The sequence below is a fragment of the Mastigoproctus giganteus genome, chromosome 7 (assembly GCF_048544385.1).
Source record: "Mastigoproctus giganteus isolate SK-2022 chromosome 7, ASM4854438v1, whole genome shotgun sequence".
NCBI lineage: Eukaryota > Metazoa > Arthropoda > Arachnida > Uropygi > Thelyphonidae > Mastigoproctus > Mastigoproctus giganteus.
Window position 1 is genome coordinate 6,121,406 of NC_143581.1, and position 144,179 is coordinate 6,265,584.

Consider the following 144,179-nt stretch of genomic DNA (forward strand, 5'->3'; position numbering starts at 1 on the left):
GACTGATAATTGCCCGGGAAAAAGGAGAAAGGGGCCCTGAAAGACCTCATTGAACAACAGAAGATAGCGATAATCTGAAGGATTACTTCCAGAAACATACAGCAGCAGCATCTACCAGGCCATAAGGAAGATAGACAAGCGATATACTCCATTCAACCTAAGCGAGGAGCCCCCTCTCCAACCAGGAGGTACAAACGAAGCTAGAAAGATGGGCAGAGAAGACACTCCATGGCAAACACTACAATGATCTCCATCAGGGTCACATAGATAAAATTGCTTCCAATGCATGGCTCACGAGCGGGACGCTCTTCCCCGAGAGTAAAGGATCCATGCTCGCCATCCAATACCAGGTAATCAACACCAAGAAGAACTATTGAAAATACATAGCCAAGGAGCCCACAGTGTTGGGTGACACATATTGACGATGCCACATGGCCTCAGAAACGATCCAACACATCACTGCGGGATGCAAGGTGATCACCCAGACACAGTCCACTCATAGACATGACCAGGTAGCCAGGATAATACATCATAGCAAGGAAATACCAGTTGGTCGAAAAAAGTGTACCGTACTACAAGTATATACCCCGGGTTGTACTAAAGAACCCGACCCACAATCTGTACTGGGACCACACCATAATAACGGATAGGACAATCCCGCACAACAGACCGGACATAACCCTTGTGGACAAGAAGGTAAAGGCTACCTATCTGATTGACATAGCGGTACCCAACACTAGCAACTTGAAGAAAACCCATTGGGGAAAAAAGCAGGAAGTATTAGTATTAGTATTAGTATTAGTATTAGTAACGGCCGCATGGTGCAAGAAAGCCTATGGCTTATGCTGCACCAGCCAAAAAAAAAAAAAAAAAAAAAAAATCCGAACAAAACAATGATAAAAACAAAAAAAAATAATAAATAAATAAATAACTAAATAATAATAATTAATAAATAAAAAAAATAAAATAAAAAGGAAATTAAACCTATCAACCTATGTGCTTCCCTTACCCGAAAGTACTATCCAGATGACCTTTGAATTTCCCCAAACTGTCGGCCTCTACCACCCATGAAGGCAACTTATTCCAGTAATTTATAACTCGCTGGCTAAAATAGAACTTCCTGCAATCCAATCTAAACATTTCCCCCCGTAACTTGAATTTATGTCCCCTAGTTCTAGCATCATTTATAATCTTGAAAATTTTGTCCTCATTCATTTTACTGATGCCTCTCAGAGCCTTAAACACCTCAATCAAATCTCCTCTAAGGTGTCTAGTTTCCAAACTCTGCAACCCACATATTCGAAGTCTTTCTTCATAAGGACGCCCTTTTGCCGATCTCACCAGGCGAGTTACCCTTCTTTGCACCCTTTCAAGAAGCTCGATGTCTTTCTTCAGGTGCGGTCTCCATACTTGAACACAGTATTCCAAGTGTGGTCTAACATAAGCCTTATATAATGGGATTATCACGTCCATATCTCTACTTGCAAAAGTTCGATAGATCATCGATAGGACACCATGGGCCTTCCTTGCAACCTGTTTACAATGCTCAGAGAATTTCATGTCTGACCGTATCGTAACACCCAAGTCCCTTTCCTCCAGTACAGGCTTTAGTTGAACTCCACCAAGTGAATAAGTTTTTTTGGGATTACTGTTTCCCAGGTGTAATACCTTACACTTTGTTGGATTAAAGCACAGCTGCCATTTTTCTGACCATTCCTGAAGTCTATCTAGGTCTCTCTGAAGAAGCTCAGCTTGACAGTGATCATTAACTACTCTCCCAATTTTAACATCATCTGCAAATTTAGACATCACGCCCTCTATCCCTTCATCAATGTCGTTTATGAAAATTAAAAACAACAGTGGTCCTAATACTGATCCTTGGGGAACCCCACTTCTTACATCAACCCAATCTGAGGAATAGCCATTTATCACAACCCTCTGCCTCCTGCCCTGAAGCCATCCTTCTATCCATCTAAGGATTTTCCCAGTGATTCCAACCTGTTCCAGCTTATAAAGCAACCGCTCATGTGGGACTGAGTCAAAAGCTTTGCTGAAATCTAAATAAACAATGTCGAAATTATTCCCTAAATCCAGCTCGTGAGTGACCCTTTCGAAATAGCGAACCAGATTTGTTAAACATGATTTTCCCTTTACGAAACCATGCTGAGTATCCTTGAGAATTTCAATTCGATCCAAATGATCCTGAATTCCACCCTTGATCATTGCCTCCATGATTTTCCCTACTACTGAAGTCAGACTGACAGGTCGATAATTTCCAACTTCACTTTTAGAGCCACCCTTATGTATGGGAGATACATTTGCACTTTTCCAATCCAAGGGAATCTCCCCAGAGTCTAATGATGCTCGCATAATTAGCCTCAATGGTTCAATGCACTCGCTTGCCGCCTCTCTTAAGATTATAGGGTATATTCCATCAACTCCAGGAGCCTTACTGGTCTGTAGGCTCGAAAGTTTTTTCATTAAATAATCTTGCGAAATTTCAATATCATTAATTACATATTTTTTAACTTCGCTCCCACAATTTCCCTTTGCCACAAAAGGCTTTTCATTTGTAAATATCGATGCAAAATAACTGTTGAGTTCATCTGCAACGGCAGCTGGTGTATTTATTACTATCCCCTTTCCCTTACATAAAGGTCCGATCTGGTTTGTCCTGCTCTTCTTGGCATTTATATATGTGAAGAATTCTTTATCCCCCCTCTTTGCTCTGTTTGCTAGTGATTTCTCATAAACTGCCTTTGCCTGTCGAACCTTTTCTGTGGCTCTATTACACATCACCTTGTAGCTGTTATAGGCTTCAGTACTTTTTATTGTTCTGTAACCTTTCCATGCCACCCTTTTCTGCTCAAGTAATGCGGCAACTTCACTAGTCATCCAACTTGGAACCCTCCTCGTGGAGTATTTTTTTAATGGTATATACGCATTCAAGGCATCTGTGATTAATGTTTTAAAAGCGTACCACAGTTCAATTGTATTCATTCTCTGCGCGATATCTACCCAGTTTATAGAGGCCATGTAGTACCTTAAGGCATCGTAACTTCCTTTTCTGAAATTAAAACCCATTCCTTTGCCTTTTACTTCTGCTACCTCTCTCGTCATCATCCACCGTAGAACTCCGTGATCACTTCCTGCTACTGGTTCCTCTACTGTCAGCCCTGTTATGTCATCTGATTCATGTGTGATGATGAGGTCTAGGATATTCTTTTCTCTAGTACTTTCCCTGACATGTTGATACAAATAACAGTCATCTAGTTGATTTAAAAATTTTGTTCCCCATGTCGAGTTTCCTTCCCATTTACTCCAATCAATTAGAGGCAGATTGAAATCACCCATAATAAGGCATTGACGCTTACTTGCCCATTCCATTTGCATGTAGAGGCTTTTGTCATAATCTTCACAATCACCTGGTCTGTAGATTACTCCTACTCGCATTATACCTTTGTTTCCAACTATCTCACACCATACAGACTCTATAGTAGCATGTGAGACGTCTGAATCCGGGAAAGCTATCGTCGCACTCAGGCTGCTTCTGATAAGAAGCATTACCCCACCACCCCTTCTATCTAACCTATCCTTCCTAAATACATTATACAAGCCGTACTGAAACTCATCATCCCCAATTTCCGGGTGGCACCACGTCTCTGTAAGCCCTATTATGTCCGCGTTACTTGTTTTAACCAGCAGTTCGAATTCGCTCATTTTATTGACGACACTTCTAACGTTACTGTATAAACAATTAAGATTTACTGTTCTTGTATATTTAACAACCCTAACACAACCCTTGAAGTTTTTTAGGCTCTCTTCCCTGATATTAGCTATCCGCTCACGTGAAACGTCTTTGCCCCCAGAACATCTAGATAATACGTCCAGTTGGGGTAACAGATAAGAACTCTTAAGGTATGTGCAAGAGTTACATTGACCAATATTATCAGATAAACGCGTGTCAGTATTACCCACATCCCCCCTAACTAGCAGTTTCCCTGAACCTTTAAGGTATCCTCAATAATACTGGCAAAAACTTTTGCACCACCTTTGTTTAAGTGTATCCCGTCTCTACAAAACAAATTCCTTCTACCTACAAGTGTGGGCCATGCTGATAGAAATTTACCCCCTAAAGCCTTGCAGATTCCTTCAAGTCTTGAGTTAATCCACAAGGCTCTTAACATATAATCCCTCCTATCGTGTCTGGGCAGAATTGCAGACACATAGACATTATGGCCTAGCTCGCGACATTTCCTCAGCATGGTTCTGTATTTTTCCAACAAATCGTCAGATCGTGTACGTTTAATATCGTACACGAGTAGATGAACCTAAGACAGGAGATCAAAGAGATGTGGTATATGCAACAAATAACGACCATCCCGGTAATGGTGTCAACCACAGGTATGTGTCAAAGACCCTACATAACAGCCTAGCAGCAATAGGTCTCCCAGCGAACACCTACAAGGAACTCCAGAAAGTCTCAATCCTGAACACCTGTAGGATTGTCTGAGAGTTCCTCGACCAACAGTAACACAAGACATAACAACAACTACCCCGTGTACCGTGCTCATGTCATGTGACCATGTTTTCCAGCATGTTGTATCAACTTCTTTATTTTGATCTTTTTTGTAACTCTTATACAACCCCTATAAATGTCCCTTACACATGTCTGAAATTTCTTTCTGTCTACTTATTTCATGGTTATTTTGTGATACAACACCATATCAAGTTTTGCCCTCACTTCATCCAATCTGCACGAGTTACACTACTTTTTCTGTTAATTTTTATCGATTTCTGTACATTCATTGGACAGAAATCGTGGGATACCTACCTAGTAACGTGTAGGCCCACCTTTCACTGGGATAAGGGCAGTCACAAGGCGAGGCATTGAGTCCATTAGTTCACGAAAGCGTTCCACAAGTATTTCCATCAACGTTTGTTACACTGATGTCCATAATTCCATCGCATTCCTGAGTGGAGGATCCACAGCTCGAACGGTCCTTTCCACAGTATCTCAAAGATGCTCTACAGGATTCATGCCTGGTGAATGGGGAGGCCATTCCATGGTGGCAAAATCTGTGGAATGCTCTTCGAATCATGTTCTTGTCACCATGGCTCTGTGGGAAGGTGCATTGTCCTTCTGGAAGCGTCCATTGCTCTGTGGGTGCACGATGACCACGAAGGGATGCAGATGGTCTGCAAGAATGTACACGTAACCTGGACCATTCAGAGATGCGTCTAGACATGCCAGAGGTCCCAACATGTCCCAGTTGAACAGGCCCCAGACCATTACCGACTGTCCACCCACCTGAACAGTTCTTGGTTGACATGAAGGGTGAACAGCTTGATGTGGTTTCCACCAGATAAGTACCCTCCCGTCCACTCGGAACAACTGAACTAATCGGACCTGGAGACCCATCTCCAATCATACAACGTGCAGTGACGATGTTCTTTCGCCCAGTTCAGGCGTAGAGCTCTGTGTCATGGGGTTAGCAATGGGACTCTAGTGTGTCCACGATGAAATGTTTGGGTTACTAGATGTTATTCCGGAAATGGCGTGTATTCGACAGTGTCAAGAGTGTATACTCTTGACACTGTCGAATGGGGATAATGCAATTTCTTTACCACCTCCGCGATAGAGTGGTCTATGCGTCGGGCACCCACTATCATCCCTCTTTCAAAGTCGGTTAACTGACGACGTTTATCCATACTGACAACGAATTACTGTCAACGTGAATGCAGTGTACCCATATACCTGCCAAGCGGTGGGTTCGTTTATTAACTTGAGTTGTGACTGCGTCGCGATGTTCAGGAACCAGGCATCCCACGAATTCTGTCCTCTCAGTGTATTCCATTTTCTAGTGTTCATTAAATTTTTTCCACTATAGAAAAATAATTTGATAGTCATGTTTAGAAGGGAATCTCTTGTATTTTAATTTTTTTTTTTTTTTAACTAGGGTTTAGTTCGACGGTGAAGAAAGTTTTGTTATAGACTAATTAATTAGTAGTTGTTGCATGATGCATCATCACCGGTGGCCATATTGAGCCGTATTTATGTCTGTAAATTCTGTCATTTTCTGTTTGCTGGATAAAATCCAGTTTCCGGGGCAGAGAAAATCATGTAAGCCTCGCCTAAGATCGACAAATTCAGCCATGTTGTGAAAAGACTCATAAAATTTTCTCACATCTTACACGGGATTCGAAATAAGTTTTTTTCCACGGTGATTATACCAACTGTGCTACCCCACGATGGCGTAATTAAGTAGTAAAGAAACAAAGTTTATGCATCAGAGGGACAGGGCAAGAGAAATTTAAACATATATTTCTTGGTTTAAATATTTTACATTAACATTTTGTTTTTTTCTTTTGAAAAAAAATTTGGACCGCGAATGAGTTAAAAAATACAGATAGGTTCTTTTTGAGCCTTCCATTTTCTAAAGTTTTACATTTTGACCCCTGGGCTGTTAGTTGCGTGAAGCTGCTATAAAAGCGCGTGTAAGTGGCATGACACAAACAAAACGCGAGTTTTCAGTTAAATAAAACTCAATGTTATGTACAGATGACAGATTTTGAAAGAGCTCGATTTGGGTTACTAGATGGTCAACAGAGCAAATCGCCATTTCATCGTGCCCTGATGCCTGAACAGTTAGACGCTATTTGGAACAATGGAAGGTGCTCGAACAAGTCTGCAGGGCTTATTCAGCACCAGAACAAAAGGATAGACGGATACTGCTGACTACCTGTAAGAAACATCTGTCACAAGCCACCAGATTTACAACATCGTAATGGTATACCTTTCTGTAACGGTCACGGAGTACCATTAGCATACAACCACAAGAAGTGGGTTCTGTATTCTCGCCAAATGGGTCACGACGAGGTCGAATGGGCCACGCCTTGAGTACTGCGTACAGGTCTGGAGGCCTTATTTTAGGAAGGATGTAGAGTTGCTAGAACGAGTACATAGAAGGGCAACAAGATTAGTGAGGGGAGCGAAGGTGTCCTCTTACCAAGAAACGCTTATGTCCTGCGAGGTGATCTGATTGACCTGTATAAGGTGTTGAATGGTTTGAGCAGGCTCAATGCTGATGGGATTCTTCCTCTTATTGCTCAGATTAAGAACCTGAGGGGGCAAAATTCAAAAAGAGGGACGACAATTGTTGAATATATGTGTGGAAATTTGCCTTTAGCTAGCCTGTAGTTGATTGCTGGAACAAACTTCCATCTGTCGTTGTGGAAATTGGTAGCTTATATAAATTCAAGGAAGAACTAGATAAAGTTTTAAAGCGAATGAATGGGTGAATTGGGAAAGTTTTTTTTTTTTTTTTTTTGGCTGATGCTGTATAAGCTTGCTTTCTTGCATCATTTGCCTCTACTAATGCTAATGCTAAAATTCATTGCCTTCGGTCTTTGACATCTTTCCATCGATATCAGCGTCTGTGATGCAGAAAGAGCTGCTTGAGGACAAGAATAGCATTGCGTCGTATTTAGGAACAAATCACTTTTTGTCTGGGATCCAGTAGGATCCAGTGACGACTATATGAGTGTCTGGAGACACGTTGGTAATAGAGATGTTCTAATCAACAACGATAACAGTACACCGGACAATCGTTGGTTGGACAACAATCGTTTACAATAGCCGTCCTCCTGTGGTCGTTATTGATGGCGCGATGATGGTAAGATGGTAAGGTTGAAACTATTCTAACAGTTTGTATTCTTTCTACACTCTCTCCTTAGTACTATTTTCCACGTGGACAATGCCCGCCCACAAAGAGCGCGTATGTTATGTGGACATGATTTCGTGGCCTGAACATTCCCCAGTTGTTACATTATATTTAAGACATCTCATTTTAAGATATTTAAGATAAAAAGCAAGCCGAGAACACAGGAAATATGGACAGCTGAGTTAGTTGGGGTATTCATAAGCTCTCACCTCTCAGGTTCCGATGAATGTTGCAAAAAGTGTGGTTAAGTTTTCACCCAGATGACCTTTGCCACCTTTTCGATTCCCAACCGATATTTGGTTACCTTGTATAAAATGCAGTAGATATGAACTGTAGGTTCCATCAAGTTGAAACCAGCATCATAACTCAAGGGCAATAAAAGGGGAACTCAAACAGTATGTGTTGATCTTCATTTCAACCTGCTCATGGTTGGAGACCAAAAACACTTTATTATATTCTTTGTGGTTTTTAAAATCAGGTGTCTGAAATCTAGAGGCGGGCCACTGATAAGGACTGCTCGAGTCATTTGTGGCACGAGTACCACAGGTCAGCCGCCACAGAATTAAATAGCACAAAAGAAATTGCTTATTGAGTCCCTTTGGAGTCAATGAGTATCTCTGTGCAAAGTTCGTTACCACATCGCATGGAGCGTTACTGAAGTAGAGCTACATTTCATGAAAAGGATACGTGTACCTAATAAAGTGGTCACTTGTATGTGGTGGGCATTTCTCAAATACACTGACTAATTTTTAGGGATATTTCTGCATACGAAAATATGTTAAAATGGTAAAAAATAATCAAATAATTTTAAAAAGAATCTCTGATTATTCCAATTCGAGTTTTGAGTTAAAATATGTTCAAGATTTGAAATGCGTATTCCCACCTTTGGGTGGAACACTTGCCAAACTTTATTAGCAAAGGTGTGTTCCCGCCCACCAGAAGTCTGCACCATTGCCACGCTACATACAATAACAGAATTTCAATCAAGTTTTAAAATATTTACAATATATGGTGTTGGATTCCTTTATCTAATACTCTCTAAATTTTAGATCAACTCAATCGCTAATTGGATCAAGTCTTTGCCACACAGAAGGAGATTTTACCAGGTTTTATTTTAATTATTGACCAGAAAGAAAGTCGTGATACTACACGCCTATCAAGCAACGTGCAGTGGATACTGTAGTACGAAATGACCTTGTAGTCTAAAATGACACAGACGTCCCTGATATAACTTGTAGAAAAAGAAATAACTGGCATTACATAATTAATAAAGAAACTACAACTGTATCTTTCGTAGTTTATTTAGCATCAGACTTTTCTCTTTCGTCTTTTCAATAATTTTCCAATATATTTTTTAAGAAAATTCTCAATGCCTCATTGTTCGAGAAGACCCGTTTTAAATATTCTCAGGAGACTTCGAATAAGACAACCTGAATCCTAAACCTAAGTAGTCATCCATCTGCATCACAAGTGACTGAACATTCTATTCGAAATTTTGAAGGTTGGAGAACACAATGCCCGATGTGGATTGCTTCTTAGGTGGATACGTGGAGATTTTATCGTCAATAAAGATTGGTGGAAAATTTATTTTTTAGTTAAATTTTCTAAATTAATCACTTTGCGTCCCCTCCAATGGCCAAATGAATGTCACTTCCTAGGACTTACCATTGGGCCAGAAGAAAACTTACCATTGGGCCAGAAGAAAACTTACCATTGGGACTGTTTTCTTCTGCCCAAATGGTAAGTCCTAGAAAGTACCATGCATTTCAAAGTCTGTAGTACTCCCGTTTAAAAGCGTCTACCCCACTTAAATCATTGTTTTAAGATTCCTAGAAGAAATATATCCTGATATAATCGTTCCTCCTGACTTTTGTTTCTGGGAAAGGGATGACCTTTTTGTGTGGAAACACCAAACACGAAATGTGTTAGAACCTACAGTACTTAGCACAGTGCATGTGTTGAAGGTTGAGAATACAGAAGATTGACAATAGACTTAAAAATTTCTGTAGATTATAATTTTCGAAAAATACAATGATATATAATTTTCATGTGAAGGAAGGTTGTTCACCCAGGGAAGGATCTATAAAAAGGCGTTCAGCAGAGATAGAACAGGTATGAGACAGGGAGTGGATGGACTTTTATCACAAGACGGGTCTTTAATTAACCTGACTGCTCTCTTTTGAATGGAGTGTAGAAGTCCAAGAGAGATTTTGGGTGCACCATCTTAAATGTGGCAACAAATATTCCATGGTAGAGTGGTTTGTACAGAGGACTTTTTGGGATGATGGAGATTAAAACTTGGTTTACTTCATAGATATCATTTCTAGTGCAAGTGATGTTTATTTATTTCATATAGGACGAGGTCTGTTCAATAAAGGATGATCATAATTTTTTTTTACAACATACCTTTATTAATCATCCATATTTTGGTGGTTTTTAAAAGTAGTCCCCATTTGATGAAATGTATTTACACCAACAGTTTTGCCATACTTCAAAAATATAGTGGAAGCCATTTTTTTTTACATGTGTTTGAGAATCGCCTCCGATGTCTTTAAAACTTCTTCTATCGACTGAAAAAGTTTTAAATATTATCCCTCGTATTAAGATTGGCGGCACCACCAATCATTTAATCACAGAGTTAAATATCTTGGAATTATTATTGACAGCAACCTCAATTTTAAGCATCACACCAGTTTCTTGGATCAAAAAGTTTAGAAAATACTCGGCCTTGATGAAAAGGATCATGCGCAAGAACTGGGGGCTCCGTGGTCGTTCCCTTACCGTGCTCTGCAAGGCAGTTTTCTAGCCCATCATTTGTTATGTGACTGGTGCCTGGGCTAACAGGGCAACGCTTGTCAGGAATTTAAAGAAGTGACAATCAATACAACGTACCATGCAGCTAACCATCTATAGGGCACGCTGTAATTATTAGTACTCCTGTCCAGCAGGTCTTGGTGGGCTTCCTTCCTCTTGATCATCCGAAGCGGGCTATCCTACTGTCTTAAGAAAAGTGTTTCGACCACTGTCCTAAATTATAGTGTGAACCGGGCTCCCCAACCCAGAGACATCCAAACTCTTTTCCCCTCCATACCTCACTCATCTGGAGGATGCCTTCTTTCTTCGTTCTCCCTTCTCGCCTTTTTTTAGGCACCTCTAGAAAGTTCAGGCCACTCTGGGGGTTGCCCAGTCAGAATTCTTTCCCTTTATTTTACTACCTGGCCTCCTCCCTCCTTGAGGTTGGTGACCGGTAACGTGGGGTTCCACAAAGGGGCCCTACATCTAAACGGCCAGAAGAACACCTTACAACCATACACTTACAGGAAACTATATCCATCACAGAATACTGCGAGGGATTGGGGGAAGACTCCCGATTCTTCCAAACAATAAACACTAAGTCACTAAGTGTGCAAAACCTTACCATCTTTAGTAACCATCCTTTGGAGCTCCTGACAAACGTCCAAGACTACTTATACCTGTTGCTCAGGTGTAAGTAGTCTTGGAACCCAGCGTCCAGAACTTTTAAGCCTCTTTTAATATTTCATACGCTTCAGCTCTCCTTTTCTTGAGTCGGAAACAAAATCTGAGAGCAGCATACGTTCCTCACGTGTCAAATACATTTTTATTTAGGCGAAACTGAAAACGGGGAGCTAAATTTGGTGAATATGGCGGATGAGGAACCATAATGATGGATTGATTCAGAAGAAATTTTTGAATGGAGAGGACCATGTGTTGTGTGTGCGTGTTTAGGAACATTATCATGATGCAAGCACTAATTTCCTAGACCCCACTTTTCCGGTCGTTTCTCCAAACAGCATGGCGAACTCGTCACAGAACCATTTTGTAGTATTCCTACTTCATTCTTTGGAACAAATTCATAATGAGCAATGCCCTGTGTGTCAAAAATATATGATAAACATAATCTTCACATTTCATCGAAAATTGTCTCGCTTTTTCTTTTGGACAGTGGACAAGAGGGGTCTTCCATTGAGAGGATGGGGCTTTGGTTATCAGGTCATAGTTATACACCAAATTCTGATCACCAATAATAACGGAGATTACTAAGTGTGGATTAGCAGCAATGATATCTATGAAGATCCTAACAAGCCACTCTTTGATCATCGGTTAGGAGACGAGGCACAAACTTGTATTTAATACATATTTTCTAAAAAATACTGTTCATGGTTCAGGCCTAAATGGATTTCAGATGACCCAATGAGGCTCGTTGCATAGAAGAAAAATGCATGTGATACATATAAATTATCAGGCGACACAGAAGACTATGGTAGATATCAGTTGGTCTGTAATCAAGTCACAAAAGAGGTTAGGCAAGCAAGGCAGATTACGACAAACCTTTGGCAAAGGATGCAAAGACTTCTTTACTTATGTATACTCTGGAAGGAAGTGGATGAATCAGGTTAGTCGAATTTATATCGATGGTTCGAATGTTGATGATCCTGCTCAGATAGCTGACAAACTGAATGAGTATTTTACGGTGAGTTAAATCATTTTGTAATAACTGAGAGCAAAGTGGTGGAGAAATTGTTGAAGTTGAACATAAGAAATGCACCTGGGGTGGTGGGATTTATTCAGTTATATTAAAGAAGGCGGCAGAAGAAGTAAGCAAACCCTTAACCATAATTATGATAGCATCCATGGACTCAGGGGAGGTTCCCAAGAACTGGAGAAGTGCAAATGTGCCCCCAGTTCACAAAGTGGGATCAAAGAGTGACATGAGTAATTACAGACCTGTTAGTTTAATTTCTGTTCCAGGGAAATTGATGGATTCGCAGAATAAAGAAGAATTGCAGGATCATCTAGACAAAACTGCAGTAATAAACTGGGTTTGTTAGGGCAAAGACTTGTCTGACGAATCTGATTGGATACTACGATGTGGTCTCAAAGGAATTGGATGCAAAAAATAATTTTGATATCATATACTTGGAAAGCTTTTGATACTTTTGCACCTGGAAGATTACTGTACAAATTGGAGCAGTGTGGCATTAAGGGCAAATTGCTGCAATGGATAAAAGGGTGGTTGAATGGGAGAAGACAGAGAGTGATAATCAATGGACGCTACTCTTCGTGGACTAATGTTATTAGTTGAGTCTCCCCACTAATAACATTAGTGGGGGAGTACACTTCATCAGTGATATTGATAAAGGTATATCAGACTTAATGTTTAAGTTTGCAGAAGATACACAGGTCCGCAGGGTTGTTAATGGCAGTAATGACAGTATGGCACTGCAACAGGATCTAGAAAAAATGGGCAGATGGACTAAGAATTGGCAACTAAAATTTAACATTGACAAACGCAAAGTACTGCGTATGAGTAACGATAACCGAAGAGAAACATATCAACTGTGTGGTACTACACTTAGGGTGGTAGAAAATGAAAAAGACCTGGAGGTAATTTTGCAGGCAGGCAGATATGAAGTTCTTTGAGCAGTGCAGCTCATGGAGTTTTGTCAATGATATATAGGAATTTTGGTAGCAAAGGCAAGGAGGTGATTATCCCTCTGTATAAGGCAATGGTCAGGCCACACCTTGAATACTGTGTACAGGACTGGAGGCCTCATTTTAGGAAGGATGTAGAGCTGCTGAAACGAGTACAGGGAAGGGCAACAAGATTGGAGAATGGTGCGCTTACGAAGAAAGGTTTAATTTCTACAAATTGTAGCATCTGGAGACTAGGCACGTGCGAGGTGATCTGATTGAGGTGTATAAGGACTTGAATCGGCTGAGCAAGCTCAATGCTGATGGGATTCTTCCACTTGTTCAGCTTAAGCACCTGAGAGGAGAATAAGTTCAAATAGTTTGAAATATTTGTGCCCAAGTTTGCCTTAAGCCAGAGGGTAGTCGATTGCTTAAAAAAGAAACTTCCATCTATCATTGTGGCAGTTGCTAGCTTAAATAAATTCAAGAAAGAAGTGGACAAGCTTTTAGAGAGGATGGATGGGTGAAATAAGATTTATGTTATTATTTATTTATTTTTTTGGCTTGCTATATAAGCTTGCTTTCTTACATAATGTGCCCCTACTGACTTAGTTACATTTTACGTCGATAGATGGCAGTACATTGCAGTTTAACTTTGAAGACTACACTGCCAGCCATGTAAGTTGTGCAATAACTTCATTTCCATACACGTTTCTATCTCATTATACCTCGAATCAGTAAGGCTTCCCCAGTAGAGAAGACTATTGATAGTTATCCTCAGTGGGCGTCATCAACCAGACCCCGTTTCTGGGCTACTTTTATTGAATTTTATCAGAAAATCCAATAAAATCCTTGAAGGCTATGCTGACATGTCATTACCAATCCAATCCTTCTTGTAATACCTCTTCTACTTACGTTCAAGGAAATGAGGCTCTTATTTTTGCTTCAGTAAAATATTACAATATTATTATTTATTTATTATCATATATTTTTTAAACTTTTCCTCCTTTATGGGAATTTTTCGCCCCCCTGAGGATACTGGTACCAAGTGCTTGGGGTGGTTGGTTGTGTCCGGTAACTGCAATTCTTCTTGTTATTACTGTTGGTCAAAGAACTCTCTTAATTTCCTACACGTGTTTTGGATCGCGGCTTTCTGGAGTTTCATGAAAGTGTTCTCTGGGAGGGCTATTGCTGCTGGATTCTCATGGAAGCTCTTTGACACCAAGCCGGTAGTTGATACGATGATCAGGATGGTCTTCACTTGTTCCATATGACATATTTCTTTGACTTCCTGTCTTGCGTCTCAGTATTTCTTAATCTTTTCTTCGTATTTTTTTTGGAGGTTGCTGGTGTTGGGCGCCACTATGTCTCGATCAGGTAGGTAGCCATTTCCTTCTTGTCGATGCGGATTATGTCTGGTTTACTTAGTACTGGGACTGATTAGTGGGATTATGGCTATGGCCATTATCCCACTAATCAGCTTTGATTTTAGCACATTTCTCACTTTCTGATGGTATTTCTCAGTCAAGCTAGCCTTGATCTCCTTGTGTTCTAAGTGGTGGGTCTGCATCATCCCCAGATATTTGTACGTCTCTCCCTCTGTCATGGCTTCAATCTCTACCGGTGTTCAGGTGGTAGTTTCGTTAGACTGGATATCCTTGACGCAATCTATGGGTCTTGCATTTGTCTAGGCTAAATTGCATCCTGGTGTCAGTGCTGAACTCTTCAGTGATCCGGAGTAATTGTTGCAGTTGATTCTCAATTGAGGCATAGATATCATCCATATACATTAAGTGAAATGAGGTGTACAATTTCTTCAAACCTTGGTTTAGGGTATATCAGTACTTGTTGTTAGTGAGTATGATGGACAGTGGGTTCAGTAAACAAAACCAATTTGGGCTCAGGGCATCTCCCTGGAAGATTCCTCTTCTGAATGGCATAGATCTGCTGCTGATGATGAGATCGATCTTGATGGTAATCATCCATTTTTCTATGGTTGCTTCTAGGAAGTGTGTTAATGTCAGGTTGATTTTGTAACGCTTCAATATCTCTATCAGCCAGCTATAGGGGAACGGAGTCGATGGCCTTGATGTAGTCGATGTGGAAGCACCGAGACCTGTACCGTGTATAGGATTCGGTGCTTCTGGTAGGCTTCGCCATAAATGCAGCTTCAATGGTTAATTGCTCCTTGCCTCTCTTCAGTTGCTCTGCCATGATGTCTTGACTCTCGAAGTTGTGTGATATCTTTTTGGTTATGCAGCTGGTCAGGATCTTGTACATTGTTGGGAGACAGGTGATTGGTCTGTACTTTGCCGGGTTTGTGGTGCCTCTGTCCTTAGCCTTTAGTGCTTTCTGGAATTAGAGATTTGAGATTGCGTCAGGGTGCATTATTTTCTAGGCGAACTGCTCTGATTGTGCGTGTGCGTGTGTGTGTGTGTGTGTGCAACTGAACTTCTTGTATAAGTATTTATGGATGTTATCTATTCTTGGGATTCGCCATTGTGGGACTTTCTGATTGACTGTTATACATCTTCCTCTAGAATCTCTTGTACGGTCATGGTTATCTTCTAGATCGTTCTAGATTTATCCGGAGACCGCACTGCCATTATGGCTAACTTCACTGCTCTACAAGTTCCCCCAGAACTCTTCGAGTACCTTCTGGTTGTGTGACGTTTGCCTTCCTTTTCCTCTTGACCGATTTTTTTGTAGAATGCTCTCTGGTTTTCATCAATACCCTGTTGTCTGTTTTCCTCTGAGCGCTGTCCCTGCAGCGGGATTTTAGTTTGAGGGTGTCAAGGTATTCTTTGATCGTCTGATTATAGGTCTTGTGTTTGCTGTGGATGTTGTCTTCATTGAGGATGGTTTTCAGTTTTCTGATCAGCTTCTTACTTCTGTTACCCCGTTGTTACTGTGTCAGTTGGCCTATCTGCACTCTTATCTCTTCTACCTTCTGCTACAACCTTCTTTCCCGAGCTGGTGGTTCCTTGTCTTTGCGTTTTGTGCTGTGCTGTGCGAGTTTTTGGTTTCTCTTCCATTCATCCTGGTAGCTGCTACAGACACAGAGTAAATGGCTGTGCGGATGGTGTCTAGTGTTATTTCGTTGTTGTTGAGATAATCTGATGTTATTCGCTTATTGAGGTCTGTGATTTGTCACAGGATTCTGTTGAGTCTCTGTTTTGGTATTGTGTGGTTCTTTGTGGGACCCATTCCCTCGATTTCTGCTAGGGCTTTCTTCACTCTTCTTTTATTCAGGATGTTGCGATCTCGTCTGTTTCCACTTCAGATGCTGTGGGTTGTAGTTTTTGTGCATACTGTTCCTCCACTAGTCCTGGTTCCGGTGTATCCGTATTCGTTGTTGTTTGTAGTTGGTCACTCGCATCCTGCTTGATTTTTTCTAAGATTGAAGGAGCTATCAGGTACTTCTTGATGATGGTCCCTCTCGGGTCTGCTATTTGCTGTTCGACGATCTGAAGAGTCGGGAATCCTTCCAAGCACTTAGTGTGTTGTTTCGTCCTGTACATTGTATTGTCTATCTCTGGCTTCGTTACTTTGTAGTATTCTCGCATGATGAACATATTCATTTCGATGCTCTCCATTTCATGCGTTGGCTTCTCCATCCCTCCTAGGTGGTCACTAGAGAGTTTCGAAGGAAACTCTTCCAGATGGTTGGGCTGAATGGTCTTGCTCTTTAGTTGTGGTCGATCTGCGCGTGTAGCACAGTGGTAGCGTCACCGTTCTCCACACACCGGTTGGAAAAGGCTCGGGTTCGAATCCCATAGATGACGCGAGGAACTTTTATGGGCTTTTTTCACTCCGTGGCTGAGTTAGTCGATCTCAGGCGTTGATAGCAAGGTTTTTTTGTCCACCAATGCAGATAAATCGACCAGAGAACAAATACAATTTACAGACACAATAAACATGGGTAGTTGAAATTGACTTTCCAAATTACCCTAATATAATAGTTATTTTAGTTGTGGTAACCATACAGGAACCAATGCCACTCGCTCCACTGTCGTCCTCATGAGACTCTCTCCAACCTTTGGAACCGGCCCCTCTGCCTAAGGTCTGAACGCGATTGACTTTATGCTACACCGCATTCGATGTACTATGTTCAGTATTTCCACTTCTCATCTTCATCCAGCTAAGGAGGTGGCCCTGTTTAGCTTTGACGTCCGATTGTGGGAATTAGGAAGTGTCTTTAGCGATTTCTTTATTATTTTATTTATTATTTATTTTTTTTCGCGATGGGATTCGAATCTGGGTCCATGATATTTGTGATGCGGCGATTATTTAATTAACAAAAGAATATGTCCCAACGAGTAGTTCCAGTTAAAGTAACAAGCTTGTATATTATTAATAAACCAAAAAAAAAAAAAAAAAAAAAAAAGAAAGAAAAAAAGAGAAGAGTTTAAGAGGGGAAGCTGGAAACAGAAAGGTTAAAGAGCGGCAATTATGTTAATAAGTAACGGAGCATATTTAAGGCGCCTGGAAGGTATCTTGTGTTAAAAGGATAATATGTGACTCTTTGAGACCGAAACGCATTCATTCTATTAAGAAGAAATGTCGGTCAAGGATAGCGGAAAGAGAAAATCGTGCAGACGCGAGGTTACCAAGACCTTGTTTTTTGTAAGCTTTTTTTTCCCCCATTCTTTAAATTCTATAAATGTTTTTGTTCACCAGGAGGCGAAAGTTATTGTGGTTTAGGAGCATCAGCAACTAAGGCCATAATTCTCCTTATATACTGTCTGTAAATTGCGTGTGTTCTGTGGTCGATTTTCTGTTTGCTAGAAGAAAACCCGCAGTGCCAGGGAGAAAAATATCATTCCTCCCTCGCCTGAGATCGACTAACTCAGTCATTGTGAAAAAGGCACAAAAACATTCCTCACATCATCGACGAGATTGGAACCTTTACTACCTAGTGTGGGTAGGATAGCTATTCTATCAACTGTGCTATCCACGAGGACAAGACTAAAGGCATTGAATTATTCAGTGAAAAGGTGTTGTTTGGTCCCTGTCCAGCATGTTTTAACTCAATTCCAAGGTGAATCCTTTGTTTTAGTTTCTAAATTAATAATACTCAATGGAACGTCGTGCAAAGACCATATAATATTATGCGAAAATCTGTAATTCAATGACTCCACGATGTGTTTTTATGAAATTCTCCTTGTGAATTGCTCAGGTGGTAGGATCACCTTCCTCCCCACACTGTGTGGAAAAGACCTGAGTTCGAACCCGTCAATAATGCGAGGAATTTTTACGTGCCCTTTTCACAACGTTGCTGAGTTAGTCGGTCTCAAATGAAATTAGTGTGGTTTTTACTCCCAGAAACTCGGGTTTGTTGTCAGCAAACAGAAATTGACCACTGATGCCCCTAAAACCCTACAAAAACCAACCTAGATCTTTACAGAGTGCACAAAATACTCATCCAACTACAACTTAATGTTTTGCACAAGGCTGTACAGGACCTTAAGTTGTGATGTCAGCGATCCAGACATGAGAGTAAAATACGTATATCGTGTAATTCAAGCTGTAATAAGCTAGGAGCAGAATCTAGGGGCTCATCAGCACCAAGAACTCATGAAGCATCTAGTCCGATACATATCAGTCCACCATACACATATATGTCCACTACGTCATTCGTCTCTACCTCATAAATGGTGAACTCCCTCATTCTTCTTCGGAAAAAGTTCTCGTCAAAACATCACAAGTGGCTAAATCCGGTACATATAGGGAACAGGGCCTGGGCCTTTGTTTACGGGCCATGTCCTAACCTCATTATTCATCACAGTAGTGCCGGAAGGAAGAAAGTGTGTCAGCAGTAGCGCGTTGATGAAGAACATTGGTGGGTGATCCGTGAGGTTGTAAAGCACAAACGTGCATTGCATTCAATAGACTTTATGTTAAAATTGATTGATATGTCCCATAAGAAATATCAGTTTCACTGCCAACTTCCAGGACAGTAAAATCAATCACTACTTGATCAGATCACGAACACGAGGGGCGGTTGAATCATTCATTTTTGAAGTTGAAGGGCGGCCAGAGCATGATTATCCTCGACAGACAAGCGATAATCTTTAAACTTGTCGAACAACCACTGAAAATTTTTCGAATGACGTAGTGGACATGATGAACATCTTCGAATGCTGGTTTTAAGATTTCATGTTACAAGAAGTCGGCATTCGCTATTTTATATCTGGCCACGTGATTTCTACTCACAAATGTACATGTCAGCGTCTCCACTGCTTTCTGAACAACCCTTATATGTTGTTCAGAATCAATTGATTGAACAGCTTTCCTGCAGAAGGTTACACTTCCTTCATATTTGTAGTGACTCAAGAGCATATGAATGTGGATTACTTTACTACTACACATACTGTACACTTGCATTCTCCTACCTCTAAAATAGGAGATAACGCTTTCCATTGTGCGCCCGTTTCCTGCTACGCCCCTTTGCACCTTGCGTTTCGAACATCCTTCATAATCCCCGGAAGGGCAATGTGGAGTCATCAGGGCGAGAAGAGAAAAACCCTGCAGGGCATGTCCACATACACCTATCAGTTTTTCCTAACTTGTAAAGATGTTTGAACGACTGCTTGTCTTTGGGAGTTTTCTCAGCTATTTTTAAAATCTTCTTCTATTTCTTTAAGGCCATGGGGGTGATTCAAGAACCCTGAAAAGAAGGACGATCACCCTAACCACAGGTTGTGGCCTCCTTGGCATAACTCCAAGTGTACGCCAATAATACGAAAATGGACAAAGCCAAAGAACGAGGCGGAAATGGAGGCGCTGTGGGCTGAATCAGTTGACAACGAAAGTAATTAACGCTTTTACCTTGAAAATGAAAACAAGAAAACAAACAGAGCGAAAGAAATGCATTTTGAACCTAAGACTTTATGGATTACAAAGAGATTTTTTGTCTCCTGGTTCCAGGTACCATGGTGAGTATAAATAAAAATAAATTTCCTATTTATACTCAAATCCTAGGAGCATCCGGATACTTTTGGAAATACAGTGTACATACGCTTGAATTATAAGAATGGATTATAAAACCTGGACAGTAGATGGTTGAAAAAAGTTGCAAGGTTGATGAATCCCAGTTCGCATGAGACCAACCTTAAAGGGATGACCAGAACATGGAGAAAACAGTGTGTGCCCCTTGGTTATAGATAACTTGAGGATGCCACAGGTTATCTATAAATCTGTAAATTGTTTCCAATCAGTTGAACCTTGTGGGAGGAGTGGAGGGTCCATCTGTGAATGCATTCTTCCAACGGAGCAAAGCGCAATGTCAATGAAGTTGTTCCAGGACCATGAGAGTGAATTTAGCTTACTATAGTGGCCTCTCCCAGACACCAACTCAATTTGAGCACCTGTAAGCATTCAATTTGGAACTGTGGGTAGCAGTTGAGTCAACATCGACTACATCCCTATAGCAAGCTTTCGATGCCTGGTTGTATCAACGCCAAGACGAATTCAGGCTGTTCTGAGGACTAAAGTGAGACTCACTTTTTATTAGGTAGTTGCATTTAATACAATGGCCACTCAGTGTATATCTACGGTCACATTTCAAGGATTCCTCATGGCTGCTGCACTCTATAGAAAAATAATAGCTGTGGGAGCTCTTAACTCTCTTATATACAAAATAATTGACAACTGGAAATTCATATATGAAACCAGGTGTGATGTGGTGTTCTTGTATAAACAGGTGTTCACAGTGCGCCGCTGCATGAACCCTAGGCAGGTGTTCCATGAAACCTAGAACCATGGCTGTGACTTCGCTTTAGTTTAATTCCAATACAAACAAGTAGGGAGGGATATTACTCTCGCTCTTAAAAGCAGCTACCTCATACGCTGCAATAACCCTTCATTGTGGACCATCGATCCTCACAGTGCAAAACCAGGGATGATCAATTTATGCTGATAGTCAATTAAACGTAGCATGAAATTAGATCAGCTGTGAAGGAATGGAAATCATTATGATTCCTCTGTGGAACGGAGGAATCATAATGATTTCCATTCCTGAATCATAATGGTTCCTCTTGACAAAATTAAAACTGTTCAAATATTTCTCATTACCATTCAACAATAAGCAGATATAATTTTTTTTCTAGTGATTTTTAACACCTACTCGGTGGCTTCGATAGCACAGCTGTGCCTTAAGTAACCTCCCCTCCCCTCAACGTCTTCTTGAAACTCCTACTGTTTCCCCTCCCCCTTGATTTGCATCCGTAGGTTGAAGACGTTGTGACTGGTGACGTTATACGCTTGGAATCCTCAGTTGCTCGTAGGCTTCTGACGAAGGCATAAGTTTAGAACTTAAAGGTGTCAGGAGTGTATTCTGCTGTGGGTGTAGTTAAACAAAATATTTCACGGCTAGTGTTAATTGTTAAGCGGCACCACCCCCTCCATCCAACTCCTCGTTGTCTACGTAGTGTGGTGTGGAGTGTATTGGTCTACTGTTCCTCAGTATTTAGCCGCGGAGTCCCTAGTTGGACTCTACGTTGCCGCTCCATCGCCACCAGGAGGTATGGTAGGGAGCAGGTATAGCAGCGCAGTAAGATGACAGTTCAAGTGTTTGGAAAAGAAAGGGGACGAAGATAAAAAGGGGTGGATAATAGAAAGACTGTCCACCTGGAAATTAGAAGTTAAAGGCATTGAGGTAGCTGTCAAGAGCAGCAAAAGGTTAGTGGTGGTTGAGTCCCTCAAGCGAAGAAGTTGGGATAGGAGGTGGGGAGGGGAAGTAGGGATGGTAGAGGAGAGGAAGGCCATAGGACCACAGTGCCCTTTGTGGGAGAAGAATGCACTGTGCTTTTCTGTTTGTGATCCCTGACCGGCGTGATCAGCTGCATCCTTTGTGAGCAAATTGCACTTCAAGAGGAGCATGACGATTCAAAGGAGGGGGGCTTCTTATTGGAGTGCCCCACTGCAGTCAAGATCGAGGAGAGCGCAGCCAGGACATCACACACCCTTCATGCACTCAAACCAACTGCACAACTGTCATGCTTCCACTTACACAACTGGACACTTTTTTTTTTTACATATTTAGGGACAGACTGAAAGAACTTACATCTTACAACTCCATCTTAGATTCATCAACATTCAGAGTCAGGACACAAGGGCCACTTAAATATAACAGTCATCTAATAAATATTCAAATCATTCGCTAATACACTCACCAGGCCACGACATGTCGTGGCATGGATTCCATTAGGTATCTGAGAAAGTCTGGCTCCAGATTTGACCACTCTTCCATCAGGAGGTTTGTGTAGAACCATAAAGACCATACCATGTGACAGCTGTCATTTGCATAGCGTACGTGTAATTATCTGTTGACGCCAATTGCAAAAGTTTCCTAAATTTTTGGTTAGTGAGTGCAGAAAAAGATGAAAGAAGGACTCAACAAAATAATGAGGCAATGAAAGCGCATGCGTGAAATACAAGCCAATAAACCCAAAAAGGCTAGAAAGAGTAATATCCTTCCCTTTCACCTAGATATCTGTGGGTTGGATCTTCCTACTTATCACCAAATTTGCGTGCGAGACACGCAACCTCTGTCGAAAAAGCAGCAGATGAAAATGCATCGTTTGGTCCCACATTGTTCTCTCTTTCCACGCTCCGTGCTTATTACTTCCGGAACTGCTGCGACTACGTGATATGAAAAGATTCCATGAACGCAATTAGTGTTGGAGATCGTTAACATCCAGCGGCAACACAGCATCGTGAAGGTCCGTGCGCTGATGACGGACCTCCTTTGCGGGATTTTTGATAATAAATCATTGAAGGGTATATCAATGAGGTCACCGACCATTGTTCGTCCGCATTAGCAGAAGAAAAAAACAGAATCCGTTGTTGAGAAGACGATAGAAACTATCAGAAACCTGAAAAACCTGAAACCTATTTTGAAGGGACTGAATTCACATCCAATTTACAGAGCAAAATGTTATTCGACACACAGGTCCTAAATATAGACTGTCACAAGACCTGTAGTTACTATCAAGGACGTCAGAAAAACTCAGCGTCCATGACTTTGTCCAAAACAATCAATGGTCCTGGGCCAATCCATGAAAGCAAGTCCCAGACCATTAAATTTCATTGTAGAGACGATAGAGTAGCTTTCTCTGGGCAATCGCCACAATTCGACCTGACCATCATACTGGTGGACCATGTATCGTGACTTATCACTCCAAAGCATATCTTTCTATTGGTTTACGGTCCAGGATATGGCGTGCTTACACTAATAGCGGTGCTTTCTGGCTTGCAGACTGGTGCTCGACCTGGTATCATGCGCGTTCTGCGCACCATACTGATATATGATAGACGTATTGATTCTAGAATGGTGAGCTTGGAGCGTTTGCAACGAGAACTGGAATATAAGCAAGAGCGATTAGGGAGTCACTACTGGGTATTCAGTGGATTCTACAGAAAGGTGAAGTTAATGGACTTGCTTCTAGGATCTGGACCACACCTGTCGCTAGCGAGACTCTTTTGGACCGAGCAAATCTTGTAGATAATAGTTCATCACAGAATTAGTAGGATATAAACACTTTAAGAGTGTTGCAAAGTAGGGAGGATAATCATCCTGTACGTTGTTGTTGTAGGATTTTAGGGGGCATCAGCGACTAAGACCATTTTGCTCCGTGTATACTGTCTGTAAATTATATGTCTTATGGTTGATTTTTTGTTTGTGGACGAAAAACCTGAGTTTCAGGTAGAAAAACCATGCTACACTCGCCTGAGACCGACTAACTCAGCCACGTTGTGAAAAATGGCTAATAAAATTCCTCACATCATCGACGGGATTGGAACTGAAGTCTTTTCCAACCGGTGTGGGGAGAACGGCGATTCTACCAACTATGCTACTCACGAGAGCAGGGTCTTCTTGAAGCTTGGACTTAGTTGAGCAAGGTGGTGTGGATAGATACTTTGTTTTCTTTTTTTCATTTTCCTTCTCTTAAGATATATACATTGGTTTCAGTGCTGGATGGTAAATCTGTGGCCTGGCTCCACTTGCCAGGGATGGTAACTAGCTGCTGCGGCAGGCTAGACTAAGAGGCCAGTCACTACACTGATTGGCCTTTTTCTGTTCATTAAGTACGTACATTAAACGTAGAGTTGCGATAGTTTGGCTGGGGCAGCGCACAAATCAATAAATAAATAATTATACTGTACTGTTTCTGACATGTGTCCCAATGGTCTTATTGATTTCTGCTGCGACAACGTCGACCTGCCTTCTGAGTGAACGATTCTTTGAAGCGCTCTCCTATCAAGTCTAGTCAACTTTAAAGAGCTTTTGGGTCATTTCATAATGGTTTCAGCACGATTCCGCTTTCATTAAACAGATCACATCACCAATCGTTGGCCCAGGGATCTTTACTACCATTGAAATGTCATGTACAGATCGATAATTGGCATCCTATTGTCATTCCTCGCTGGAAGTACTACTGACAACCGTACTACCGTCTCCTCACTTGCAAGAATTTTTATAATTGTGTCTAACACGTGGTTCTTGAGTAGGACGTGACTATCAAAGGAGGGTTGCCCATATATTACTGGTAGGACAGTATACATCTGTCCACACTTGTCTCTCTGAAGACACGAATGATTTCCTAAACACAGTATATGAAGTTATAATTTTGTTCAATTCAAAACCTGTAGGCGATTATATGTGCAGAAATATCAACAGCCTCTGCTGGTAGAATGGCCACTGGAACACAACAAGAAAATCTTCGCAGAAATACAAGAGTTGACACAGGAAATGGTGTAGTTACTCACCTTGCCTTGTAATTCCATAATGTAATTAGATATTTTTGAGCCCCAAGACCAAGAACAGTCCTCTCACTTGCATTGGGGATCATCTCCGCAGTCACAAATAAAAATAATGTTTGAGACTGGATACTGAATCCTCATGTGGCTCAATAGCCCACCCCCTGTACCATCTTTAACACAGTCTTCAGAAACGATCTCTAAATTTCGCAGTGGCAACAACTTAGTCTGGTAAGGAGCACTATTGCCATTCTTTTGATTGTCCACTGTGACAGTACTGGATTCCACATTTTCCCCTTATTTGCAGAGATTCTTGACAACAATAAGGGTTCTAGACCATGTGAGTGCAAGAAGAAACTAATTAAAATCTTCAAGAACTTAAAGCCAGCGTCGAGAACCTGGATACCTCTCCATATTATAGAAGTTAGACAGGCCCTTGTGATACATACGACATGGAAGAAGACTTGCCAGAATACTCTAGGACCTAGGTTCCCCCTTCACAAGTATTGGAATTTTTCTGTATCTTGGGGGTTTAGTTTGTGAGTACCCTAAAAATTTTGTTTACCTAAATTAAAACATGCTTTTAGAAAAGAATTCAACTCGTTTCTCAATACCAACGAACTTTGCTAATAAGAACAATTTAAAAAGTTAAAGCCAATCTTATGATTCACTCATCACTGGGATCGCAGTACATTGATTTTATGTCGAAAAAATCAATGTACTGAAATTGAGTCGAGTCCACTCTTAGCATGGACTCCACTAGCTCTGAGGGAGTTTTCAAATTTAACCATTCTTCCATCAGGATATTTTGCAACTGCTGTATTGTAATTGGTTGAGAACTGTGAATCTGAACTACCCTTTCGAATATATCAGAGTCATTCTCAATTGGATTCAGATCTGGAGAATTAGGCGGACAGGGTTCTTGTTGGAAATCTTGAGAATGTGATGGATTGCAATCTGAATTATGATGGATGGATTCTTTCAAGAATTCATTGCAATTCAGGTAAGAATGAAGCACTGCAGAATAAAGTTAGTCAGATACGACAGAAAGATATTCATTGGAGGTAAGACCTTCTAACGTCTGTGTGAGTGGAACCAGTTCATAAAAATAGAGCACCTTCCATACCAAGATAACACCTCCAGTAGGCTGGATGTACGACTTCATGAAGTTCCACCATGCTTTCACAGTCTTGGCGTTGATGTCACCACTCAAGTCGAAGTGATTTTCCTTATAGGCACACAACTGCCAAATCCCAAATTCTTAAAACTCTGTTCCAACGTCTGGTTGGAAATGAGTCTTTCTTTGCCTAAATTGGATTTTTCGGTCATTTGATGCATCTTTTCTGACGCTTTAAATTCCTGCAGTCTCATTCTCGGATTGAGAATGAGACACACACATATGATTTACTCTTTTTTCCTCAATTGCTGCTTCTGCTAATCTTTATTTTCCATCAGTTTTGACCTTTGCTCCAACAATAACACTTTTCTTAAAATCAGAAAGATCACATGTGTTCCATAACAGGATGGAGTAAGAAGCCCCAGGAAAGCTTACAATATTTATCGGATACCAAGACTCTTGTAAGTATACCACGTGACAACTTACAAATTGCCATTTGCAAAAGGTTTTTAATATTTTGGCCAGCGAGTGTATTTTTTACCTTATAAGTGAATAAAGTCTTTTATTTCCATGGCACATAATGAGAGCTATCTTATATGTATCGCAATTAAAAATTGGACAAAGATTTATTGATTGATGATGAAAAAATCGAAAGAAATCCGATGCAGGAGTCCAAAATACATCAGTTTTGAACTTCGCCTGTGCGAGTTGGGGTTGGCGTCAAGTGTCCTTCATTACGTCATGTTCTCGTGACCATTTCGTAAGGAGTTGGTGAAATTTATTTAGGAGAAAGTCGTGAAAGTTCGTGGTACTACGCACAATTCAAAACCATTCTCCTACAATTCCGTGTAAGGGTGTACAACCAACAAGTGATCGTACACACGCGTCTCCTTCAGCGCATCGATGACGTCGTAATTCACGGAGCCGTAACAGGTCGTTTTACGATTGGACCGCCAGGGAAGGCCACAGTTGAGGGACTGAACCGGTTTCGAGTACAAGGTGTTGCCTTGGCGTGTGTAAGCGACGCGGAAGGTTCAGTAGGGGTGTTGGTACAAACGAATACCTGCGGTACGGAATAAGCGGCAGAATTGCGAAGCCCAGTTGGATTTGTTGCCGAAAGGAGGGAAGTTCTGTGGTTTTAAAAAAAGGTGCAATTTTCAGCGGCAGTCATGATGGGAGAAAGCAACGTACAGAACGCGCAGAAACAGGACACGCAAACCCCGCACTCGGGGAATGTGTCGGTGAGCATGAAGGTGGAACCTACGGCAGTCGGACAAGGATTGAGTCTAAACCCATGGCACTTCCGGACGATCCCTGGGATAATTAAACTCGTACAACTGGTAAGGAAACGGTTAATGTTATTTGATTAATGTCCCACCACCACATTCGAAACAATGTAGTGGTGGAAGTTGGGGTGATGTAATCTCTTAATTTGCAATCGTTGCAGATGACCACGATGGTTATTTGTTTTTTAATTGCTGTTTAAAGACACGATATCAACTCCTTAGCTTCTTAGAACTTTTGATGGAAGAAGTTTCTTTTTTTTTTTGCTTAAGTCATTTATTGTTTTTAATTCGCTTGTTAGATGAAAGTAGGGCGTACCCACTAATGATCTGTGGACCTAACATAAGACCATTTCAGTTGTTAATGTTTGTATTCTAAGATCTAATTACAACATTAATTCTTTTGACCTGTTTCCGATTGTATGTAGTAGCAAAAGGTCACAGAAGCGAATGTATATACGCACATTGGGATCCCGGTACAGTTGGACCCAACCTAAAAAAACAAAACGCCTTATACAGAAAAATTTTAGGGCAGCAGTAGCTGTTCTTCAAACTTTATAAGAATCTCCAACTATCTATCTCCTAGTCATATCGGATATTCTAAACAACTTCAACCCAATTTTTATGGGTCTTTTCCACAACGTGGATGAGTTAGTCTGTCTCAGATGAGGGTAGTAAGGCTTATTTCTCCCACAAACTCGGGTTTTTCATCCAACAAATAAATCTATCAAAAAAAAAAACACATGCAGATTACAGACAAGGACCTATAAGAACCAACCAACCAACTAACTAAATATCTTCTCAAAGACCAAGAAATGAAAAAAAGAAGATCAAGTCTTAATTACGTATCCGGTTTTCAAAAAAAGTTTTGAATTTAAACAACGCTAAATTTATACGTGGCCAACGCCTAATAAAAACCAAAATGTGAATGCACCTCACATTTAACCACATTCACTCAGCTGGATGTATTCACCTATAATTTTCCAGAATGAAATGAGCTTTTATTTTTATTATTTGTTGCCCGGAGAATAAAACAAACCTGTTTTGGGGGAGGGGAGAAGGGATTCAACTTTTCTACTTGCTTATTCGCAGATGTCTTACTTTCATCTGTGAAGATAGAAGCGAAGCCGAAAAATTATAGGTTTTAACGCGTTCTTGTACAACGGATACCACATTGTAGGGATGGACTTAATAGGAACCCACCCACTTCCAGCCCACGGGCGGTTTGTAAAAGAAGGCACGGATCACTGACCTCTGTGTGCATGGAAGTTCATTGCAAGGTAATTAGTGAAAGCCGCGAAGAGGACATTAATTTCGACCCTCGGTTGAGGCTTGTTAATTATGTTTTCTATGCTATCAGCCATGCATAAAAATGGGCCATCTTCGCCTAAGAGTTGGCCCTTTCTAGAAACGAAAGTTGAAGTTCTCATTGAGGCCACAAAACAAATATTAAACAAAGACGAATCGACATCAACCGAGTGGAACCATCGAATATAAGGGGGTTGCATAATGAGGGAAATCTCATGTCATAAATTAGTTTTGAACTGAACGGTGTTGAGTCAAGTCGTTAAAGGTACAAAAGATTATAAATGGCAAAAAGAGATCTCGTAAAGCGGTTCTTAATTAAAACTAGATAGTTTTGGAGACTCATATAAACAATCAACATGACGAATCACATAAACAGCAACTGTCCACTGATTTAAAAGCCATGAGGGTTCACGAACTCTTGTGGTACAATCCCACTAACAAATAGGATGGTAAGGGACGAACTCGGTTTTATTTTATTTCCTCAACTGCCAAGTTTTGTTGTACGTCTTACTGGGGGCCTGTACAGGCTACATTATTGCTGAAGTGCTCCCTACGCCATATTTCCGGAAGTAGCACGATACCTCTGTATTCTTCGGAGTAGGAAGTTGCTCTAGGAAGAGAACCTGGTGCAAAGTAAACAGATAATGAGTTTCCTGAAATGCAGTGCAGTTCTCGTTATGGGTGGATTATCTAAAAGTTGGAACTTTTTTTGCCATTATTTTTGACTTTTGTATTGCTCATATCTTTAATTTCATAATAAGATTTTTTTGAGAATAAGTGCGATGGTAAATGCTAGGAGTTAGTACTATAACTTCAGTAGTATTTTGAAAAAATCCTAACTTTATTTTTACCCCGCGGTAAGTTGGGTTAGGTCAACTTTTTGATTACATTATCAACCAACTAACCAAAGCTTTGAGGTCACTGAAAATAACTTCAGGGCTTATTTGGCCTACTGACTAAAATATTTGGAATACTGAGCTAGTAACCTTCAATAAGCAAAGCTTTACTACTACTTGTCTTGACATCAAAGTCCATAAGTTGTATACCACAATTAGATGGTGTGTTAAGGAATCTCAGTCAGAAAATCAAAATATGCAAATGTCAGTCATACGTGGACTGCTTTGAAAAATCAACTTTTGTAAATATTAATATTAATATAATTAATATTATATCAACGTATTTTCAATCCATGGCTCCTATCTCTGGAATCACTTACAACAGTGAATATTTCGCATCCATTCATTTTACTATCCCCTCTCAGAGTCTTATAGACCTCATTCAGGTTTCCTGTAAGGTGGCTTTAATAGTCCTTCCTTATACGGGTGCTCAATTGCAGATCTGAAGGTTGCGTGTCTTTGTACCCCCTTTAAGAGGCTCGATGTCTTTTTTGAGGTTCGGTCTCTAGACTGGAACGATTCTGCAAGCAAATGTTTGATAAATAATCGATAGGACACCATGGGCATTTCTTGCCGTCTATCTACGCCGCTCGAAGAGATTCATATCCACCCGTATCACTTTCCTCTTCTGCTGTTTTCAATTTTACCCCACTAGGTGTATAAGTTATTTTAAGGTTGCTGTTCCCCAAGTGGAAGTCCTTGCATTTTGCTGCATCATGTTGACCTCGTGGTAGCACAGTTGGTAGAAAAGACCTGAGTTCAAATCCCGTTGAAGATGTGAAGAATTTTTATGGGCCTTTTTCAAAACTGAGTTCATCGGTCCCAGGTGAGACCCTGGGATAACGTTAAATTTCTAACTGTGATTTGATTTCTACTATTTTTCGGACTGTTTTTGGCTAATTTTTCTTAATTTTTATATACCTAACGTCCCCCCAAAAAAGGCGTTAACTGGCTAATTCTAATTCAAAGGTGAATATCAAGTCCATGTTGTGGCTTCAGTTTTCAACAGACTAAAATGGAGCTACCTGTTTACATTTTTTGGAAACAAACTTCTTATAAACTGAATTATTTTATTTCTAGTTATCGCTCCATTGCCAGCGAAGAAGTTTCTCAAGTGGAACGTATTGCGAAAAGGACCTTGCGAATGACATCCGTCCTTTTATACTTCAACGATTTCATGTACGACATGACACACAACACACACGCTCTTTCTCTCTTTAACTGATTGCTAAAATATGAGTTTACAGTACCTTAAATAAAAAATTAAAATAGAACATAATTCTTGTATGTCTAATCATGATTTTCTCTCTAATATAAATCCAGTTATCCTTGCTTTAAAAACATCTTCATAGTTCTTTTTTTAGCACATCGTGAACAAAAATTTTAAACTTGCTGAGACAACAATTTGAAACAACAATAAGCATTGCCGAGAATAGAGTACTCAAAAATCGTTTTATTTAGCCCTACAGTTTTAAATATGATGTGTAAAACTCGAATACACCAAACCCTACACGCCATTTAGAGTCTTTTGTAGAATGAATTGTTCCTTTGGCAAAAAAATGGAGAAATCCAAAATCGCTAACATTTAAACAATCAGAACCTCATCCATCTGATCAAAGATCGCAAATATGGATTCCATCAGTGTCGATCAATTAGTGGTGAAACTGCAGCAGTTGCTCTTGACATTTCCAAGTCTTTCATTTGTGGTTACCATAAAGGCCTTCTAAAACAAGCTCTCATCTTATGGCCTGTGGACTTTGTTTTGTGATTGGGTATCCAGCTTTCTCTCTGAATGTTCGCTGCGAGTGACGTTAGACCACGCTTTGTCTTATGACTTCTCCACTAATGATTTCTCCAAGGTTCTGTTTTTCAACCAACCTTTTCCTCTTGTATATTAGTAATTTTTTCCCATTCACTAGAAATCCTATCCATAGTTTTTCTAATAGAATTTCCAGTTTTTGTCAATCTGATGAATATCTTAAACCAATCTGATGAATATCTTAAATACCAATCTCCAACTAGTTCTCCAGTGAAGAAAGGAAAGCTTAGTTAACTTCAATTCTTCGATAATTTAGTCCCTACTTATTTATCGCAAAAAAAAAAAAAAGAGTCTACTGTTGCTACGCTCATCTTCGAGGACACTCACAGTTTTAAGAGGTTACATATCAAAACCAATATAAAATAAAATAAAAAACGGATTATCTTTTTTCGCACTCAGCATTACTTCGCTTCACTTTGTACAAATCTTACTTTCGCCCTGGCAAGGAACATTATTCTCACATAAGGGGTGGAGCCCCCAAAACTTCTCACAAGTTTCTAGACTATCCAGGAGGGCAGTCAGGTTATTTAATGACCCGCATCATACAAAGTCATCCGCTCTCTGTGTTTCCAGGAGATACTTCTGTGAACACTGTTCTTACGAAGTGGCATCTGTAATTCACTCAGTCTCTTCCAAAGCAGTTCGAACACGTGATGCACGCTTTTATTGGATGTGTTTTTCGACTAATTTTCATTTGCCAGTATAACTTTAATTCTTGTTCAATCAGCAAGATAGAACTGATGGAATTGAATTGAATGAGCTGAGTGAGAATAAAGAAGCCCTTTAGGCTTCTTCATTCTGGATCACATCATATATACTTAAGGTCTTTGGAAAAATCGCTCCATATAGTTGAATAAGCGTTGAATTATATTCTATTTGTGCACAACAGCTGTTCCTTTTGATTATGATTGTAAGAGAAAGCAATTACTGCTTTTATTTTGCACACACAATACAGCTAAGACTGTAAAGAATCAACTATGATCGGTTTGATGAAAGTTCGAGGTTTTTCTGTAAAGAATGAAGAATGATTACCATTCTCTTTAATGAAAAACACGAAAACCCGTTCGAGACCGACTAACTTGGCCACACGGTGTTGGAGAGGAGCAATATTCTGTAATATTTTGATTTTTAAATTTTCTATAAATACTCTCTCTCTCTCCACTTATAAAGAAATGATCATGGATGGTGCAACGCCTTCTCGGATTAAAGTAGAACGTTGCATCCTTCCTCACCTTCCTGAGAAATTTAAGAAAAAGAATTCTCACTGAAGCATGTAAACTATTTTCAGGTAATGTCGCTTAACCGAGTCTTACTGACAAAGACATGACTTGTTTTACGTTGTTTAATGTTGCAAATGACTTAGGAGAAAAGCAAGCGACTTCTGCATTCCTCATTAATATTTGTTCCCACGATGGTTGCGATGTGGGTGAGCGGCTGAACTAAGTGGCCATCTGACTGAAAATTCCCTGCTGCGACATGCAAGAAAAATGTAGCGCCTGGCAGGGTAGAAATGACTTCTGATCTTACTGTAGCGATAAATTAACATGCTACTTGGGGGGGGGGGGTGAGAGTGTGTGGCCTGAGGGAAGTCGGGAAAGTTCGAGAAACGCAGTTTGAACACTCCTAGTTCGAGGGAATAAGCTGATGATGTACATGGGAAGACAAAAATATGGTAACACACCGTCCATCATCACTGTTTCAATAGCAGTGATGATGGACAGTGGATGATGGATATTAAGAGGTTAAAATTCACATTTTATATTATTCTGTCTGTGCACTTAGAAGAGAAAAACTATGTTATTTCATCTTGAATGGCATTATTTATTGAATTTTTTTTCAATAATAAAAATAATTTAAAATAACAATGTACTCATACTAATAAATAATAATATTATTCTTATCAGCAAAGATGGAAAGCCATCATTGTTTCTAATATATCTTAATGCAAATCATGCAATAAGCTACTTTTGTGTGGAGGGGACTTGAATTTTGCCCTAAAAGCAGTCATTTCATGAGAAATTTGCTTAATTTTATATCGATTAAATTTCTGATATTGATTAACCAGCTGCATTGATGATCTACCAGTTTAACCACTATTAATGCTCTTCTATTGGACACTTTGGACTCTTTTTGCATCCTCACCTAAATTTAAAGCCGACTTTAACTTTTATATCCTTGGTATGCCACCTGCTGCCATACCCAATGCACTTCACTCAATGGCTACTGTAGCCTTTCCAAATATTAGAATTCTGAACAATCTTGAGGCCAAGAAAGTTTCGGATTCTGACGGCAGCCACTTCTTCAAACCTGTGCTCCTAAGCTGGCTCCTGTCTTACCTCTTTATATTTTTTAATTCCACTATTGTTTTTTTCTGATTGGAAATTTGCTCATATCCAGCCAGTTCCTGAAAAGGGTGACAAATTGTTCCCATCCACTTACTGTCCAATTGTACGTTCCAAAAGTAAGGTTGAAATCCATCAACTGATCAATTCTTAAACTCTTTCAAAAAATCTGTTTGATCAATTATCTCCTTCCAATAGTGTCCATCCACTAGTGATATAAATGCTTATGTTACTCATATTTCAACAAATTCGATGGAAATTTCATGAAACTCAAGAGTTTATCTTGACACTTCAAAGGCTTTTGATCGCGTTCGGTATAAATGTCTTCTAAAAAAACTTCCATCTTATCGATTGCCGAAGAGATTTTGTAATTGAGTTTTCTTCGAATTTTCTTTCTGACCGATTATCATGAGCGATAGTAGATGGTTCTCTGTCTAACTTCTCCACTAATGCTGGTGTTCCCCAAGCTTTAGTTCTTACTCTGGCACTTTTCCTTTTTACATATTAGCCTTCATCTACTGACTGGAAACGGTTGTTAAGTTTTATTTCTTCTATTGTAAAATTATTTGGAGATTGGTATTTAAGATGATGTGAATATTCAAGAAGTTAAAGCTGTTTTTTTCAGGGCAAGGTATGTCAAACGATGTGGCATCATCAGTAAAATTATGAATAGAATTTCCAAATATCGCATATTCGTGCGCCAAAAAATTCGGGTATCTATCAGTGCGTATCTGTGTGCAAAGATGGTGAGGCGCAAACCGAGGCAACATGTGACGATAAGTTTGACAATAGCCAACGGGATTAAGTGCTCCTGTTCTCTGGTGTCACTAGTCTACTGTAACTATCTTAATAGCGGTCCAACAACCAACCAAAGGTCACGTGTGGTCGACGACCGTGGTAAATGCTGTGTCTCGTCTCGTAACACAGCAGCGACGCAACACAGTGGCCCAGCTAACCACCCAGGCAACATAGTAATTGCTAGACCAATATCCACATAGAACATGCACCTGACCGTTAGCTCGTATAGGCTATGACAGTCAACGACCGTCACGGGTACTCATGATCACTGCGAGACACATGAAATTGCACCTTGCATGGGCATGTCAGCACCAACACTGACCCATCGACATGTGAAAATTTGTTGCTTGGTCTGTTGAATCCTGTTTCCAACTCTAACATGCTGATGGGCGTATCCCCATTTGGAGAAAGCATCATGAGGCCATGGTACCTGCATGCATTGTTGGTGTTTGCCAGGTTGGAATGGTGGTTTAAGTTTTGGGAATATTTTCTTGGCATGTCCTGATTAATCAATGGCTCGTTGGGCGCCTGCCTTTCCATCTTCGCTGATAATGTTCATCCCTTCATGATGACATTGTATCCAAGCAACTCCAGCGTCTATGAACAAGACAACGTCACACTAAAAGACCTGGCAGGAATTGTCCATCTACCCATGGCCCCCAAAGTCGACCAAACTGAAACCCAATTCAGCATATTTGGAACCTACTGGAAAAGAGCATTCAATGCTACGACCATTCACCTGACAATGAGTGGACATTACTTGCAATGCACGAGTTGCACTACCACAAGTACCCAACACCTTGTGGAGCCCATGCCAAGATGTGTATGGGCTGTATTATAGGCAAAACTAGTCCTAGGATTTATTGGGTAGGTGTTGCTAATGCAAAGCCGAGTTAGTATATAAAACCACCAAAGCTGTTAGAAACTCTCATGACAATATATAATTTCAACTAAATGACATCTTTTAAATATTAAGTTGATAAATATTTATAGTTAAGTACAAATAAAGACATAATTCATCCTCTCTTATATGCTACAGATTCCATTGACAGAGATGTATACTAAAGATATTTAGGCTAAATGCGTGTTATAGGCTGAAGCAACTAAGACTTTGAGAAGTCAGTATGTCGAGTCTGTAATTACTTATATTCTCGTGTCATACCGACTAACTCTGCCACGTTGTGAAAAAAGCCCATAAAAATTCCTCGCGTCATTGAAGGGATTCGAACTCAGTTCTTTTGGTTCCAAATATCCTCAATTGGGTTTGAGATTGGTTGAGTTTGTGGGGGGGGGCATGGGAGGAGGGAGAATTCCTGCCAGGCCTTGTGGCATGGCGCCTTGTCTTGTTAATGGACACCGCAGTTGCCTGAATACACTGTTAACATGAAGGAATGAACGTGGTAGCCGACGATAGAAAAGTAGGCGTTCCCAACGAGCCATTGATTAATGGTGATCAGAACGGTATCAATTGACAATTTTCGGTGACCCCTCAATACTTTCATTAATTTCAGGAAACTTTTTTGACAAGTTGACTGATTAGTTTCAACCAAGTTCATTGTGCGCAATGGACAATTCCAGTTTCTTCCCACCATGGACCAACTATCCCCGCCACAATGTAAATTAAGAACAGAGCACTCAAATTAACAGATGACCTCACGCCACTTCCTATTACGCAGATATTCAGTTTCTGCTAAAATCTTTTCAAAAGACTGTTTTGAATTTTCGGCTTTAGCTCTACCATTCTTACAAACCACTTTGAACATGTGCTTCAAGTCAATATTAATTCAGAGTTTAACTTCAAAATTTCAGAATAAACTTTCTCCACTTGCGTATATCCTTTACTGCTGTTTTTTGCCACAATGGTCTTTCGTATGCATTTTTTAAATATTGCAACGTACAGAAATTCAAATCCAATAGCAATAAATTCTCATAGTTCCCAATACCCCATTAAGTTCTTCAAAATGTCCTCAACACCTGCTGGACTTATTTAAGAAAAAAGTGCAATGTTTCCCTATTTTTCATACAATACACAAACCAGCGAAAAATCACAATTTGTAGATACTTCAAAAGTCCATATTTTTTCCTCCAAAAATTTGAATTTTTCATCCCTTAAAATGATACAAGATTACGATATACGAAAGCCTGATGCATTTATTCCTCAGCTCACAATTGTAAACAACTTTGAAACCATGAGACAAGTTAAAACTACAAAGCTGCCACCAGAAATATAGCGATTCACCTCATCATGAACTCGCAGATGATATCATTTCCCAGGAACATTAAACAATACAAAAAGTGATGTACATGCGATGAGTTCCACCATTCAAGCATAGAGTTCGTAGCTATCTGAAGTTTCCAGTGGACTGGAACTCCTGATACCTCTCGTTCTCACTAACGTGCAGTATCTTAACCAATAATGGACCCAGAGTTTTAGATTTTCGTCATGTTGAAATCCCACCATTTGCATGCTGTATTTGAAACTAAGATTTATTTGACAAGGCAACACTTCTAGATTAGATGAACTCAACCACTTTGTCACGTGGTGGACGTTCATCACAAGGTTTTCCCCCCCTGAAACTCGAGAGAAACATGGTACCATGGCTAATTTGTATTGACTCCCCTTAACTCAAACTAATAATAAGATATATAATTATAATTTTTACAAATTTTAATCCACGGTATTTATCCACAAGTTAGTATATATATTTTTTAATTTAAAATTAATTTCCGGGCAGAGAATGACTTCCCAGTTGTGAATGGCTTCACTGCAGCAGCTGCACATAATACATATACAATTATACTTAACCCATTGGATATTAACCCACTTTGCCTACTCAATATGAGGTCATTCTGAAAACAACTGAACTCGTAATTCACTCAGGTCTTGTGGATGCTGTTGTTTGTTTTCACTTTTTGTTGAAAATAGTCAATAAGTTCTGTACGGCATTTAAATCTAGTGATATTATAGAACAATTCACGTGGCGTAGCCTTACCTCTGGTTCCAGATCATCCAGAAATATTCTGGATGATCAAGTTGATCATCCAGAATATTTCTGTAGCCATTCAACTTGGTTGGTATTTCAAGTACAGAACCCACATCAAGATAGTTAAAACATTACTAAACATCGTTGACTCACCACAAGCTTGCACACAGCGTGGATGAAATCGGTACTTGGCATCATTAGAGCATAGGCAAATTTTGATTCTTCAAATCACATCAGGCCCTCGTGGATAGCACAGTTAGAATAGCCGTCCTCCATACACACCTGATGGAAAAACACCTGCGTTTGAATCCTGTCGAAGTTGTGAGGAATTTTTTATGGACCTTTTCACAACGTGGCTGAGTTGGTTCGTCTCGGACTAGGCTAGCGAGGTTTTTTCTCCCGGAAACTCAGATTTTTCGTCCAGCAAACAGCAAATCGACCACAGAACGCAACCAATTACAAACATATTATATACGACACAATATGGCCTAAGTCGTTGATGTATCTAAAACAACATTTGGTTGTCCAATAGATCATATCACAGCTAGTGGCGTAAGTAGAGTTGATGGCGCCACTTGAAAACTGTTCTTTTGAAATTTGTGCATTTTTTAACCATAAAAAGGCGTCTGCAGTGAGGAATCCAGATTCCATGTTATGCATTCTCTTCTTAGTATACTCTCAGAAATCAGCTGTTGAGGTGCTTGGCTAACCATTTGCAACTGTTGTTTAGCTTGAAATTGTTTTCCGTTTATGAGATAATCATTACAGATCATCTTAGTACAGACTTTTATGACCACAATTATGCTGAATTCTAGTACATTTTGACTCACACCATTCTACAAAAACTCATATTACTGTTCTTTATAAAACATCAACCAAGTACCAGCAAATTATGATACTTCTTTAACAGGATGCCCTTTAGATATACCAAGTATGATCACTCCTTTTTACCATTCACTAACATCATCTTTATCAGTGACCTTTATCAGACAATAAATTAGACAGATTCCTAAAATGTGCATCCATTTAAATTATAGTAATTGGGTAACAATAACATTAACGCTATTAACCACTAATTAACAGTGGTTACTGCTACCTAGCTAATAGCATTTTATACAACTAGTTTACTTTTACATAATTAATAATAATTTAAAATTTTCACATTTAAAACAAAATGGAACACAGATTTCAAATCCAACAAAACCACAATTACCTTAAACGAATGAAAATTTTTCGAATGCAACCAAGTGTTGCATTCGAAAACAACCAAGTGTTGCATTCGAAAACAACCAAGTGTTGCAAGTGTTGTCTTGGTGTGAGATAACTTTTTATGGCAGCCCAGTTATAAACAACACATTTTATGTTATATACTGGTGTGCAAAATTTAAGGACCAGTCAGGTTTTTACCTGTAGCTTCTCATAGGAGTGGCCTTGGTATGGGAAAAGCATACCAACGGAACCTCGTGAGGTACAAAAATGATGAAGGAAACAACACCGGAAACAAAACGTACAGGGGGATTTTATTCAAAAATGGCAACATTGCACTGGCAGCCATGATATAGATGCATCACTGCCAAAGATGGAACAAAGAGAAGAGGTAGTCCTCAGTAGAAGATATGGCCACGCCTAATGTCGATGTACCGCCTGTCCATGCTTAGAACAATGTTGTTGATAAGTTCTTGCGGTAACATCGTCCATTCCTCTGTCAGTGCCATCTTCAGTTGGTGAACATTTTCTGGTGGGTGTGTACGTGTCGCTAGGCGTCTCCCCAGAGCGTCCCATATGTGTTCGATGGGATTTAGATCGGTGGAACGGGCAGGCCAATCCACATCAACAGCTGCAGTGCGATGGAGTGTGGTTTTATCATCCATAAACAGGAACTCGGGGCCAATGGTACCTCGGAACAGACGCACATGGGGAAGGATTACGTCAGTACCGTAGCGTGCACTGGTTACAGTACCGCCTTCCGGTATCTGGAGTTGTGTACGTCCATCCAAGATAACGCCTCCCGAGAGGAGAACACCATATCGAACCCTTTGAGTGATGTTTGCGGGGTGATACCGTGTGCCAGCCTCCGGCCGAAATCCCTGCTGAGACTGAATCTACTGTCATCAGTAAAGAGTACCTTAAGTAAAGATTTTGTGGTTGTAACCTTTAGAAATGGTGTTGGTCGTTAAGTTTTGCACACCAGTGTAGTATTAGCTGAGTGTAAGAAAGTGTGAAAATTTACAGCTGAGTGTAGGAAAGTGTACTGTGAAGTAAGAAAAGACATTGTATTTTATTGTCACTAGATAAAATTTGATTAGAAGGATATACAGAGGTATTATCTAACTCTAAAATGGTTTTCATGTTTTCATTTCCATTTTGAATGATTTTAGTTCTTTTACAAAGTGACTGTAAGGTTTGGGTTTTTAGAACTGTGAAGTAAGAAAAGACATTGTATTTTCATTGTCACTAGATAAAATTTGATTAGAAGGATATACAGAGGTATTATCTAACTCTAAAATGGTCTTCATGTTTTCATTTCCATTTTGAATGATTTTAGTTCTTTTACAAAGTGATTGTAAGGTTTGGGTTTTTAGAAGCATCAGCGACTCAGGCCATATTGCTCCGTAATACTGTCTGTAAATTGCGTATTTTCTGTGATTGATTTTCTGCTGGTTGGATGAAAAATCCGAGTTTCCGGGAGGAAAAAACCATGCTGCCGTTTCTTGAGACGGACTAACTCAACTACGTTTTGAAAAAGGCCCATAAATATTACTCACGTTATCAACGGGACTTGAACTCAGGTATTTTCCACCCGGTGTGGGGAGGACAGCAATTCAACTGTCCTACCCACGAGGGCAACTGTAAAGTGAAGCCATTCTGGCAGAGGTTGTGAACTTATCCAATTTTTTCCGATCTGCAGTACTAAAATACATACATAAAATTGTTGCATACATAAGCATTAAGATTAATAAAGGTATATGATGCAAGAAAGCAAGCTTATATAGCCTGAACAAAAAAAAATTCCAATTTCACCCATCCATTCGCTTCAAACATTTGTCCAGTTCTTCCTTAAATTTATTTAAGCTATCAACTTCCACAACGACAGATGGAAGTTTGTTCCAGCAACCAACTACCCACTGACTAAAGGCAAATTTCCGCACATCTATTCTACAACTGTCTTTCCTCAATTTGGTTTTTGTCACCGCGTAATGTGAACAAGAAGTAGAATCCCATCAGCATTAATGGGATCCAAATTCAGACTTAAACACCTCAATCAGATCACCTCACAGGTGCCTAGTCTCCAGACAAGGAAATATAAATACTTAAGCTTTTCTTGCTAAGAGCAACCCTTTGTACTCCTCGCCAATCTTGTTGCCCTTCTCTGTAATCGTTCAAGCAGCTCTACATCCTTCTTAAAATGAGGCTTCCAGACCTGTATGCAATACTCAAGGTGTGGCATGACCACTGCCTTATCCCTGCTAGAAAAATTCCTGTGTATCATTGACAAGACACCATGAGCTGCCCTGGCAGCCTGTCTGCACTTCCCAGAATACTTCATATTTTTTTCATAAAAGACTGAGCAGTCAAAATTTCAAGAAAAAAATCCAATTTTCTCCATTTTACATAAATAAAATTGGTTTCATACATTTCCATAAAATAAGTGTAGCCAAAATTAAAGAAAAGTGCGAGTTAGTAAATAACAATTTAGAATTACTTCAAAATAAATTTTAATCACCAGAAAGTAGCTTTCTATAAAAAGTTTCATTACACACAAAACATGACATACAACTTCCTGAAGTAGATAAAATTATAAATTATTAAACACTTCTTTAATTAAGAGGAAAGTAAATCTACCGAAAATAATATACGCACTAAATAAACATAAAATCAAATTAAAGTCGATCGTTTCCATGGCACATTAAAATAGTGTTCAACTTTACCCTTTACCCCACACTAGACCCAAGTGGCATTCCTGGATACTGCAACTAGTTATTACCACATTGGAAATTAAGAATTTTTAAGTGAGCAACAACATACCGCACATACTATACTCCAAAATTAGGCCTACTTTTAGGAAAATATGAGGTACGTGACCAGCGCCACCTGGACCGCCTACAGCGTAATGTGTTCGTGGGTGAAAACATCGGTTATTCTCATTGGTCAAGAACTTCGTAGTGCTTTTGCTCAGGTCTGTGACCCACGAAAAACAACTTTGCCGCGTGTGCCCTTTCGTGCTCCTCGAAGGTCATGCAAGGCAAAACGAGGGGGACTAAAGAAAATGGAGTTATGGTACACAGTTCAGTAGGTGCTTCAGTTTCTACAGTAGGTGGCACTTCATTCCAAAGACAATAAACCTCTCTGGCAGTTCCTTATATTAATCGATAAAATTATAATAGGCTTTGATAGCATTTCCTTTTTTTTAAATTTTAAATATCATATAAATACTAATTTCTTTAAATAGTAATTAAAAAATAAATTGTAATTTCTAATTCTAAATTCGAATTTCTGCTTAGTAAGGGTTATTCTTTTCTTAAAGGATAATTTGCTTTAAAAAATAATAATAATAATAATTCCCGTTTTGTAAACAAGTTTTGTGAAACCAGTCTAAAATGAAGATTATTATTTGTATCCTTCCGTGTTTGTACAGTGGGAAAACAAAGTTCTTTCCCAAAGGAGGGAGTGATAGGGAGTTCCCAGATGTCCGGTTTTGAACCAGATAGGCCGGTATATGAATTCTCTCTTTAATGAACAAAAATTTAAATGATTTTTTAAATTTCTATGAATATAAGAAAGTTAAATTATTAGTTGTAGGTTATTATTTTAAAATAAGAAAAAAAAAACTGCCATATTAGGCCACCCGAGAATTACCTCTTCTACGATGTATATTATGTTTAGAATTGCATTTGTCCTCTGGGCGGTTTGTCTGTTTTGCTGGATGAAAAACCTGAATCACTGGGACTCTGGTCTCAACGCCTTTACAGAGTTTTCTCTTTTTTTAACTTTCTTTGCGCCAAACTTTTCTCGCGTGTATCCGGTATACTTATTTAAACCATACAGAAAGCCAATTACTTCTTCAAATGCATTAAACCGGAAGTTGCAGCTACACAACTTCGGACGCTGCGGATATGACAAACCGATTCCTGTTCAGTTTTTCTGTGGAGGTCACGTGGCAACTCTAGATAAACATCACGCTTCAAATCTAACCGTTGACGACTATGAGGCTTTAGTAAATGCCTTTTCATTGGACCATAGTTAGTAGGTAGAAGTACCGATTACTGTAATAAAAAATTGATTCTGGGAATTGGATAATCCATTTATTCAAATTACTGTTTATTAGTATAATTAGTAGTAGTAATTTAAAATGATGCAAGAAGTAGGTTATACACAGCATCAGCCAAAAATAAAGTATATATATATATACCCATATCAATTATCCACCCACTGTAATAATTTTTCTAATAATCCCTCCTTAAATTTATCCAAACTACTCCACTTCCAGAGATTAATTGATTATTGGATTCAATTACTCTATGGCTGAAGGAAAACATTCCACACATCTACCCCATAACCATCATGCCTCACTTTGAGTTTATGAGAGAATGAACTATGCTACCCTCACCTGAGATAGACTAACTCGGCCACGTTGTGAAAGAGGCCCAAAAAAATTCCTCCTGTCATCGAGCTCAGGTGTTTTTCACGAGCTGTGTGGATGACAGCGGTTTTACCAACTGTGCTACCCACGAGTACGTGTAGTCTGAGCAAGAGAACGATGACATCAACGTTTTGAATCTAATTCAGCCGTTAAACACATCAGCGATATCTCTTCATAGGTGCCTAGTTTCCAGACCTTGCAATTTACTTGGTAAAAGTATGCATTCCAACAGATTTATATCCTTCCTAAAATGAGGTTTCCAGACCTGTATGCAATACTCACGATGCGACTTAACCATTTCCTTATTTCAATGGAATAATCGCGTCCTTGTCAATTCTGGTAAAATTCTTTTATATGATTGGCAAAACTTCTCTGGTACATGTCTTCAAATCAATATTATGGGTTTATTTTCTACCAATATAAGTGCATACATACTGTTTTCTAGGTCCAAGGTAATTTGCAACAACACGAAGTTTCTTGTTTTTAATTTGTTTGTTTACAGTTCTGATTTCTGAACTTATTGAAAACTGCTGTCGCATGAAAAATAACTACACGGCAACACGCCAGTATAAGGAGAAAAAGGGAACTAACAAGGTCAGATGAGCGTATTCGATGTCATAAAACGAACGCATTCTTTCTTTCTTACAATGCAAGTTTGATTTTCAGAATGCAGGCCCGATGACAGATATCATATCGTAAAAAGGTCAATTTATAGAATATATATGCAATCAGTGATCACTGATGAATCCCCCATCCTTAATGGACTATACAGCTACCCTCACAGTATTAAAAGCCAAAAAACTTCCTACGGTAGTGCATTGGTAATTAGCATCTGCTTGGGCAAGTCGAAGTGATAAATTAACAGTTACGGGACGTAGTAAATATATCAAGGAGTTTCAAAAGGGCATGATTGTGGAAGCTCGTGAGTTGTGTGCATCCATATCTGAAAGGGCACGCCTTGTCGGTTGCTCACGACCTACTATGATTAGGGTGTACGAAGAATGGTTAGAACGAGTCAGACCACCTCCCACCGACAGAACTGCAAAAGATTACGTAAGGTGAATGTTCATTGTGAGAGAAGCGTGGAGCATCAGCCACTATGGCCATCTCTGTGTATATTTCTATAAACTGTGCGTGTTCTAAGGTCAATTTTCTGTTTGCTGGATAAAAGTCCAGTCTCTCTCTCGAAAAAAAGCCATGTTACATTCTGAGACCGATTAACTCGGCCACGTTGTGAAAAAGGCCCATAGATAAAGTTTATCTTTAGGATGATATGAAATATTCATTTATTTATTCAGTTTATTTTATTTTTTTATATCCTCCCCCTGAACAGCCTGCAAGCTAGAAGGGTGCAAAAAGAGTACTTACAAAAATAGTTACAATAATATACACAATGACAGTATTGATCTACAGAAAAATTTTCAATTGTTATTTGATATTTACATAAATATAAGGAATTAGATAAACTGGGCTTTAGATAGGAGACTTCACTGGTTCCTCGGATCAAGTGAAAATACACAAGTGATACTTTCTTACTAGACATCTCCAAAGGGTTTAGGTGTGGCTCACTCAAGGCTGCTATAAAGATTCTCCCGGATTGATTTTGTTTGTCTTATTTTCGTTACTTTGAAAAGGTCAAATTCAAGTTCATTAAAATATTTTAAGGTATTTGCTGGAAACATTTTTCAGGCAGGAAAGGTTGTGGAGTTTCATTCTTAAGGGAAACTAAGAATTCGGTCTTCTTCTATGACGGGTCTGGGACCTGTGACAATTTGATATATGTTGGGAGCGTCAACTCTTCTGGTCAATAACTTCGATAGAGATGATATTTGTAGGACGAGGAACTTCCAAGGTGTCATGTCGAGGTTGGCGTGTAATGCCATCGTGGATATAATGAACTGCAGATCGTATGCGGTTTAGCCATCTTAAAATTCAATATTCAATGCCGAATTTCTTTCTTTTTTTTTTTTTTTTTTTTTTTGGCATGCCGGTGCAGAGGACCAGATCTCGGAAGCATAAAAAGGGATGGGTGTGAAACATTTTGTAATATATTGGAATATTAGAGACACATTGTGTCAACTTGTTAGTTCCTGTCGGATTGCCAAAAATGTCGCATATGTTTTGTTTCTAGTTTGGCGGAAATGATCCTGAAATGTGAGGTTCTCGTCCCAGATAAGGCCCAGGTGCGTGTTGATATTGTTGATCGCTTCCTTTGGGCCACATGAGATGATTAATTTACTCGATTTTATTTTATTTTTATTTTTTATTCTATTTTATTAATAACAAGATACACAACAGGTAGCCATTAACAGTGTCTCTGAGATCAGAACAATAAACATAATAACAATAATATGAAATCCAACAGGAAGATAGACATTGATATAAATTCAAACATTAAAATCATATGTACAAAAGAGGATTGCATTAAGTTAAGTTACCGGTAAAACAAGTAATAATTAATCAGTTAGAGAATAGAAAAATAATAAAACACATAATAATAATAAACTACAATAATTAAATGAGAGCTAGTCATTTGAAGTGAAGACGCAAACTTGTGGATGGAGTTCATCAGTGACTGGGAGTTGTCAAAGAAGTCAATGATAGAGTCATTTGCTGATTTGCTGATTCTGTTCAGTGGACTGAACTTCATAAAGTCCGTGGTGGAAGAGTCAAGGCGAAACGGTGTAAGATTCCTAACTTGTCTACAAGGAGCATTGAAGTTGATTTTGCTAAGGATATCAGATGCTTCATAAGTTCCAGTGATTACTTTGGCTAGAAGGGTGATGTCAGCAGTAACTCTTCTGGTGCATAGAGACCTCAGATGAAAGTAATCACATAGCGATTCATAATACACTGAATGATAGAATATAGGATTGCGGTACGTAAGGTAACGGACAAAATGTTTTTGGACTGCTTCAATTTTGTGGTTAAAGTCTTTGTGTGAGGATTCCAGATGGGTGAACTGAATTCAAGGATTGGCAGAACAATAGTTTTATAATGGATAATCGCATATCTGTAGTTTTTGAACTTGTATGTGTTCCGTTTGATGAATCCCACTGTTTTGAATGCTTTGCTGGTGATTTTAAGGACATGGGCATCGAATTTAGCACTGCTGGAGAAGAGAATCCCCAAGTCGTTAACTTGGTCACACCTTTCGATGATCACAGAGTTAATACTGTACTCCGTATTTATTAGTTGTGGAGATCTGCGGATGAGAAAGAGATTACTTTGCACTTCGAGGGGTTAGCAGACAAGCCATTCAGAGATAGCCACAGAGAGAATTTATTGAGAGCACATTGAAGCTGTTGAGAATCGGTAATCTCCTTCACTGCTGAGTAGATCTTAAGATCATCTGCATAGAGAGCAACTTGAACATTGAAGGTGTAGATGAATGAAGGAAGATCATTTACGAAAACAATGAAAAGAAGGGGACCTAAGGGGGAGCCTTGTGGTACTCCACTTAGTGGTATAAAACAGTCTGAGTTCACTTGATTGATGATAACGCTCAAGGAACGATGCGTAATATAGCTGCGTAGCCATGAGAGCAAAGAGTTATGGGTACCATATAGCTTAAGCTTTTCCAGAAGTTGTTCGTGCGGGACTTTATCAAATGCCTTAGATATGTCTGTATAGACTGCATCAACTTGTAGGTGGTTATTGCCAGAAAGGAAGTAAATTTGTGACTACTGACTTGCCACTGCAGAAACTATGTTGATTCTGATCTATGAAATGCTTCAAGAATTCGAAGATATGTTAGGGTACTGCTGTGTCGAAGAGTTTAGCCAGGCTGTTTTGCAAGGTTATAGGTCTGTAACCAGTTACATCATTTTTATCACCTTTTTTGAAAATAGGAACTATATTGACCTGCTTAAAGTGCTTAGGATACTTCCCCAGCCTGAGAGACAAGTTGAAGATCCGAAGTACGAGGGGTTTTAAGGTAGCGACAGCCATTTTCCAAAATAAGCCTGGAATGTCATCTGGGCCTCTAGTAAAGTCATTTGTCATGCTTTTTAATGCCGAATTTAAATCTTCATCAGTGATAAAGAGGTTAATGAGCATGTCATCTTTAACAGGCGTGAAGTCAGGAAATGAGGCAGGTCTTAATGTATCATTTGTTTGAATTCTGGAAAAATGTTTGGCAAACTCCTGAGCAATAGTGAATTCGTCCGATAAGAGAATTCCATCTGCGTTATGGAGTTGTAACTTTCTACTTGTTCTATTCTTGTGCTTCATGTATTTCCAGAATGGTTTGATATCTCTGCGAGTAAGCAGACTATCCTGAACTGACTCTGTATACATATTGTAAGAGTTTAATACGAGCGTTTTCACTTCTTTGCGAAGTTGGCTAAATATTTCGTAGTATTGACTGTCACCTGATTGCTTATACTTGTTTCTATAGAATTCTTAGGATTTAATTTTATGTATTAGTTCGCTGTTATACCAGTGTGCGGTCAGATGGGATTGAGGAACAATATCAGATATAACTGAGTGGACACAGTTGATTAGGTTGCTGGTGAGCACATCGATGTCATCCATAGCGTCAGAGAGCTGCTTGTCTACGTTGCTGAGAGCTAGGTTGAGCAGAGGCCAGTCAGCCATTCTGAAATTGAATCGAGGAGTACGGGAGCTGCATTTGAAGTTATGAGAAGTCACAGTAATGTCAAACGTAATTGGCGAATGATCCGAGTGAAATATAGGGTTGTCATTGTGAACATCTATATGAGTAGAGGAGAATATTAGGTCAAGGTAGCATTTTCTCTGGTTGGAAAATTGCAAATTTGTTCAAGACCATAGCTGTGAAACATATTGAAGAGAGCCCTAGTCTGCAGTGATGGAGAAGAAGATCCTAAATTGGCCAGTTGACAGTTAAAGTCACCCAAAACCATTGCTATGTCGGCAGATTGAATTAGTGGGAAGATAGATTCCAGCGAGCTTTCTAAGTACTGAAGGTCGATATTAGTTAAAGGAGGTGGAAAATAAAGCAATACGATTAAAACTTTTAACTTGCCAAGATGAAGAAGGCAGTATAGTGATTCAATATTTGTGAAATTTGATGTAATTTCACAGAGTATATTGTTAGAATGTATAATAGCTACTCCGCCTCCACGAGATTCCAGCAAAGAAGCGAGGATCTGGAATGGGGGGGGGGGGGGCAGAGATTTTGAAGTAATTTTGAAGAAAATAAAGTAGGGTGAGAGCGGACGCGTTATCGAAGACAATTTTGATATAAAAAAATTACATCAATCTGCGATTTGTTGTTTATAGTTTTCTCTATTCTGAAGAGAGTTGTCAAGAGATTGGAAGTTGTAGAACTGTGTTGGATAGCTTTATGTAGGTGAAGAAGCCGATTAGAGAAGTAGTGGCTGACTATTGCAGGATGAATGAGTTTTACGAAGACCTTCAGTAAGTTGCATCCAATAGAATTTCGGCGGAAACCTTAGGTGATTTTGGATGATTAGATTCAGGAATGGATTTAACGAAGTAAGTTTGCCAAATCGATGGAGCGTATCCAGTTTCGAGAAATATTTGATAGATGTAGCAGATATCAGCAATATATACAGAATAAATTTTAATTGCAAAGAATGGGAATCCGTCTGATCCCACTATTGTTTTGTTGGGTACACCTTTTATCACATTTATTAGTTGGTGATTTTAGATCACAATGTTGTTCATCAATATCAATTTTCGTGTCCAAACATGCTCGTCGCACCTTCAGTAGAAGCTCAATAAGGAGCAGTAAGACGTCTATTGTATGTATTGAAGATCTGCCGGCTGCCCTTAGGAGGTATTAGTGTATTGAAGAATACTGAACAGTTCTATTCTACGTCTATTCAATTAAAGCAGACTGCAACGACGGACATGATGTACCTCGAACAGAATGCATTGACGGATGACGCATCACTACCCAATTAGCACACACACACACGCCCTTTCCTCACCGCTGATCATCGTCTACGGCGAACGTTGTAGTGTCAACAACGCGCTCGTTGGACACTGGAGGACTGGGAACGAGTGTGCTGGTCGAATGATTCCTCCACACCAAGGCGCCGATGGGCGCCTTGGTGTGTGGCGCAAGCAACACGAGTCTATTGACCCATCGTGCATGGGGCTCACTGTCCAGACAGGTGAGAGTGACTGCTTAATATGGGGCATGTTTTGCTGGCCAGAATTAGGACCCCTGGTGCGTATATATACATAATCTTTATTGTATACAAAAGTGATATATACAATATACCCTCACAGAAACAATGCCAGGGGTTTTACATTGGCTGGTGGACAATAGCTTTGGAGAATGTGAACCATATCGAGATTTGGGTTCATCCCACAGCGCCAACAACGATAAGTTTCAGAAATTATTTGCAATAGGTTCATAAAGATATTATACTTTTGACATTATTTACAATATATTCCCATGTTAATGTGTAGTTTGCCTGGTAGAGGTTAGGCTATTAAGGATCTGTCTCCGGTATTTCGCAACCTTCACAAATTTGTAGAGGTCGCCATCAATTGCTTGGACTGTGGTGAGCATCTGCCTGTGGAGAAAACATTCACTAAGGGCTAGTCTGTTACGTTGGGCTATACGCGCTGACCTCAGTCCGTGTTGAGGGACTCTGCAACGTTTCCAGGTATGAATCAGGGTTTCATTGGTGAGGTCTGCCGGTTGTCCTTAGGAGACCACGTGCGTCCTGCATTTTTTCCCAGGAGAGAAACAGGATCTTCTAAGACTATAATGGCCTGTGTCATCGGACCCTTATCGTGCACGAGTGGTTCGAGAAACACAGTGAAGATATCCATTTTGATTGGATATCTTCACTGTGTTTCTCGAACGGACACGCAACCATCATCTGTTCCGATACTGTGGAAAGCCTTGCAGGCAGAATGACTGCAGATCCTTTCGGACACCTTCAGATATATAGGGACCTTCAGAGTCAATGCCTAGGCGAATAGTGGCTGTTATCCGTGCAAACAGTGGACCTACACATATTAAGGTGGTCCTAATCCAGTGATCACCGGGTGTATAGTATGTAAGCGAGAGTTGTTCAATTAAAACCGTTTAACTCTTAGTTTTCGGGATTCGAACTCTGGTCTTTTCCACCCGGAGTTGGGAGGACATCGATCATATCAACTGTACTACCCACAAGGGCTCAGAATGTCGTTCATAAAGAGATTGCATGAACGTTTGGTAAATTTTAATCACTGATTTTTAAAAATTCAATTTAAGGACGTATTACAGTTTTAAATGTTCTATTAATAATACAAAAATTACACGGTTTGTGAACTTTTATTACGTGGTCTTCGTGCAGATGATTTTACTTCATGAAGAAGTGAAGACTATCTCCTATACTGAATTTTCTATATTTGATTACTGGATTATTTTCTCATAAATATTACTTTCATTTTAATTTATTCAGCCCACGTCTTCTAGAGTGGCATTCAACCAAGGACGTGTGGTTCAGGCCCACATCTTACGTCTCCTCCCTCTAGTGGGAGTTGCTGGTACATCTGTAAGCGGATGAAACCGGACCACCCGGAGGGGAACTGCACCTAATAACAAACGAAATGTATGATACAGCCAAAGAAGCACGGGCAAAAACTATATGCAGAATTGTTTCCATATCATATTTGAGTTTATTGTCCTTTCTGAAATAAAAAGGATTCACAATAGACCACGGGATTTGTTGTATGGAAGCATACATGCATACCTCTGTCCCTGCTTCGTAGAATTTAATTCGACGTTACTGTCTGGTTCAACAAAATCAGACAGTACGTAACTAATCGATCAATGTCGGTACTTTCATAACAAAAAATATTTCTTCTTTCTGTCCCTAGAAATGAAACAATGTTGAACTTTATATCCTGACGTTTCCTATTTAGTCCCAAAAATTGTCCAATATATAAAAAAAGTATAAAATATGGCTTTCAAAGATTTATTTAAAAGAAAATTAATTCCCAGTATTTATTAGTATAGTATTTGCAAATAAGATTTATTAAGCAGAAAATTAAAAGTGATTCCAAAGAGCAAACGTAATCACTTTGGAAACTTCATGATATAATCATCAGAATAGCAAATCGGAAAGACTACATAATTCAATCACCAAAACAGCAAATTCGCAAATTCCAGTGGATAGTGGGTTTTTACAGGCAAGGCCATTGTCTTCCCTATTAATATGATGACTAAAATAGGCATGGTCAAACCTACAGCAACGTAATACGTGGGTTGAAAATCCTTCATATTAGACAAGGTCTTGTAGTCGTATTGCCTACGGTGAATGTTTATTGACCACGCATTCTCCTGATAGCTATTTCTATCTCACTTTACAAGCATTGCTCAAATCGAAGATTTTATTTTCGGACTATCCATTTTTGCAAGTTAACAGCGGTTAACTGACTTACATATAAACTCCCTTCACATTTCAAAAATTCAAATTCATCACCAACACTAGGTACTCCAACAATAGATGAACCCAACATACTGTCCCTGAAAAGTTATCCAAGTTTGCTCATAGAATTTAATATATGATCCCAAAAGCCTTGCAAACCCAAAAGTTTTGCAAAACATCATCCTTTTGAGATTCCATTTTATTTTAAAATCAGAGTAAAAGATCATGGATCTTATTCTGTGAAAAATTCCCTGGCATGCAAGTAGCACGTTTGCTTGAATATCCTTGAAAATGTACATACACAACCTTCAGGGAAGAAGCTTTAGTTAAGGCATCTTCTCTAAAACCCCTTACAGTAAAATTTGTTTACTATATATCTTCACAACAGTTAACTAGATTTGTCAAGCAATATTTCTTTTTCACGAATCCATGCTGTGATCCATCAAGGATAACATTCCTATCTAGATAATTTTGTATTGTAACCATAATCATACTTTTCTTGATCTTTTCCCATTACTGAAGCCAAACTCACTGATCCATAGTAAGTAATTAATAAAATTACCAATCTCCACCAGTTTGGAATGTTTTTGGAAGTCGTATTCAATGTGGAAAATTTTCACTGCTATCGGTAGCTTTGTTATAAAACCATCCTTTGTTATAAAACCTCATAACTTTTGGAATTCACCTTCTATCAGCGATTCTTATACATTTTGGGACACTCGCAGATACCACAATAGTTATTGTTACTGTCCTTCCACACTGGATGAAAAAGGCCTGGATGTGGCTGAGTTAGTTGGTGACAGTTGCATGGTATTTTCTCCCTGAAGCTAGGCTGTTTTGAACACAGAATACACTCAATTTACAGACAATATTTTGACGCCTCATAACTTTAATTGCTTTGTCACTTATCACACAAGTATCAGATTCTAAAAAATCCAGTTTACAGATGACACATTCATCGACGTCCAGTGGCCTAAGTTACCCTTCGTGCTACTTAGAAAGAAAGTGGATCTTCATGTTTATCCAGATATTGTTGCCATTGATGGAACAAAGATATTTTCAAAACTGACCTTGATGGATGGTTTGTTCGTTATGTTTAAAATTTGCACTTGGGAAAGAAAGCACACAGATAGGGAGATCCCGCAAGTCCAGTGTATATTTGAAAAGCATACTAAAAATCTGCAATCTGGAAAGTCCACAAGACCTGATGAATTTTTACTATTCTCGATCGATGACCAGTTTTAAGTGCTCCATACGAAGTCCACTTGAGTGCATCAAACTCGAATCAGGGACTTCATGAATAACGTAATGTTTATGCTGTCTATTTGAAATTTTATTCCAGCGACTAATTGTAATGTTGCGTCTCTCGCATGTATCCTTCTAAGGATTTATCGCACATATTGTGCTCTCTTTTGGCTTGTCTTCCACCCCCTTAATAGGTTCTTGTATGAGGCATTTATTACGCAAAACAGGACTGTGCCGCCCACTGTAATAAAGACGGAAAGTTGTGAGGCAACTAGAAATGTGCCCACATAGAGGAAAAACTGGCCTGCAACCACACCCAGACGTGACTTTCTTCTTATCCCCCCCCCCCAGAGCCACTCAATTCAGTTTTTATATTTGTATGTACTATGGATTGCATTGAATCACCTTGGCTTTGTGTTTACATCCTGTAAAAATGACGTCAGATGTATAAGAAACGTGAATACAATATCGGTTTTAGTGATGGCTTTTTAATGATTTTTTTTCTGAAATGTGTAATAAAATAAAAAAAATTGAAAACATGGTGCATAGGAAAGCTCAATAAACTGTTTTAAATTGCAGTAATGCGTGGTGTTAAGAGTGTTTGAGTGTTAACGCCAAGGCAACTATGGGTATGACGTGTTGAGAGGTCGATTTGTCCGATTGCTGGATGAAAAACTTGAACTCTCGGGAGATAAAACCATGCAACCCTCTTCTAACTCAGCCATTTTGTGAAAAAAACAAACAAATAAACAAAAAAAGGCCATAAAAATTCCTTTTGTCTTTTCGAATTAATACTCCGGCCTTTTCCACCGGATATGAGGAGGACGTGACTGAATCCACTTGCTACCTTCGAATGTTCTAAAATGAAGAAACAGACACTGAGAGGGGCTAATTTCTGAGAACAAGAAGCTTGAAGCGATCATTAATTGTTTTCTTCTTTAAATATTTAGGGGATCAAACATCTCCTAAAGCTTTTGAACCGAATTGGGATGAGTATGGTCTCAATGGGACTGTGGTCATCGAATCATTCAGCTTCAATCTATATCCTGTTTCTTCTACAAGATGTCATTTTCAAAGCCATCGATCTATAATCGGCAATGACTGAAAATTAATTTTGAGTCATTGCTGGAATTTAAAAAAATTAAAACTCACCACATTTAACTACTCAATCCAGTGCATTCGCGCTGCTATCAAACCAGTCTTGAGTACTAAAATTACTGTGCAAGTTTTCTTCCCCTTATCGTCCTTCACTCGTGGGTTTTCTGAAAGAAGTTAAGAAACAAAAACTCCGCAACTCCTACTACTGTATTTCAAACGATGAAATCATCAGTGAAGGCATGGCACAACATTTTGTTCTAAGCAGCAATACATATTTCATAAACAAATCTTTACTGTTTGTGACAAAAGCAACCTTCCTTTGTATCTTCCATATAAAATCAATACAGAGAGCTCCCAGAACATTTGAATTACTACTTTCTTTTCAAGGACGCATGGTCTTAAATTGAGAAGGAGTGCTGGACCGTGATTGTAGAGTTTTGGAGATCTACCAAAATATGCAGTAGTTCTTAAGAAAGAAAGAAAGAAATAGAAATGTTGACCCAATAAGATACTACGAGACAGTTAAATATAGAAACATTTTATATCAGACAGTTTATTATAATTATTTTTCTTCCACTAGAAGATATTGATGTAAAAAACTTGAGTTGAATTTTGTAGGTCCGGTAGTTTAATTCAGAACGATTATAATAACCTTGATTATATTCTCAAAGTAAACTTGCAGCTGCTCTTTAAAAGAATATACAATTAATACTGGATAAATAATAAGAATGTTTAAATAAAAACAGTTCTTAAAAATGGGGAAAGAGAAATCCTAATGTTTGTAGCTAACCAGTTTTGCTTATCATTTGAGCAATTGCCTTAGACTTCCTCTTTAAGAACGTGATAGGAAATTTCACTCGATAAGGAATAAGGTTCAAGGTAAACAAGGTCGGCTGTTGTAATTAGATCTCGCTTGTTCATCAAAAGTTAGAGGCACAAACTACAGCAATCTGATAAAGGGCATTTCTGAAGATCACGGTATACGTACTGTACTCTGGTAAGATATTAGTGATACACAGCTCGACAAAATTAAGAGAACAAATTGTTTTTCATGAATATTTCATATAATAGGCAATCTGGGGTGCAAATTCCGAGTATCCAATATAAATCGATCTTCCACCTTACAGAGCTGCACATTATGCAAATTATTCATTCCTAAAAAAACACGGATTGCGACACGTCACTTCATTTCCGTTTTTGGCTTGCTCAGTGGGATGGCCACATCTCTAGTGCTCGGGATGGCAAATCATCGTCATTTAGGTAATTCTTTGAGATGGCACTCTGGAAGCAGTTTTAGGAGACAGGGACCATTACAAGAAGACCTGGCCAAGGTCGAACCGAGGGATACATCAACCATGACAGATCGCAGTCTGACTCTAACAGCAAAACGGAACATCAACTGTCTCTTGATGTTTCTGCGGCCAAAGTGAAAACATTTCCAACCGGGCTGTGTTAAGGAGGCTCAATTCAAATGGATTCTCGTCGAAACTGGTGCCATCAACATGTGACTTGGAGTCCTGACAAACGGGGTAAAGTTCTTTTCTGTGATGAGTCCTATTTTAGCTTATTAAGTGTCCAGACATTGTTTCATCTAGAGACAACGAGGAATGCAGTACCATTCCTCCAACATCAGAGAAAGTGGGGGGGGGGTGTTCTCGATGATCAACGGCCGCACATCTCTTCGTATTTTTATAGGTGTACCGAGAACAGATCTTCGAACCCTATGTGCGACTTTTTAGGGACGCGGTTGGCCTAGGTGTTCTTTTGTGTACAGCAATGCCACTGCACATAGAGCTGAAGAAGTGGAGGAATATCTTGAAACTGAAGATATCCAACGACTGCACGATCACCACACTTAAATCTGAATGAACATGTGTGGACGTCGCATTGCACGCAAACAGCCAACTCCTGGGTCACTTGGTGAGCTAAAGTGTGCGCTGGTGGAAGATTCGGATTTGTTGCCACAGAATCTTATAGACACCCTAATATTGAGCATGGCAGTATATTATTAGTATACTGTCAGGTCTGTTTAGCCGTTGGAGGGGATCATACGCCGTACTGATATGATGTGAACATATTTCCGAACATCTTGTATCGACTTCTGTAATGTGACCTTTTTGTTAATTCTTATACAACCCCTATAAATGTCCCTCATACTTGCGTAGAGACAGGTATGAGGGACATTTATAGGGGTTTCTACCCAAGTAGAGACAGGTGTCCCATTAACCAACAAGTGATTGCGTAGAATCCACTGAACTGAGCCTTCTTAACAGTCCAATTGGAAATGTATTCACCTATGACCGCAGCAACCTCAAGAGACAGTTGATGACAGCACATCGTAGGGCTCAGTCTTGCTGTTAGAACCAGATAGAATTCTGTCCTGGTTCATGTACATCTTGGTCAGCTCTTCTTGTAATGGTTCATGTACATCTTGGTCAGCTCTTCTTGTAATGGTTCCTGTCTCTTGAAGCTGTTTCCACAGTGTCTCTTGAAGTTGATACTGCGTGAAACATTAAACGTGCCATCTCTGTCTTCGACTGCCGGCTTCAAGTTGTCCAACGGCCCGTCAGCTCAAAAGAATCATCTAAAGAACGATGACTTGCCATCCTGAGTACTGGAGATGTGGCTGTTCCACTGGGTAAGCCAAAAAAAAACGGGAATGAAGTGATGTAGTCGCAACCCATGTTTTTAAAGACATGAATAATTTGCATAATGTGCGGCTTTGTAAGGTGGTAGATCGATTTCTATTGGATACTCGGAATTTGCATGCCAGGATGCCTGTTATATCAAATATTGGCCTTCATAGACACTCTTTTAATCTATTACTTTTGTCGAGCACTGTAGAAAATCTTTGACTAATGAATATGGTATTTATTAGGCATAATAAAGAAAGTCACGCGCCTCATTATTTTGTAGATGAGTAATTTTAGATAAATCTACAAAATCATCCATATTTGGTGCCATCCTATTTCAAAGAAAATTTGGAAACTGTTGTACAAAAAATATCCCAACGTCCTCAAATGCCATAACTGTAATTTATCGTGACTTTCTTTTTTGCCTCCCATGGCCAAGAATCCTTTCTACGCTGACATTTGTTTTTACCTATTCATTAACCGTAAAAAATTAGATCATCCAGTGACGTCATCCATCCGGTGTTTTTTCCAAAGACTTTATATTTAGACTTAAATTGGGGCCACTCGACTTATTGAGTATCTTCTAGATTTATTTTCGGAAAATCAAATCAGTCGATTGGATCGCAAGAAATTAAAAGATAAAAATAACTCTGCTCATGATGTTGAAAGTTGAAACGGATTTAGCTATGGACGCAATATGATTCAATGATGTAAACATGGAACACGTGGGACAGGGAAAATGATTACACAGATATTTTCAGTAATTCTTATTGCTTATATCCATCATAAAGATTCAATAGCTGGACATCAGAATAGCCAAAGGTATTTTGAGAAATCGATGTAATTTTATTGTTTATGGTTTCGCTCCTGTTGAGAAACATTTTAATTCCAGCGCTTTAGCCCAAATTGCGATGAGGGACCCTGTAAACATTAAAGCTCTACTGTTTATCATAAAGAACACAGGAAACATAAAAGCTCTACTGATTATCGTAAAGAACACAGGAAGTTCATGTAGCGGAAGTTGTGTTAATCTCCAGAAGTACGTCATTGTCAAAACTATTTTGCTTGTCAAGTCAGAGGCTGACAGGTGCTGAGAGGAGGGCGTAGTCCTCGAGGAAGCAGGTCGCCCACGACTTCGACATTGAATTTAAACCAGTATTTGTTCCGGATGAGGTGCCATGCAAGGGGATTTGGAGGGGAGATGGGATAGCTTTACTGGCTAAGAGCTGGAAGCATTCGTGAAAAGCTTGAAGCCTATTTTTCAGAATGCTTTCGGGTTGAGGATTTTAATCGAAAATATTTATTCCCCAGTTCGAGCCTGGTTCTGAGAGTGATATTCCATTTCGGAAGCTGCATGTTCTGCACGTTCACATCCAGGATATTTATTTTTTATTGACCTCAAAAAATATTTGTTTGTAGATTGAGAAAAAACGATATGAATTTTACGCATCTGCTCAAGATGGCGCAATCCTGCCTATTAAAATATTATTGCTGAACTAGGTTAGAAGGCTTATTTGTGTGATTTTACTTTTTATGCTCACATGTTGGAATTTTTGTATCCCAATAACCAACAATTGTATCCCATTGACCCCAAACCACCGCACAACTGGTCGAAACTGGTGCCATGAACACGTGACTGGAGCCCTGGGATACAGTTCTGTTATCTGATGAGTCCTGTTTTAGTGTACAAACAGATTGTAGAGGTCATTTCATCTGGAGACAACGAGGAACGAGGTACCATCTCTTGAACATCAGAGAAAGGGACACTTACGGTGGAGGAGGCGTTCTCGTGTGGGGTGGAATAATAATCACCGAGAGCAGATCCTCGAACTCTATGTGCCACATTTTAAAGGTGCGGTTGGCCCAAATTTTCTTTTCATGCACGACACGTAGAGCTTAAGTGGTGGAGGAATATCTCGAAACTGAAGATATCCAATGACTGGCGTGGCCAGAATGATCACCAGACTTAAATCCGATTTGACATCTGTGTGCGTCGACAGCCAACAGCCAACTTCTCAGTCACTTGGTGAACTAGGGTCTGCGCTGGTGGAAGAATTGGGATTTGTTGCTACAGAATCTTATAAACACCCTTATAACGAGCATGGTTGACCGCTGTCAGGCCTGTTTAGCCGTTGGAGGGGATCGTACGCCTATTTCGTGCATCTTGTATCGACTTCTGTAACTTGACCCTTTTGGTAATTCTTATAGAACTCCCCATAAATGTCCCTTATATCTGTCAGAAGTTTCTCTCTGTCTCCTCATTTCATCGTTGTTCTATGGTACCCCACCATTACAAATTTTGTCCTGCTTCCTCGCAAGCTTCACTAGTAACACCACGTTTTTAACTTGTTCTGTTACTTTTTTCAAGCAGTGTATTTTTGCAATATTGCATTCGATTATAAAAATATGCGAAAGTTTCTAAAATTATTTCCTTCTAAATATCAATGAACTTCTCCTATTCACAGAAAATCCTATCCAGAGTAACTCTTGACGATACATCATATTACACTTGCTGATTCTAAAAGCCCCACACATCAGGAACAGCTAGAACTTCTTGAATATCCACTATTTCTTTAATTACCGGTGTCCAAGAACTTCTATTAAATAGATCCGAGTTATTGCTGAATGCATGAATTGCCTTTTCTATAGATATATATCACTGTACACCGTTCTTCTGGAATGGCATCTGTAATTCCCCCACTCTCCTCCAAACCACCAATCCATTCACTCTAAATTTAAACTCACAGAACTTTTTTCATCCTCATTTATCCCTTATGTTCTCTGGAGCAACCTTCCATCAGTCTACAGAAATTCAAACGCAACGTCTTCTCAACCCACACTCGATACCAATGCCCTACAAGTCCCAATGACCTTTCACGTTTGGGATCATCATAAAAAATAAACACTTGAATAGCAAAATCATCAATAACAAGAGCTCATGTTTCAAAATACTTCCTCCTCTCATTACATTGTATTTCCATCAGACTTTCCTCTGTCATAAAACTTTCATAAGAGTTGCATAAACATGTGAAAGCATTTTGTCTTCCTTACAATGAGTAAACCGTGTATTTCATAATGTATGCGTCACCTTTCTTTTGTTCGATGATTCACAAGAAAAGAGTCCAGTACTTCGAATTGCAGTAATCGTCATTTGATTTACTGAAGATCGCAAGAGTACCCAACAAGCGGCCATCTCTGTATTTGAAAAGGAAACTGCGCAGTCCCCAGGAAGTGACGCAACGGTGTAGATTAAGTTATAGATGTTTTGTTGTTTTGGGGTTGGGATCTCATCCACCAATAAACAATGCTTTCGAATCCTCCACGAGGCCGGAATGATGACAAGGCTCCTTTTTGGAGATTGCTACACACTGAACTATGCAGTGTCACGACGGAAGAAGCCATCCGATACAGGAAGAAATTGTCTTTAAGTTTCAACATGTTCTAAATGCAGCGTACTCAAAACCGTGTCCATTGCTTCTCAGTTCTCATGATTTATTTGGTGGTATTTATTCTTTGGTTTGTTTGTCTGAATTTTCATCCCGAAAAACAACCAACCATAGACTCTATAAACTCGCCTAGCCAGCAGACTTTCCACTCCTAGATGATCCGGATATTTTTGTTAGGGTAGTTTATATGGTCTAAACAGTCTATTCCTGTATCTTGATTGGCCAAAGCTTTTTAAAGTTGATCAACGAATACATAACTGAAATGAAAACTATCAGGCTGAGATCAAATTTGATTTTTTCTTCTCAAATTTGCATGTTTGAAATTTCAAATCTGGCCACCCCATTGATTATTGGATATACCGGAAGTACCAGTCACACGGCATCCTAAATCTATTTAGCTGCTTCCGTTCCGCACAAAAATCTTCCCATTTTATTTGCTCACCCACCCCAAGTCACGAGCCCTACGTGCAGGAAGTCGCCTATTCTTAATTTTCACGCAACCCTCGCGCATGCCCAGTTACTTGCATTTCTTTCGTGTACACAACCGAGGTCACAAAATCGTACTGTCGCATGCTGCTACCACCAGAAGCCCTTCCTTCCTTCCGGTTGCCAATAAATTTAATTTATTTATAGAAGTTGGAGTGGCAAACATTATTGTACAATAGCTGATATGGCTGAAGGACGCGGACAATGGGCGGGTTTAGTAATTAGCCAAAAGTGTAGGTCTAGACTAGAGCAGACGGTAACTTGTCCTCAGGAGAGACAACACACACATACACCTGCCCTCTAGGGTTAACCTTGGATATAATCCGATCGCGGTGTCACAACTACTTCCGCGTTCCTGCTTCCTTGCTGAACTTACGGACTTCTCTGATTGAGCGAAGGAAAAAACTATCGCGCAGGTAAATCAATCTGGCGAAATGTCACATGATTTACATTGAGGCATGAAATGCGTTCCATCCAAACCAGAAAAATGCTTTTAATCTTCGTATATTGTTTCTAAACTGGAATTTCTTTCATTTTATGTCAACTTTAAAAAGATAGTGTCCACATCTTCTGACGTGACACAGAAAGACATGCCCTTGGCATTCTATCTCCTACATCTGGGATTGGCCCAATATCGTGTCCCTTAACACAGGTCACAGCATGCGAGACCATCATCATCATCATCATCATCACTAATTCAGTCTTGTGACTGGTCAGTTCCTCTGATGAGCTGTATCCACCTCTGTCTCTCCTGTGCGGTTTCTTTTAGTTCCTCAAAATTTCGAAGTCCTGCTTCATCCAGCAATGTCCCAGTGAACGTCTTTTATGGTCTACCCCTAGGGCGTTTTCCCTCCACAGTCCACGCCACTTCTTTGAGTCTAGTTGATCTTATTCTACCTAGAATTTTCCTTTGTTCTTGGATACGTCTTAATACTGCCACATTTGACACTTTTTCAGTCCATTTAATTTTTTTTTTTTCATCTTGCGCTGCACCACATCTCGAAGGCCTCAAGTCTCTTTTTGTTTCTCTTTGTTAGAATCCATGTCTCTGCTGCATATATCTCCATTGACCAGATATATGCCTTTATTATCTTCTTCTTCTTCCTAATTTCCTGTGACATCTTCTTCTGTGTAATCAATGACAGTTTATTCTTGAAAGATTGTTTTGCCATTGCAATTCTGGCTTGAATCTCAGTTTGACATGAAATTTCCAATGGAAATAACTTCCCCAGATGCCTGTTCTATTCTTATTACATCGATCTCAATTCGGAAAGGAATTAATCTTTTCCCATTCATCATTGCCTTTGTTTTCATCACGTTAATCTTCATTCCATGCTTCAGCTCTTTCTTATTTAGTCTTTCGTTGATGTTTGCAGCGCAGCAGGACAACCTGCTAAGATGGCCTGATCGTCTACAAATTTAACAGTCTATATGTACTTTCGGCATTGAACAATCCAGATGAGAGTAAGCATCCCTGTCTTACTCCCTTTTTAACTTTAGTTTTTTCTGTCAGTTCTCCCCTCACTGTTATCATCACATTTTGTCTTCTATACAAGTCATAGATCAGTCCAACAATCTTCTTCTTGCATCCAATTTTCTCAAGCAATGAGAACAGTTCTCTCCATTTTAATATATCAAACGCCTTCTCGTAATCAACAAAACACACACAGACGTTTCTTCCCATTTACTCACCCAACACACTCAACGTTCCAATAGCATCTCTCGTCGATCTTCCTCTGCAAAAACCACACTGTGAGTTATCCAGAAATTGTTCAATATGACTCTCCATACGAACTTTGATTGTTTTCAGCAGAATCTTGGATGCGTCAGTATTAAGACACAGCATACAATACATTTGTTTTTCTCTTGGAAAAATCCATATTATGCACCGCAGTAATAAATGCTGTACTGCTCCTCAATTTATTTTTTTTAGCTCGTTATTGTAATCAGACTTACTCTAAAATATCAAAGGAGGAATTGTGAAATATAAAGCAGACATCTTGGCGTTTCCAACCTCGTGGAAATTTATCCAAGAATGACGAAAGCCATCGTGATTTGACATTCAATGCGCGGACTAGTCGTACTGTAAATCGCGTTGCACTTGTGTTAGGGTGAAGAAAGTACAGCTACCCTGACCTCTTGCGCAGACTCGTTCACCTCATCTTTCTACCTGTTGGAAACTGATCCTCCAGTCGAGGTCAATGGTATTTCCTCCAATAGCAAGTTAGTGGCATGAAGGTAAACTTCGCAGTGCTCGCGATCTTGGTGGTTAAAGGAAGAAGTTTACGTTCCGATGACGTAATGGAAAATTCTTCTGTCCTCTTAGTAATTACAAAAATGTTTGCAGTTGAACAGCAAAGGCTGGAAGATTGATTCAAATGTGTAGTATTTAGTTCTTCGAAATCAAAATAAAATATAGGAAATAGAGCGAATAAATAAGAGTGTAAAAATCGGTGAATTCAAAAATACTTCGTAGTAATTTAAATTGTGAATTCAAATCCAATTTAAGTTTAAAGCAGATCCTCCCTCATCTGAAGATATTCAGAAATCTTTTTTATAAAGAAGACAAAAATGTTATTCCTCTTCTACATCCAGTTTATTTTGGATAGCCAGAAACAAAACGCTATTTGTTTGACACGATTGGTGGCCTGGATTTCCAGTTCACAAGACATCTTCCATTCCACTTGGTCCCAGTAAACTTCGGTCCAACTTCTTCTCTTCTAAACCTTTGCGGGATCCCCAAGTGAAACATGGTGTAAACCAACACTATCCTCTCAGGATTCTACATTCCATTCGAAAGAGGGCAGTTAAGTTAATTGACCCATCTCTTACAAAGTCTCTCCACTCTCTGTACAAATGGCAAATCGGCCCTACCATGGAATACTGTTCTCTCATCTTCACAATAACATTTCAATATTGTTCCCTCATCTTCATTAGACTTTTCTCAGGCTTCTGGGCTCCATTCAGAAGAGGGAAGTTAGGTTAATTAATGACCCATCCCTAACAGAGTCTCTCCACTCTCTGTCTCATAGACGTTCTGTTTCTGCTGCATGCCTTTTCCATCGATATTTTCACGGGCACTATTCTTCTGAATCGGCTTCTATTATTCCCACTCTCTCTTCCAAACCATTCCAAACGCGTGCTGCAACCAATCAGTATCATTTTAGTGTCCAATTTCAAACTCACAGAGCCAACTTTTCTTCTTCCTCATTTATTCGTTTTTCTGGAACAACCTTCCTTCATATATATTTCCTAAATCTGCAGAAATTCAAGTGTAATGTCAACAAGTATCTTCTTTTAACTTCTCAATCTTCAACCCATGCACAGTACTAAATACTGTAGGTTCTAATACCTCTCGTGCTTGGGGTTTTCATAACAAAACGAGAATTGGTTAAACATCCTTCTTTGAATTGGTTAAACACCCTTCAAAATCACAGGTTTGCTTTGGGTTGGATGTTATTTGACTTTTGGAAATCTCGATTGTTCCAAAAGAAAGGGATTGCAGTTTCCAAGATGCAGTTGCTCATCTGGCAGGGACTATCACGTTACATTCAAAGTGACTTAAATCTTTGGTCTTTCCCATTCTGGCACTCATTTACGAACACCTAATAAAGTGGACACTCAGTGTAAATTTAGTTGTGTAGATGCCATAGATTGTGGTGTTGAAGAGATTTAGCAATCACAAATATAGGGACAGGAACACCACAAATAGATGCCCCACACTTTCATTCGTGACCTGGATGTCCAAAAGATGAAAGATCCAAGTACTGAAATCCAAGTCTGAAATTCTACAGAGATCCAAAACTGAAATCCTTCAGAGATCCAAGGCTCAAATATTCCAAAGATCAAATCAGATGCGTGTATGTATTCCAAGGTCAGTTTAGGTGAAGAGATAATATCGAGCTGGTCCACGTGCAGTCTATTTGTGAAGTGGGTCAAAGGGCGTGTACGTTGAGGCTAAAATTAATCTCTTCTGTCATTCCACGAAGTGACGTCCATTCTCTGGCGTAACCTCACTCAAATGACTCTTCAGAGACGTGGTCACAGTTAAAATATTTCTAGAGCTTTCCCAAGACTTCGTTTCTTTCACAAAGCGTTGCAAGATTCTAACTGGTGATCCGTAAGCCCGGCCACCAGCGAAGGAAGTCGGGGGGGGGGGGGGACTAATAAACGCAGCTACTTACCGTGACTGCAAATGGTAAAATCCCAACTTCTCCTAATGTAACCAAGCGACAACACAAGAAAACACCACCACCCCGCTGTTATCCGCTTCCGGAAGAAATTTATAGCCCCATGTTTATTTCATGCATAACCCCCCACCCCCCACTCACGGTAACGTGTGCCGTACAATAATGAGCTCCCTCTGGGGTGGATACAGTAACATCAAACCATAGCACGTGATGCAAGTCAACTTTTCCAGTAGTTAAATATTTACACCACATTAGCTGTGGAATGACGTCATAAACCACGTGTTTATGACGCAATTTGAAGAGTTTTGGTTTCAAGATTAAAATATTCCCGTGAACAGGGGGTTTTGGAGTGAATATATTTTTTGCTCGAATATTAAAGCTCTTCAACGTTTTTAATACTCACCAATGACAGCGCAGTACATCAAAAGTGCTGAATATTTTCTTGATGACTGTACACTTTTTTGCGGTATTTCCCCTCTGGCGTCTGCTTTGTGCAACATTTAAACTGTCACCGGTCCTTAGGTAAGTAACTGTACGCAATATTTTATAGAGTGCGAGATGAATCAAAGATGGTGAAGTAAGGAGCCATATGGTGTTCATAGTGATGAGCGCGTTCAGTGCAGTGTTATTTGGTCGCAGTTTCTAGTTATTAATAAAAATAATAAATTAAATACTATTACTGATAAAACACGAATTTTAATTTTCATCTGACACACTCTTTTAGGTAGTACTGATACCGACTGAAGCGACATCTAGCAGCTGCAGAAGTACACAAAATATCACTTTAGACGGCAAAAATTACTGGAATATAGAAATGGGAAACTATGGGTACATTCAATAAAAAGACATCTCATGCGACTCATGATTTTATGACCCAAGAGTCTATTGTGCAACACCGGATCCACCCATGTTTCCTGTTTAATTTCTACTGTCGCTCGTATATAGTTCCTGTGTTTATATGACCAGAATATTAATCAGACAATCATTTATGTGGGCAACACCCACAAAGGGCGCATCGCCATGTAAACTATAAACATCGCTCTTCCTGCGTGCAAAATTGAAGCACGTACCTGACCCTCGCTTATGTTAATATACTAGTGCCCTCTGCTGGCGAAATGTAGCGTTAACTTCCTCACAAGTTGTATTTCAAAGCTTTATGTAATTATTTCGTAGTGACTACAATGTAGAAAAGGGAAAAAAAATGTTTCTGTTTGTTTTCAGAATCGCTAAGGCCATGAGGCGTTGCTATATAATATCTTTGAATCTTGAATTTGAAAAAACTTGAAATTAAAAAAAAACTACTTCCTACAATTTCTCACAATGACGGGCGCGTTCAGTATTTGGGCGCAATTTGTAATTATTTTAATTATTAGTTTTCATCTGACATCTTTCAGTGATGATTCCGAAAAATACACAGCAAAATCATGATTCCGAAAGTACACAGAAAAATCAAGATTCCGAAAGTACACAGCAGAAAAATCATGATTTTGAAAAGTACACAGAAAAATCACGATTACTAAAAGCACACAGAAGAATAATGATTACAAAAAGTACACAGAAAAACCATGATTCCGAAAATTACACAGAAAAATTGACTCCGAAAAGTACACAGCAAAACCATGATTCCGAAAAGTGGACAGAAAAACCATGAGTCCAAAAGTATACAGAAAAACCATGATTCTGAAAAGTACACAGAAAAATAGATTCCAAAAGTACACAGAAAAACCATGATTTCGAAAAGTACACAGAAAAACCATGATTTCGAAAAGTGCCAAGAAAAACAATGATTCAAAAAAGTGCCAAGAAAAATAATGATTCTGAAAATACACAGAAAAATCATGATTCCGAAAAGTACACTGGGAAATCATGATTCCGAAAAGTACACAAAAAATCATGATTTCGAAAAGTACACAGGAAAACCATGAGTCCAAAAGTATACAGAAAAACCATGATTCTGAAAAGTACACAGAAAAATAAAGATTCCAAAAGTACACAGAAAAACCATGATTTCGAAAAGTACACAGAAAAACCATGATTTCGAAAAGTGCCAAGGAAAAACAATGATTCCAAAAAGTGCCAAGAAAAATAATGATTCTGAAAATACACAGAAAAATCATGATTCCGAAAAGTACACTGGGAAATCATGATTCCGAAAAGTACACAAAAAATCATGATTTCGAAAAGTACACAGGAAAACCATGATTCCAAAAAGCAGAAAAAAATCATGATTACGAAAAGTACAGGGAAATCATGATTACGAAAAGTACACAGGAAAATCATGATTACGTAAAGTACCCAGAAAAATCATGATTCCGAAAGTCACAGGAAAATTATAATTCCGAAAACCAGACAGAAAAAAATCATGATTACGAAAAGTACACAGAAAAATCATGATTACGAAAAGTACACAGAAAAATCATGATTCCGAAAATTCACAGGAAAATCATGATCCCGAAAAGCAGACAGAAAAAATTATGATCCCGAAAAGCAGACCGAAAAATTATGATTACGAAAGTACACAGGAAAATCAAGATTCCGAAAAGTCACAGGAAAATCATGATTACGAAAAGTACATGAAAAATCATGATTACGAAAAGTACACAGAAAAAATCATGATTACGAAAAGTACGCAGCGAAAGACATGTAGGAAACATCTTTTTGAATAATGTCAAGAAGTAATTTCCAAAATTACCTTTTCCCTTTGTGTTTCTGGTTTTACTTGGTGCAGTTTGTATACGTTGTGGGAATTGTGTGACCTGAAGACGGACTCTACTTTACTCCTAAACGTACACGAAATTAGAAACAGTTTATGTCCATCGTGGATAGTGTTAAAAACATAGTTTGCGTTATGCTGACAAACCCTTTTTTGATTTTTCGATGAACATGGGAAAGGGTAGTAGTGCGAGTACCTGATGGGAATTGCGCACGCGTCAGACTTCCAGCAAATTGATGTCACGGGTGACAGCTCCCATTCATCCCATTCACTTTCCCCTTTCTGTCGCAAGAAGTTAATGATACAGGAAATTCCGGTCTAGTAGCTTGTAAACAGTTGTTTGTGCTGCCATCTAGGAATAATAATAACAATTAACTCCACAATTATACAAAAGGGAAAGCCCCTTACTAGTAGGTTATTTTTGACTTTGCACCAGTACACCAAGGCTGTGAGGCCTTGTTCTGTATATATTATAATATTCATTTAACTAGTTTAATTCAACAATAATTTATTATTTTTTGGAGTTGCAGGGTGATCATTTTAAATGAAAATTCACGAGAATACGAATAACTTCGAGTAAAATAATACCAGATAAATGAAATTCATAATTAATGTTCCATATTCTGTGCACAGTCTCGCCATCTGTTGGCAACCTCTACAAATGTGCATGCACAATGAAAGATAAATGAAAATGTTGTAAGGCACACCATCAAATTCTGCTATATAGAAGTGAAAGTGTTAGGAATATTGGAAATGTGAAGGTTGAGTCATTTTCTCGCGCATTTCGAGCCTGCTTTGGGGATTCATTCATGTTGTGATCGATCATTTTCAACATGTTCTGTGAAAAGTTCTGTGACAATAGCTTCAGAGAATAAAGAATGAAATTAGCAAATTTCGTGTCCTAAGCACTATTTTACTCGAAGTTATTTCCATTTTAAAATTCACATAATAGGGCGTGATCATTTTAAATGATCGCACTGTATTATACAGTTAGAGAATATTAAAATTATGAATTTTAATTTAAACTTCTTCTTTTTTTTAATCTAATATTTCGTTTCTTTCCAGCTTATTGCAATCATCTGCATGGCATGCGCCTCACCGGTCTTTTTCAGTTATACTCACTTCTTCATGTTTGTCAGTGCCACCTACTTTCTCTTCACACTCATCTGGTGTATAGCCTACCTCGTCAACTTCAAGACGCTTGCACCCAACGTCCCCTGGCTTACCATTGTACGTATTTCAAGTAACAAATACTCTCGTTATTTATTTTTAATTTTGCTTTTAGAAATAATGCACGCCAGTTACCATTGCAAGACTGTTGAGATTAATTTTGCGCACATAAGAAGACGCTGATTACTTTAAATAAAATCAATTTATGTAGTTTTGAAGTACATTGATGACGTTTTAGATTAAATCGAGGACGGGGAACAACTTTCCCATTGATTAAAAAAGCAGCTTATTTAGAAAAAAATATCATAAAATATAAAGTTAAAATATAAATGAAGATACGATAATTATGCTAGTAAATACGGTATTTATACATTCGGAAGTATTCTGCTAATAATAAAGAATTTCCTATCGAGGATGGTCAGAAGAGTTTTAAATTTTTCATATTATTTCGTTTCTTGTAGGAGGTCGGCTACACAGCCAGTGCAACAGTCCTGTACGTGATAGCTTCTATTGTACAGTTGTCCATGACAACCAGACTAGATTATGCGTACTCTCTGAAGCATTTTCATTATTATGATGCTTACGTAACTGCTGGGGTAAGTAAAGTTTCTGTATTAAACTGATTATTATATTTATATGCGAAGTCCTGGAGTTGATGGAACATACCCAGTAATTTTTAGGGAGGCGGCCAGTGTAAAGTGAGTTTAGGGTCTAAGGGCACCAGGGAAATCCACCCATCTCCGCAGGGAGGCGGCCAGAGAGTATTGAACCATTGTGGTTAAATATGAGGGCATCTTTGTACTCGGGAGAGACTCGTTTAGATTGGAGAAGCGCCAAAGTATTGTCAATACATGAAGGCGGTTCTAAGAGTGAAGTCAGTAACTATAGCGCAGTTAGTCTGATTTCGGTGGTAGGGAAAATCTTGCAGGCAATGATTCAGAGTGCAATTCGGGGACATTTGGAGAGAAATGGCATTCTGATGGACATACAACATGGTTTTGTTAAGGGTAAAATTATCTTTAATTAACCTGGTAAGCTAGTTTGGTTTATGAGCTGGCTATAGGGAAGAATTTCCCTATAGTTTATGTGGATCTTAGCATGGCATTTGACTGAGTCCCTCATGAGTGGTTACTGTATAAGCTGGAACATGTTCGGATTACTGGAAAGATTCTAAGATGGATCCCAGGATGGCTGCAGGGCAGCAGCAGCGAGTTATGATTTTTGTTTCTGATTTTCACAAACGACATCCATAATGAGATAAAAGGTGTGATTTCAAAATTTGCAGATTACGTAAAGATTGGGAGAGTCGTTAATGCTCAGTGCCAAGCAGCTCTTCTTCAGGATGACTTGCACAGTCTTCAAGAATGGTCAGAAAAGTGGTGGTTATGTTTTAATGCAGTGAAATGCAAGGTCTTACGCTTGGGGAACAGCAACCCCAAAATAATTTACACACTTGGTGGGATTGAATGAAGAACAGTAGCGGAAGAGAGGGATCTGGAATTTACAAGACGTTTTCTGAGCAGTGTAGGCCGGCGACCAACAAAGCCCGTGGTGTCCTATTGATGGTTTATCAACCGTTATCCTGTGGAGATAGAGAGGTCATAATCCCACTGTATAAGGCAATTCTAAGATCACATTTGGAATACTGTGTCCAAGTACAGACACTGCATCTGAAAAAAGACATTGAGCTTCTTGAAAGGGTCCAAAGACGGGCAACTCCAATGGTGAGATTGGCAAAAGGGCGATCGTACGAGGAAAGGCTTCGATTAGTCGCCTTTAGAGCCTGGCAACCAAGCATCTTAGAGGGCCATAAATTCAAATTACAGGGAAGGAGGTTTATGTTGTAGGAAGTTTTCTTTTAGCCAGGGAGTTGTTGATTACTGAACAAGTGGCCTTCGCAGGTAGTTGAGGCTGACAGTTTGAAGGAATTCCAATGTCAAATATAGAGTTACCCATCTCAGAAGGGAAGCGCATAATTTGTATTTTCTTATCTACTTTTTTTTTTCTTGAGACTTTTTGTGAAGGTATCTGAAAATTTCTTGTAACTTCTCCTTCAGTCTTGGACTTCAGAGACTCTGCAAGAATTCTTGAGTGAGATGTCCTTTGGCCTATTAGTTGGAAGAAGGAAACTGTAAAGCGGTAATGGAGTGAACCTGATTACCAACGATTCCAAGCCGTAAGCAGTGATCAATATGTGGCTTAACCATTATCTTATATAACAGAATAACCTCCCATTTATACTCGTTGGCCAAAAAATTAGAAACATTTCGCAATTTGCGTCAGTAGATAATTAATCGTATGGTATTAAAATATAGGTCGTCACAACTGTGAGGACAAGTTCCTTGGTATCTGATAAATACTGTAGGATTTCTTCGGGCTTATTATTAGTATTAGTATTAGTATTGCCATGTAGCGCAGGAAACCACAGGCTCTTGCTGCACCAAAAAAATTTTCTTGTCTACTTTTTTCTTTTCTTGAGACTTTTTTTTTTTTTGTGAAGTCTCAGGAAACCACAGGCTCTTTATTGGGAGAGTCCTTATTGATGAATGCTTAGCATTCATCAATAAGGACTCTCCCAATCTTTATACAGTATAGTCAGAAAATTTTGATATTACGCCTTTTATCTCTTCGTCGACTTGTTTATGAAACTAAGGAATAACAGTGGCCCAAAAGCTGATCTTTGGGGGACTCCACTTCTGACGTTATCTGAAGGATATTCATTGATCACAACCTTTTGCCTTCTGCCCTGCAGCCACACTGTATTCCATCTTAGAATCTTACCAGTAATCCAAATATGTTCCAACTTATACAGTAACCTCTCATGATGGACTGAGTCAAATGCTTGTCTTAAACCGAAATAAACTATGTCGAAATAGTTTCCAACATTTAGCTCATGGATAACTGTCTCAAAATAGCTTACTACGTTAGTTAAACAAGATTTTCTCTTCAGATTGTCATTACTTTCTAAATGTCCATGAATTGCACTCTCAATCATTGTCTCTAAGACTTTCTGTACCATTGTTATACAGTTCCTCTATCATTGAACTTATAGGCTGTAGTTACCAACTTCACCCTTAGAACAACCTTTATGTATTGGCAACACGTTGGCACTTTTCAATTCCAAATGGTTCTCTTCCGAGTCCAGTGAGTCCTTCATAATTAACCTGACTGGTTGAACACACTCTGCGGTTTCCCTCAAAATTACTGAATATATTACCATCAAGTAACAACTTATTCTATCCAGTCATGGGAAAAGCGGGTGACCTTTTTGATATCCAAAGAGGTGTTATTGCTGGAGCTGGTTGTGGCAGGAGCGTCAACTAAGAAAACAAATGAAATCAGTCGTGTGTCGAAAGCAATCATCTCCAAAGTATACAATGAGTGGAAGACGAATGGAAAATGCTGATCTAAAAGGAAGAAATGCGGCGGAAAGAATCCAAGAACGAGACTGGAGGTATTTAAAGCGAATTATGCATCAGAATAGAAGGTCCAGTTGCAGAACCAAGACAACAACGCAACTATCAACCGCTCAAGAACTTTACCTGACTGATTCAAGGAACATTCCCAAGATTTCCAACGTGTACTCTGGCCGCCTAATTCTCCAAATCTGAATCCAATTGAGAATTTATGGGATATGTTGGAAAGGTCGATTCTCTTCGCAGTTCTCTACCGACCACAATACAGCAGCTAACAAATATCGCGAAAAGAACAGCCAAATCTTGAGTTATACTTCCTCAGATACCTGGTGGAATCCATGCATGCGTTTATGGGCTGTAATTCGGCAAAACATGGCCCTACAAGATATTGTAACGATTTCTAACCTTTTGAACTTAATTTAAAAACTTTTAAACCTCTTAAGTCTTAATTTTCAAAGAACCTTTGAACAACCTTAATTTTGATATGGGTTATTACAAAAATTTTAATTTTCATGACAATTTACTTATTCAAATAACTTTTTTTTGTGTCCTTCTGTAGGTATTTGGCATTTTCAATATCGTAGCCTATGGAGTAGGGGCATTCTTCTTGTATATGGAATGGCGCCAAGCAAGACAGCCACCAGCCCACAACTGAATATTCTGCCAACAAAATAATTATTTCTTCGAAGGGTAGCTGCGGAGATCCCTGAAACTGAGAATCTCCTGATACACCAGCCTAGAAAAAAATTCTAGGAAAGTTCAATTATCTGCATTATTATTATTGAAAGCCATCTCATGGCGAACATGACAACCAAGAAGCCATCAAAAATATGATAAATAGTCAATCATATTTTTTCCTTGACAGGAACTTAAAAACGAAATCCGAGGTTCATTAGATTTGGACAAAAATTTATTTCCCTGGATTACAATAATTTCTGGTAATAACCCAAAATTAAAATTCATGAGCAACCTATTTTAAAATTATTAACAAGGTGCTAAATGGGATCAGACGTTGGTTATTTCAGAGATTAATAAACTTCTCATTTCCAATGCTATCCCCTTTTCTTTGAGATAAAACCATAAAAGGTATTGTGTAGGATTTGAATATCTTGAATAAGGGAATTTTAATCTAACGTTATATTCAAATTTCTTGAAAAGTTGAATGCATTTTTAAATATAAATAAGCTAAATTTGATATTTAACTTCTTGGGTGACGCAAGAAATTTTTGGAACCTCTTAAACCGTTGTAAAATACTTAAAATCAGGGCGGAAACGTGTTCTTTTTGTTTTATTTAGGGGACCACCCACCAGTTACGTTATTTAGGGTAAAAATGTTTCGATGTGTTAAGGGCGGGATGGTCCCACGAATGATACGTAAGAGTTTTTCATCAAAATAATGACGCTTGAGGTAATTTGCTACGTACAATGAGGGGAGTTTAAAATATCACATTACATATTGCCCCCTTAATATAATCATAATCGCATTGTGAATTACCCCTTACCCTTGCCAACACTTGTAAAATAAACACACTTTCACGGGGTATTTTGGAGTTAAATTGCCCTACTCAGTTTATGAGTGAAATGGCTGTTATTTATTTCATTTTTTGGAGAAATAGTTTTTGTTATATACTTTTGAGGACAGAAATCTTCATGGTTGTTTGTTGTCCTTGGCAATTCTTAATTTTTGAACTTCGTACCAAAATAACAAATATATTTAAAAGAAGAAAAATCGAGATTGCATTAAGCCTAATTCTGTTAGGCTTAATTCAATATTTCAAAATTTACTGACCAGTTTGGATATTTTCCATAATTTCCGTCCATTGGCAATGCGCTTCTGGGCATGAGCAGAATAATCCTCCGACCATACAGATTTTTAACGGGTTTTTGTTAATTTTTCCAAATCCACCACTAGAAGGAATGTCAGATGTGAAGATTTCTAGCGCGGATTCATCTTTATATATGTGACCATCGTACATGCTGTCATTGTAGAATCCTCTCCACGTGTAGTCGTGTTGTATGACGTGTGTTTGTACATAATATTGGTGTCGTTTCTTTTGATCAATAAAACTTGTTTAATATTTGAGCTGTGAAAGACTGGTGCAGGTTTATGAAATTTGTTACTGTATGCATGCAATGTCAGCCATTACTTTCTAATACGTGCATTTATGTAACGAGGTTTTTTAAATGTATGTTATATTAAGTTGAATAAAGTTTATTATTTAATCAACTGAAATATCAGTTCCTTTTTAGTTCTAAATACAACTTCAGTTTATCCTCTTTTGATTTTGGACAATATGATGGAAGTTGAGACTACCTTCTATTTATTATAAAATTCGTTTTTAATACTCTGATTTTGGTAAAAAAAGATATCAATATTGTTTTCATTTAGAAATGCTGGTTCTAGTAAAATATTCAAATCTACGATGATTTGTTCTAAATCATCTTTAAGATGATTTAGAACGTGGGTTGCATACTCCAGAATTGGTCGAAAAATGAAATATAAGCCAATTTTGGGATATCAGGGCCAATAAAATCAAAACAGACTCTTTTTATTAATGGCAGTTATTTTAAGGATATGAGAGGTATAAGAACAGAACCGTTACTGGTTCTTAATACCCCTGAATCCAAGATTTAATGTATTCTTTTAATGTGTGCAGATTCCAAGATGTAATTATAACAGGTAACTAATTGTTTGTGAGAAGAATCAGTTATGGTAATGGCGTAGCATTTATCAATATTCACAGATTGGCTATGCCTTTTAGTCCAATTACAAATCAGCTGAATGCCCTTTTACAACTCCTCATAGTCCATAGACTGGTTAATCTCGCTGTACAAATTTCATGTCATCAGCATAAGTAAGGATACTGAATTTGGCTTTCTGTAAACATAAGTATATATCATTCAAGAACACACTAAAGAGGAAAGGCACCAAGGAGAAACCCTCTGGTACACACCCTTCTGTATATTAATATATTCCGAATAAGAATCATTAATTGGAATCATTACTGGATCATGGATTAATTCATGAATTAATCATGGATCATAGATTGATCAATCATTATTGGATTATTGAATCGTGGAATCATTATTTCATGAATTCTTTCATGGAATAAGTTGGTAATAATGTATTTTTTCCATATTTGATTGCATTTTAAATTTGGTCCAATGAGTCCAAAACAAATTAAGGTTATTATTCCGAAAAAAAGAAAATCTACTGCAATCTGTTAAATTCCAGTTAGTAATTTTAAAATCAAAATTATCTTTTATATCTTTTAACTTGGTTTCTAATGTCAAATCCAATTGTAGATCAAAATGATCAGAATTAAAATAGTTATTTTCTGCATGATTCGCTTTAATATTAAGGAGAATGGTTGGGAGAATATTTCTTTGGATTAGATTAAGTCTTAGAAACATATTTAACAAATGATTAGGCTGAGAAGACTTTTCCATAACTAATTTACGATTACTAGAGTCCCATTGAAGGGGTGCATTCAAGTTTCTTATCACTATTTTTTTAATATCCATATTAAGAGAATAATGCTAATCCCTAACTTTCTTTGTTATGGCCATTGCCCCTCTGCAGGTTAAATAAGCAAACGTATCAGACAAAATGCAAATTTTTAAGTCCACAAGTTTAAACCAAATGTGCAAAATACATTGGTTAAGATTAATCACGATGGCTTTATGACACTTTGAGGTGATCCTATTGGATTGGCCATCCATTTTTTTTTAGAATCAAGGGCATGAACTGGTTAAATGTCAGGGTATCATTGGCTAGCATTAGAAACTATCGCAGTGTGATATCCAGGCTAGAGTGTAATTCTGATCTGGAAATTGTGAACAGTTTCCTTGCGGCCCAGTTTAGCCATCCTGAACCAATCTTCCATATTTGGTGCAATTTCAGATCGGATGAGAGAGTGGGGTTTCCACAGTCGTTAAAGAAAACTTTTATCATCTCTGGACTTTTCATACTCATTACTGACAGAATAGTTTCAATTAAGCTATCTCATTGATAACCCTGGAAGGATGAGCATCAGCCACCTGGACCGATGATTCTGGGTACTCGTCCACACCACGGGAAGATGGGCCAGTCCCAGTAAAACACGTACCGTCTCGAAAGAGGCTCTGGCCCACCTGGGTAAGGAAGTATGAGCCAACCGTCTTCCTTAAAAAAAAAAGAGAATAGTACGAAGTGGTAGTAAATAAAGTAATTAAAATATCAGATCGAAAGGGACCGCGGAATTTCTCCTTTTTAATCCTCATTAATGGGAACTGATCTAAATCTCTCGAGACGTGTATCGAATGACCGATTTAATGGTAATCAATTAACCTGTGACTGGATTAATATTTCTTACAGGTCAAAGGCCATTTTTATCAAACAGCTTTTGACTTGTAAAATAGATGTTTTCAGAGCGGACCAGTCTAGTCCCTTAGGATCAATTCTGGATCCCCCACCAGTTTCCTGTGCAAAACTCGTATAAGTATACATGAATTTTGCAGCGAGATAAGATGGTCCCATTTCGTATGGCATTACTTAAACCATATTTTCAGTAGTTCATAGCACTTTAGCAGCCTCATTTTAGGAAGAAAACAAAACTACTGGAACGGGTGTAGAAAAGATCAACGAGATTTACGAGGGGATTAAAAGGGTGCTCTTACCAGGGACAACATCAATTTGCAAATTGCAATGTCTGGAAGCTAGGCACTTGCATGGAAATCTGACAGATGTTCAAGGATTTGAATGGATATAGTAAGGTTAATGCTGATCGAATCATTCCTCTTGCTGAGACTACACACATGAGGGAGCAAAAATTCAAATTGAGGAAGGATAGATTCGCAGAAATTCTTTTTTTTATAATATATGTATACATATATATATATATTCTCTCTCTCTCTCTCTCTCTCTCTCTCTCTCTCTCTCTCTCTCTCTCTCTCTCTGATATTAGGGCAGTAAGAACTGCTAAACCAGAAGGTTCCGAGGGCGGCCGCGGTACATGCGTAGTTGTGGCCCACCGTGGTGTAGACGGACACTGGGCAGACTTTCCAAATGATTCCCGGTGAAAAATGGCCAGAAACAAAACAACAACACACACACTGCACGAACATAATATTACGCACATTTCTGGTCTCTTACAGAGCTCTGTAATCACCACAGTGTAAAAAGGCAGAGTTGAACGTTCAGGTGCGTCCTACATAAGTTACCATACATGTCTACATAGCGCAGACCTTACCTCACCAAGTGACCGAGTAGTTGGCTGTCGGCGTGCAATACGACGTCCAAGGGCGTCCGTTTCTTCTTCTGGGTGGAGAATACCGAATGACCCACAGTAACTTCCAACTTTCTCCACTGTCAGGGGAGAATCTTATATAGATGTAACTCTGTTTTCTGGCGCGGTTGGCAATAAATTGGTTGATTGGAAGGTTTGGGAGGCTCTGGTCACCAGTGACCACAGATGTGTCTCATTTAAGTACTGCCTCACAGGTGTCACCTGAACCTGGCAGGAGATAGAGCGGTTTGCCATTAAAAATGTTAAATGGACTGTTTTTAAAAAAATCTGTCAGATAGAGGGTCCAGAGCATATCAGATTGGAATGAATTAGGTGCGGAGAACAAGGTCAGGACTGTTACTGAAATACTACAGGAAGCTAATAATAAATCAATTAAAAAAGGTTATCGAAAAGTTCCATGGTGGCACCAGTTTCGACGAGCTCTGCGGTGGTTTGGGGTTAATGGGATACAAACCACTGGCTTCCTTGCATAGAGTCACTTGAACTGAGCCTTCTTAACACAGTCCGGTTGGAAATGTTTTCATCTGTGGCAGCAACCTCATGAGAAGTTGATGTTAGGACATCGTAGGGTTCTGTCTTACTGTTAGAGCCAGATAGCGGTCTGTTCTGGTTTACGTAGCCCTCGGGCGACCTTGGCCAGCTCTTCTTTTAATGGTTCCAGTCTTCTCAAGCCACTTCCATAGTGTCGAGACTACACTGCGTGATACATTAACCCAACTTGTCCGCTCCGCCTACGACTTCAAATCGTCCATCTCAAAGAATCATCTGAACGACGATGACTTGCCATTCTGAGTACTACTGGAGATATCCCTGTCCCACTGAGCAAACCAAACAACGTGAACGAAATGATCTGATCACAATCCATGAATTAATACGCGTGAATAATTTGCATAATGTGCGACTCTGTAAGGTGACAGATCGATTTCTATTGGATAAGGTAATAGATCGATTTCTACTCGAAATTTGCATGCAAGTCTGCCTTTTACATCAAATATTCATGAAAAACGTTTTGTGCTGTTAATTTTGTGGAGCAGTGTAATAATGAAGAAAAAGGAGAACCAACGTAACCTAACATTTCTTTAACAATCAAAAAGGTGATCATCCACTTCAGTTTTATCATCGTAAACTTTCCCTGTTTTCTTCAGTCAGTTGCGTATATTCACTGAAAGGACAGAATTCGTAGCACAGCTGGTTACTGGGCAACGCGACGCTGTCACCCCTCTCGCTAGTGGACGAACCCAACGGCTGATATGAGATGTCAGTTTGCACTGCATTCACGTAGACGGTAATTCGATGTCAGTAGACAGCGCTGTGGGCGTTGAAAGGTGGTTGATGAACATGGCCACCTGTCTCGCATTGTTTGAGCCAACCGGATAGCGAAAGTGGCACAAATCACCGCCGACCTCAACGATAGAGAAGCGTCTCAACCAAGACCATCAGGCGATCATTAGCTGCAATAGGTTTTGGGACCAACCAGAGTCCCATTGCTAACACCACGACACAGGATGCTACGCCTCAACTGGACGAAAGAACATCGGCGCTGGACCTTGGACGATTGGAACGGCTGATATGAGATGGCAGTTTGCACATGTGATCGTCTTTTTGAGTGCCTTTTGCTTCGATTATGGAATGGTTGTGGGGAAGAAAGAGTGCCACTATCACAATACACGTCATAAACTTCAGCAGTTAAACGGAATTTCGATTTCCATCTTAATTTAAAATATATTTCGGCATTTTGAAATTTAAATTTATTCAAGAGAGAGCTGTTAGTACGAAGATTTCAAGAGAGATTTTATTTTAGCTTAGCCAGGGAGTTTTGTAACTTTTAAAGTTTAGGGACAAGTGGATACGTTTTCTGAGAATCTCGATATACATTTCCAAAGGGGATAGGTTCAGGCATTGAGATTAACCCTAAAGTAACTGTGTCACTAACGCTGGTATGATGTATCTCTAAGAATACCAAAGACCGCAATATGATAATGCGAAGGTACGAACAGAAAATTTTAAATACGGTGGTACGATGTGCAGGTGAAAACGACAACTTTTTGGTCATTGACGGGATTCGAATCCTTCTTCAAATCTCATTTCAATAAACAAACAAGGGTCTGAAGAAATATAATTTATTGGTTTAAACAACGTATTCCACAAGAATACTCTGCTATTTACATAAAAAGCAAGAGTGGCAACAGAGCAAGCCACTCTTCCCAAGAGCCTTGGAGGAAGATTTCATTAACACAAAAGAGCTCGTACTCACAGGAAAAGAACACACGGAAGGGCGCCACTGCAGTTTCCATCGAGGTTGAGGGTTCCCACGAGTGTTCTCAATTAGTAGTGACCCCCGCCATAGCCACCTCCATAACCGCCTGCTCCGTAGCCACCTCCATAGCCGCCTGCTCCGTATCCTCCTGCTCCGTAGCCACCACCATATCCAGCTCCGACTCCGTAACCGACAGCAACTGGCGCAGCGTGAACGAGCTTGACGGAGTAACCTCCTGCGAAGTTTCCATGGTAAGGCGAGTCGACAACAACGGCTGCTGGAAGGCTGTGGGCGGTGCCGGGTTCGTTGGTCTTCACCACTGCACGGAAACCAGCTTTGTCGGCGACGTACTCGACCCGGCGAGCCCGACCGTCGATGTCACCCAGATTGTAAGAGCCCACAACGGGACCGTGGGCACTGCCGCTCTCAGCACGTCCATTGGTGGCTCCGTGACCATCCTTGATCTGATAGGCGAAGGCGTAGTTGCCGAAGTCGTCTTGCTTCCGAGAGGACTGGCTGACCCCACCGAGATGGGCGACTGCGCTAGCCACCAGGGCACACACGATGACAACCTTAGCGATCATGGCTGGATGTGAATCTGTTCGCAGAGGAGAGAGAACTGATACCCCCTTCCGAAGCACGAGCGTATTATATACCCACTCGTCAAGGCTGAAAGGGTTAAGCAACCCTTCATAAAACGCTCAAACAAACGCCCAACAAGGGAAAAAAAACCCCACAATTTCCCGCCTTCTAAATCGGACCAGTTTTCGATGTTTGACGTCAATAAACTGTATCGATTGTCGGCATCCAGGTCACCGTCCAGATGTTGACCTCTTACGTTGGAACGCTAACTCGCTCGGTGACAGACCGTTCCGTTAATCGAAGGTCTCGTGGAGGCTGTTGCTTTTCCGCGTGCTCTGTGGCATACAGTACACATTTAGCCTTCACCCATTTTTTTTTGAAAGGCACTGTACAGGCGATCTGTGCATTTTCTTAAATCTGACCTTCTTTTCGCTCTCCGCGGTCGGTAGTTTGACCTTCCCCACCTCTAATATTTTTCCGGATGACTTGACCTCAGGTATTTGTTCCGAGGTACCTTTCTATACCAAGTACAGCACCCCAACGCAAGGAAACCGACTAATAACACGCTTCCGTAATCGTGAGAAAATCTTTAAGAAAATGTTTTCTTAGAGTTTAGTATTTGTCTGACTTCTACGTTTCCATAGCAATAGTGTTTAATGCGACTAATATAAGAATTATTTTGGAATTCAGCAACCCACGTGCAATGTAATAAGCAATCTTCCACATCATTTAAAGTAGTTTTATATGGATTTCTTGGAAAGATGCTAATAATGGTGTCAAATGTCAAATTCATTTTCTTCATTTCCATCTCACTTTGCCTCCTCAAAATTTGGGAGATAAGTGATGAGCAAAGGTTCTCATCAGGACATATTCAAGATAACAAATCAGTATCAAGATCTCTACGGATGTTAGATGATGGGAGATGATTGCTGTTTTCTTAAGAGAGAAAGCAAAGTGGATTGTAAGAAAAACTCTGAATGGGAAACATTTCTAAGGAAACAGAACATATGTAGAACAAAGATTAAAGTATTTTAAAATGAATAAGACTAGACCTTTTTGTTGGCCACTGTCATCAGGGTTTACTTGAGATATCAGAAGTGCAAAGATTGACCAGGGATTTCTTGTTTGCGATTTCTTCCTTGGTGCATGCATATAAACCTTAATTAATTAACTTTAATTCATCGGAATGCTTTCCGCAAAGGAGGATCATTAGGGAGGATATGGCTACACCTACGTCTAAACTTTAGGTTTGTAATATTAGGCCAACTGACCAATTGAGACTAACAAACTTCACCACGTTTTGCTCTAAAGGCCCATAAAAATTCCTCATAATTGACAGGATTCAAACTCTGGTCTTTTCCACCTTTTGTGCGGAAGACAGTGATTCTACCAACTGTACAACCAGCAAGGGCTCTTAAAAGAGGAAAGAACACTTTTCAAGCCTTAAGGAATTATGGAGATGATTGAAAAGTTGAATACGTCTTCCAACAGCTTCTCAAACATTTTATATCGGTGTAGGGTTGGAAGATTGTTGTGGGCGCGCCATATGCACAATGGGGTTCATCTCCAAATGGTGTTCAACTTAATGAAAAGGAAATTGTCCTATTGTATCTGCATAAAGTCTCATAGAGAGGCTCAGGACGTCATCTCTATACTTCTATAAAGTCACTGTCCCCACCTAAAAGCACACGAGTTGGCACGTCAATCCAAAGTGCTGACTGCTCAAACCAGCACAGTAATCGCCATTATGAGTGCTTTCAATGAGGTTATATGTCACCTGGAAAAGAGTTATATTTGGTGAGTTTATAGATTGGACCCAAGGGTCTTCATTTCCTATTGATTCAACAAGCTCAAGCCTTTAACTTTTTAACTTTTAACTAAGGATGTCTTAACGCGTTTCTTTTTTGAGATCTTTGTATTTCTGATAAAAACATTTCACTGTAAGAGGACACCAAGAGCGCCGTTTGCGTTCAAAATGACATCTTGCCTGTTGGACATTAAGCCGGATGGCAATCAGTATAACGGTCCACCAGGGAGTTGAGTTTTGAACATGTAATTTCTTCCTTACAGATTTAGTAATAACCTTAAATAAGATTCGTTAAATATAAGAAGCCAGTTCTGTACCAGAGAGCCAGGGAAAAGATTTGATTCATTAGCATGGAAATCCTGATTGGCAGACTAATCAAAAAGATTCCAAAGACTGGTTATATGTCTAGGAGATAAAGAAGAGATGTTGACAGATGGTAGATGGCTTAGGGGCTAGAAACCGTGTGACCATCTCAGGGGAGGAATCCGAGTTTTTCCTCCAGTTTTTCAACTGGAAAAGCTACTAGCAGTCCCTAACTCATGGAACCATGCCAAAATTGCGTTGTCAAATACATGCTTGAGGATAGAAAAACCTTGACTGGTCTGATGAATCCTGGTTTCTGGTGTTTCATATTGATCACAGGACCAGAATATAGCGAAAGCAGCCCGAATCTATACCTTCTACAATGTAGGTGATGTGTGTGGGAGTGTTTTAAGCATTGGGTTCTATTATAGGAGGAAGAAAATTTGGATGCCATGGGTTATCTGTCATTTGCTTCCAACCAGGTGCACCTCCCCCAGTCAATCCACCCAAGAATGGGCTCTTCCAAGGCCAGATTTAGTTCCAGTAACATAAGAGCGAATTCAGCCTACTGCGGTGGTCTCCCCATTCACCGAATCTCAATCCAGCTAAGCGCCTGTCAGGCGAAATGAAAACAACTGTTGCGAATAAAGATCCGCAGCCATAAATTTGCAACAACTTGAGTCAATATGGAGTAAGATTGGTTTAGACACTTTAATGAGTCCAGGTCAGAAATAATCCAGAATAATTTGAGGGTTAAAGAGGGATTTACTCGGTGTCAGGTAGGTGTACTTAATAAATTTTCCCCTAAGTGTATTAATGCAGCTCGTAATATGGCTTTTTCTCCTTAAAACGTGTTTATTCTGGAATTTCACCTTTGAGTTTAAATAAATTTCGCAAATGCAAAAGAGACTTTCATAAAAGGCTGAAGCAAAATAACTGCTTTACTGAAAGAGATAAATGTTCAACCGCATTCTGTAACAGTTTTAATCAAATCTTGTATCGTTTTTTAATTGAATTTTATTGCATTTTCAACTGGAGTACATTTTAGTTCGATAACAAAGTAGCAAATCAATCCCCCTAAGGTTAAAGGTAACTTCCTTAAGATATTAGCATTGTATTCTGACAGGGTGCGCCTTAATCTCGGCGTGATTGTGAAATTTGTTGACAAGGGTTCTTGCAACCGAAATTACTCATTTGAATGTAACAGACAGGAGGAATCAAATATGGGTGTTGCGTTTTTTGCGGAACTATCTGGAATGGAACGTGATAACGTCAAGGGGGGTGTGTGTGCGTGTTCGGTGCAAACATCGAAGAAATTAGGCGCGAACTAAGCGTTCTGATGGGCGTTGATGAGAAATTGATAAACAAGGTAAATGTGCGCGAAGGAATTAAAATGGAGCCCATCAAGCACCCAACTGCCTATCTTAATTCCAGAGCCCTAACTGTGCATCAGGCAACACAACTGCAGACACTTCAATGAGCATCTAAACGTGTGGGACCCGTTTCCGTGACGATAGATTCACTGAATCTATCGTCAGGGAAACGAGAAATATTTGTGCAAAAGGGATGGGTGGAATAGAACCAGGATATGTCTGCAGGGGCAAAAGTAGTTGACGTTGTAGAGATATCAAATTTTAAGGGCACGAAAATAAAAACGATGAGAGCCTTGTCCATTCGGCCCTGGAGAGATTGTGCAAGGCTCATGGGTTAGAATATTTCTCAGCCTGGTGTGTGCTTCTTAACAGGAGAGACTGCTTCTACAAGGATGGGATACACTTAAATAGAAAGGGTGCAAGAATATTTGCTGATGCTATCGAGGCAGAGTTAGGGGGGTCGGAAAACTGCTAGCTTCGGGGGTACACGGACTAATAGATTTACAGTAGCTGCAGGCAGAGGTGGAAATGATTCTTGCACTGCTTCCATTGGAATGAGCAGTAGCCTGGAATGCTAGGAATTACAAGACCTAGTGTGGTTACCATGGAACAAGTAAATACATGGGCTGGTTAAAATAAATAAGAGCAACAACGGGTACACGTACACCAACGGTAGGATCAATGTAAGTAAATTTGATGAATTTGAAGTTTTTGTTAAGACATCAAAGGCGGATATTGTTGGGACATCAGAAACGTGGTGTTACACAGCCATAAGCAGTGCAGAACTGGAATTTGGGGAGTACAATGTGCACAGAAAGGATAGACAGGACAGGCAGGAGGAAAGGTTATGCTGTTAGTTAAGAAATAGTAAAATCTAAGGAAGTGCATCCAATTGATGTTGGTGGACAGTGCAATGTTGAGTCTGTTTGGTGTGACACTGGGAAAGCAAACATGAGGGTAGGTGTGTGTTATACGCCTAATGACTCTGATGAGTATAATGAGCAATTGTGCGGAGAAATAGAGTGGGCCAGTAAATCAGAGTGTCTTGTAATGGGGGATTTTAACTTTCCAGATATTGACTGTAACTAACTTGTGGTTGGTCACTCACACACTAGCAAGGCTGTTGTGGATTTATTGGATGATTGTTTTCTACATCAGCATGTTCGGGAGGCAACCAGAGGAGGAATACTTTTGATCTGATTATCAGCAATGATTCTTCATGCATTAAGAATCTGCAGATAAAGAAACCACTAGGTGGCAGTGATCACAGTGTGCTGAAGTGGGATTTACTGAAAGACGTAACTACCATCGAGGCTAAAGGGAAGGGCTTTTGCTTTCGTAAAGGCGACTACAGGGGTCTCAGACAGTTTTTAAATTCTCTGCAGTGGGACCAACGGATGACATTACCAACATCAAATTCTAAGTGGGAAACATTCGAGGAACTAATTGTGTAGCTACTAGGCTTTTCATACCAACTAAGAAATACTTAGTTGGTATGAAAACAAATGGATGTCAGATAAACTAACGAGACTCGTGGCAGAGAAGAAGAAGAATGTATGGGATGCATATAAATTAACAGGCGACGCAGAATTTTATGGTAGATATTAAATAGTCTGTAATCAAGTCAGAATGGAGGTTAGACAAGCGAAGGCAGAAAGGAGAAATCTTTGGCAAAGGATGCAAAGAACAAGCAGAGACTTCTTTATTTATACAGCAGAAGAATGAGATTGAATCACATTTTTTCAATTTTGAAAATGAATCACATCAGTTTCGTTTTATGTGAGTGGTTTGGCTGTTGATGATCCTACTCAGGTTGCTGCAAACGGAATTTTGTATTTACATTAACGCATTAGAAGGTTTTTTAGGAACGTTAGTTGCTGTTGTAGTAGGGTTTAGGAGCATCAGTGACTAAGGCCAAGTAGCTCCGTAAATACTGCCTGTAAATTGCATGAGTTGTCTGATCGATTTTCTGTTGTGGACGAAAAACCCAAATTTCAGGGAGAAAAAACCGTGATATCCTAGCCTGAGACGACTAACCCAGCCACGTTGTGAAAAAGGCCCATAAAAATTCGTCACTCATCGACGGTACTCGAACTCGGGTCCTTTTTACCCAGTATGGGGATGATGGCGATTCTACCAACTGCGCTGCACAGAGAGTTGTTATTAGTGGACACTACTCATCATGGCCTTATATTATTAATAGAGTAACTCAAGTTTCGGTGCTGGATTCATTGTTGTTTTCAATTTTTGTTAATAATATTGATGAAGGTAGATCAGGTTTAATGTCCAAGTTTGCAGATGTTACAGAGGTTGACAGGATGGGTAATCCCAGTAATCAACTTAAGCTAATGCATATAGAAAAAAATATGTCGTTGGGCTGAGAAATGGCAATCGAAGTTTAACACACCATCTATTTGGTGTGTTAAATATGGAGTTCTCTGAGCCTTCAGACAGGCTTCAAAGGAAGCTCATGGAATTTGTAATTAATACGAGAGTTTTCTCATCAGAGATAAGGAGGTGATTTTCCCTTTGTAATGGTCAAGCCACCTCACGGTACACAACAAATATGAGTACTGTATACAGGTCCGAAGGCTTCATTTTAGGAAAGATTTAGAGCTGCTGGAACGAGTACAGAGGAAGGCTTGGTGAAGGGAAAGAAAGAGTGGTCTTACCAAGAAAGACTTCATTTCTCAAAATTGCACTATCTGCAGATTAGACATCGAATGTCACTGAGGTGTATGAAAGCTTTGAATGCATTAACAAGATTAATGCTGATGGAATTCTTCGTCTTACTCAGTCTACACACTTGGTTTTTTGTTTTCCTGCTAATATGCGATTAGTAAAAATAGCCAGAGTTGCTTTCATGAGGGCCATAAATATTATTGCCTTTTTTTTGTGTCTTCAGGTCCTCACTAATTTTAAAGCCGGCATTTATACTGGAACAAAAAATGAGCGAACAGCGAGCCGATGCGAAATTCTCTCACTAACTGAGCAAAATACCACGAGAAGCGTTAGAAGTTTGCAAAAATATTATGGAGGATCTGCTGCACTCTGATCCACTGTATTTAAATAGCAAAAGTGTTTAAAAGATGGAAGAATTAGCACTGAAGTTGTGTCTGTCCCACGACCTCCGTCGTACAACAACCAATGTGATTATTCCTACACATGTTTGCTTAAAAGGTTATCACAAAGTCCAGATTATAATTGACTTCAATGTTAGTCTCAAGAACGCATACCAACGTCAAAAAATGATTGATGTTACTGATAAGTTGAAAAATATCAGAAAATGTTTTTCAACTGCAAAAGATAAGATAGTGGTTAAAGTCCTTTTCTCCCGAAACCCACCAAACACGTTTCAACTCTTCGTCATAACAGCTAGGTTCACCAATCATTTGATCATCCGAAGACACTCCTATTCACGTGAAACAGATATTTGCACCAAGTGATCCAGTCCCTCGGAATTGCCACCACAGTTTTGACTTATCCCTGTCAGCAGTAAAGCGACAACCATTGCAGTTATGGCTCTAATACATACATTGCTAAGAGTGTTCCAAACGGTAAGATGCATCATAATTTTGAACATTAAAATCTTTTTGTAATTTCTTGTTTATACTCCGGCACAACCACCAGGTCAGTGGACTTTACAATAAATCAATCAATACAAAGGTTAATCGTATTTAGCAGTCACGGGCTTGAACCACGGTCCACTCAACGAGCGTGTGCTACTGTACTCGCGTTTTACCACTCGGCTACGTCAGGCCTAATTTGTCTTTTAAACAACGAAATTCTATAGCGGCAAAAAGAAGATTAAATATTTAAAATTTTTTTCTATTCAAAAGGTCGCGTAGATTGGCAAAAGTCCTTTTTTTCCACTGACTGATCGACTGACTAAGTTAATCAGTCAGTAACAATTAGCTCCTCCAAGAATTTGTCTCGTTCTCCCTTGAATTTATTCAACCCATCAACTTCCAGAACAACGGATGGAAACCTGTTCCAACAATCAACAACCCGCTGATTGAAGGTAAACTTCTGCACAATCTATCCTGCAACCATCCTTCCTCAACTTGAATTTATGCTCTCCCATGTTTGTGTACTGAAACAATACCATTGACATTCAGCTTGCCCAATCTATTCAAGGCTTTATACACCTCAATCAGATCTCCCCACAGATGCCTGGTCTCGAGACGGTGCAATCAGAACTGAAGCCTTTCCAGGTAAGAGCACCTTTTGTTCCGTTCATCAATCTGGTTGCCCTTCTCTGCATCCGTTCCAGCAGATCCACATCTTTCCAAAAATTAGGCCTCCAGACTTGTATACAGCACTCAAGATGCGACCTAACCATGGCTTATACAAAAGGATAATCGTGACTTATCCCTGCTAGCAACGTTTCTGCATATCATTGAAAAATCCCTGAGCTCCTGGCAGCATGTCGGCACTGCTCCTAGAATTCCATTTCTGAGTACAAATTTTACCCCTGGTCTTTTTCATTGTCCGCCACCCTGAGTGTAGTACCACACAGTTGATGTTACTCTGGGGTTACTGCTACCCATGTACAGTACCTTCAATTTGTCAATACTAAACTTGAATTGCCATTTCTCAGTCCATCGACCCAATTTTCTTAGATCTTGTAGCAGTAGCTCACCTTAATGAGTGTCTTTAACTCACCTGCCAACCTTTGTGTCATCTGCAAACTTAGACATTAAGCCTTATATACCTTCAACAATATCATTAATAAGCATTGAACTCTGGGGACCTCTACTAATAACATTAGTCCACAAAGAGCAGTGCCTATTGATGACCATTCTCTGTCTTCTTGCATTTAACTTTCCCTTTATACATAGCAATAACTTGCTCAATGCTGCATTGCTCCAGTTTATACAGCAGTCTTTTACGAGCAGTATCAAAAGTATTCCTGAAATTCAAGTTTATGATATAAAAAATATAATTTTTTATATTTATCAATCTTATCAGGTTTAAGATTGCCCTTAAACCTGATAAGATTGATCAGGCTTCTAGATTCCATTCAAAAGAGGGAAGTTAGGTTAATTAATGACTCATCTCTATCAGACTCTCTCTCTTCACTCTCTGTCTCATAGACGTACTGTTTCTGCTGCATGCCTCTTCTGCAGATACTTCCATGGGCACTGTTCTTCTCAATTGGCTTCTATAATTTATCCCTCTTTCTTTCTGGAAAATTTCTCGTGTTACATAAAAAAGAAAAAGTCTAATCTTGAACAGCATCTCTTAGTTCGTATAAAAAGTCTGGTGGTTCTAAGATGTATATAAATTTCCCCAACAGAGCCGTTACCTTCAAACCTTTCGCCCTCATCCCCTGCCCCGGAATTTGCGAAAGCATGGGGGAAGAAATCAGCAATAAGCAGAAGTAATGTGCCTCCCATGCAAGGCAAGGCCAGTCTTAGTAGAGAAACCTTTGTAAGCCGAGCAGATCAGAATTGTGAAGCTGTTATTGGCTCTAACTAACCCTAACCTATTAGGTATTAAAATCCTGCAACGTAGAGGAAGGAGGTCTAAACCATCCAGCATATTTATAAGTCGATTATCCCCAGAAACAACGGTGGAACAAATTGAAACCCTTCTAAAGCAGCTAGACATACCTTGTACCCCCATCAGGGTTCCCACCAGGCATCCAAGCTATGCCTCTTTCCAGATCAAGATCAAAGATCCTAATATAGAAAGGTATCTAAACACAGATATCTGGCCTGCAGGTCTCCTGGTGATGCCATCTTTTGGCGACCATAATGTGCAACCAGGGGTACATGCTATCTCGAGACCAGAGGTGGGCAGGGTGCATCTCTCTGCATAGCTAGGCAGCAAACGAGACTGTACTTTTCAACCTAATGAAAGAAAAGCAGCCACCGTGCTGACTAAATAGTACAATCATCTTGTCAAGTCTGATAATCAGATACAAGTGCACATTACTAGTAGTGCCACACCCTCCTCAAGAGGAATCCACCTCCAATCAGCCACCATCCTCAGGGAAAGGAACCCTAGTAACGTAATCCAGATCAAGCCTGCCAACGATAAACATGTGAAATGCTTCATGCAGAACGTTAGGAGCCTGAAGAACAAGCTTAATGCCCTGATTGACATACTTCTAAGTGCGGATTACAACTTTGTTATCCTTATTGAAACCTGGCTTCGTGATGACATGGACATATCGCCTTTAACCACCAACATCGGTTATCAGTCTGTTCTGGCGAACAGGAAAGATAGGAAAGGAGGCGGAGTCTTAATCTCCCAAATGCAACAGTTCCCTCTGATCAAGGCTTGTGCATACCCTGGTAACGATTTTGAGGCTGCACTGGGCTGCTATCTAGTCGATGGACTACAGTTGCTAGTATGTGCCGTTTACTTACTCCCACCCGTTGCAGACCAATGCATTACTAATTTTTCTGCTTGGCTCCTGACCTCTATCAAATGCAACCAGAAAGTAATAATTCTCGGAGACTTCAATCTGCCCCTGTCTGCTGCATCAAAGCTCCTCGATCAGTTAATTTCTGATCTGTCGAGTCTCAACATCCATTGCATCTGTGTTCTCCCCTCTCGAGGAGAAGCCACATTGCAGAGAATCTTTTCCAGCCATGGGAGTGTTGAAGCTGCAATCAGTTCTAATTCGGCATTTCCCTCCGATCACAGGCCAATTGAAGCTTCTCTCATCCAGTTGAAAGAATGCTATAACCAACCAAACCAATCAACCTCGATTGTAAAGATCAGGAAAACTGTATCTGATCCAAAATACCTAAAAACTGAAAGAGCAATGATCTCTTTAGGCTCTACCCCTGGTGAACTCTCAGTGAAATAGATATAGAGGAAGCTGCGTTTTGGCTTCAGAAATGGTTGTCTTCCATTGCTAGAGTGGCCATGTCAAGAGTTTGCGTCATCTGCCCACACTTATTTTTGGTCTGCTTAAAATTAACCATGAAAAGTCCAAATATGTCATCTTCTCACCTAGAGCACAAGCAGACCTCAATCCAGCAGCCTCTCTGCAGCCCTCCATTGCGGGGCATGTTCTCGTCGCCACTCATTCAGTAAAATTCCTAGGAGTGATAATGGACGAAAACCTAACGTATAAGGAACAAATCCAGCAACTGCGTTCAAGAGCATTACGGGCTTTCTGGGGTATGAAACTTGATCTCTGTAGAGCGCACAACGAGGAAACAGTGAGAAAATTTCTCCTCTACTACTTTAGTTCTATCATCAGTTGTGGTATTGAAGTTTGGTCGGCTGCTCCTATGTCCAGTCTGAAGACGATCTGGGGTCAGGAATTCTGGGTCCTAAAGTGGGCCAACAATTGGGCTCACCTACCCTATACAACATCAAAATCACAGCTCTGCATAAATCTGAGATACACCTCGGTGTATCTCAGATTTATGCAGATTTCTTTTCTTTTCAGGTGAAGACATTTAATTTAGTTTATATTATTGTTATTTGTCTTGCGCTTTCTTTCAAAAAGGTACATCCAGGACTAGATACAGACCATCAAGACGATTCCTTTTCTGACGTTGAGGAAGAATTTCCTCCTTTTAACACAGGACATGTCAATGGCAGTTTATAAAAGATGTGCTAAGGTGGTGATCTCGAGATGTGATCAGAAAACTAAAGAAGAAAAGTCTAGCAGTTTCTACTTCAAAATCTGATTGCAGATGGTGATATAAATAGCAATTTTAATTCTAATGAGTCAGCTTCAGAAGGAAATAGTTCCTTTACTGACAGTCTGGACCTGAGTGGTCCGTTGGATGCTTCTTGGTGTTGGCCACTGTTACCAAAATTAAAAGAGCATTAGGAGAATTTATAGTTGAGGGCACTAGTTAGGTTACTGAAGTAGATTTTAGGACGGATTTAGAACTGCTGGAACGAGTACAGACAAGGGCAACAAGATTGGTGAAGATAAGAAAAGGTGGTCTTACTAAGGAAGGCTTCACTGCCGCCAATTGCAGCGTCTGCAGCTTAGGCACCTGCGAGGTAATCTCTTTGAGGTATTTGAAGGCTTGGAATGTATTAAGCGAGCTCAATGCTGATGGGATTCTTCGTGTTGTTCAGACTACGCACGTGACGAACATATATTCAAATTGAGGTAGGATGCTTACAGGATAGATGTGTGGAAGTTTTCCTTCAGGTATTCAACTGTTGAAGCCAACTTCCATCTGTGGTTGAGAAGTGGGCAGTTTAAACATATTCAAGAAAGAACCAAGCAAACTATTTGTGGGGATGGAGGTGATGTGGGACATTTTGTTTTTGACTGAAGCTTTATAAGCTTGGTTTCTCGCTCTCCTATTAATATACGACTGGTAAAAATAATAATATCCAGACTAAAGCAAAATACCAAGATGGCCATAAATTTTATCGCTTCATGAAATCATTTCATCTTACATCGCTCATGATTCTGTTGCCTAAGAATTTCAAACGCTAGCGAGGGAGCAACGCAATTAGGTTAAAGGTGACTTCCTTAAGATATCGTCATTGTATTTTTCTGGCAGGGTGAGCCGTTTATCTGTCCGAGATTATTGTGAAATTTGTTTACTATGGTTATCGCAACTGAAATTTCTTCTTTAATGCAATAGACAGTAGTAAAAAAATATGGATTTTTGTGTCTGAAGGTCCTCAATAATTTTAAAACTGGTATTCTACTCGAAGGAAAAATGAACCAACTTCATACCAGTCCATCAACACCAAGAACCAATGTGATTCTTCGTACAGCAACTGCTACTTTCCTTTAAGTCAGAAAAACTGCAGTCAGAAACCTTGCAAAGATCTTGGGTATTTTATGGTAGATCACAAGGCATTTTCAAAGAACTTTTAAGAACAGCGTGTTTAAAAATAACAGTTTAACATTTTTGGAATAACACGTGTTTGCTTGTTAGGTTATTCCTGAACAAAAAGTTCAGATTACGATTGACTCCAATGTTCGTCTCAACAACGCCCATCAATGTCAGGAAATCTATTGACGTTACTGATAAACTTATCACAAAATGTTTTTCAAGTGCAGAAGCCAAGATAAGGTAGTGGTTAGAGTGCTTTTCTTTTGAAACTCTCCAAACACGTTTCCACTTTTCGTCATAACAACTGAGTTTGCCAATCATTCGATCGTCCGAAAAAACGACTCCTTTACGAGTAAAAGAAGGCGTTCATTTGTTAGAGTCCCTCGGAATTAACCGCCCAAGTTTTGACTTATCCCAGGCAGCAGTTCAGTGACAGCAACTGCAGTTATGTCTCAGAGACATACATTGCTAAGAGTGTTCCAAACGGTAAGGTGCATCATAATTTTGAGAATTAAAATGTTTTTTTAGTGTTTTGTAGTTTGTCTTTTAAACAACCAAATTCTATTGCGGCAAACAAGAGATAAAATATTTGAAATTTTTTTACTTTTCAGAATATCCCTTAGATCAGAAAAAGTTCTTTTTTCCACTTAAAATTTCATAAATATGGCTTGCATCTGATAATTCATGTGGATCCCATCATTTGGGATCCCATCAATTTGGTGAAACTCAAACAGTTGATTTTGACATTTCAATGCCTTCTGATCGTGTTTGGCATAAATGTCTTTCAAATAATCTTCTATCTTATGGTATGCCAACTGTTATTTGTAAATGACTCTACAGTTTTCTCTCTCTAACCGGCTCTTTGTCAAGGCTCAGTTATTTCTCCCACTCTTTTCCTCTTGTATATTAATGACCTTCTTCCATTGACGGAAATCCTATCCATAGTTCTGCTGATAGTAGCAAATTGCATTCCACATTCCAGTTTGAGAAACCTTGTCCTGCACAGCTTCAACTTCTCGAATACCCACTACGAATTCCTTAATTCTGATCTCCAGGTAATTATCCATTGGGGCAAAGACAACTTAGTAGATTTCAATCCTTCTAAAACTCAGTCCTGTCTTAAATATCACAAAACGGATTTTCCGGCTCCTTTGCTTATCTTTAATAACACCCTGATTTCTAGAAAAGCTCACATACTGTATATCTATTAGGGATAACCCCCGCTTGTAATCTCTCTCTCTCTCTCTCTCTCTCTCTCTCTCTCTCTCTCTCTCTCTCTCTCTCTTGGCATAAGCACATATCAAATATTACTTCCTCTGCATCTAAAAAGACATGTAAACTGGGCCCTTGAGAGATGCGTCTAGACGTACCAGAGGTCCCAACGTGTGCCAGTTGAACACGCCTCAGACCATTACCGACCGTCCACCTGCCTGAACAGTTCCTTGTTGATATGACGGGTGCATATCTTCGTGTGGTTTTCGCCAGATACGCACTCTCCCGTTAGCTCGAAATAACTGGAAATGGGACTCATCGGGCCATGAGATCCGCCTCCAGTCATCCAAGGTCCAGTGCCGATGTTCTTTCTTCCAGTTGAGACTTAAGAGTCCTGTGTCGTGGAGTTGGCAATGGGAATCTGGTTGGTATCATAACCTATTGCGACTAATAATCGCCTGTGGCTTTGGTGGAGACGTTTCTGGCACCTCCCTCGTTGAAGTCGGTGGTGATTTGTGCCACTGTCGCTTTCCGGTTGGCTGAAACAATGCGAGACAGACGGCCACGTTCAGCCACCACCTTTCTCCGCCCACAGTGCTGTCCACGATGAGATGTTTTCCGGAAATGACGTTTTTCCGACACACTTTTGATACTGTCTAACGGGGATAGTGTAATTCACCTCCGCGGTAGAGTGACACGGGCACACATTATCATCCCTCTTTCAAAGTCGGTTAACTCACGACGTTTATCCATAGTAACATCGAATTAACGTCTACGTGAATGCAGTGTACCTGTATACTATACCTGCCAAGTGGTGGGTTGGTCCATCACTAGCGAGAGGGTTACAGCGTCTCTTTGCCCAAGAACCAGGTATCCTATGAATTCTGTTAGTTCAGAATATATTAGTCTTAGGTTCGGCGATACTAGGAAAGCTTGTTCTGCTCCGCTGTATAAATCTATTGCTTTAATAATACACGTAACTGTAAATTTTCAGTTCAGAAGAGATGTAAATAAACCAGAAAGCCTCCACAGAAAACACACCACAACGGCGCGGAGGGGTGTTTCAGCTATCAATCCTGTCATCCCTCAGAAAAACAGATAAAGCATTTCCAAATGCAGGGCAGGGTGCAGAGTATCCTCACCGAACTACCCAGAGCCAAATTCATTATTGGTGCTGATATAAACTATAGGTCCCCGATTTGGCACTGTGCCACAGCTGACCGCCGTGGATCCAGAAATGGCTAGCGCTTCGAGGAGTTTCTTGCCACCTCTAGCCTCTTGGTCGTTAATCAACCACATCAACTAACGACTTTCTCTAATTCTCTATGGGAGGTAACCATAGATGCTACTCTGACAACTAGATCCCTATGTCACAAATTGGACCACGTCCAATCACAGAGCCGCGACCTTCCAACTCAACCATTGCTGGCTCACATCCCATACCCCGATATATTACAACGATACTTCGTAGATAAAGCGGACTGGAGCTGCTTCTATGAAACGCTAGTCATCTGTTCTCAACAATTTCAAGCAGATGCTCCTGACCACATGGACCCAGACATCCACCAACGTGCTATGACGAATCTGATCACCACAGTTTGCAATGCGACTATCAACAGTAAAAAAAACCTTGCGGTTCCTTGGTCCTCTCCGGAACTGAAAACCTTCGCCGGGAGGTCAACTCGAAGAGAAAATCTTTTCAAAGAACTCGCAGATCGCTGCCGGCTGCTAAAGCGCCAATCCTGGGAGAAACTTGTGTCCACTTCTGGTAACATAGACGGGTGAGTGGCATACAAGGTTACCACCAATAACTTCCCAATTCCCCTTGGGCGAGGTAGTTACGGCAACGAAAACACCTCAAGGAACTCTGACAACGTTCTAGCAACAATCTATCAACAATATCCTGGACCGCATCTACCAGCCACATGAAACACCTATTACCGTTACTCAGATTCGGCTCTGCGAGGACAACAAGACATATACCAGAAAACAGTCAGAACCACCTTTCACAAGGGATGAACTAAACAGTGCAGCTCAAAACATTAGAAATAAGATTACCCCTGGCCTAGACCTTCTAGAGTCTAGAGCCATAGATCATTAAAAAGGTCTTAGAGACCACCCCGGTCCTCCTCCTCAATCTGTACAGCTACTGTCTGAGCGCTGGATGGTTCCCGGCTGACTGGAGAACAGTCAATATTCGTCTGATTCTTAAGAATCCGAATAAATCCCATGACTCACGAAAATCATATAAACCTGTTGCCCTGTTTTCTCTTGCCAATAAGCTATTTGAACACCTGGGACGTCAAAAAATCGAGGCTTCTTTTATAAAAATGCAACCTTAAGCTCAACAGATCAATACGGCTTCAGGAAGGGCTATTCCACTGTTGACGCCCTGGAGAGCATTGTAACAGCAGCTGCCAATGCAACCCGTAATTATTTCCTTGTCAAATTCATAGATTTCGCCAGGACGTTTGACTCCCTGTGATAGTCAAGCATCCCTCGGCCAACTTCGCATAGCTAACCTGCCAGCAAACCTTTATAATTCTGTGAAACGTTACCTTGCAAACAAAAACATCACGTTTAAAGTTCCCTACTCTCACGTGGACAGAGAAGTTTTCAGGGAATTCCTCTAGGGCTCGGTCCTAGGACCGATCCTCTGGAATATCGTCCTTCACGAATTCCTACACATGGATCTGTTAGAGGTAAAATCGCAAGTCTACCCATGATTTGATCCTCTTCCTTTGATTTGATCCTCTTCGTCATTGGCAATAGATCCTGTGAAATACTGTGAACGCAAGCAGTACAGAGTGAACGGCCTCTCTAAAGCTTACAGCTTGCTTGTAAGCAAGCTGTAAGCTTTAGAGGCAGCTTGAGGCAGCCACAAGAACACAACTTGAGGCTGCAGCCAACAGAGCTCTAACAACATTACAGTAATTGTCCACCCATAACCATCTCTCTATATCACCTATGAACAAACAGCTCAATCCTCCCTAGAGGGAAGCTTAACCTGGTGCGCCCACCGCAGATCGAAATTCAGGGGATTGCAGAAAATCATGCTAGACAGAAATCTCTCCTTCACCTCACATCTCGAATTTATGCAAAATAAGAAACTACACGGCGTTAGTAGACATAATCTCAAGGCGCGACTGGGGCCTTAAACGCCACACCCTCCCCTTATTTTACAAGGCCATCTTCGTGCCTGCGATCGCTTATGTCTCGTGGATTTGGGTACATAAAACAACCACAGTGGTGAATAAAAGGAAGCTGGACACCATACAGCGAGCTATCCTCCTCACAATTACCCGAGCCTGCTGCATGGTGAGCATACACGTGCTCCACGTCCACGCCGCAGTGCTGCCGTTGGACCTTGAGGTTCCGATGTAGGCTCCTCTACAACCTCTCCAAAGAGTAAGTCACTACCATCCAGGGCTTCCCCACGGACCCAACAAATAACTTCAGATGTGAAAAGTGACGTCTCCTTTCGCACCTGCAGCAGGCTTGACAAGATAGATGGACAACCTCCACGAAGGCTGATGTCACATGGAAAAAAATTCATTCCAAATATTCACAAAGTTTACCCTAAACTATGATGCTCTCCCGACTTACACGTAACATTTCTCCTGACGGTCATGACCCCATAAAAGGAAATCGTGGTAATCTTGGCATCTTGGATGAGCCATTATGTACATGTGGACCACCAGAGAGACATGGAAACATTTCATTTATGACTGCATTATATATGAAGATCTTCGATGCAAGCGCATAACAAAAATTCTACATCTCCCGAAGAAACAGAAGCAATGTCTTCTCGACTCACAGGAATATACTGCTTTCACCAGTTTTGCCCAAGAGCTCTTTAACCGACGAATACACCCTAGACGACTGACCTGTAGCTTAATCTGACTGTACCATGGACATGACTTACTCCAAGTATGAGTAATGATGCAAGAATAGAGGAATCCTGACCACCAAACGTGACCACTGTATGTCACATCCAGTACAGCCATTGGACCTGATCACCCCTGATGGACTGGACACTACACTCGCACAAAACAACGCATAACTCACATTTCGGGCTTTTATGGAGTATTGCTTTACCGCACAAGAAAAGGAATAGCGCAGTTGTGGGAAAACACCGATGGCGCCCCAACACAAACGCTATGTCACTATGTCAGAGTCCGTGCTCAGAAAAAAAAAAAAGAAATTAACATCATATCCCTCCAAGGAGAAAAAAAAATTGTAGAGACCATCAAAAAAAAAAAAAGAAAAAAAAAACCATCGAGTGAAAAGTGAAAATTTCCCTCAAAGCAAAGATAAAAAATGTGAACAAGCGCTCAAGTCATTCAATAAAATTATACCTTCCGAGATTTTAACTAGTTCTCCCTTGAATTCACTCAACACATCAACTTCCACAACAACAGATGGAAGCCTTCCAACAACCCAACCACCCGCTGGCTAAAGGGAAATTACATCATCACCACAACGTCAAATGGAAGCCTGTTCCAACAACCAACCACCCGCTGGCTGAGGGAAATTACCGCACATCCGTCATGCTACAGTCCATTTAAAGCTTTAAAAGGCCCAATCAGAACTCCCAACAGGTGCCTGGTCTGGGCACGCTGCAATTTTCAGAACTCGAGCCTTTCTAGTAAAAGCACCTCTTCACCAATCTGGTTGCCCTTCCGCGCACCCATTCCAGAAGATATACACCCTTCTTAAGGTGAAGCCTCTAGACTTGTATACAGTGTTCAAGATGCGGTCTAACCCTGGCCTTATACAAAAGGATAAGTACTGCTTACCCCTGCTAGCAACGTTTCTGTATATCATTGATAAAACCCTGATGAGCTGTTCTGGCAGCATGTCTGCACTGCCAGACATGCTGCCCGGAAAATTTCATATCTCACTGCACAATAACCCCCCAGGTCTTTTTCATTCTCCACTACCCCGAGTGTGGCACGACACAGTTGAAAAGTTACTCTGGGGTTACTGCTAACCATGTGCAGTACTTTGCATTTGTCAGTGTTAAACTTCAATTGCCATTTCTCAAACCATCTACCAAATTGTCTTAGAGCTTGTAGCAGTAGCTCAGCGTGATGACTGTCGTTAACCACCCTGCCAGCCTTTGTACCATCTGCAAACTTCGACATTAAGCCCAATATACATTCATCAATATTATTGATAAATATTGAAAAGAAAGTGGGTCCAACACCGAACCCAGTGGGACTTCACTAATAACATTAGTCCACAAAGAGCAGTGCCCATTTCTAGCCACTCTCTGTCTTCCACTTGACCATCCAATTATTTTTTGCATCCATTCCCTTGGTCACTGCATCACAGTAACGTATCAGATTGGTTAGACAAGACCGCCCATTAACAAATGCATGCTGTGACTGCAGTATAATTACGTTCCTGTCCAGATGGTCCTGCATTACTTATTTAACTAGTGGTTCCATTATTTTCCGTGGAACACACGCTAAGCTAACAGGTCTGTAATTGCCCATGTCGCCTTTTGATCTCCACCCCCACCCTTTATGAATTGGGGATACATTCGCACTTCTTCAATCCATAGGGGACTTCGCTGAATCCAAATATGCTCTCACAATTATGGATAATAGTTTGTTTACCTCTTGTGCTGTCTTCCTTAATATAATTGGATAGATTCCATCCGCCCAAGGTGCCTTTTTATGTCCATTAATATCCATTAATCACAAACCTCTGTCTGTACCCTGCAGCCAATCTACAAACATTTTAGAATCTTTCCAGTACTCCTACTCCCAACATGTTCCAGCTTATACAGTAACACATCTAATAAGGCCCTCGTGGGAGGACCATGATCACGCACAGTTGGTATTATCACCGTACTCCCCACAGCAGGTGAAAAGAAACATGACTTCTTATAAAGTTAGTAACGAGCAATGTGGCCAGTTGCTGATGCGCCTAGAACTCTACACGGACATCATTGGAATTCACATCCTCTCATGAGGGTCTCAGTTCCAATGCCTCTCTTAAATCCAAATTGTTTTTTGCACATCCAACTCGAATATCGAAATTGTTTTTTGCACATCCAACTCATCAGTGTGTCAAATTGTGTTGTAAAAGATGCTCCTATTTGGAAATATTGCCCTGGGAGGTTGTGAATTTGATATCTATATATGTCATCATGATTATGTCCCTGTTTCGACACTCTTTCCAGTGCCAAATTGAATGGCAAGGCTCTCCACATGTACTCTTTTCATGTCTGGGCAGAATTGTAGATACTTTCAATATCCTAACTCGTGACTTTTTTCTCAACAATTCCCTGTACTTGTTTAAGTAAATCTTATAGACTAATGGCATCTATATTTCTGTATGGTTATTTCACAGATCCTCAACCTCATCTGCTTGGCATTAATAACCTATTATAGCCAGGTTTATGTCGTTGGTATAAAGAAAGATGAACTTGTTTTCCGACAAGAGGATGCAGCTTTCTTCGTGCTCTCATATGGCTGCCTGATGACCACTTTACTGATGTTGATTGGCTCCCTTTTCCACAATTCCACTTCCGATCAACTGCCAAGGACATTATTTGTAAGTATTCACCTCACTTGTTTGTGTTTATTACATTTATTAATTTTTAGTATTGATCAGTTTAATGATCACTAAAAGAGAAGGTGATGTTAAAACCTTCAGCAACGAATCCCTCTTTCTGTAACTGTAATTTTCTTTAATTTTTAAAATCGTTTATAATTATTCTTTAGAATGACCTTCTAAAGGTAAACAATAAACAATTTGGATGTGACTCAAGAACTCTTCAATGACATGAGACTCAAAGACTTCTTCAATGACCAACGAAAATGTATAATTCTCGAATATATTTTGGGTGCTCTGAAAAACATGGAAATATTCTAATGGTTCCAGCCTGGGGTCACGAGTGGTCAGGATTTGTATGAGGAAATGCGTGGATAGGCCCTCTGATGATTGTAACCACCAACTCTGAAAAAAGACTTTGGTTCGAATCCGGTCTTGATGGAACAAACCTTTATCTGCTTTTTTTCCCAACTTGGCCAAAGGTTGTTTGGAAGTGCGAATTCCTCCTTCGAAAGAAACGATTTCTGAAGTGGACTTCACCAAGTGCTGCGTTAGCTATCCTGAAGACAGTCCACTAACTGTAGATAAAATCAACCTAGTGATAACGTAATATTATTTTTTGATTGCGAAATCTGTAACTTTGTAATTGGATTTAGATTACAGTGAGCAAAGTAAAATATGTAACAGCCTTTCTTTCTTTCTTCCAGGAAGTGCTATACAGTGTAATTTCTTGCATTCTGTACTTCACTGTAAGCCTCTCCCTACTTGCTTTGGTTGTGAAGAGAAACAAAGGACTTCCATCAGACTTAAGAGAATTTGGCTACAAAAAACACGCCTACGACGCAAAACTTGCTGCTGGAGTAAGTACAAAAACAATAATTTCGATGTCATTTTTCTACCTTTTTGTATTATGAGATCTCTCAATTCTTGGTTTTCTATCAAATGAGTTACTGTATTTTTTAACGAATTTAAATGTTTAGTGTAAGTGCCTATTTCTGCTACGAGATGGCTCTCTTTTTCGAGTTAATTGCCTTATCTGAACGTAAAATGTTACACTCAGATGGCAACACCCCCCTTGTGTAGGACTGGACTGTGACGCAGGTGAAGGCTCAAAGTCGGAAACGGCTAAGTAAGCTGAGTAAGAGTGTCACTTTTCCTGAAAGAGGCTAGAACAATGACCAAGAAGACTGAACCCCCCAAAAAAGAATGCGAATAGTATAATTCTAAAGGCAACAAAAGAATCCTCACCCATCGGACAGGTCTCTGGCACAGCCGAGCAGAAGACAAAGAAGATACGCATAATGGACAGATTTGAACAGACTACACAGCTACCACAACCTTTCAGGTTTTAAATAGACCTCATAACCTACCCACCTACAGTAGCACACTGTGGGAAAGCGACATAGATATAACCCTGGCCACCACCTCTATATCCAGTAAAATAACAGATCGGATGGTCGAAGAAACTTGGACCACCTCTGACCACACAGCTATAACCTTCACCTTAATGAGACAAATAGACAATCAGTAACAGCTACCCCAAGATACAATCAGTAACAGCTACCCCAAGATACAATCAGATACAACTTAAAGAAAGTCAACTGGCAAAAATTCACAGATGAAATTTAGAATCAACTTCAGCAACAACAGACACAGCACTGTAACTACAACTATAGTCCTGATGAACACAACTCAAGCGTGACAATTTTGCTTCAAATAGGATGTAGACTAGCAATCCCTAAAACAAAACCGAGAAAGAATGATGTTTTTTGGTGGTGCACTGAACTTGATATACTCCGGTAAATGATGCACCAATAAAACACTTCCAGAGAGCAAGGGTAACTTGGATTTAGAATGAGGTTAACGCTCTGAGAGATTCCTATAGGACTCTCAGAGCCGACCGGCATAGCCGGGTGGATAAAGTGCCTGGCTGGCAACCCAAAGGTCGCGGGCTCGAATCCCGCCTCAGGCTTGGATCAGAGTAGTGCAAAATCCCCTTGGGAGTTGCATTATGGCCACAGAAGCTGATGCGCCAACAACTAACAAGGGAAAAAAAAAGGACTCTCTCAGAAACTGAACATTGCTCTAATGAGGACTAAAAACAAGGAATCTAGGAAGATCTTGGTGAGGACATCTGGTAATGCCAACCCTTGGGGTAGGGTTTACAGGATTGTCAACAACAAACAACAAGGGGTGATGTAGTGAACTCCACAATTAAGGCTGATGGAACCCCAACTCACAATTGGGAAGACTCTGTTAACAATGTATAAGACCACATACATAGCGTATACAATCAAATAATTATTTTTGTATTTTAAAAACAATTTGCATTGTATAAATAGGAATATTGTTTATGGGTTTAAATTAAATTATTATCTGAGAAAAATGCAAGTATTGTCTAACGTGAGATGATTGTTTAGATAGTAGAAGACCCACCTCCCCGAGGTAGGGGTAGTAAACCTCCCACTAGGGCTAATAAATTCATTCGGTAGAAGAGGCCGAGAGGTCTGTTTTAAAATTTTTAGAAAGACTTGAGTTAAAGTGTTTCTGCATTGATGAGCTTTTAGCTCATGGAACGCTTACGATTTATATGGATAACCGTCGAAATTACAAGTTTCTGCGCACATGTCTCCGGCCGTGCTGCTAAGGGGGAGTCTCAGTTGGATGGGACCCCTTTGTCGGTCTGGGGGGTTTTCCTTCGGACTGCAAGGAAGATAATATACCATGGTCTTTGCCTCGAAGAGTAGCTGACTTTTTTGGCGCATGCCAATTACATCCAAGAGAGAGAGAAGAAGACATACGTCAAGCTCCAGCGTGTCACACACGTGGATTGTGGCATAAAGGAGGGAGCACTCCACCTCTTTTATGTCAACATCTTTGTCCCGATCCAGACATGTGCGGCTGGATGTTGGGGAGGGCTGGCTGAATACTCGCATGTCCGTCGGATCCTTCTTTTTGCTCAGCGATTTGCTCTTCATGGCATCAAAAGGGCCTGTAGAACTTTGGCCACTGAGGCGTTATCTGTCTTAGCAGGTGAGATTCCCGCGGACCTGCCCATGATCTCCATGAGGTACGACTTGAAGAGAGAAGTTCCTCGACAGGTTTTCGCCCTCCAAGTGTGGCCAGATGGGCAGGCCGGTCTTGCCTTGGATTTACCATCGGGGCGAAGGCGAATCAATTATGAACTGGATGGCATATGGCAACTTCAATGGACCACTTCTGACCTTGACAAGTCCAGTTTGGCCTTGACGCCTGCTGTGTCCTGACTGGACATGGATTGAGGCCGAGGCTGTTCCCCACCTCAGAAAGGTGCTCTTATGAAGAGCCAGAAACGTGCCGTCACATTGTGCTACGATGTCCACAACCTCCCGGACCTCCGAGCGAGGCTAGAGCGAGAGCCGCTCGCTCTCCCTCTCTCCAGTTCCACCTTGGTGGAGCTTTTGTGAAAATAGACTTGCCGAGAGTATTAAGAATGTATTTATAAGAAGAGTTTATTTACAATTAATGCTAGACAGGGCGACCTACCTCCTCATGGTGAGGACGCGAAGTCGTGGTGGGAGTGGTGATGCTCGTCCCCAGCGCGAGGCCAACTGATCGTTTCTATTGTTCTAACTTGTTTTGTGATTTGAGTTGACGTAGGATCTTCGTGTTTTTTGTTTTTCTAACATCATAACCAACTGAAATCAGAAGGGCCACCGGGATACTCTGGTGAGTATCCTGGTGGCCCTTCTGATCTGAGTTGACAGCTAAAAATATTGTTCGGTTCCTGTCGAGGAATATTTTGACATTCTGGAGCCTGACATTTTTAAATCATATATATTAACGTGTATAGGTGATAGACACAATAATGGAAGCACTTGGACAAAAGAGACGTTTTCATTATTCTATCTATCACCTATCATTATTGATGCAAAAGAAAGCAATGAACTGATAGTTCTTTCTATTTTATTAATTTGTTTCCTCATTTGCCTTATTTTTATTCCCTTTAGGGCCTGGGATTATTGACATCGGGATTCTATGGTGCAAGTTCTTTCTTCTCTTGGAAGGAATTCAGAGGAACTTAACAGCTGTCTTTGCCAATTTCTGGTTCAGAGCACTACGTGGTAGTCATGCATTTAACAGCTCTGTGATTTTTTCAAATTATCATCAGGGATTATCTGTCAATTAGCATCGCTGGCTACGTCACATCATGATACGTTTCAATTTAGCTGTTAAAGAATTCTGCGAATGTATGATATGTACTTGAAATTTTTGGATAGAAATAAAAAAAAAAACACATTCGTTATTTTAAGCTAATAGGCAGATTTTTAACGCTTCATTAAAAAAAAATTATGAATCTGCATTGTCTGTCTATACATTAAAAAAGTTTTCCTCCTGGTGATATTTATTCGAACCAATGGGAGAAGAGGGCGGGGCAATTACGTCACTACAAATACGCGGGTAAATAATTACATGTTGTTTACCATTGAAAAGCAACTGCCTCCATAACATTCGCCAACCTCGTGCACGTTCTTCACTGTCTAAAACATTATCACGCATGGCATCATTTGATGTTCTATTGTAATGCCAGCTGATGAAGGGACCCGATATAGTTCGTATATTTGTAAATAGTTTAGTATTTTGTAAATATTTTAAATATTTGTATAATTTTAGTCCTGCTCTTTCGGATGCAACAATATTCATCATGAGACTCGAAGGAAAAGCCTTTTCCTAAGTGACCTAAGCAAACACAGGTGCATAATTACATAGTGATATTTATTCAACCTTGAGAATGCCGCGTGGTAGGACGTGGGTTAGCCAATGGGAGAAGAGGAATGTGGCTCACTTGATACAAGTGGGCGTGGCAATTATCCCACTGCAAATGCACAGGTAAATAATTACATATAGCTCATTTCTTGATTTGATAACGATCATAGAGGCATAGTGTTGGCTAAGGCAACACCTGTGGTTTCCCACATCTGTGCCATTAGTACTCTTGTGATGAATACAGAACCTCTGTAAAAGACGTTTAGTGTTGGGTTCTGTTGTTTGTGCTGGCTTCTTGGTCACAGGGCCCCTAGTGGGACTCCATGTTGCCCGCCACCACCACTGGGAGGTGAGCCAAGCTGTCCACAGTACTGGCTGCTCTCCATCAGGAATCGCTTGAGCTTCCTGACGGAGAACAAAGAAAAATAAATAAAGCACGAGTGAGGGAGACGGCTGAAGGATGGGAGTAAAAAGGGGGAGCAAGAACATCAGTGCCTTTCGACGGCTGTGTCTTTTACGTAGAAAAGATTTGACTTACTCCGTCATACCTCTGCATTTTATGTAGAAAAGCGTACGGGGTTGACGAGAAATGCGAGCAGAGGATGAAGCTCCTGGTTATCACTATTATTATTTCATTAAAAAATATTCATCAATAAATATTGAAAACAACAATGGACCCAGCACTGAACCCTGGGGAACTCACTGTGCATGGCCATCTTTTATTAAAAATCACAAATTGAGTTTCCAAAGAGCACATTCTCCATATTTTTGAAAAAAAGGCATTCGGTGTACATCAATGTTGCTACGAACTGCAACACAATAATTAATTTACAATTTTATTTCTATTTTTTACTACACAGAGTTAACAAAATGTGCAAAATGAACAAAACGAGGTCACCTCTCCTTTAGGGCCATTCATAAACAGCAGCATTATCTCTCGTAATTATCGTCTATTTGTCAAACCACAAAACTATTACAAACACAACTTTCATTCAAGTATATTTAAACATTGCAGGACAACTTTGCCATTCCTTCATAGATATTTTATTCAAAGTCCTGCCCATAATAAAGAAGTTAAAGAAAGGAGTCCCCAGAGAGGACACCCAATCATAGAGGAGCTTACGGAGGGCAGGACTACAAAAAGGGTTTTTCATTCAGTTTCTTGTTTCTTCTTGTTCTCTCTCAGCCTTCAGACGTGTCATCTTGGTGAGCGGCCATGGAGCCCTCAAAGAAGTTAAAGAAAGGGTTCCATAGAGAAGAGGGCAGGACTACAAAAAGGGTTTTTCATTCAGCTTCTTGTTTCTTGCAGCATGGGAAAGAAAGAATCGCAAGATTAATATTCTCTCTCAGCCTTCAGACGTCCATCTTGATGAGCGGCCATGGAGCCTCAAAGAAGTTAAAGAAAGGGTTCCTAGAGAAGACACCCAATCATACAGGAGCTTACGGAGCTTACTCAGGACTACAAGAAGAGTTTTTCATTCAGCTTCTTGCTTCTACCAGCATCGGAAAGAAAGAATCGCAAGATCAACGTTCTCTCTCAACCTTCAGACGTCCATCTTGGTGAGCGACCATGGAGCCCTCAAAGAAGTTAAAGAAAGGGTTCCTTAGAGAGGAGGGCAGGACTACAAAAAGGGTTTTTCATTCAGCGTCTTGTTTCTTGCAGCATCTGAAAGAGCGAATCGCAAGATCAACGTTCTCTCTCAGCTTTGAATGGGTTGAGCACGCTGAATTCTGATGGGATCCTTCCACTTGTTCAGATTACGAACCTAAGGGGGCATAAATTCAAATTAAGAAAGGACAGATGTAGAATAGATGTGCGGAAATTTGCCTTTAGCCAGCGGGTGGTTAATTGCTGGAACAAACTTCCATCTGTCGTTGTGGAAGTTGATAGGTTGAATAAATTTAAGGAGGAACTGGACAGGCATTTGGAGGGAATGGTGTGATTTTTTTTTTTTTTTTTTTTTTTTTTTGCTGATGCTGCATAAGCTCATACATTTGCTTTCTTGCATCACATGCCACTACTACTACTACTACTCGTACAACTACTGCCTTCATCTCCAGAATAGCAGCGACAGATCCATCCTCCACTTCCTACTTCTTGTAGAAATATGCAACTATCAGCGTTTAGCACTAAGGCAATTAGCAGAATCAGTGAAATATATACAACAGTAGCGATCAATGTCTCGCACTCTCAGACATAACTGTAGAGTTTTCAGAGATGTTCAGTACTCACTTCCACAATGGGACCAACAGTTCGTAGTCTATAGGATTTCGGTTGTGCAAATTTTCCTTTGCAACTGCAGTTCCATTCCCCATTGTGTCCACAGTAAATTGAATATAAGTCAAGTTCGTCAAAGGCATTAAGTAACAGGTTCATTGAGGTATTCGCGAAGGTAGCAAAGAATGTTGCCCACTCTATGACGTACCTTTATTTTTAAGAGATATTCTGTGGACATCTCCACACTGGAAGCGACACTTCATTCTCTAGGATTCCGATTGTGGAAATTGTCCATCAGGTAGAAATAAGCACTCGCCTTCGTTCAGTATCGGTGACAATCAGTAGATCTGCACATGGATTTCCATCAGCAGCAACAGCAATGATGTTCCCCTTTCATTCCACACAGACAGTACATGAAGTTGAAATGCAACATTAGGTGTCAGAGATTAGCATATAAGATTAATAAAAAGAAAAATGAAAATATAAATATATGATGTCCTCTGAATGTTCATTGTCATGAAAAATTTTGATAGCAGATATATAGCTCTGCTGGTAATGGTCAGAAACTTCTGAGCACGCAGGAAAGATGCTCCATTGTAAAAAGAATTTTGAGAAGCGTGCTCCATGCCGAAATCTGGAATCTCACTCTATTTGAAAACCTTCAAAATTCTATTAGAAATAAACCGTAGCCAGAATTTAGCTCCTGAGTTTTTCTTCTTTTCCTTCATTCTAACGTGTTTAGCGAAGCCTTCTGCAACTTTGTACAATGTCCTTACGACCCGATGATCCTCAGATAATTTTTCTGCAAATGGGATGTTTTCATCATTATATCTGCAATGGAAATTACCACAATTAAATTGGATTGAATTTAATAAACAGAAGAAGAAAATGCATTAGTAATTAGCGGTAAATGTTTTATACTCCAATGCTTCCTCACTAATAGTAAAAGTGGTGCCAACAAAATACCATCCCCAATTCCATAACTTCTTTTCTTTATTTCATTAGTCTTAGTCAAAGGATATGAAAATGCAGTTTGCAATATCGTTCTGAGAGGAGTAAGATATTGCAGACCCCATCTTCTCCAAACCTGGGTTACTGGACGCCTACACATGAGCAGCATTGTTTTTTTTTTCTGAAAGGATTCGACCTCAAAGTTGTGAATCCTTAATTCTGGCTGCACGATGTGCAAAAGTCGTCATAATATTTTTTCAGAACTCTTTCTCTATCTGAAGACATCTAGAGAGATGGCCCTCTTTGCTAATTTCTTGATACATAAGGGTTTATAACGTTGCCCATCTTGTTAATGCGGACTATCAGTTTAATACCTTCTACGTACAAACCAGGAATCTGAATCGTACAGTGGATTCTTTGAGGATTGCTGTACGTGAGTTTAGTTGGCATGTCAGGTAACAAAATTTATTCGGAAACCTTTAGTAAGATTACTTCGCAATGGAACTCGCATATAGCAACCCACCAGATATTAGTTGGCAGTGAAAATAAACGGAAAAGTACCACGGAGTTGTTCTGATTTGATGCTGCAATAAGTACAGCAGTTGCAGTCAGTGAAATTCTGCAGCTGTTAGAGCATAAGACTAAGTTGAAGCTGCTTTTGATAGCCTCAACATCTCAGCCCTTCTGAATCTCCTAACCAATTTCTTTCGGATCAAAGGTGACGTTTTCGCTTTTCTGCACTCGCTCCTCCGGAATAGAACAGTGTACCTCACTCATCGTAAGCTCTGCTATACCCGATCCATCAATGCTGGTGTGCCGCAAGGTGGCGTTTTATCGGGGTTACTTTTTACCGCCCTCCTTATTCCGTTTGTGTGTAACAGAGATGATGTCATTACCTACGCCGACGATATAAAGTTCCTAACGGAAATACCACCATCAGCCGACAGGGGAGTGATCACATCGGAAATCTGTAATAAGATCACAGCTTTCTCTAGCCATCTCAACCATTTCGGTCTCAAACTGAACCCCCAAAAATCCGTTATTATGGTTTTTTCTCTGAAGAAGTGTCCCACATCCATACAACCCTCACTGCAGGGTGCAGTTATTCCAAGTGTTACTAAACACAAAGATCTCGGTGTAACCTTCGACCCAAACCTTAGGTTCAACTGTCACATCGAATGTGTTCTACGCAAGATCAACCGAATGCGCTGGATTGCCCGTCAACATCTTCTTCATAACACAGACGCAAGAACCACAATCAGATATCTGGAAACCATTGTGTATCCTACCTTTCTGTATGCCTCTGAAATATGGGCATCCGCAGTACCTTCTCTCATGAAGCCCATCTTCGCCAGTGAATACTGGATATTGAAGTGGGCAACCCACAAACATCGACTCCCCCCTCAGCAGAGGACCACCAGCATGGCCGACCAACTCCAAATCCCGCGGCTGCCTCAAATAATCCGCATGAGGAGAACTGTGACCACAGTCAAAATGCTGGCTGGCAAAATCAACTCCCCTGACTTCTGGGACATATGCCAGTGGCATGTTCCACTTCCGTCCTTACGAGAAACCCCTCTTCTTCAGCTACAACGGAACAGGCTGAAGATCAGTGACAGATTCCTACCTGGACAAGTACTTCCGACAGTACAAGCCCTGCTAATGATCGGAGTTGACCTGCAGAAATTCGCTTCTGATCGCAATTACCGGCACTCGTTGGCCGAACTTGTTCCCCTTTTGTTTGGCCCCTGATGTCCACTCATACTGATATCTCCATCTGCTATCTCCTATGAGGCGCATAACGGCACGTCGCAGGCAAATCGAGAACTGTCTCACAAGAAAATGCAATACCGAACATCAATTTGGCACTGTGAAATATTCTGACTTGTGTGAATATGCTTAAATATGTGCTTTGTACATATGAACGTGTACATACCTTGGTGTACTGTCTGCCTCACAACTATGTACATACTCATATCTATTGAATGGCTAATGCTACGTTTTTAATTTTGTTATGTAATCTTTTATACTGTACAAATTTTTATACTGTACAAATTTTGTACATATTTTTATATTACCCTATATCATTGTCAAGCCCCTGGCCTCCTGGCTGTGGCGGGCACATTATTGTATCTGTATCTTTACTGTACAATAAAGATTTTCTTCTTCTTCTAAGTACCACTGCAGCTCACCACCACTCGCTCCTCTCCTGCCCTCTAAAAACCATACTAAACAGCTAGTAAGGAATCATGACTCCTCTTGACACCATCCGTTGCTGAGTGCAAATTTGAAACTAGAGCAAACAAAGGTTTTTACCATAACCAAGTGGAGTGATCCAGAAAGTTTTCCGAAGATAAAGAAAGCTATGGGTATTTAGTAGATATGCAATGGAATTCCTGTTATTTTTAATCCGTATGAAGTAATAATTATTTAATGAAGAAGAAATTATTTAATGAAAAACTTTCGAGCTTACACGCCAGTAAGGCTCCTGGAGTTGATGGAATATACCCTATAATCTTAAGGGAGGCGGCAAGCGAGTGCATTGAACCATTGAGGCTAATTATGCGAACATCACTAGACTGGGGAGATTCCGTTGGATTGGAAAAGTGCCAATGTATCTCATATACATAAGGGTGGCTCTAAGAGTGAAGTGGGAAATTATCGATCTGTCAGTCTGATTTCAGTGGAAAATCATGGAGGCAATGATCAAGGGTGGAATTCAGGATCATTTCGATCGAATTGAAATTCTCAAGGATACTCAGCATGGTTTTGTAAAAGGAAAATCATGTTTAACAAATCTGATTCCCTATTTTGAAAGGGTCACTCACGAGCTGGATTTAGGGAATAATTTCGACATGTTTGTTTAGATTTCAGCAAAGCTTTTGACTCAGTCCCACATGAGCGGTTACTTTCTAAGCTGGAACAGGTTGGAATCACTGGGAAAATCCTTAGATGGATAGCAGGAGGCAGAGAGTGATGATAAATGGCTATTCCTCAGATTGGGTTGATGTAAGAAGTGGGGTTCCCCAAGGATCAGTATTAGGACCACTGTTGTTTTTAATTTTCATAAACGACATTGATGAAGGGATAGAGGGCGTGATGTCTAAATTTGCAGATGATGTTTAAATTGGTAGAGTAGTTAATGATCACTGTCAAGCTGAGCTTCTTCAAAAAGACCTAGATAGACTTCAGGAATGGTCAGAAAAATGGCAGCTGTGCTTTAATCCAACAAAGCGTAAGGTATTACACCTGGGAAACAGTAATCCCAAAATAACTTATTCACTTGGTGGAGTTGAACTAAACCCAGTACTGGAGGAAAGGGACTTGGGTGTTACGATACGGTCAGACATGAAATTCTCTGAGCATTGTAAACAGGTTGCAAGGAAGGCCCATGGTGTCCTATCGATGATCTATCGAACTTTTGCAAGTAGAGACAGGGACGTGATGATCCCATTATGTTAGACCACACTTGGAACACTGTGTTCAAGTATGGAGACCGCACCTGAAGAAAGACATCGAGCTTCTTGAAAGGGTGCAAAGAAGGGTAACTCGCCTGGTGATTTCGGCAAAAGGGCGTCCTTATGAAGAAAGACTTCGAATATGTGGGCTGCAGAGTTTGGAAACTAGACACCTTAGAGGAGATTTGATTGAGGTGTTTAAGGCTCTGAGAGGCATCAGTAAAATGAATGAGGACAAAATTTTCAAGATTATAAATGATGCTAGAACTAGGGGACATAAATTCAAGTTACGGGGGGAAATGTTTAGATTGGACTGCAGGAAGTTTTATTTTAGCCTGCGAGTTATAAATTACTGGAATAAGTTGCCTTCATGGGTGGTAGAGGCCGACAGTTTGGGGAAATTCAAAGGTCATCTAAATAGTACCTTCGGGTCAGGGAAGCGCATAGGATGATAGGTTTAATTTCCTTTTCTTTTATTAATTATTATTATTTTTTTTATTTTTTTATCATTGTTTTATTCTGTTTTTTTTTTTTTTTTTTTTTTTTTTGGCTGGTGCAGCATAAGCCATAGGCTTTCTTGCACCATGTGGCCATTACTAATACTAATATTATTGATCATTAATCAGATGGTAGGTTACGAGATACTTCAACAGTTGTCATTTGATGAATTTCTGTATTATTTCGGAAAGAGTTGAGGTAAGAGAATAGGAAGAAAATTGAAAACGATGATTTATTACCGTTTTTAGGAAATGGCTGATTATGCAAATTAATAAGCAGAAGCTAAAAAAATGGAAAAAGAAAGTGTACACATACGATTAAAGCTCAGGAGCACAAGCTTGGCGAAGAAGTAGAGAAATACTATCAGAATTAAGAATTTTCTTGGCATCAGTTCAAATTCAAAATTCTTCTAACATCGTTTCGCCAGCTGGATTTAGGGAATAAGTTAGTTGAGCTTACAGGGTTTGCAAGCAGATGGTTTACCAAAATCATCTATACAGGATTAGACGAAATGTAGGATGGTATAGTATCTTATGTAAGGCTGCTCCCAAACGCTAATTCAACTCCACTGACGAAATGTAGGATGCTAGTAGTCGACTTTATCTTTGGCTGAGGATACAGTGAATTCATCAAGTTCTAACGGAGGTGAGCGTGAGATTAACAAAACTTGCAGTCCAGAGACCAGAATTCCCGACTATCATTTGTACAAGAAGCATGTTTTTTACTTAGCTTTGTTCATTTGCTGGAGACATGGATATAAAGCCAATTGAGATATGATACATTGTCCTCTTGAACCGTCTGAGTACATCTATTGAAAAACCAGAGTTAATATAAAGGATGAGTTCTTAAGGTGGAATGCAGAATAAAGAATTTCATTCCTACAAGAATTATTTCGCTGACCTGATATGAGAAAACCTCAACATTACAAGATTTAAAACAGTAATCCCCTCCAAGGAAGAGAAGAACAGACATCTATAGATCATCCCATTTTGCATCCGTGTAATGCCAAACGACACGAGACTGAGAACTGACACAAAAGAAACACTCCATTGGAGAAGAGATCATCACCCAGTTGTCATCTGAGGTGCTTAGAAGAATACTCACTTCGGCCATATACTTTAGAAAATGATCAAGGATGTTGGATGTGTGATTAGGATTGTCTGCTTTCTGGTAGGTAAATGAACAATCTGTGCGAGGTCATTAGTAATTGAAAAAGCCTCAGCATCTCGATCAGCTGGGTCCACGTGACTAGAAAACTAAAACTAGCTGGAGCTGTGAACATTAAAATCGCCAAAGAAAATTACCTCACGATTAGGAAGGTTGGACTGGAAAAAAATTAAGTTTCAAAGAGAGGAAGTCAAAGGGTTCTGATTAGTAGAGTTGGGAAAATGATAGAGGCAACAGATGAATCTGACAGAATGGGGTTAAAAGATTTTAAAGCCGAGAAGATCAAAAAGAGGAGATTCAAAATTGCTATGGCTCCGACAGTGGATATCAGAGTGGACTTATGCAAAGAATCACATTTGAAACGAAATGAATCATACAGCGAATAATTATGATAATTCAAATGAACAGTGGTTGAATCAACCGGTGATTGGGATTCTGTCAGAAAAAGTACGTGAGGACTGGCTGACTAAGAGAAATGGACATCACTGAGATTGGAACTGAGACCACGTATATTTGTGAATTGAACGAGGAAGTGTTTGAGAGGTTTAGATCTTTTCGGACCCTCGTAGGTAGCACAGTTGTTATAATCACTATCGTCTCCACACCGAGTGGAAAAGACGTGAGTTGGAATCCGTCAATGACGAGAAGAATTTTGATGAGTCTTTTTCAAATCGTGGCTGAGTTAGGCAGTCTAAGATTAACAAACAGAGGGTAACAACCAGAAATTCGAACACAGAACATTCAATTTACAGGCATATTGCATACGGCGCAATATGATCTCAGCCGTTGATGTGCCTAAAACATAACAACAACAACAAAAACAGCAACAACAACAACAACAACAAAAACAGCAACAACAACAACAACAACAACAACATTAGATGGCAGGGTAGCGATAACTCTCGTATTAGAACTATCTTATCTGCCTATATTAAGTTCATAAATACACGTATTCTCATGGCGATTTACCTGTTTTGCTGGACGAAAAACTGGAGTTTCCAAGAGTACCTTATTGTCCACGCCTGGCACCGTTGAATCGTAATTCAACTGTTATATGGCTCCGATTTCGACTTGTCAGTTATTGAAAAGCGACACCATTATATCTGGTAATTCAAACTCCTTTTAAAAACTCATAAACAGCCTTCCAGATTCTGAGATAAATGCGTGAACAGTCCCCATACAATCAGCTTTCGTGTCCGGATACTCAATATAAGCTAACCTTCCTGTTCACTCAGTCACAGACCGGCAATAGCAGCAAGAAAATGGAGAAAATAATCTCATTGATTGCACTATGGTAACGTCACTGATAAAAATGTCACCATCCTTTCAGAAAATAACTTTTACCCACGGCGAGTCAAGATAATTCAGTGATTAGAGTACTAATCTTCAGCAACATCACGAAAGGCTTTGTATTCGCTGTGGTCATGCGCAGTAGGATTTCTCCATTCATTTGACCTTCCCTACAGCTGAGTGAACATTGTGCCGCCTTCTTTAAGAGGTTACTAGCCAGAAATATCCAAATAAGTGGACTCAACAGATTAGCGAAACTATGGCTGAGCCACAGGTATTACTGAAACTTCTCCAAACGGTAAGAACCAATATCCTTGAGATTATAAGAATATTTCTGTAATGATTTTATTCTCCTTTTAGAGAATTACAACAAAATGTCATTCCTCCCACTTTATCTTTGAGCTACTGCAGCATACGCGTAATATTCTGGACCAATATGGCGTAGAGCTGAATGCGTACAACCAATAGCATTAGCGTTCGCCGAGGACAGTAAGCCCATGAGGAGTCCTTAAACTGCTTGTATTCTTTAACCATTTGCTTACGTTTTTGGGACTCTCACGGTTAGCGTAGTGGTTGTAATCGCCCTCTTGTCCACTGGATGAAAAACTTGAGTTCAAATCCCGCTAATGACCTCAGGAATTTATTTTATTTACTGAAATGAATTAAAATGCCAATTCTGTCCCATTTTACTCTTATCCATTTCACAGGTTCTCAACGTCATCTGTTTGTCCCTGATATCGTATTACAACCAGTATCGCATCGAGTTCCAGGAAAGCATTGGAGTTTCCCACTCACATGCAACTGCATATTTCTTCTTGATCTCATACGGCTGCCTGATGACCACTTTACTTCTGCTGACGAGCACCCTTTTCCCTACATTTGCTTCTGCCCAACATCCCAAGTTATTCGTAAGTAGTCGCTTGATATGCTTCTTGTCTTGTAACTTAGAAAACTGAAAATCTTTACTATTGATAAGTTCTTAAATCGTATTTACATATTCTTAAAATTAAGAAACATTTGATGCCATACCTCCTTACAGTATCATGGAGGTTCATTTGGTTCCTTGATAAGTTCCTTGGGACCGTTGATACAGGTAAGAGAAGAGTCTCGTATTTCAATCAGTTTAAGGCAATGCGAACGGGTTCTGGTACATGTGAACAGCTTAAGGATAAAAACATCGTCTTCTGGATCCAGTTTGGATCTGATATCTGAGTTGACAGCAACGATTTAATACGTAAATATTTTGTGCTAGTTATGTATTTTGTGGTCAGTCCATCACCTCTGACAATCAGAGGCCTGTTGGCAAAGAACAAACGCGTTCTGTCTGAAAGTAGAACAGTTAAGAAATCTAATGCAATATTTTTTTTCCTTCCAGGAACTGATATACAGCGCAGTTTCTTCCTTTCTGTATATCACCTCAAGCATTGCAGTACTTGTAACCTTAATACAAAACCATTTAAAAACGATGTGGATTCTGGGAACATATGGTGTAGAAGAGTACGGATATGGAGCAAAACTTGCTGCTGGTGTGAGTATTACACATTACAAAAAATTGATCACTTTACCATTTTGATAATTTTGTTATTTAAATCTTTACTTAAACGAAATTATGGTTTCAACTTGAAAGGTTTTCTTGTAGTCACAGGGTGCCATGGCTGCTGAACTGTTGTGACAATTTACCAATGAGTTACGGTCTTTTTCACTGCACTTGCTGCTACTCAAAAGAAAGCTGTAATCAATTGTTGAGATCAAACCGCAGGAACTTTGGGCCTTAACGATGCGTCCTTAAAATATATACACTCATTAGCCAAAACATTATGATCATCTACCTAATAGCGTGTTGAAACGCCTTTTCCTGTGATAACCGCTTGCATCCGGCATGGCATCGATTACACCAGCCTGCGAGAGATGTCCTCAGATATTCTGGACCAGATGGATAGAAGGACATTCCGGAGTTCGGCAACGAAGTAAGGCACTGACGTGAACTGACGAATGCTGCGTTGCACCCGGCCACACAAATGTTCGATGGGATTGATTTCGTGAGATTTTTGGTGTCAAGGGGAGCACACGTGAAATGCATGGACATAATCCTCGAACCATTCCTGCAAATGCGGGCCTTGTGACATGGGGCGTTGAAAGAGCTCAGTACCATCTGGATACACAGTAAGTAACTCGGTCCTAATCAATGCCACTGTAGGATCTGACAGTGAGAATGTATTCAATGCTAGAGATGCCCATTAAAACATCCTCCAAACCATGATATCACCGACGTCGGCCTGTTTTCGTTCAAACCTGTAGTCTGATGTTGCAGCTCTTCACCTGCTTGCCGACGAATATGTATTCATCAGCATGTTGGAGCTGGAGGTAGAACCATCTTTTTTTTTTTTCCCTGTGCTCACTGAATGCGGAAGTGTCGATGACGGTCGATCAACGTGGGCACAAGAAGAGGTCTCCAACTCCACAGGCCTACATCGGTAAGGACGTCAGCTGTAGATGGCGTTCTCGGTAGCGTTTTTCTGAGCACCTTGGTTGTAGGTTTGCTATTTGAGGGCTCCTGAGCATGCAACCACCGTTCATCTCAAATGTCAACCAATGGTGACCTCAATGTCCCTCTTCTGATCATTCCCGCCACACCTTCACTACTGCAGCTCTCAACCCCCAACAATTCCTGCAGTTGCTGAGATGATCCTCCTCCCCCGAGCTTCCTAGCACCGCAAATCATTTCCCGCTCAAACTTCGTCAGGTCCTTCTTCTTCTCTATTGCACGGGCTTCGTACTGATGGACTGAAAGGCACGCCACTATGTATGCCGCGCCACTCGTGAAGTCACTCCTAGTTGCTGTGAGATGCGTACACTCATGGAGATAGGTGTGGACATAACATTTTGGTTCATGAGTGTTTATATGCATAGCTCAAATACAATGGTTTTAAACCCTCCCTCGTACGTTTCGTTCATTGAGGATACCTTAAGGATTCAGGGAAACCGCTAGTTGAGGGGGAAGGAGTAAGGTAATATAGATCGTTTATCTGATAATATGGGTAAAAGTAATGATGGAACTCACCTCAACATTTCTTGTTTGTTGCCACAACAGCTGATGATGGCAAGATGTTCTGAGGGAAACAACGTTTCATTTGAGCGGGATGAGAAAGATTGGGAATGAAGCCTAAATAACTTTAACGGGAGGATGTCAGGCAAGTAAACTACAGAAGATTACTTCGTCTCAACTGTGTCTCCAGTAATGTCAGGAGTATCGTCAATAAAATGGCTGAATTTGAATTCCTGGTTAGGATAACTAATGCTGACAGAACAGAAACGCAGTGCCACCAGGAAATTCAGGATAATGAGTTCCACTACTGGATATATAGATCGCCAATATGGCTGCCTTGCAGTACGGACGTGTCGTTTATCGCTCTGCAATAATTTGTTTGAAATATGTGTTTTAGATGTAAGACAATTAAAAATTATTGGTTCTAGTTGAAGATCAACCAACAGTGGACTCATAGGGTGAGACTTTTCTAACTTTCTAGAAAATATAATCAGATTTTTACGTTCTTTATCTATTTCCTTTGCTGCGAGACAGGTCACCATGCCGCTCACAACGAGGTAATGGAAAGTGCTCCGACATAACGCGGCTGCCACGTTCAAATCTGATTCTTGAGTTGTTTTAATGCAGTAAAATGCAAGGTGGAACATAACTACAGGAATCAGACGATTGAGCCCCCCTTCACCCTTGAAGAACTCAGCGTGCCCACTAGTAGGGTCAGAAATAGAAATGCCTGGGCCTCGATCTTATTGAGCCTGAAATACTTAAGAAAACCGTGGAACTCAAGCCGCACCTACTCCTCGCACTATACAATAGATGCTTGGAAACAGAACTTTTCCAAACTGCATGGAAAACAGCAAATTTAAAATTAATACTGAAAAATCCTACCAAAAATCCAGAATATCCAGATTCATGCCGACCCATCGCACTGCTCCCAGCGGCAAGCAAATTGTTTGAAAGATTACTCCATGTGAGAGTTATGAAGCGGCAGGCCTACATGTCAGAAACCAGTATGGCTTCAGACCAGGATCCTCAACTGTGGACGCACTGAGAAACTTGCTAAGGATATTCCAGGATTGTAGACGAAAGTATCTGTTGCTCATCTCTGTTGACTTTGCTGGGCGTTTGATTCACTTTGTTGGCGAAGCGTCCTGGTGAGGTTGAGGGAGGCTGAGGTGCCGCTTAACTTGTACAAAGTAATTGAAAGCTATTTAACGCAAAGAAGAGTGGAAATCAACGTACAGTATCAAGAAATAACAAGAGATGTGCACAGAGGATATCCGCAGGGTTTGGTGCTGTGGCCGCTCCTGTGGACAATGGTTCTCGATGAATTCTTGACGAAAGACCTGAGTTCTGTGGGAGCGCACGCCTTCGCGGACGACCTGATATTGATGGTAGAGGCAGACTACAGGGCCCAATTGGAGACGCTAGGAAATCGGCCACAGCAGCGACTGCAGCAATCTGCATCAAAGAACCAGCTGAAAATATGTCAGACAAGACCTTATCGATCCTCCTAAAGGGGACTCTACAACTACGACGACCCCCGCAAATTAAAATCAACAATGTAACCATCATATTTGTGAGCCCACTGAAGTATCTGGGCGTTATCCTAGATAAAAATCTGACGTTCCAACCGCATCTGAAATACATCAGAAGAAAAATCAGAGGATACTCCGGACTGGTAACCAGAATCACAAGGAAAGATCGGGGACTCAAAAAAAAAAAAAACCTGATGCTTTATTATAACACAACCTTCTTTCCAGCATTCACCTACGCAGCAGCGGTGTGGTATCCAAAAACGACACTGGTAGTTAACAAAAGAACACTAGAAATGACCCAAAGGACCATACTGGTATCAACAACGCGCGCCTGCAGCACGGTAAGTACCCCAGCATTGCAGGTACTTGCTGGAGCGGTTCCCCTGGACCTGGAGGCTGTTTGGGCGGGGCTACTGTTTTTGCTGGTCAGGGGAGTGGCCTCCACCTATCAAGGATACACAACTGATCCGGCGGGCAACATAAAAAACGAAAAAATTAGGCTAGGGACCCACCTCCTAGACCTTTGACAGAGAAGGTGGACGGAGACTTTACAAAAGGCGATGTAACAAAAAGATTTCTACCAGACCTACGGAAAATATACCCAAAGCAGCCTGCCTGGTACTTCCCAGGGAACCATTTGACAACACTATTAACCGGACACGGACCCTACAAGGAAAGCAGTTTGGCTTCGGACTCGCTGTGCATCCCAACTGCATATGTGGGGAGAGCGAAAGCTGGAGCCACATAATCTATGATTGTCAACACTATGAAGACCTCAGAGGGCTACTAATAACAAGGTTGAGATACTTTCAAAAAGGACTGGAGCGCACTCACTTCCTGGACACTGAGGATGAATATAGGGCGCTCTCCCAGTATGCGCAAGACCTGTTCACCAGGAGAAAAACGCTAATAGCTATCTACAGCAAAGTACATAGACAGTGATAAAAATCGCCGCCAAATGTGACCGAAAACTTAAACCCGCAGGGGACCAGTACTTGGACAAGAAGGGTGCTGATTACACGGAAAAGAAAAGCAAGGACGGGGCTTGCCCCATGTGTGACAAAACAGAACAGACTAAACGCAGCACAGTTGCAAACAGCCTGATGGCGATCGGAAGAAGGCACCCCAGCCCCTTCACCTATTATTCCCACTTCTTTGGGGAGAGGGGACGTTCTCTGTTCCCTCCCCTCCATCCCAAACTTCTACTCTGATGGGGCATGGGCATGCCCCACTGAAAACAGGGACTATATACTCTATTGGCCCTATATTTCTGTCTTTCCCCCAATCTTCGATCTCCCTCCCCCCTCTCTACCTTCATCATAGCGAAAGCCCCACATATCAAAACCTTAACATGATAAAATTACCTTACGCCCAAACCTTGGCCTAGCAAACCTAGGCTGAGTTTTGGGTGAGATCGGCCAATGGGCGATCTCATCATTCCATATGAGGAAAAACCTCGGTTATGAGGGCTACAGAAGTTGGCAACCAGGCACCTCAGAGGTGACCTGATTGAGGTTTGATAAGGCTCTGAGAGTGGTCAGTAAAATGAACAAAGGCAGAATTTTCATTATGATGGAGAATTCCAGAACTCAGGGACATAAATTCAAATTACAGAGAAAGAGGTTTAGATTAGATTGTAGGAAGTTTTCTTTTAGCCAGCGAGTCATTGCGGGAACAGGTAGTCTTCGCAGGTAGTAGAGGCTGACAGTCTGAATAAATTCAAAGGTCAACTGGATAGTTGCCATATGGAACGAGTAATGTCCATCCATCGGCATGGTGCCAAAGAGCCTTCATAAGAACCTAGCAACACTTACATGGAATTCCAGAAACCGGCGATCCAGAACATCTGTAGGATGGTCAGAGATTTCCTCGACCAACACTAATAATAAACAATAACAATTGCAACCGAACACAACCAACCACACCAAGCACTCAGTTCCAATACCCATCAAAGCGTAGAAAAATCGCATAAATCATAAATAATAATAATAAAATATTTTAGCTCATTTTATCATTATTAATACTGATAAAAAATATTTGCTGAACGAGGATCGGTCAACCCTCACTTAAAAATATTTGAGTTAAGGATTTGAGACTTTTGCTGATATCAACCATTTCTGTGTAGCTACCTTCTGGAGCTACAGATTTTTTCCATCTGTGGATAAGCCCTTTTGGTTAGACTTCCTCACTTTGAGCAGAAAACCGGGCTTCCTACATTTTCAAATCCACACTTGACTGTAAAGTCCACTGTACGGGCAGACTTATGAGAAAGAGTATTTCCGGTTAAGAGGTAGACACGTTTGGATAATTTTCCCCATCCCTTAAACTTGATAGCCTGTTCTTAACTTTCCCAGGAGGTTTCTGTTTTACTCTCCAGTGAGGATGCTGCTTTTTGGGAGATAATCTGCAAGAATGGTTTAAGGATTCTTAAACCATTCTTCATAGTACCCGCTCGCTAACTCTCCTGTATTCATGGCCCAAGTTCAGTAATCGATGAGTCTCGAAAAACAAATAAATATGCATTAAACTTATGAGACATAGTAGTACATAACACCAAATCTCTAACTGAAATATTTCCAGGTGAGGGTAAGTACTCATTGACCGCTTCTATTACTGTGTGATAATCATATTATATTGTTTTGCTTTAGTTTATTTGAATCCTGATCAGAATTATTTTTCTCTTTAGGGTTTGGGTGTAGCAAATTCGCTGTGCTACGCTTTGGGAACCCTTTTCTGTGTCAAGGCATACAGAGGAAATTAAGAACTGCCAAATGCCACGACCATTGCTGATTATGGCACGTTATTTTGCAATGTCAACGACGTGACAATGACGCAAGGAACTTGTGTTTTTATCATTGATGTGATTTTCAACCATCCCCATTGGTCACTGTGAAACTAGCATCTGTGGATCTTGTAGATCGCAATCCGTGTGCATTATCAACAGTTGTTATGTACTCCAAGAATAAATAAAGTGTATTTTGAATTTTTTTCGGAATATTTGAATGTCTTTGAAGAGGTTGTGAAGACCCCTCAATGAACATCAATTAAAATAACACGGATACCATGCCTAATCTTGAATTACTACAATATTACAATAATGAAACGCAAACATGAGTCATAACAGTTGAGATTAATAAAGGGATCCGGCAAGGAGGTGATTGTTCTCCTCACTATTTTCCGTTGCTCTTGATCCTCTCTTAGAAATAATTTTAAACCATTCATCAGATGAAATACCTATTTGAAATTCTTTGTTACTTCAGAACATCAGTAATTATCTGGGCGCAATGACCCCAGACTCCTCAACACCAACAGTTCGGTTAGAAAAGAGATTTTCTTTGTCCCTAAATTGAATTTTTCGGTCATTTGCTGTACACTGGACATCTATTGTGGTTCCAACCTTCTGTCGCATTTCTGCCTTTTAGAACTGCATTCTGCTTTTGATGTTGCAGAGCGATGAAAAGTACTGAAGCCTACAACAGCTAAAAATTGATCTTAAGCGTGCCACAGAAGAAGTTAGGGGAGGGCCAGTCCTGAGAGAAAATACCGAAGCAAATAACGATAATAAGTTTATAATTTATGAGAATACAAAGAAGCAGAAGAGGACAACGAATCAGATCAGACCCTGGCATAATGGGTGTAGAAAAGTCTTAGATAACCCAGCTGATGAACTGAACAGATACTGGTATCGTTCTTTAAAGATGAAAGCTCCTTTCCAGAGAGAAGAAACTGTGCGAGTGAAGTTGAGCAATATGTAAACAGAGACATTGAAATTACACATCTTAGAAGCATACAAATCAAAATCAAAAAATTACAGATTACAAAAACAAGTTCCAAATTACAACTGAATTTATTAATGATTGTTTATAATAAAACATTTGAGCAAAGGCGAGTATGGCTGCTGGAGTTTAATGGAATATATTCAGTAATTTTGAGGGAGGCGATGAGAGAGCGGATTGAACCATTAAGATTCATTATGAGGGTATTAGATTCAGAATTTCTCCAGTTTTTGGGCTGAAGAAGTGCCAATGTATTTTTTATTGTACTATGTCGTCCCATTCAGATTTCCTGGTTACACTTAATTCTATTTACAACGCTGTACCACTGAACAATATTGATTTACAATTATCTTAGATTCCTTCGCAGAAGATCACTTCATTCTCAATAATGATTATATAACAATGCAATACCATGAAAGTATCTGAAACTAAAAAGTCCCAACATTAAAGTGTCAATTTAATCCATTACAAGAATTAAATTGACATTTGTAAGTCCACAATGAGGATTCGAAATGAGTAGAAGTCCAATCCAGGAAGTAGAAAGTAAAGCAGGAATCGTGGTCACAGTGAAAAAAATTTTCCTGAAACGTGCACATTCCCAACAGTATAGCAGTTAACAGTAAAGGGAATACTTCAATATGTCTCCACGTACAGTCCCTGGAATCACAATAACACTAAAGCATCACAGTTCATCCATCGAGGAAGCAACCACAACTCAATCCAATAGCCTCATCGTAGTGGTCTAACACTCCACTGGATCCTCAATTTCTCCGATATAAGCCGGCCCAAAGAGCGCCAACAGTAACCTCAACAACTGCTATGAATCATCTGTTAGTGGAAGAGGCATCAGCAGGGTGTACCTTGAGGTCCTTTAGAAGCCATAGTGTTTACAGGTAGACACCCTCCTATAATCAAAACAGTACCACTCATCTTGCATCCACCATAATAATATTCCATTCTAATGTACGTTATGCCCTTTTCACGATCTTTTTTACTGTCATTCAGTATACAGCTCATGCTCCCTCAAAAAGGTTCTCCTTCTTTTGAATAGTTGGACCACAAAATTTTGAATGAATAAAAATCTTCTTTTGTACTAACAGTTGTTCACAACCAGAAGTAAGGGAGTAGAGATCAGGAGCTTCTTCGATTAATTGTCCCCTCAATACACAATACGTTCGTAGAAAAGATGGTTCCAATCTTCCGGGAGTCCGCAAATACGTAGAGCACGCTCAGTGGATCCAAATTACCTTAAATTTTCCAAAAACGAACCACGACCAGTCAAAATAAAATTCGTATGGAGATTAGAATTAAACCAAGTTGCCCACTGTTTACCAGCATTTACCATCGGAAAGAATTTTTTTCGTCACCGCTACTTTCACTCAATTGCTCCAACGTTCTTTTTTTTTCTTTTTTTTTTATGTAAACCCCAAACACGGGAGATATTAGAACCTATAGTACTTAGTACCGTGCTTGGGTTGGAGGTTGAGAAGACGAAAGAAGATATTTGTTGACATTGGACTTCAACTCTGTAGACTGTAATTTTCAGGAAAAACGTATGAAGGAAGGTTGTTCCAGAAAACGGCAGTTCAATGAATAAATGAGGAAGATGAAAAGTTGGTTCTGTGAGTTTGAAGTTGGACAGTATATGGATGTTGGCTGGTATTCGGACTGTTTTGAAAGAGAGAGCAGGAATTATAGAAGCCAATTCAGAAGAACAGTGCCCATGGAAGTATCTGTAGAAGACGCATACAGCAGAAACAGTATGCAGAGACAACGAGTGGACAGACTTTGTTAGAGATGAATCATTAATTAACCAAACTGCCCTCTTCTGAATGGAATCAAGAAGCCTGAGCGAGGTTTTGGGGGGCACTACCCCAGATGTGGGAACAATATTCCATGGCAGGGCGGATTTGCGATTTATATGGAATGAACAGCTGTTTGGAAGAAAAGTAACGCCGAGAGCGAAAGAGAAAACCAAGTTTTTTAGATGCAGAGGAAGCAATATTTGTAATGTACTTGTGCCAAGAGTGAGAGATTAGAAGTCAGAGTAATCCCAAAAAGAGATATATCACTTTGCCTAGAAATCGGAGTGTCACTAAAGATAAGCATAGGAGCAGAAGAATCCTTTTTGCAAGGCATAAGACAAGACTGAGTTTTAGAAGGTTTGAAATCAACTAAGTTGTCTATGCCCTACTAGAGAATTACCTGAAGATTGGCATTTAAGGAATTGGTAGCAGATTTTCCAGAAGTTGAAGCTGATTGAGCAGGACAAGGTTTCTCAAAATGGAAAGTGGAATGCAATGTGCTATCATCGGCAAAACTATGGATAGGATTTCCAGTCAATGGAAGAAGGTCATTGATATACAAGAGGAAAAGAGTGACGGAAAGAACTGAACCTTGGGGAACATCGGCATTAGTGGAGAAGTTAGAAGACAGAGAGCCATCTACCATCACCCTCAGTGAGCGATCAGAGAGAAAACTGGATAACCAATTACTGAAAACAGTTGGCAAACCATAAGATGGAAGCTTGTTTAGAAGACCTTTATGCCAAACACGATCAAAAGCCTTTGAGATGTCAAGAGCAACTACTTGTGTTTCACCGAACCTTTCCATTGAATTAGTCCATAAATGGGTAACATAAGCCAGAATATCACCAGTGGATCGACACTGACGGAATCCATACTGGCGATCGCTGATCAGACGGAAGGTTGTAGTTTAAGAGTTGGCGGTTAATTGATTTCTCCATTACTTTAGAAAGGGTAGAAGTAATTGCAATGGGACTATAATTGAATGGGAGGGATTTGTCACCCTTTTTAGGAACTGGCTGGATATGAGCAAATTTCCAAGCAGAAGGAAAAGCACCTTTGGAATAAGAAAATGAAAAAAATCGGCAAGGAACAGGAGTAAGTTCAGGAGCAGAGGTTTTGAGAACAAGTGGAGAAATACCATCAGGACTTGGAGCTTTCAAAGCATCAAGATTCGTCAAAATCCTCCTGACATCCTTTTGACGGAAGACCACGGGAGGCATTGAATGGATCGTGTTGGGAATGCTGGGAGGTGTTTTACCAAGATCATTAATACATGAGTTGGAAGAAAAATGGGATGCTAGCAGGTCAGCTTTATCCTTGGCTGAAGTGACAACAGAACCATCTGGTTTGGACAGAGGTGGGAGCAGAGATGGGCAAAAGTTGCGGCCAATAGCTTTGGCAAGAGGCCAGAATGCTCGGCTACTATTACGGTAAGGAGAAAATTTTCTACTCTTAGCCTGTTCAAACTCTAGTTTGGACTGATTAATATCTGCTTTACAATTGTTGCGAGCTTTGGTGTAGGCAGAAAATGAAACTGAAGAATTAGAACAAGCCAATTATGATATGCAACGTTCTTCTCTTGAACAGCCTTAGCACATTTATTGGAAAACCAAGGTTTAGATAAATCACGAGATTTTAAAGTGGAGTGTGGTATAAAGGATTCCATTCCTGCAAGAATAATTTCACTGACACGATCTGAGCAAAAGTCGGCATCAGAAGTTTTGAAACAGTAATCCGACCAAGGAAAAGAAGAAAAAAAAATCTCGCAGGTCATCCCATTTTGCATTCTTGTAATGCCAAACAACACGAGGTTGGGAATAGCCATGAGATAAAGGTTCCATTGGAGAAGAGACAATCACCAAGTTGTGATCTGAAGTGCCTAAAGGACCACTCACTTCGACGGTGTACTTAGAAGAGTTGTTTGTGAGGAAAAAGATCAAGCGTGTTGGCTATATGATTAGGATTGTCCGGTATTCTTGTGGGTAAAAGAACAATCTGTGCAAAGTCATTAGTAATTGCAGAAGCCTCAGCATCTCGACCAGCTGGGTTGATGTGGCTAGAAAACGGAAGCCAGCGGAGTTGTGAACATTAAAATCACCACAAAATATTGCCATCATTGTACCAATTCTGTCCACAGATGCTTTCTTTCCTCTTTTAAATTTGCATTACAATCCATTTCAAGTGAAAAACAATCATATGGGAGCCCCTTAGATGACAACGCATTGGTAGAAATGTCACGTGTAAATCCAGTGGTAGGCGACCTGTTAAAATTTGTAATGCATCAGTTGAACTATCAGTTTTAACACATTTCGACGACGGGCCAAATACATCACCAATAGCATAGATCAGTGAATTGAAAAGATATCGCACGCATTTCTGCAAGGAGCCGAAATATATGATGCATATCCCACAATTCGCAAGAAACTGCAGCCATGAAATAAGGCCAATGCTTCACCCTGGATGCCCATTCTTTCCTCGTACTTCTAGCAATCGTGCTCACAAACTTTCAATTAGAGTTTTAATTGATTGAATATTGACTCCACCTACCAGGACACTTGGATTCCTTGTCACTGATAAATACCTCTTGAGTATTAATATTTTGCTCTTTGTTTTCGAAACTTGAATTCTCTGCAAATCACACCAATACCGCAGCTCTGATAAAATAAAATTAGAATGCTCTTCCAATTGTGATCGAGAGTCACGCTTCACTCACATAGACTAGTCTGCAGCGTATGTTACCATATTTATATTGATGTAGTTGCGTTTCAGCCATTCATTTAAAACTAGATTCCTCATCATAGGCCCAAATACGGATCCTTGTGAACATCCCCTATGAACAGTTCTAGTAATTGACCCAGAAGCAGACTTAACAGTGACTTTCCTGTTGTTGAAGCTATCTTTGATTATGGAATAAATCTGAGGGAAACATTTAGCCTCGAATAATACCATAAAGACACTTTGCCAATTTATTTTATCAAATTTTCCAGAAAAACCAGTGAAGGTACCTAGACAGTATTTCGCCTGCGATTTGCTGCACTATTGTCACTAACTTCCTGAGCACATTGTGCATTCCTTTGTCTTGAGTGAAACCGTACTGTGCATCTGAAAGGAACTATTGTGGCACAAAGATTTCACTATTCCAATAGCCAACATTCCTCAGGTGTCGAAGTCCGTGGCATCTTGGTTTGCGCCTTCTGTGTATACTTCCTTTTTATTAACAGGACATGGTTCTCTTAGGGCCAAATTATATGAAAGAGGATTGGAGACGGATCCTTTCTGTACATATGGCGAACAGGAGATTTGGATGCATGTAATTTTCTTATGTCGGGAGTATTAAGACCAAAGGCAGACTTTGATGGCACATATTCCTGACTTATCGTGTGAACAGTGCATTTACTTATTGCCAATCGGGATTGCTTTAATTCATTTCAGGAGTTTTCAGCTGCTGTTGTTGCAAGAAGAACTGTTCTTAAAGCCTTTCTTTGGGGGGGAAAACCTGGTGATTTGCTTGCCTTCATGGGGTTTCTTGTTGGACCCGATTCCTTGTGTCGATTCTGTTAGTTTGTAGGACATTGCCTCCAACTATTGGATTCTGACTCTGGCTGGCGGCTGGAGTGCTGGACCTGATTCATGGTGTTCGGTCTGGTGCTCTGGTTATCTTTTGTGCTGCGATCAGGAATATATTCTGGATTCTGAGGTGCTGGATCTGATTCATTGAGTCGGGTCTGGTGCTCTATGGCTCTATTTTTCCATGGAGGACAGTTGGACAATTGCTAGACAGTGTCGTTATTGGATTTTGAGGTTCCATTGCTTGTGGAACAGCAAATGAAAAGGTATTCAGTTGAACTGTGATTTTTGAAGTTTGTAGTTGCGCTATCAGAGTATTAATAATTATGGGCAACCAGGGAGCGGGATTGCCGGCACCCACTGGTATTGCACTACCTCTAGTGCGTGCAGAATTTCATGAGCGAATTGCGCTACAGTAAATCCAAACCCAGGTAATTCAATATACTCTTCCAGGCCCGCTTCGTAGAGACTCTACACATTCACATGTTCTCAAGGTGGAGTTGGGCTTATGCCTGGGAGCCACCCTGATTAAAGAACACACTTACACACACACGAATGTTTAATGATATGTACAGAACATCTAATTATATGTAAATTTATCTTGTATATAAATCATGTATATACTTTGATGTACATAATTTTGAGACTGTATTTTGTGTGTAATCAATAAATGAATGAATGAAAATTAATGGTGAAGCAAACCTACGTGAATCGAATTCTTTGAATACATTCTGTCCTTTTTTCTTGCACTTAACTTTTATTCCACAAAATTTCTCCAATACTGAAGAACGTTTTATGGGTGAACCATGGCCTTGAACCCCCCAACCGTTGAGATATGATCAAGTTATCCTTCAAAAAGGGTGTTTTTTGTGACAGGCCGCACTTTTACAACTGATACAATTGTTAAAATGTAACCTTGTAATAATCTTATAGATGCTCCCATGATACTGACTTTGTTGGGAGTGCATTCTTCGCTTCCTCCTGGAATGCCAACATTCCAGCTAACAGTCGTTCGATTATATATATCTATCCTACGCCACACATTTAAATACTTGTATTGAAAACAGTCTTTACATAGTAAACAAATCATAAAAGATTACTCAGACTTCACTCCAACTTCTCTCATCCCGAAACATAAAACATTTTGATAAAATTTTTGTTACTTTTGCAGAATATAAAGGCATTTACAGTTTTTACCTTCATCCTGTCCATCTGACCAATGAACATTGAGAGGACCAGATGACGTTCTACCCACTAACTTTAATTATTGTGGTGTGATAAAAACTATATTTTAGAAAAATAAATTTTCCAAGAAAATATAAACAAATTTTTGCGAGATTGATAGTAAATCGTAAATTACAAAATCGTTTAAACGAATTCTTCATTTTTCTCAACTCAACAAACAAGAATATTGTTTCTCAAACATCTCATCGACCAAAGCCATGTTACTCCGTGTATACTGTTTATAAAGTGTGTTCTGAGGTCGGTTTTCTGTTTTCTGGATGAAAAACCAGAGCTTCTGCGAGAAAAAAACCATGCTGAGACCGACTAACTCAGCCACATTGTGAAAAATACCCATAAAAATTACTCACGTTATCGACAGGACTCGAACTCGGGTCCTTTCCACGCGATGTGGGGAGGACGCCGATTCTACCAACTGTGCTACCAATGAGGTCATCGTTTAATGTATAACTGATGATCTCTACTACGCAGATTTCGAACCTTCAGTTTCAAATTGCAGGCGTAACACTCCTTGTGTTGTATACAAAAGTAATGAATATCATGCCGTCCATCTTTGATATTAAAATGATGCTCAAGGAGTTGCTGTAGTATTGAATGGAATCAAATGTAGCACTATCAAGGGGCAGAAAAGAAAACTTTAGTTTGAGACAGATTACTGGTATAGGTCGGTTCTTTGATGCATAGCGATTGTGAAGAATAAGAACTGGGAGAGTAGTTTTTTAAGTAGTTTTAATTTGGTAAAGACACTAGCTACACTCTCAGTTTCAGAACTTGGTTGGATGGCTCCCCTTTTGCAACTAAGCCCCCAGTAACAGTTTCTCGAAGGGCACAGGGTTGCCCTTTCACCGATCTATCGTGCGTGCATCCGATAGTCTTAAATTTCTTTATGAAATTACTCAGCTTTACTGGAACATGGACCACAATGGAGATTATGCATCCATCGATATTCCAATAGCGCACTTTCCACATTACATTCCTACAAGTATCAGTAAAGCTAAATAATTCGAATATTTTTTAAAAATTTCATCAAGAATTTATCGTCTTATAGACAGTTCTGAAATCAAACAAGTACTCTAACCACTTTTGCTTATCACGAATATAACGCGAGTTATTCAAGGTTTATTGAGGTCAGATTCTTAAGTGTTATCTTTGTTCCAAATTAATTAATTTTCTGGTTTCATTGTGTGATACCACCTTAAGAACATACACTAACCACAAAAATTCGAAATCCCTTCATATTCAATATCGAATAGGGCCGTCTTTATTTTGAATAACAGCAAGAGTGTGACAATGGCATGGATTCTCTAAGGGTTTAGTGCGTTTTGGTCAAATTGTAAACCATTCTTCCAGAAAAATATTGCTTAGCTGCGACAAAGTTGAAGAAAGAGGACTTCGCTGACGAATAGCTCTCTCAAGCATATTCCACATATTCTCAACAAGAGTATTGAGATCAGTTGAATGTATGGGGCTGGGAAAGATGGTGGAAATCCGTGTCATGTCTCCGAATCATTCTTGCACGATTCTGGCACGAGAGCTGTTGCATTGTCATCCATAAAGTAGCCATCCCCTTCGGGATAAAAGTGTAACATTTCAGGGTTCAGTAGATCTGATACAAAATTCAGGTACTGCTGGATAAAAATTCGACCTTCTACCAGGATCAACGGATGCAGTACATGCCAACAAAACATTCCCCATACTATGATACCAATCGAATGCTTGGTTGGCTTAACAAGGCAAGCAGGGTTCGCCATTCGTGACGTTCTCGCCGCATTCTCTGGCCACCATCAGTGTAAAAAAAGTGTATAATGATTCATCTGATCGCGTGACCTTCTTCCAACGTTCCGCTATCCAATAACGACGTTCTCAGAACCACTGAAAGTTGATTTTTCTGCTTTTCTGTGAAATAAGTGACTTCCGATTAGGCAGATGACTGCCAATACCCAATTTATTCAATTCTCATGCATGCGTTGAAATGGGGCAGTGGGGTTGGTTGAATTCCGATGTTATTTGCACATTGGAGCCCTGTTTTTACGTACAGTCTTCATTTGTTTACGATGGCTTTGCTCTTGAAGTATTGTTTTTCTGTCAAATTTACGCTTTGATATGTGAAAGAACCGCTTGCTTTCCAATCATTAAAAACCTTTGAGATGAATGCTTTTGACAAACCATTTGTCTTTAGTTTCTTTAATCGTGGACCTTGCTAAACCAACGATAAGGCCTTTTCCAAAGTCTGAAAGATCACCTGTTTTCCCCATTCTAGTTTCAGATAACTCCAGCCGAACAGCCTGTGAAGTCTTTAACCATCATAACCCCACTTTTCTTTGCATATACTTGCATTTCTTCTTTCTGTGATTATCTTGATACAACTGTTCGCATTTTTTGGCCAGTGTGTGTATCATTACCCGAAAATGAACACTGTTATGGTATTGTAATATCATCAGAAATGCGTGAAGACTTTTGGTTTGTGTTCAAATACAGTCTTATAATAATAAGCGCCTCTCCATCAGCAGCATCTATTAAGTGATAGATAAGCTAATCTCTGTCGCCTGTTACTTTGCACCATAGCATGTACACGGGAACATATGCACAGGGTTTTCTATGGATAAAACGTGGCAGACATAGCAAAGACAATAAGCGCTTCACGCGCTTACCAATGCGCCTAAAAAACACTGACAGCAGAGTAAGAGAAAGGAATAACCTACTGATTACAGTCAGGTGGCGTCACTTAGATAAGAAAAGTCCTCATTGTTCGAAGATACAAGGATATCAGAGTAATCTGAGCAACGACGCTGAAGGTGTTTCTAATTGGCATCGGATGCGTAGTTTGATTTCCCAATTCATTTGATCATTCCGTGGTAAGTGAATGACGATATGACACCTTCTTAAGAAGCTATTTTTCTAACTGTCCGGGCAGCCATACGTGGAAGAAGACATTTCTTAGAACAGATAGCGACCGTCTCATACATCCAGCTGGAAGAAACCACCAAGGTCCCATCTATAGATCAGTGACAACCACAAGAGTACGTGACACTATGGCTGAGTCACATCAAGGACTAAAAGCTCTCCAAACGGTAAAGTACAAAACTATTTGCTCGCAAGTGAAAATCTTTTTATAGTGTGATCATTTTGCAAAATATATAATGTTTAATACAACAGGTATAAAATAATCAAGTGTTCTTAATTGACCACTGTTCGATGTATTGATATTAATTATATATAATCATAATCGTTATTACTGTTACCTAATGAAAGTTACTGATAAGTTATGGTACAGGTGATAAATTTCACAAGAATGTTTGTTTATCCATCCATTCAGTTTTCATACGCCATTTACAGTATTTTTTTCTGACGAATATACTTTAGTTTTTCGATAATTCATGTTTAGCCAATTAGATTCCATTGGGATCAGTGCTAATTCCAAAAAAGGATTAAAATTAGCAGTTAATTAAATTTCTAATTTTGATAATAAATACAACGGACCTTTATAAAATGTGGTCTACTAGTTTGTTCGTGCAAATAGAGTGTAGTCTGTACATTGATACGTAGGAGATCAGGGTAAATAGGGTAAAACATTGCAACAAAAAAAGTAGATAAGAAAATAAAAATTGCATGCAGGCAACCATCCTGTTGACCTTTGAATTTATTCAAACTGTCAGCCTCAACTAACTGGGAGGGAAACTTCTTCCAGCTATCAACGACTCGCTGGGTAAAAGAAAACTTCCTATAATCTAATATAACCTTCTGGCCCTGTTATTTGAATGTATGGCCCTTAGTTCTGAACTCTTTAGAACAGTGAAAATTCCAGCTTCGTTTTACGTATCCCTCTCAGAGCCTTATAAATCTCAATCAGGCCAGACTCTGTAGCCCACATAATCGAAGTCTTTTCTCGTACGGTCTTCCCTTTGCCAATATCACCATTCGAGTTGCCGTCTTTCAAGAAACCCGATGTCTTTTTTCAGATGAGGTTTCTATTCTTGAACAGAGTATTCTAAATGTGGTCTTACAATTGCCTTATGCAATGGGATTACGACCACCACATATCTCTACAGGATAATATTCGATAAATCATCGATAGGACACCATATGCTTTCCTGGCTGTTTGTTTTCACTGTTCAGAAAACTTCATATCTGCCCCTATCCTATCTTCCAGATCCCTTTCCTCCTCCACTGCTTTTAATTCAATCCCACCAAGTGTATAATTTATTTGTGAGTTGCTGTTCTTCAAGTGAATTTGGTGCATTAAAATATAGCTGCCACTTTTCTTTGAAGTCTGTTCGAGTCATCCTGAAGGATAGCTGCTTGGCACTGATGATTAACGACTCTGACAATCTTTACGTCATCTGCAAATTTTGATATCGCGCCTTCTATCCCTTTATCCATGTCATTTATGAAAATGAGAAACAACAGTGGTCTAAGAACCGATCCTTGAGGATCCCCACTCCTGACGTTACACCAATCTGAAGAATATCCATTAACCACAACACTCTGCCTTTTTCCCTGCAGCCACCCAGCAATCCATCTTGGAATCTCATCAATCATCCCATCCTGTTCAAACTTATACAGTAACCTCTCATAAAGAACAGAGTCAAATGTTTTGCTAAAATCCAAATAAACTGTATCGAAATTGTTCCCTAAATCCAGCTTATCAGTAACTTGTCAAAATAGCCTACTAAGCTAGTTTAACGTGACTTTCCATTAACAAAGCCATATTTTGTATCCTTTAGAATGCCTTATCTATCTAAATATCCCTGGATAGAGCACTCTTAATTATTGCCTCTAAACTTTTCCTTACCACTGATATAAGTTAGCAACTTCACTCTTTCAGGAATAAATTGCTTTGTAACTCTTCCAGGAAACGAAGTATCCCACCTTGCTTGCCACATATTTATTAGCTCAATCCAACGTCATGTTTTTTCTCATTTAATATTACTATGTACTGTATATTAATTTCAATATCTAATATCCTAGTTGGTAGTCTAATATCCTAGTATATGCTTCCTAATTCGTAAATAAGAAATAGGTCCAATGAAATAGATCCTCGATGAATAAGAAATAGATCCAGTGGAATAGTTCCAGCCAGCACCTGGAGGGCAACAGTCAAACATGCTTTCAGAATACGAAGAAGCATTTTTTTTAATACAGTTCATCTTGGCTTGAAATCTCACAGTCCCTTTCTTATGAAACCAGGTCCCTGCTTCAAACGTTATCATAGGAAGAAAAAACTGCCATATAATCAAACGCAATGTTTTCCATGATAATTTACTAGTGATCTTCAAGACAACCTGAAAATTTCTGAATTTTTTACTTAAATATGAAAGATTTGGTTAAAAAAAAGGCAACTTGTGGTCAATAACTACACCAAGATATTTTCCATCCGTAACCATTGGAAGATGAGTTCCATTCAACTCAATTTATTCTGAACAATTTTATAAAGTAATCCCAAAGATTTGTTACCTGAGTCTTTAACACCAACAATAGCCTTCCACCTCGATTGAAGGTTAGTGCTGGTGTCTGTGATACTGATATGTAGCTCGGTGAACTGATCTTCTTTCGTAAAGCTGTAAGATCACTAGCCTACCAAGGACACGATGTGGAACAAATAGTTTTCTTTCTTTCCGTCTTATACGAGGCCTTGGCAAAAGACTGTTGGATAACGCTTATAAGGTTAGTTGCGGAAAGTTCAGAAAACATGTGTTGATTACAAGAAGGAAATTCGGCAGAAATCGAGACATCAAAAACAGGGACTCAATGGTTTGCTTGAAAACCTGGTGAAATTAGGTAGTCTACAATAGGAGAGCGAGAAAAAACATCAACTTAAAAGGTTATAACACGATCGTCACTTTTTATCCTTTCAGCAATATTTTCTCAATCTCCTTGTTTCTCTGGAGCCAAACTTTCCTTAGCTCTACAGAAACAAAGGTCAGTATTTGTCAGATCAAGTGCAAACGACCTGTCGTTCAAAGGACCATGTCCATTTATTAATAATAAAGATTCCAAACTGGGTGAATCAGCTTTTATCTTGTTTATTATGCAAGAATGTTACTTTTGGAATAAACTGATTTGTCACCCATCCTGAAGTTACAGATATCCCGTTTTGTTTGCCACAGATTTATTTCTTCATCGTATCTTTTCTAATTTTACATCACAATGAATATTAATTTCAATGTCTAAGAGCGTAGCAGGCAGCTCTCTCTCTCTCTCTCTCTCTCGATTCGATAACAAAGTCCCCGATAAACATGAAACAAATTCAAGGAAAGAGATCCAGCTATCACCAGATGGGCAATGGTAGAAAAAGTTCTATGTACTCTCTAGATTCTGAGAAGCGTAGTACATTTTACAGAGTTTAACTTGGCTTATCGACCACAATCGCAGCTCGTGAAACCAGGCTCCCCCAGCAAACAGAGCCATAGGAAGAAAACCTGTTGTGTAATATATAACAGTGCTTTTCACAACAAACCCATCTTATTTTAAAATCCTGATGATCCATCATCACCTTGTTACTTAAATTCGGATGTTAGATGCCGATACTATTGAGTTTGAGTATGGCAATTTTCCAGTCTTCAGGAAAGAGACCTTCGATAAGACATTTGTTATACATGAGCAGAAGTATATGTGGTAACAACTTAAAGAACCCAACTATGAATGCAGTTTCTGTTAGACCCATCTCAGGACATTTAGTAACTTTAACTTTCTTTAGGACACTTGTTAGTTCTTCAATTGTAAATATTTCTGCAGTCTTCCGAGTTTCATATAGTTCGTTGTTTCTTCTAATGGCTGATTGAATTTGTGTATCCTGTGTAGCATCTATTTATTGGAAATAATCTTCCCATCCTGTAGTCTCATAAGAATCCACATTTACTGTACCAAATACATTCCAGGTTTGCAACTAGAAGAAAGAGAATCATCGAACAATGGCCAATATATTGTTTTTAGGAACAACCTAACAGAATCAAGAAGTCGATACTGACTATCCGAAGGCTTTGGAAAAATATCAACCTGAAAAGAAATAGACGATGATCTCTTCACGTCCAAAAGGTCTTGTTTGCCAATCACGAATCTGATGTCGTAATCCAACGGACAGTATAGTGATGTCAATGTTAGACTCTCCCGTGGCAGTGTAAAATGTAGAGAACTGATTTGGCCTATTAATCACGTATAGATCATGACTTAATATAAATTCTTCAAGGAGTAATCCACTCACATCCAATATCGCACTATGCGATAAACAATATTTCACATTGGCATCGGTAGTGATGATAACGTTGTTTAGTCTTAACATCCACGTGATCTCACGAATCATTAAAATCCATTGATGGGTAGCAAAATAACGATTGAGGTAAAACGTCATAGAGGCTAATTTAAGTAATACACAAATTGCATATTTGTTGCATGAACCATGTACAATCACAACATCAGTATCTCTATGAATCACCATTGTTCCAGTTTTCGGATCATCCTGAACTGGCTGTATAACACGTGAGTATAATTAGTATCCCAATATCTTTTAAGATTGATCTCACTGTATTTTGACCAACTAGTAATCGACTAGTTTTTCTTCAACTTTCAGCCATTCGCCTAATCTAATCTGTCACTAATTTGGATCGTTGTCCATTAATTTTCATTGTTCGTATATTTATATTTACAGGTTATTCAGCAGCTATAAAATCCTCAGACATTGCCATCAGATTTTCTCTTCTTGCTTCTTTCGTTTATTAACGCAACATGAATCTTGGTCTCTATTCGGCCAATCTACATAAACAAGTCCTCCTCTTGCGCAATGACCACAAGGAGAACTTTGAGAACAGTGTTTAGTTGTATGTCCATATCCAAGGCATAAGAAAGCATTTAGAGACTATTAACTGAGTTTCTGGATTTAGTTGTAAATCTGAAGGTTTTGTCTTTTTTAACTTCCTCTAGTGGAAAACCGTACTCATCTAAGTTCTTACAGTATAATTCTTCAACAATTTCGGCCTGACCTTTTGAGACGTTTTAAATTATGATTGTTTCAAATAAAACTTCTCTGTTAAGCATAAGCTTTAATGATTTAACTTTAACAGTTTAAAATTCGGTTTTTAAAGTACACTGCTCGACAAAATTAGCAGAGCAAAATGTTTTTTCATTAATATTCCATTGTGTACAGTGTCGCCGAAGGCGAATATTTGATATAACAGACATCCTGGCATGCAAATTCCGATTATCCAACAGAAATCCATCTACCGCCTGACAGAGCCGCACATTATGCAAATTATCATGCCTATAAAGTACTCAGTATGGCAAGTCAAAGTCGGTTAGATGATTCTTCGAGATGTGGGACCGTTGGACGACCTGAAGACGATCAAACCCAGGCGGAAATGGCACGTTGGCTTAATGTATCATGCAGTGTCGTCTCGGCACTATGGAACCAGTTTTCAAGAAGGCTATTGAAGACGCCCTCACCTGCTCCTAAACCTTTTTAACAACTGCCTCCAAAACGGATACTTCCCTTTCGACTGGAGAAAAGCCAATGTCCGACTAATTTTGAAGAACCCGTCGAAAGCTCAAGACTGTTTACAATCATGCCGTCTCATCGCTCTTCTTTCTGTCATAAGCAAAACCTTGGAATACCTCCTACGACAACGTTTTGATATCCACTACAACGATGGCTAGCCATCGTTGTAGTGGATATCAATAAGTGGATACCAAAAATACTTCCTAATGATAACCATTGATTTTGGCGGGGGCGTTTACCACCCTCTTGTGGCCAAGCATCTTCGGCACACTCAAAGAGGATAAACTACCAAGCAACTTATATAGTTACACAAAACACTACCCCTCCCAAAGGAGCATCGAAGTAAGAGCGTCCTACTGCCAAGTAAATCAACAAGTCCTTCGGGGCTGCCCATAGGGCTCCGTTCTCGGTCCCCTTCTTAGGAGCATAGTTCTTGATGAGTTCCTCATCTTAGACCTCAGCAACGTCAAAACCCAGGCAAACGCCGATGTTTTGGTGCTGATGCTGGCTGCAGATAACAGGGCCCAATTGGAGGCCTAAGCCAATAAGGCAATCTCCACCCTGCAGAACTGGGAAACGCACCACCATCTAGCAGTCTCCCCTACCAAGATCCAATCAATCCTCCTGAAAACTCATCTCGACTTGAACAGACCACCACAAATCGAGATCCACAATAAAACGACAAAACTCGTAGCACAGCTATAATACCTCGGCGTATACCTGGATAAAAACCTTTCCTTTCAACCTCACCTGCTCTACATACAAAAGAAGATGAAAAGCTACATCTCATTAGTCGCAAAAATTACAGGAAGGAATTGGGGATTAAAAAGGAGAACCCTCACCCTCTTCTACAGAGCAGTATTTATACCAACCGTCACCTACGCTGCTGCTGCCGTTTGGTACAGAAAAGCAACCACTAGTCAACCATAGGGAGCTGGACACGATACAGCGTTCCATGGTGCTCATTACCACACGCGCGTGCCGCACCGACAGTACGCATGCCCTCCAGGTCCTTGCGGGTGCCGTCCCGCTGGACCTGGAGGTCGTCCGACGGGGCATGTTCGCAAACCTGTCCAATGGGAAGGCTAGTACATTCCTAGTCTATACCGCAGACATAACTAACAACCGGCCGGCCACCTACCTACAAAAGATTTGGCAGCAGAGATGCGAGACCTCTGGAAAAGGGGAAATAACCAAGAAATTTATACCGGATGTAGGCAAACCTTTCCAAAATCTCCACCCTGGCTATCCCCAGGCCTGAGGATCACACATAATGTTAACCGGCCACGGTGCAATTAATGAGAAACTTGCCTGATTGGGGCTCACTGACGATCCACACTGTTCATGTGAACAACCAGAGACGGGATCATTTCATGCTCAACTGTCCACTCTACGAGGATATCCGATCTATCCTGATTACAGAAATGCAATTTATCCCCAGAGACAGAGAGCACTACCTTCTGGAGTCAGAAGAAAAATATACAGCTTTCTCAAATTTTTCTCAAAATGTTTTTGCGAGACGCTGGACTGTCCCACCGAGACAACAACAACAACAGCCAACGTAAAACCCGACCTAACACAACTGCATTACGGATCGACCGGCCCCTAGCCAACAAAATGAACGCTGTCACGCTGCAAAAGTCATCAAACAAGCGCAATGCGCAGGACCGAAGACATCACACGTGACCACACTCACGAATGACTATAAAAGAAGCTAAAAAGAAGATATCTAATCAAGAACAAGAACTGTACTAGAAGACAACATCCCAAGCTGAGACCTGCATCTTAAGTAAGACAAAACACCGGACTGGACCATGAACAACAGTGAAGCTACGCTGCTCAGCACGACTATTGGCGATCTGAACCAGACTCTCTTGCCTGGTTCCGCTTTCAACTCCCCTACCATTGGCACAGGGAAGCCAGGCCCCGTCTCCTCCCCTCAGCTATCCACCTCCTTTCGCCTGGTGAGGCATGGGCCTGCCTCATTAACTCTCTGGAGTGGCCTTCTCTATCGTGCCCATATTTCTACCTTTTCTCCCATCCTAAGTCTCCTCCCCCCTACTCTATCTGTATGCTAGCGAACGCCCTACACGTTCAAATTTAACTACAACCAAATTGCTTCGCCCACAAAACTTTCGGCCCCTCAAATTGTAGCGCTTTCCCTGGCCGCGATCGTTCCACGTGTGTGTGTGTGTGTGTTTTTTTTTTTTTTTTTTGTTCTATCCACTGAAATCTCAGGAAGTTAGGTGGCAGGACTTGCCAGAGTGACAAACTTAAATTACTGGTATACCTGTTTTGCTGTCACGGGGCGAAGTGCGGGCAGCGTAGGCCCTCAGTAGGGGTCTGGCGGCTAAATGGCCAGGGGAACAACGGTACACAACACTACACTTAAACCATACCGACGTACTTTTAAATCTCTGGCCTTTACAGTGTTCTCTATCACAAGACAATGTATACCACGCGGAGATGGGGGAGAACCCCTGGCGCCGTTTGACCCTAAATACACTTTACACTTATGGAACCAGTTTCGGGAGACAGGAACCATTACAAGAAGAGCTGGCCAAGGTCGCCTGAGGGCTACATCAACCAAAACAGACTGTCTCTAGCAGCTAGGCAGAAGCCTACAATGTCCTGTCATCAACTTCGTTGCTGCGGCCACAGATGAAAATATCTCCAACGGGAATGTGTTAAGAAGGCTCAATTCAAGTGGACTCTACGCAAGGAAGCCCCGTTTTAACCTAAAAACATATTTATACGTTCTTTCATCTTCAGACATCGAGGAATGGGGTACCATCCCTCCAACATCAGACAATTAAGGTGGAGGCGGTACTCTCGTGTGGGAAGGGAATAATGATCAATGGTCGCACTCCTCTTCGTGTTTTTGATGTAGGTACCATAACTGCACAGAAGTATTGAGAACTGATCCTCGACCCATATGTGCCACTTTTAGGGGCACGATTGGCCCAGATTTTCTCTCCACGCCCAACAATCTCACTGCAAATACCGAGCAAGTGGTGGAAAATTATCTTGTAGCTGAAGATATCCAATTATACTCAAGGGCATCCCACACGTGTTCGTTCACCAGACTTAAATCCCATCAGACATGTGTGGGTGTCGAATTTCACGCCGACATCCAACTCCTTGGTGATTTTGGAATTTTGCCACAGAATTGTATAGACACCCTTATATCGAACATGGTTCACCGCTGTTTAGCCTTGGAGAGAATGATATGTCGTACTGATATCATGTGACCATATTTTAGAGCATCTTGTGTGTCAACTTGTGTAATGCGTCAACCTGTATCAACTTGTGTAATGCGACATTTTTTGTTCATCATCATCATCAGCCATTTTCAATCCACTGCAGGATGAAGGCCTCTCCAGCAACTTTCCAGTTCCTTTGTTGTTATTCTTATACAACCCCTATAAATGTCCCTTATAGCTGTCCGAAGTTTCTCGCTGTCTCCTCATTTCATCAATATTCTGTGGTACACCACCATGTAAAACTTTGTCCCGCTACATCGCAAGTTGCACGAGTTGCACCACGTTTTCTACGTGTTCTGTTAATTTTGTCAAGCAGTGTATTTTTTACTGTTCCTTACATACTGATTGCACTACAGTACTTCTACGGTCATATTTGCTCAGGGTGGAAGTAAAGATGAACTATCCTTTCCACCTTCAGATCCAGCTGTAGATTTCTGACGTTTGGATTTCTTCAGCTATTGATCACAAGAAGGATAGTTGTTTTCCTTGAAAACGTGATGAAATAAGACACAGTAGGAGCCTGAGATAAAACCTCATCATAAAAAGGTCATAACACGATGGTCACTTGTCCTTTCAGTAATTGTTTGCCAAATTCTAATATGTACCACAGTAGTTGTCATAGTAATATTTGATTATTCAATAGAGCTGGCCAAAGTTGAAAGTCCTAAGTCACCCGTTCCACTGCTTTCCATCTATCAACTCGCACAAGACAGGACTGCCATTGACCAGCGACTCCTCTGCTGTGCAATGTCTGTCCACTCTTAGAACACCTTAACTAAGGCAATCCGCGAACAGCCCACAAGATTCGCAGTTTCCTTAATACTGCCACCCTTCACCCGGTACCTTATCTGATTCATCGTCAGATCCCTTCCCTTGCTCATGTCAATCAAATACTTCTTATGGATCACATGCCAAGAACCTGCATACCGTTCATATTTGCCAGTTCTCACCACAACACGTATTCCACAAGGAGGAGAAACTGCAGACTGCTAAAGCAACATGTTCCAAAAAAGTATACTTTTACTCTCAAATAGAAGATTTCTTGACCTTTAGAAGACTTTAGGAAAATATAAGGGCATGTCTTTTTTGTTTAAGATTTGTTTAATACTTGATAATATCAAATCTCTGTAAAACAGGAAAGGTTTTACCACTCTATGACAGTTCTCATAAACCAACGTAATTTATATTAGGATTGTAATATTAGTTCTAAATCGAATTGTTTTAATTATTCCACAGATTCTCAACATCATCTGCTTGTCTCTGATAACATATTACCACGAGGCTCCAACCTATGCAGGAGGGGAAATCACAGGGATCAACTTATCCCACGAGGCTGCAGCATTCTTCTTGATCTCATATGGATGCCTTATGGTCACTGTACTACTGTTGATCAGTTCTAATCTGGAGAGACAGACTTCAGCTCAACCATCCACATCATTATTCGTAAGTATTTGTGATGTTCAACCATATTCTATGTTTTTTTTTTTTGGTTTTTTTTTTGTATAAATTTATTAAGAAAGAAACATAAAACCTTTAATTCTGATTGCAAACATGCTTTGGTCTGGAAAGTGGTCCAACCAAGGAAAAGAGGAAAGGAAATCGCGCAGTTCATCCCATTTCTCATTCCAGTAATGCCGAAACACGGGTGGCAATGGAAGAGGTTGTAATGCAGAAGAGACCCTCACCAAGTTCAATTTAAAGTACTCACCCAGATGAAAACTAACTGTGTACAATAAATGGTCAGAAAATGATTCAGATTGTCATTTGCACGTGGCTACGATTTTCAAGTATAACAGTTAAGCAATGGAAATTTTCTGTGAGATCATTTAGAAGTTTGGTGGAGGAGGCATAATGGTGTGATGCTGTTTTTCATGTTTTAGCCTGGAACCATTGGTTGTTTTAGAGAAAACCATGCATGCTAAGTTCTATCTAAAAGTCCTGGACAAAAATGCGACGTCTAATATTGCAGCATATCGGATAAGGCCCATACCTGAATCAGTAGAATGACCTTGTCATACTGCTCGCTTTATGATAGACTGGTTTTAGGAAAAGAACGTCGAAAAGTTGGACTGCCCAGCCCATAACCTTGACGTCAATTGTAAAGAGAACTCCTGGGATGGATTGGATCGTCGGTTGCGTGTGAGGAGAGATTGCCCAAGAGAAACATTGCTTAACTGGTTTGACCAGAATATTGTATGGCTAACATTATGATTCCAACGAAGAATCATAATATTAGTCATAAAATGGGAATTCTACAAGACTTTAAATAATGTTGCGAAATGTTATTGTTTAATATGTGCAGAAGTAACAATAAGAGGGAATAAGGCGCAATGGGGTGAAAGGAGAGGCGAAGCAGGAGGGCAAAGATAGGGGCAAATTTGTACATACAGTGAGATTTGCAGATATGGCGCTGAAGATCTGTAACCCAATCTTAGCAGATCCGCTGCTTTGTATCTTCCAAGAAATATTGGAGTCGACTTCAGTACAAGACGTCTGAAGCCAGTACACAGTGATCATAAAGGTTAAACATCCTAAGTACCAACTATCCCTAAGTTGTTGTATGATATATCTGTAGTAACAGATATTAATATATTTTGCCAAAAATCTTCTACATTCCCCATCAGCAAAAAAACCTCTACATTTTAGTAGACAATTCATTCCAATAATCCAAAGAACCCTACACCCAAGGCAAAAATCGTGAGATCCTCCTTTAAGTTACTTCACAAAAGTATTTGTACCATCCCTCGCCCTAATTCTTCTGTCTTCTACCAGTTAAAATATACCTTCCTCTTTAATTTTACTGAGTCCCTTGAGAGCCTTATATACCTCTGTCCTCTTTTCTAATTAACTCCTGGATTCTGCTACCCAAGTTGAAAAATCCATAAAAATTCCATTGACGAGATTCGAACTCAGATCTTCTCCACCGGAATGGGTAGTAGTTGTAGTAGAGAAACAGTAGTTGTAGTAGTAGGGTTGTAGGAGCATCAGCGAGTAAGACCATATTGTACATTATCTGTAAATCGCGTGTGTTCTGTGGTCGATTTTCTGTTTACTGGATGAAAAACTCGAGT

At 39.9% G+C, this 144,179-nt stretch overlaps 1 protein-coding gene and 1 pseudogene across 1 annotated transcript; one reads left to right on the plus strand and one right to left on the minus strand.

Annotated features, from left to right (window-relative positions):
• The first annotated feature begins 26,991 nt into the window (after window positions 1-26,991).
• Window positions 26,992-74,113, plus strand: LOC150082456 (MARVEL domain-containing protein 1-like). Its single transcript, XM_090377512.1, has 4 exons — window positions 26,992-27,377; window positions 68,366-68,530; window positions 68,932-69,066; window positions 72,446-74,113. Exons 1-4 carry the CDS (start codon window positions 27,207-27,209, stop codon window positions 72,539-72,541), a joined length of 567 nt encoding a protein of 188 aa, XP_090233638.1. The 5' UTR covers window positions 26,992-27,206; the 3' UTR covers window positions 72,542-74,113.
• Window positions 74,114-79,499: 5,386 nt separating this feature from the next.
• Window positions 79,500-80,015, minus strand: LOC150082457 (adult-specific rigid cuticular protein 15.7 pseudogene; annotated as a pseudogene).
• Window positions 80,016-144,179: the final 64,164 nt, after the last annotated feature.

Bases quoted from the DNA above. Each gene is read 5' to 3' on its own strand.
- LOC150082456 (XM_090377512.1), top strand. From the start codon at position 27,207: ATGATGGGAGAAAGCAACGTACAGAACGCGCAGAAACAGGACACGCAA. The intron at 27,378-68,365 runs GTAAGGAAACGG...GTTTCTTTCCAG, and splicing joins TAATTAAACTCGTACAACTG to CTTATTGCAATCATCTGCAT. The intron at 68,531-68,931 runs GTACGTATTTCA...CGTTTCTTGTAG, and splicing joins ACGTCCCCTGGCTTACCATT to GAGGTCGGCTACACAGCCAG.